We start from the raw sequence: 144,179 nt of genomic DNA, 5'->3' as shown, positions 1-144,179 counted from the left end.
AAGAGGGAGCATGCCCCCACCCACATTAACGGGCACAGAGGAGAGGGTCAAAAGTTTCAAGTTCCTTGGCGTGCACATCACTGATGACCTGAAATGGTCCCACCACACCGACACTGTGGTGAAGAAGGCGCAACAGCGCCACTTCAACCTCAGGTGGTTGAAGAAATTTGGCATGGCCCCTAAGACCCTAACAAACTTCTACAGATGCACCATTGAGAGCATTCTGTTGGGGTGCATCAACGCCTGGTAAGGAAACTGCACCGTCCTCAACCACATGGCTCTCCAGAGGGTGATGCGGTCAGCCCAACACATCACAGGTGGCACGCTGCCTGCCCTCCAGGACATTTACAGCACTCTGTGTCAAAGGAAGGCCAAGAAGATCATCAAGAACCTCAGCCATGAGCCACTGTCTGTTCACTCTGCTACCATCTAGCAGACAGAGACGGTACAGGTGCATCAGAGCTGGGACAGATAGACTGAGAAACAGTTTATTTTCTATCTCCAGGCCGTCACTGTTGAACAGCCATCACTAGCCGGCTACTTGCCCGGTACTCTGCCCTGTAACATATTTGAACAATGTCAAAGTAACTAGTGGAGATATGAAACAGTTGTTTATATTGTAGCTAAAACTTAGCTTTTATATTCGTTTATTTAGCTATACAAGCAAGATAAAACTGCACACCTCTGAGAGCCAGCCATCTAGACCAGCTGACAGCTAACTATGCTAGCTAGCTAAATCAAGGGGAAGGGAAACAACAGTATATAAACAGCCTATGAGGTCACGTTCAATGACTTACATATTGGGCATTAGTCTAAACGTGCGGGTACGTGTCATGTAAAAATCTTCCCAGCGTGAAATAGTTTCCAATCGTTCTGTAATTTAGATTTGCTCACACTGTGAAAATGTTCAGGAATTGCACGTGCGTTTCTAAAGTGGATGCCTCTCTCTCACACCCTCCTTACTGTGTATGTATCTGTATTCTCGAAATAGCTAATATACCTACTACTGTACATACCATTTTCTTTCCTAATTATATACTGTCTGTACACACCACGTATTTATATTCGGACACATGCTCACTCATATCTACTCTGGATTGTTCATTGGACTCGTTCTCTCATTTCTATATTTTTTTGTTTCGATTTTGGGATTATTTGTGTATTTGTATTGTGTTTACGTGACATTCTACTGCACTGTTGGATCTAGTAACATATATATTTCACGAGTTTGGATAATCCAAAAAGTATGTTACGGATTAACATTTAGACAGGTAACTAACTAGTAACTGTAACGGATTACATTTAGAAAGTAACCTACCCAACCCCGATTGCAGATAACAATTTAACAATCGCATATTTGTTAGATTGTAACAACAGTTTTGTATCCCGCGTGTTAAATTGAATTTCTCTACCACACTGCAGCGAATGTATAATTTCCTATAAATTCTACCAATCATGTCCACTGCACTGTGCATCACAGCAAATCATAAGGGATGAATGAGAGAGACAGCCAATCAGATAACTAGTTTTCGATTTCATTCGGCCAATTAGACATTGCGTAATGTTTTGCCGTTGAACGTTGTGCTGCTGCACTGCTAGCTAGCTAGCTAACGTTAACTGCAGTAGACTAGCTAGCTAGCTAGCTAGTATTGTTGAAGATAAAATATGGGTGAAGTTACGTTACAAGTTAACTGGTAAGTTAAAGCTAGCTTTATTCAAATTCTTATTAATCTACTTTACATATTAACTATGAATCGATTATGTACTTATTGAGCCTAACGAAGGCGCTAGTTTCAATCATTTTCAATATGTAATGTTACTGTTAGCTAGCTAATCGTAAACGTTGATGCTTGCAAACCTGTCAGTTAGGCTAGCATGTTTAATGCTGGTTAATGCCCATGTCAGCTATATCTTGCAAGGCTTCTGCTCTAATCTGATCCAGCAAGTGTATGCAAGTTATTCTTTGAATGAAACTGCCACAGTTAAAGTGAAAGTTTGATTATGATCACCAAAGGGCCTAGCCACTCACATCACAGCCCTGGTCAATATATTTAATGTCTGTACTCTGTATGGAGTTTAAAGGGACAGTTCACCCTGAAACAGTTGGTCAATTGTAACTTCAGACCTTTCCCCTCTTATCTCCTGCAAGTATTAACCCTGTAGGTTAAGGGAGAACTGTCTCCCTCCTTCCACTTATTGATTGTCCCCCTCTATCTCCCCTGTAGGTATCAGACTCTCCCCCAGGTTGCGGGCCCATAAGCATGTCCACAGATGACAGTATCTCTGAGGATGTGTCCAGCCTGGGGGCCCTGAGCCACTGCCATGCCGATGCCAACGGGGAAGGGGGTAAGGAGAGTGAGTCCTCAGAGGGCACCTCAGCAGCCTCTGGCCTGGGGCTGGGACTTGAACTTGGGTTGGGGCTGGCCAGGACAGAGGAACGCAACACCACCTCCAAGACTGCAGGGGGAACCGTAGATGGGAGAGCTGAAGACATCACACCAGCATGCAGTCTCCCCAACAAGATCAGGTGTGTGAAGACTGTGGACTCTGACTAGAGGTGTCAGTGTAGGAGGTTTCGAAATAAGTGTGCTACATTGAGTAATCCAACCTAGTCCCTTTTCCTGACTCCTGTGTACTGTGTTCCCTAGGAGCCTGTGTCTGAGTACGGAGGAGGCCTTTGGGCCTGGCAAGAGCCTCCCCTTCATCAACCCCTCCTCCCTGGAGACCCTCAGAGCCTTGGTCCAGGAGATCCAGAGTAGTGGGGAGACTGACCCGGAGATGTGGAAGGACTGTGAGGTAGGAATGTGTCTGTGTTCTTGTGTAACTGCAAGTGTAGGATGGACAACAGACAAATCAATATATAGGATACTATATATTTAGTGTGGAAGGGCTGCCAAGTAGTAATACAGCCACTGATAGAGAAATTTCTGTGGCAGTTAGTATGTCAGAGAAGTTTGTGTGATTGTGTGTGTGTGTGTGTTCTCTGAACTACTCCCTGCGAAGGGTGATGCTGGGGTTAGCTGGTGTGGTCATTATTCTCCTGCAGCACGTTGGGCAGCCGGCAGTCTCATCCCTCCTCTGTCGCTTCTGCTGTCCCTGTGGATCTCAGCTGACAGCACACACACACTTGGTCCCCAGACAGCACACAACACACAACTGCAGCTGATCTCTTCAGACAGGACATGATTTGTGGGGAATAGACAACGGTGAGGCTGGCAGCAGTGCCACCTCATCTCACACAGAAGAAAACACACTGGAGAGAATGTACTGTATTCCCCAGCTTTAAATACAGGGATCTAAATCAGGGCGATATGGACAAAAATCCATACCGTGATAAATTACCTGAACTGATCCGATAACAATAAATAGAAAGATAAGTTTATAACATTAATGTGCACCACTTTTATTTATTTATTACCCTTTAAACTACTACTACTAGTTTGATTGTTGTAGCCATCAATTGTTCCATTAACAATCACCAATATTAGCACATTTATTTCATTTCCAACTTCACATTTCACTTGTATAGGCTACTTGTCGTAATGATCGATATCAGCAAAATGCCTGCATCCCAGCTCTACAGGGATCTTTCCCAATTGCCTTAATAACCTCCTGCCCTCTTTTCTCATTCATCTTTCCTGATCTGAAAACACAGGCTAGATTACTTTTGAGATGCAACCCATACCCAAATATGTTACTGTGCCCAGAAAAGATGAACATTTAACCTATATATGAATATGTGCAAACAGCTGAGTCTCAAAAAGGGAATCGGTGAGTTTCTTATGGGCTGTAATATAAGCTCCCTGGGTGCATGGCATAGTACAACTTCTTCACCTTTCTCACATCATAACTGGAGCACCTCCCCCCCCCACACACACAGACCCCTGCTGCGAACCTAACTCACAGCTGTGACACTTCTTCCCTCCAATCAGAACATTTTACTGTTTTCCATATTCACATTCACACTGGAAATGTGCCCAAAACTCGTAAGAGGAAATCTTTTCAAATGCTTTCTGGATTTCACTGTACTATACAGACCTTATGTTGAAGATGTGTATGTGTCTTTGTTCAACAGGGCCGATGGCTGCATCTGTTCCAGCTAGTAGAGAAACAGTACCAAGAACAGATCCTGGCTCAGCAAGAACAGTACCAGTGCCAAATACAGGTCTGTATTACTATTTGAGTGTGTGTGACTAGTGCCAAATACAGCTCTGAACTATACTTCAAGAATCCCTGAAAATACATGTTATGATGCCTGTTTACACTGTGATTATTTTCCTCCTCCAGCTGATTCAGGATGAGATCAAAGCCTTGGTTCAGCTCCAGAACCGCCAGACCAGCACACAGATGCACCACGATTACCCATATACCCCTACTGCTACCACTAACACACAGACACATCACAATTACCCATCTACTCTGTCTACTGTCACACAGACACACCCAGACTACACCTCTTCCCCTGTTGTTACTACCAACCACCCTTCACCCTCCACGGACCTTCCCAATGGGAACTCGCCTCTCTCTGCTCCCCCCACCTCCCTCTCTGTCCCACAACCTGTTCTGAGCCTCACCTTCCCTCTACCCCCATCCCCTCGGCCAGGGCCGGTCACCCCAAGAGAGAGGTGGGCTGAGGGGGCAGGGACGGTGCTGAGCAGTGGGTACGGGACCCTGTCAGCCTGGGGGTCATGGCTGGAGGGGACAAAGACTCTGGGGGGAGTAGAGGAGAGAGGCCGGTGTATAGAGGAGCCTGGCTGGTCCCTTCACCTCCAGGACTACACAGAGACCATTCTGATTGGCCAGGAGGGTCAGCAGAGGAGTGCCTCGGCCAATGAGGTGGCTCCTAGAGACAATCCTAGTACACCACCTGAGCAGCAGAGAACCTCCAGCCAACCGCTGACCTCTTGGGCTCAAAGACAGAGACGCAGCAAACCCAAGAAGAGCAGGGTGGGGCAGGCCCAACCTCCCCTGGCCTCCCCCTCACCCCTCCAGGCCCCGTCCCCGGGCCAGAGCGGCCCTCAGACCTCTTCCTCCCAGGAGCAGCAGCCCTGCCCCAGGCAGAGCCCTAGAGACGGCCCCCTGGAGAACACTGACCTCCAGGACCAGGTACACCTAACACCAGACAACACACACCTGCCAGTTCCGTTTTAATTTATAGTAGCTGGATAAAATGATGTAAAACTCTTTGGATTACTAGACTCAGTATAGTGCTCTGGCATTTTGTTTCATCACCTTGTATTTTGTCTGTGTGTGTCACTGTGTTTGTCCGGCTTTATATGGGTCACAGTCAGTTGAAACAGGATTCCTTGTGGGGAAGCATTTTGAAAAGGATAAGAGTAAAGACTGGAGTAAGCTTTGGGTCTCATTCTCTCTCCTCTCCTCTGTTCATGTCTCTTCGCTCTGCTTTCAGCATGGGTCGGCTGCTACCTTCAATAACTCCTTCCCTCTGAAGAGAAGTGACAGCCTCATGTCTGAGGCCTCAGGTAACGACACACACACACAGACACAGGCCTCTTTGTATTCACTTTAAACATTGGCCTACATGCTGAGAGCTCTTGTCACCTTGTTGAATAACACTGTTGCCTTTGCTTGAGCAGCAGTTCTGAAATGCGGTCAAAGCAATAATGCTAAGTGCTTGTAGTAACGTAGTTATAAAGCAGAATAGTATTTAGGTATTTTATCAGGATCCCCATTACATTTACATTTTACATTTACGTCATTTAGCAGACGCTCTTATCCAGAGCTTTTGCAAAAGCAGCAGTTACTCTTCCTAGGTTCCACACAAAACATGAAACATGACATAATACAGAATATTACTAGACAAGAACAGCTCAAGGACAGAACTACATAAAACATTTTAAAGGTTGTTATACGTGTCTGCTTCTTGTCCTTCAGGTCTGACGTACTGGCGCCTGGATGAAAGTGAGCTCTACCGCCCCCTACCTGACAGCTTTGACAGTGGAGCCTACCTCCTGCTGCAGGAGGCATCTATCAGTCTGGTAGGTGAAGGACAAAAAGACAACCCAAACTTGTTCCATCTAAATACAGTGTTTGTTTTCATTGTGCTGAAAAAGTTAGTCTCTTCAGCATCTACATTAGGGGAATCCCACAAATGTGCAGACCTCAATCCCAAGTAAATAAAAACAAATTGGACCACCTCCCTCCATTGTATTAGTTTGTTGTGTGTCTCTCTCTGTGTCTCCCAGACCTCTCCAGAGGACCAGAAGCTGTCTCTCAGAGAGATCTACCACAACAAGCAGAGAACTACTGAATCTAAACACTGGGACCGCTCTCTCACCTGCAGCCCCACGTCACCACAGGTATACACATACACACACCGGGGTTGGGCGGTATCCAGATTTTCATACCGTTTCTGTACCATACCAGGGTATAAGGTATTACCATAAGTGCACACAAGGGGTGCTATAAAAAAAGAATCAAGCTATCTAGTTACAGTGCCTTCGGAAAGTATTCAGACCCCTTGACTTTTTCTACATTTTGTTACATTACAGCCTTATTCTAAAATGGATGAAATAAAACAATTTCCTCATCAATCTACACACAATACCCCATAATGACAAAGCGAAAATAGGTTTTTAGATTGTTTTGCAAATTTATTAAAAACAAAAAACAGAAATACCTTATTTACATAAGTATTCAGACCCTTTGCTATGAGACTCAAAAAATGAGCTCAGGTGCACCCTGTTTCCATTGATCATCCTTGAGCTGTGGTAAATGTAATTTTAAATGATTTGGAAAGGCACACACCTGTCTATATCAGGTCCCACAGTTGACAGTGCATGTCAGAGCAAAAACCAAGCCATGAGGTCGAAGGAATTGTCCGTAGAGCTCCGAGACAGGATTGTGTCGAGGCACAGATCTGGGGAAGGGTACCAAAACATTTCTGCAGCATTGAAGGTCCACAAGAACACAGTGGCCTCCATCATTCTTAAATGGAAGAAGTTTGGAACCACCAAGACTCTTCCTAGAGCTGGTCGCCTGGCCAAACTGAACAATCGGGGGTGAACAAGAACCAAAGGCTCATTATTGGGTATTGTGTGTAGATTGAGGACATATCTTTTCTTAAAAATCCATTTAGAATAAGGCTGTAACATAACAAAATGTGGAAAAAGTAAAGGGGTCTGAATACTTTCCAAATGCACTGTACATCTACAGTGGGGAGAACAAGTATTTGATACACTGCCAATTTTGCAGGTTTTCCTACTTACAAAGCATGTAGAGGTCTGTCATTTTTATCATAGGTACACTTCAACTGTGAGAGACGGAATCTAAAACAAAAATCCAGAAAATCACATTGTATTATTAAGTAAGTAATAATTTGCATTTTATTGCATGACATAAGTATTTGATCACCTACCAACCAGTAAGAATTCCAGCTCTCACAGACCTGTTAGTTTTTCTTTAAGAAGCCCTCCTGTTCTCCACTCATTACCTGTATTAACTGCACCTGTTTGAACTCGTTACCTGTATAAAAGACACCTGTCCACACACTCAATCAAACAGACTCCAACCTCTCCACAATGGCCAAGACCAGAGAGCTGTGTAAGGACATCAGGGATAAAATTGTAGACCTGCACAAGGCTGGGATGGGCTACAGGACAATAGGCAAGCAGCTTGGTGAGAAGGCAACAACTGTTGGCGCAATTATTAGAAAATGGAAGAAGTTCAAGATGACGGTCAATCACCCTCGGTCTGGGGCTCCATGCAAGATCTCACCTCGTGGGGCATGAATGATCATGAGGAAGGTGAGGGATCAGCCCAGAACTACACGGCAGGACCTGGTCAATGACCTGACGAGAGCTGGGACCACAGTCTCAAAGAAAACCATTAGTAACACACTACGCCGTCATGGATTAAAATCCTGCAGCGCACGCAAGGTCCCCCTGCTCAAGCCAGCGCATGTCCAGGCCCGTCTGAAGTTTGCCAATGACCATCTGGATGATCCAGAGGAGGAATGGGAGAAGGTCATGTGGTCTGATGAGACAAAAATAGAGCTTTTTGGTCTAAACTCCACTCGCCGTGTTTGGAGGAAGAAGAAGGATGAGTACAACCCCAAGAACACCATCCCAACCGTGAAGCATGGTGGTGGAAACATCATTCTTTGGGGATGCTTTTCTGCAAAGGGGACAGGACGACTGCACCGTATTGAGGGGAGGATGGATGGGGCCATGTATCGCGAGATCTTGGCCAACAACCTCCCTTCCCTCAGTAAGAGCATTGAAGATGGGTCGTGGCTGGGTCTTCCAGCATGACAACGACCCGAAACACACAGCCAGGGCAACTAAGGAGTGGCTCCGTAAGAAGCATCTCAAGGTCCTGGAGTGGCCTAGCCAGTCTCCAGACCTGAACCCAATAGAAAATCTTTGGAGGGAGCTGAAAGTCCGTATTGCCCAGCGACAGCCCCGAAACCTGAAGGATCTGGAGAAGGTCTGTATGGAGGAGTGGGCCAAAATCCCTGCTGCAGTGTGTGCAAACCTGGTCAAGACCTACAGGAAACGTATGATCTCTGTAATTGCAAACAAAGGTTTCTGTACCAAATATTAAGTTCTGCTTTTCTGATGTATCAAATACTTATGTCATGCAATAAAATGCAAATTAATTACTTAAAAATCATACAATGTGATTTTCTGGATTTTTGTTTTAGATTCCGTCTCTCACAGTTGAAGTGTACCTATGATAAAAATTACAGACCTCTACATGCTTTGTAAGTAGGAAAACCTGCAAAATCGGCAGTGTATCAAATACTTGTTCTCCCCACTGTATATACAGTACCAGTCAAAAGGTTGGACACACCTACTCATTCCAGGGTTTTTCTTTATTTTTTACTATTTTCTACATTGTAGAATAATAGTGAAGACATCAAAACTATGAAATAACACATATGGAATCATGTAATAACCCAAAAACTATTAAACAAATCAAAATATATTTGAGATTCTTCAAATAGCCACCCTTTGCCTTGATGACAGCTTTGCACACTATTGTCATTCTCTCAACCAGCTGCATGTGGTAGTCACCTGGAATGCATTTCAATTAACAGGTGTGCCTTCTTAAAAGTTAATTTGTGGGATTTCTTTCTTCCTTAATGCGTTTGAGCCAATCAGTTGTGTTGTGACAAGGTAGGGGTGGTATACAGAAGACAGCCCTATTTGGTAAAAGACCAAGTCCATATTATGGCAAGAACAGCTCAAATAAGCAAAGAGAAACAACAGTCCATCATTACTTTAAGACATGAAGGTCAGTCAATCCGGAACATTTCATGAACTTTGAAAGTTTCTTCAAGTGCAGTCGCAAAACCATCAAGCACTATGATGAAACTGGCTCTCATGAGGACCGCCACAGGAATGGAAGACCCAGAGTTACCTCTGCTGCAGAGGATAAGTTCATTAGAGTTACCAGCCTCAGAAATTGCAGCCCAAATAAATGCTTCACAGAGTTCAAGTAACAGACACATCTCAACATCAACTGTTCAGAGGGGACTGTGTGAGTCAGGCCTTCATGGTCGAATTGCTGCAAAGAAACCACTACTAAAGGACACCAATAAGAAGAAGACTGGCTTGGGCCAAGAAACACGAGCAATGGACATTAGACCAGTGGAAATTTGTCTTTTGGTCTGGAGTCCAAATTGGAGATTTTTGGTTCCAACCGCTGTGTCTTTGTAAGACGCGGTGTGGGTGAACGGATGATCTCCGCATGTGTAGTTCCCACTGTAAAGCATGGAGGAGGAGGTGTTATATGTGGGGTTACTTTGCTGGTGACACTGTCTGTGATTTATTTAGAATTCAAGGCACACTTAAACAGCATGGCTACCACAGCATTCTACAGCGATACGCCATCCCATCTGGTTTGGGCTTAGTGGGACTATCATTTGATTTTAAACAGGACAATGACCCAACCCACCTCCAGGCTGTGTAAGGGCGATTTTACCAAGAAGGAGAGTGATGGAGTGCTGCATCAGATGACCTGGCCTCCACAATCCCCTGACCTCAACCCAATTGAGATGGTTTGGTATGAGTTGGACCACAGAGTGAAGGAAAAGCAGCCAACAAGTGCTCAGCATATGAGGGAACTACTTCAAGACTGTTGGAAAAGCATTGCAGGTGAAGCTGGTTGAGAGAATGCCAAGAGTTTGCAAAGCTGTCATCAAGGCAAAGGGTGGCTATTTGAAGAATCTCAAATATAAAATATATTTTGATTTGTTTAACACTTTTTTGTTTACTACATGATTCCATATGTGTTATTTAATAGTTTGGATGTCTTCACTATTATTCTACAATGTAAAAAATAGTAAAACATTTTTTAAATCCTGGAATGAGTAGGTGTGTCCAAACCTTTGACTGGTAGTGTATATATATACTTGTTTTTTGTTGTTTCTCAAAACAATTTGGGCAACAGGGATCTTTATCCAGGAGGGGATTGAATGTCTCTGCTGTACCCAAGAAGGTTGATCTTGACATCCATCCACTAGCAAGTTAGCAAACTAATTCATAGCTGGAGCCCTGAACTGGATATAATTTATTTGACAGATCTTCAATTTCTTTTAGTTATACTTAACTTATAGTTATAAACAGTGGCGTAGCACACGCCCTCACAGCCACCACGAGGCGGGGGTGTCCCCAACCCACAGTTTTGAAAATCCTACTGTCGGTATTTCAAAATACCCCGGTATATGATATAAACGTGATATAGCCTAACACACACACACACACTTAACCCTTCTCTCTGCTCCTCTCTCTGTTCTAGGTGTTAACTCTAGATCCCAGCATTCAGCTCCGTCAATCAGATCGAACCTCCGGTTTCACCTCGCCCTCCCACTTCAGCAGCCCCTCTTACCCCACCCAGCCGCACCTCTACCCCCGCGTTGACACCTCCGTCAGCCCAGACAGCATGGCCGAGGGCAGTGCCAACCCCGGGGACACAGACTGCACCTCCAACGCCTCCAGCCTCTCTGCGGTCGCACCTAACCTATCCAGAGTGGCCTCTGCTCGGATAAAACTGGCCCCGTCGTCCCCCTCAACCTCCAAGCCCAGCAGCCAGCAACGCAAGGCCTTAGCCACTCAGGCCAGCGAGGAGGAGGGGAGCCGCACACACACCAGCACCCTGAAGCAACTGTCTGGGAGGCAGACGCACTCACACACACTCTCCCAGGGCAGCCCTCGTATGGAGAAAGCGGCGTCACTGGAAGACCCTGTGGTTGTCTCTCTGTGAGTGTCCAGAGGGCTGGTTATGTTTTTATATTTTGGCTCACACGGGTGTCATGCACCCAAAACATATGAGGGGCACAAAGTCCCTGAGGATAGCTGGGGGGTGGAGAAGTTGCATTTTTCAAACACATGAAAAAAAAAAAAAATCTGCAATCAAGAGCCATAACCATGCTTAATTTTATGTAAAAAATATGTTTATTTTTCTGCATATCTAAGCATACCTCTTGAGCTGTGTGTATCCTCCTGACTGGTGGTTATTTTTCTAAAGAAACTAAATTGTGAACCTATCTGGGCTAGCTAAAGCCAACTTCCATAAAATTGCTATATGGCTAGTAGTATTACAGAGAATCAACAAATTAAACCCTTTAAAAAGAAACAATTTTATTCGGCAAATCAGAGGGGGCACGTCGCCTCTGGGGCCACACTAATATTATTCAAAAATTGATTAAATAAATAAAAATTCTCAGCAATCTACACACAATACCCCATAATGACAAATCAAAACAGGTATTTAGAAATGTTAGCAAATTTCTAAAAAAATAAAAAACAGAAATACCCTATTTACATAAGTATTCAGACTCTTCACTATGAGACTCAATTGAGCTCAGGTGCATCCTGTTTCCATTGATCATCCTTGAGATGCTTTTACCATTTGATTGGAGTCCACCTGTGGTAATTTCAATTGATTGGACATGATTTGGAAAGGCACACACCTGTCTATATAAGGTTGACTGCATGTCAGAGCAAAAACCAAGCCATGAGGTCGAAGGATCTGGGGAAGGGCACCAAAAAATGTCTGCAGCATTGAAGGTCCCCAAGAATACAGTGGCCTCCATCATTCTTAAATGGAAGAAGTTTGTAACCACCAAGACTCTTCCTAGAGCTGGCCACCTGGCCAAACTGAGCAATCGGGGGAGAAGGGCCTTGGTCAGGGAGGTGACCAAGAACCCAATGGTCACTCTGACAGAGCTCTAGAGTTCCTCTGTGGAGATGGGAGAACATTCCAGAAGGACAACCATCTCTGCAGCACTCCACCAATCAAGCCTTTATGGTAGAGTGGCCAGATGGAAGCAACTCCTCAGTAAAAGGCATATGACAGCCCGCTTGGAGTTTGCCAAAAGGCACTTAAAGACTCAGACCATGAGAAATAAGATTCTCTGGTCTAACGAAACCAAGATTGGACTCTTTGGCCTGAATGCCAAGCGTCACGTCTGGAGGAAACCTGGCACCATCTCTACGGTGAAGCATGGTGGTGGCAGCATCATGCTGTGGGGATGTTTTTCAGCGGCAGGGACTGGGAGACTAGTCAGGATCGAGGCAAAGATTAATGGAGCAAAGTGCAGTCGTGGTCAAAAGTTTTGAGAATGACACAAATATTAATTTTCACAAAGTCTGCTGCCTCAGTGTTTATGATGGCAATTTGCATATACTCCAGAATGTTATGAAGAGTGATCAGATGAATTCCAATTAATTGCATAGTCCCTCTTTGCCATGAAAAATGAACTTAATCCCCAAAAAACATTTCCACTGCATTTCAGCCCTTCCACAAAAGGACCAGCTGACATCATGTCAGTGATTGTCTCGTTAACACAGGTGAGAGTGTTGACGAGGACAAGGCTGGAGATCACTCTGTCATGCTGATTGAGTTAGAATAACAGACTGGAAGCTTTAAAAGGAGGGTGGTGCTTGAAATCATTGTTCTTCCTCTGTTAAGAGGCGGGTGGACAAACAAAAAACCACAAATTCTGACAAACTCCAAGCATTGATTATACAAGAATGGGCTGCCATCAGTCAGGATGTGGCCCAGAAGTTAATTGACAGCATGCCAGGGCGGATTGCAGAGGTCTTGAAAAAGAAGGGTCAACACTGCAAATATTGACTCTTTGCATAAACTTAATGTAATTGTCAATAAAAGCCTTTGACACTTATGGAATGCTTGTAATTATACTTCAGTATACCATATTAACATCTGACAAACATATCTGAAAACACTGAAGCAGCAAACTTTGTGAAGACCAATACTTGTGTCATTCTCAAAACTTTTGACCACGACTGTCCAGAGTTCCTTGATGAAAACCTACTCCAGAGCGCTCAGGACCTCAGACTGGGGCAAAGGTTCACCTTACAACAGGACAACGACCCTAAGCACACAGCCAATACAATGCAGGAGTGGCTTCGGGACAAATCTCTGAATGTCCTTGAGTGGCCCAGCCAGAGCCTGGACTTGAACCCGATCTAACATCTCTGGAGAGACCTGAAAATAGCTGTGCAACAACGCTCCCCATCCAACCTGACAGAGATTGAGAGGATCTGCAGAGAAGAATGTTAGAATCTCCCCAAATGCACATGTGCCAAGCTTGTAGCGTAATTCCCAAGATGACTCGATGCTGTAATCGCTGCCAAAGGTGCTTCAACAAAGTACTGATTAAATGGTCTAAATACTTATGTAAATGTGATATTTCCGTTTTTGCTTTGTCATTATGGGGTATTGTGTGTAGGTTGATGAGGGAATAAAACCATTTAATCAATTTTAGAATAAGGCTAAAACATAACAAAGTGGAAAAAGTCAAGGGGTCTGAATACTTTCCGAAGGCGCTGTATATCAGTGGAACTAGTAGTAGAATAACCCATGTAATTGATACATACTGAGTACTACTAATCTCATTTCTCCTCCTCCCATTCACTCTCATTCCCATCTTCCTCCTCTTTTTCGCTTCTTTTTATCCTCCCCTCTTTCTCCAGGCTGAGAGAGAAGCTGAGGGAGAAACACTCTCGTCATGTAGCCGATCTGAAGGCTTACTACGAGGCAGAGATCAAAGTCCTCCGGGACAAACTGGACCTGAGAGACCTGCCTCACGACCTGGAGCAGAGCAACAACACACTCAGACAGAGGTAGTGGTGGAGAGTGTGGGTGGGTGGGTGTGTTTGGGTGAAGGTTGGTGTGTGTGTGTGTGATCTAAGTCGTGGTTGTTGTATTACCAGGTGTGCTCAGCTAGAGCGAGCTCTGTCTGAAGCCAGCAGCCGTATCCAGGAGCTGGAGAACAAGAACACCATCCTGGAGAAACAACTGGTAGGATACTGTTATACCCTTAGGTGTGTGTGTGTGTGTGTGTGTGTGTGTGTGAGACAAGCTCTGCTGTCTCTTTCAGGCTGACTGGCCGGAGCACTACGATACAGCCTGCTCCACGGCAACGTCCCTGCAGCAGCGATTGGACGAGAGCAGGCAGTCAGGCAGGGAGAAGGACTCCTCGGCCGGCCGCCTCAGGACCCGTGTCCGGCAGCTAGAGGAGGCCTTGGAGAACGCCTGCAGAGAAACACAAGAGAAGGAGGCCAGGAGGGAGAGGGAGTACAAGATGCTGCAGGACGTGAGTTCTGACGTTATACTAGACTAGCTAAGGAAACCAACCGAAGTCTCTGGTCTCTGACCCTCTGGGAAAGACTCCTTTCTAGGTGTTGTAGTTTGGGTAATGTCCTGCAGAACATCTGGAGAACTGTACCTCTACGTCTCCTACACCAGTCTTTTTTTTGAGCAACTCTTTTAGTACCTGCTGATTTGTGCAAGGGACCTGGTAATAGGCTATTTGGCTGTAGCTCAAGGGTTTAATAGATACACTCAGGTGTGTGTGTGTGGTCATGATGACTCGGGTTGTGTGTGTTTTTGTCTTCCTAGCTTCTGGGAGAGTATGACTCTCTGAAGAAAGACCACGAGGGGGTTAAGGTAACTGATCTATTCTATTCTATTAGTATAATCTATTCTCCTTTTCTGTGTTATTCCACCTCAAGAATAACAGATGACACGTTGTACTGGGACTAATATTCTAAAGTTTTTTCTCTATCAACAGGACAACCTGGTGTCTACAGAGAACAAGCTGTGTAATGCTAATGAGCAGATTTCTGAACTAAAAAGGTAACATCAAGCATCCAACACCAAGACCGGAAAACCAACATCTACAGGATAGATATTCTAGATGAATCATGAACAGACCTGGGTTCAAAAACAGGCGTATTTTAAGTATTTTGAAATAATGTGGCCGAAATCAACTAGTTCTATTGGAAGTATTTGAAGGTATTTTCAAAGAATGTCCTGAAAATATAAGCGTCTGTGTATTTCCAAATACATTCCAATATTCAACTACTTGTATTTTCAAAGAAGAAATATCCAAATACCTAACCTGTTAAGAGTTACCAGCAGGGGTTTTGATAATAGAAAAATGCAGTGAGTCAGTGGTTCCTCCTCCACAAGCAATTGCTTTGGAGTTGTTAAAATAATGTTTTGATATTTCTATATGATCACTCCATAAATAATCTAGACCTACACGCTTTTCAAAATGATTTCACATGTGGCCTATTTTATATGATATGCCTAAATACTTATAACCACTAGGCTAATAAATAAACATGTTTTTCTTTTGATTATTTAATTACCTACAGAAACTATTCGTACCCCTTGACTTATTCCATATTTTGTTGTTACAGCCTGAATTCAAAAAGTGTTTAGATTTTTTTGCACACCCATCTACACACGATACCCCATAATGACAAAGTGAAAACATGTTTTTTGAGATTTTAGCAAATGTATTGAAAATGCACTGTCTTAAAATTATCCTAAAACCTACTCTTAGCTGGGAGTTTTTGTTGTTGTCTTAAAACAAGTTTTAACATGATTCCTAGGACCTTTTCTAAGATGCTTTGTTGATACGGGCACAGAGTGACAGATTGAAGAATCCCTTTTGACTGAGAGAATAGTTATTCTCTTCTCTTGTTATGACCGTCTATTTTGGCAAACAAAGAATAAATGTATCGTGTGCCAGCTTTTCTTTATCAGTGTGTTTTGTCCCAGCACCGGTGGAGATACTGTATTTGGCATGTGTCTATCACCCACACACTCGTCCCTGTATCTGTCTGTGGCCCTCTCCTCCTCAGGGTGATCTGTAAGCTGGAGAGCCAGGTGAATCAGCTTGAGCATGAGAACCAGGCCAGGAATCGCCAGGCTGTCCACAACCACACACAGCCCTCTGGAGCCGGGTAACGGTCTCCTCTCCTCCACATATGCATCCATGTTGTGCTGATATTAGGTCCCAAAGCAGGTCTGACAGTAGCTGTTGTTACTGTTAACCCTCTCCTGTCTGTCTGACTGTAGCTGCTGTTACTGTTGTTAACCCTCTCCTGTCTGACTGTAGCTGCTGTTACTGTTGTTAGCCCTCTCCTGTCTGTAGCTGTTGTTACTGTTGTTAACCCTCTGCTGTCTGACTGTAGCTGCTGTTACTGTTGTTAACCCTCTGCTGACTGTAGCTGTTGTTACTGTTGTTAACCCTCTGCTGTCTGACTGTAGCTGCTGTTACTGTTGTTAATCCTCTCCTGTCTGTCTGACTGTAGCTGTTGTTAACCCTCTCCAGTCTGTCTGACTGTAGCTGCTGTTACTGTTGTTAACCCTCTCCTGTCTGTCTGACTGTAGCTGTTGTTACTGTTGTTAACCCTCTCCTGTCTGACTGTAGCTGCTGTTACTGTTGTTAACCCTCTCCTGTCTGACTGTAGATGTTGTTACTGTTGTTAACCCTCTCCTGTCTGTCGGTCTGTCTGACTGTTGCTGTTACTGTTGTTAACCCTCTCCTGACTGTCAGACTGACTGTAGCTGCTGTTACTGTTGTTAACCCTCTCCTATCTGACTGTAGCTGTTGTTACTGTTGTTAACCATCTCCTGTCTGTCTGACTGTAGCTGTTTTTTCTGTTAACCCTCTCCAGTCTGTCTGACTGTAGCTGCTGTTACTGTTATTAACCCTCTCCTGTCTGACTGTAGCTGTTGTTACTGTTATTCCCCTCCAGTCTGTACCACCATCCGGACCTGCTGCTGTCGCCCAGCAAACACCCTTGGCAACCAGAATCCTCCTATAGAATTTCTCCTTGCCCTCGAACTGACCAATCACACAGCACTAGGAAGTCTCCCTGTCCTCAAGCCGACCAATCGCAGAGTTACAGGATGTCCCCTTGCCCTCAAACTGACCAATCAGGCAGCTCGGGTCACTTTACAGACCACACTGGCAGCAGGAGGTATGATTGTGGTTGCAGTGTTAATTTTGGAATACCTCCTCTTAATCCCCTTTCCCCCTTGATTTAACCCTGATAAAAAATCTGACCAGTTTAACACTCACCCATGTCCTGTTTTGTCCTGTAGGTGTTCATCCCCTCCAGAGCGTGAACAGGACCAGGGTGAGGGTGTGAGGGAGGCTCGGGGGCCTCTGACCCCACTGATGAGGGCCCTGATAGAGCTGGATGAGAGCAGGACCACTGAGGACCAGGCCCCCTGTAAGACCAGCCACAGTACCACTGACTCACTCTCACTGGCCTCCTGTAAGACACACTCCTCATCCCACAGCAGGCCCTCCACTCACTTACTAACTCATTCTCTTCACTCCGTCCTCAGCACTGGGCTAGAACAGTGTAGCATAACTCAGTCATTGGCACCAGTCACACAGTTTCTGCTAACTTTAGCTTTTACCATGGAGGTTGTATTTCCCCTAGCCTCAGCCTTTTGGATATGTGTTTTTTAGTTAATCTGAAACCAGCATTTTAAGATTTTCTGTTTCATGAAAATTGAGTGATTTGCAAACTAACATGATCTTGGCAGTTCTAAGAAACTTTGCAGCTCTAAGCTGAAACAACGTTTTTGATTCTCTAGTCTACTCTGAAGTCTTTTGCCTGTTCGTTCGTATGTCTTTCAATGAGGTTCACTCTGAATGCATGTGTTTTGTGCAAGTGTTTTTCTCAAATGTATCGGTCATTACGTTTGCTCATGTTAGTCTGTTTTTGAGCTATATACTTTAACTTATGTGGTGATGAGATGCAAGACAGATTTCCCAAAAGGGACACAATACAGAATTATTATTAACTAGCTGTCTCTATGTATCTGTCTGTGTTGCAGGGTTGGGCAGCCGGAGGCCTATTGTTGGCTTTATAGAGAGAAACAACAGAGAACCACCAACACAGGACAGGGGCAGGGCTGTGGAGGACAGGGGCGGGACTGGACATGAGAGTGGTGCTGCCGGATCTGAAAGAGGCATGGTCTGTCTGAATAGAGGCAGGGATGGACCGCCCCAGGGTGTGGCTTCTCCTGGAAGGGCTGTGTCTGGGACATTCAGGGGTGTGTCTCTGCTAAGAGCCCAGAGAAGTCTGTCACCAGAAGGCCACAGGTCCTCCTCTCTGCCCCCCCGCGCCCAGAGGGTCACCTTCCCCCCTACTACACCCAGTACGTCATGTCATTTATTTTCTCTTCTCTCCTTTCACTGCTATTTCCTAGTGTAGTTCATTGTGTTGTGTTATGGAACTAATCTAGTGTTATGTTGTTCTAGCTAAGAGAGAGACTCTGATGATGCCTCTGTCGGCTAAATCCAGCCCCAAACGCTGTCCTACAGAGAACTACTCCACTGCCTTTGGCAATCCACCACCACGACAACAGCAGCTACACAACAGGTACAGGTTTAGTACCCCTGGACTACAGGACCGGTCCTTAGCTGAATCTATGCACCCTTGATTTGTTTTCCTACTGTTCATTACAGGTGTGTCTTCTCCAGCTATTGTCTCATTTTCGATTCCTGACGCATTTTCCCTACAGTATTTTATATGTTTTAGACTGAGTTCAGGTTTGTGATTGTTTGTTTCAGGTTTGACGTGGCGTTAGACCAGAGACGCCACTCCTTCCACAACTCCAGCCCCAGGAAGAGACTGTTTTCAGATGGTAACATAAACAATATTGTTTTACATCCCTGACACCTGGTTAGTGTGTTCAGTTGAATAGTTCCCTAACAATACTACCCTCTTTCTCTCTCTCCTCCAGCCACCCAGCGGTCATCTGGTGGTTCAGTGGAGTCATCGGGCAGTATTGAGCCCCAGGAGGGTGTGTGTGGGCTGGGCTGGGAGGAGCAGGGGGCTGGGGTGTCAGGCTCAGACCTCCAGGACCCCGGGACAGACCTACAGACCAGGCTCCACTCCCTGGCCGACGCTGAGAGGCTGTTTGACGAACTCACTATGGAGAAACAACAGGTGAGACAGACTTTTACAAGGCTCTTGTTATTAGTTTAGACACTCACAAGACCAAGCACAAAAGGCATTTTACCATGCCTTTTACCCATACCTAAACCCCTAGCCCTACCCTGAGACACCTGTAGATCTGAAAAGATTGGATGGCCATAAGCAATGTAGTGGAATTGGTCTATCAGAGCAATATTACCATATAGCTCATATCCATCCAAACCCTTTCAAATCTACGGGAAGTTCCAAGGCACTGGGGCTAGGAGTTGAGTTTTAGTAACGTTGATTCTATTATTGCACTGCACTGCTTCAAATCATAGTTTATTGGTTGCATACATATATTTAGCAGATGTTATTGCAGGTGTAGCGAAATGCTTGTGTTCCTAGCTCCAACAGTACAGTAATATCTAACAATTCACAACAATACAAACAAATCTAAAATTACAAGAATGGAATTATGAAATACAGTGGGGAAAAAAAGTATTTAGTCAGCCACCAATTGTGCAAGTTCTCCCACTTAAAAAGATGAGAGAGGCCTGTAATTTTCATCATAGGTACACGTCAACTATGACAGACAAATTGAGGAAAAAAAATCCAGAAAATCCCATTGTAGGATTTTTAATGAATTTATTTGCAAATTATGGTGGAAAATAAGTATTTGGTCACCTACAAACAAGCAAGATTTCTGGCTCTCACAGACCTGTAACTTCTTCTTTCAGAGGCTCCTCTGTCCTCCACTCGTTACCTGTATTAATGGCACCTGTTTGAACTTGTTATCAGTATAAAATACACCTGTCCACAACCTCAAACAGTCACACTCCAAACTTCACAATGGCCAAGACCAAAGAGCTGTCAAAGGACACCAAAAACAAAATTGTAGACCTGCACCAGGCTGGCAAGACTGAATCTGCAATAGGTAAGCAGCTTGGTTTGAAGAAATCAACTGTGGGAGCAATTATTAGGAAATGGAAGACATACAAGACCACTGATAATCTCCCTCGATCTGGGGCTCCACGCAAGATCTCACCCCGTGGGGTCAAAATGATCACAAGAACGGTGAGCAAAAATCCCAGAACCACACTAGTGAATGACCTGCAGAGAGCTGGGACCAAAGTAACAAAGCCAACCATCAGTAACACACTACGCCGCCAGGGACTCAAATCCTGCAGTGCGAGACGTGTCCCCCTGCTTAAGCCAGTACATGTCCAGGCCCGTCTGAAGTTCATTTGGATGATCCAGAAGAGGATTGGGAGAATGTCATATGGTCAGATGAAACCAAAATATAACTTTTTGGTAAAAACTCAACTCGTCATGTTTGGAGGACAAAGAATGCTGAGTTGCATCCAAAGAACACCATACCTACTGTGAAGCATGGGGTTGGAAACATCATGCTTTGGGGCTGTTTTTCTGCAAAGGGACCAGGACGACTGATCCGTGTAAAGGAAAGAATGAATGGGGCCATGTATCGTGAGATTTTGAGTGAAACCCTCCTTCCATCAGCAAGGGCATTGAAGATGAAACGTGGCTGGGTCTTTCAGCATGACAGTGATCCCAAACACACCGCCCGGGCAACGAAGGAGTGGCTTCGTAAAAAAGCATTTCAAGGTCCTGGAGTGGCCTAGCCAGTCTCCAGATCTCAACCCCATAGAAAATCTTTGGAGGGAGTTGAAAGTCTGTGTTGCCCAGCTGACAGCCCCAAAACATCACTGCTCTAGAGGAGATCTGCATGGAGGAATGGGCCAAAATACCAGCAACAGTGTGTGAAAACCTTGTGAAGACTTACAGAAAACGTTTGACCTGTGTCATTGCCAACAAAGGGTATATAACAAAGTATTGAGAAACTTTTGTTATTGACCAAATACTTATTTTCCACCATCATATGCCAATAAATTCATAAAAAATCCTACAATGTGATTTTCTGGATTTTTTTTTCTCATTTTGTCTGTCATAGTTGATGTGTACCTATGATGAAAATTACAGGCCTCTCTCATCTTTTTAAGTGGGAGAACTTGCACAATTGGTGGCTGACTAAATACTTTTTTTCCCCACTGTATATAATATTAGGACGAGCAATGTCGGAGTCCAGAGTATAAATACAGTATATATAGTACCAGTCAAAAGTTTGGACACACCCACTCATTCAAGGGTTTTTCTTTATTTTTACTATTTTCTACATTGTAGAGTAATAGTGAAGACATCAAAACTATGAAATAACACATATGGAATCATATAATAACCAAAAAAGTGTTAAACAAATAAAAATATATTTTAGATGTTAGATTCTTCAAAGTAACCACCCTTTGCCTTGATGACAGCTTTGCACACTCTTGGCATTCTCTCAACTAGCGTCACCTGGAATGCTTTTCCAACAGTCTTGAAGGAGTTCCCACATATACTGAGCACTTGTTGGCTGCTTTTCCTTTACTCTGCGGTCCGACTCATCCCAAACCATCTCAATTGGGTTGAGGTCGGGAGATTCTGGAGGCCAGGTCATCTGATGCAGCACTCCATCACTCTCCTTCTTGATCAAATAGCCCTTACACAGCCTGGAGGTGGGTTGGGTCATTGTCCTGTTGAAAAACAAATGATAGTCCCACTAAGGGCAAACCAGATGGGATGGCGTATCGCTGCAGAATGCTGTGGTAGCCATGCTGGTTAAGTGTGCCTTGAATTCTAAATAAATCACAGACAGTGTCACCAGCAAAGCACCCCCACACCATCACACCTCCTCCTCCATGCTTCACGGTGGGTACCACACATGCGGAGATCATCCGTTCACCTACTCTGCGTCTCACAAAGACACGGCGGTTGGAACCAAAAATCTCAACTTTGGACTCATCAGACCAAAGGACAGATTTCCAACGGTCTAATGTCCATTGCTCGTGTTTCGTGGCCCAAGCCAGTCTCTTCTTCTTATTGGTGTCCTTTAGTAGTAGTCTCCTGAGTGGCGCAGTGGTCTAAGGCACTGCATCGCAGTGCTAGCTGTGCCACTAGAGATCCTGGTTCGAATCCAGGCTCTGTCGCAGCCGTCCGCGACCGGGAGACTCATGGGCAGCGCACAATTGGCCCAGCGTTGTCCAGGGTAGGGGAGGGAATGGCCGGCAGGGATGTAGCTCAGTTGATAGAGCATGGCGTTTGCAACGCCAGGGTTGTGGGTTCAATTCCCCCGGGGGACCAGTATGAAAAAAAATATATATATGTATTCACTAACTGTAAGTCGCTCTGGATAAGAGCGTCTGCTAAATGACTAAAATGTAAATGTAAAATGTTTCTTTGCAGCAATTCGATCATGAAGGCCTGATTCACACAGTCTCCTCTGAACAGTTGATTTTGAGATGTATCTGTAACTTGAACTCTGTGAAGCATTTATTTGGGCTGCAATCTGAGGTGCAGTTAACTCTAATGAACTTATCCTCTGCAGCAGAGGTAACTCTGGGTCTTCCTTTCCTGTGGTGCTCATGATGAGAGCCAGTTTCATCATAGCGCTTGATGGTTTTTGCGACTGCACTTCAAGAAACGTTCAAAGTTCTTGAAATCTTCCGGATTGACTGACCTTAATGTCTTAAAGTAATGATGGACTGTCATTTCTTTTTGCTTATTTGAGCTGTTCTTGCCATAATTTGGACTTGGTCTTTTACCAAATAGGGCTGTCTTCTGTATACCACCCCTATTTTGTCAAAACACAACTGATTGGCTCAAACGCATTAAGGAAAGAAATCCCACAAATTAACTTTTAAGAAGGCCACCTGTTAATTGAAATGCATTCCAGGTGACTACCTCATGAAGCTGGTTGAGAGAATGCCAAGAGTGTGCAAAGCTGTCATCAAGGCAAAGGGTGGCTATTTTGAAGAATCTCAATTATAAAATATATTTTGATTTGTTTAACACTTTTTTGGTTACTACATGATTCTACAATGTAGAAAATAGTAAAAATTAAGAAAAACCCTGGAATGAGTAGGTGTGTCCAAACTTTTGACCGGTACTGTGTGTATGTACATACATACATACATTTACATTTTACATTTACATTTTAGTCATTTAGCAGACGCTCTTATCCAGAGCGACTTACAGTTAGTGAGTGCATACATTTTCATACTGGCCCCCCGTGGGAAACGAACCCACAACCCTGGCGTTGCAAGCGCCATGCTCTACCAACTGAGCTACAGACAGACAGACAGTTGAAGTCGGAAGTTTACATACACTAAGGTTGGAGTCATTAAAACTTGTTTTTCAACCGCTCCACAAATTTCTTGTTAACAAACTATAGTTTTAGCAAGTCTGTTGGGACATCTACTTTGTGCATGACACAAGTAATTTTTCCAACAATTGTTTACAGACAGATTATTTCACTTATAATTCACTGTATCACAATTCCAGTGGGTCAGAAGTTTACATACACTAAGTTGACTGTGCCTTTAAACAGCTTGGAAAATTCCAGAAAATTATGTCATGGCTTTAGAAGCTTCTGATAGGCTAATTGACATAATTTGAGTTAATTGGAGGTGTACCTGTAGACGTATTTCAAGGCCTACCTTCAAACCCAGTGCCTCTTTGCTTGACATTATGGGAAAATCAAAAGAAATCAGCCAAGACCTCAGATTTTTTTTTTTGTTGACATCCACAAGTCTGGTTCATCCTTGGGAGCAATTTCCAAACGCCTCAAGGTACCACGTTCATCTGTAAAAACAATAGTACGCAAGTATGAACACCATGGGACCATGCAGCCGTCATACTGCTCAGGAAGGAGACGCTTTCTGTCTCCTAGAGATGAACGTACTTTGGTGCGAAAAGTGCAATTCAATCCCAGAACAACAGCAAAGGACCTTGTGAAGATGCTGGAGGAAACATGTACAAATGTATCTATATCCACAGTAAAACAAGTCCTATATCGACATAACCTGAAAGGCCGCTCAGCAAGGAAGAAGCCACTGCTCCAAAACCGCGATAAAAAAGCCAGACTACTGTTTGCAACTGCACATGGGGACAAAGATCGTACTTTTTGGAGAAATGTCCTCTGGTCTGATGAAACAAAAATAGAACTGTTTGGCCATAATGACCATCGTTATGTTTGGAGGAAAAAGGGGGTTGCTTGCAAGCCAAAGAACACCATCCCAACCGTGAAGCACGGGGGTGGCAGCATCATGCTGTGGGGGTGCTTTGTTGCAGGAGGGACTGGTGCACTTCACAAAATATACTGCTCCAAAAAATAAAGGGAACACTTAAACAACACAATGTAACTCCAAGTCAATCACACTTCTGTGAAATCAAACTGTCCACTTAGGAAGCAACACTGATTGACAATACATTTCACATGCTGTTGTGCAAATGGAATAGACAACAGGTGGAAATTATAGGCAATTAGCAAGACACCCCCAATAAAGGAATGGTTCTGCAGGTGGTGACCACTTCTCAGTTCCTATGCTTCCTGGCTGGTGTTTTGGTCACTTTTGAATGCTGGCGGTGCTTTCACTCTAGTGGTAGCATGAGACGGAGTCTACAACCCACACAAGTGGCTCAGGTGGTGCAGCTCATCCAGGATGGCACATCAATGCGAGCTGTGGCAAGAAGGTTTGCTGTGTCTGTCAGCGTAGTGTCCAGAGCATGGAGGCGCTACCAGGAGACAGGCCAGTACATCAGGAGACGTGGAGGAGGCCTTAGGAGGGCAACAACCCAGCAGCAGGACCGCTACCTCCGCCTTTGTGCAAGGAGGAGCACTGCCAGAGCCCTGCAAAATTACCTCCAGCAGGCCACAAATGTGCATGTGTCTGCTCAAATGGTCAGAAACAGACTCCATGAGGGTGGTATGAGGGCCCGACGTCCACAGGTGGGGGTTGTGCTTACAGCCCAACACCGTGCAGGACGTTTGGCATTTGCCAGAGAAAAATTGGATTTCCATTGATAATTTTTGTGTGATTTTGTTGTCTGCACATTCAACTATGTAAAGAAAAAAGTATTTAATAAGATTATTTCATTCATTCAGATCTAGGATGTGTTATTTTAGTGTTCCCTTTATTTTTTTGAGCAGTGTAGATGGCATCATGAGGAAGGAAAATGATGTGGATATATTGAAGCAACATCTCAAGACATCAGTCAGGAAGTTAAAGTTTGGTCGCAAATGGGTCTTCCAAATGGACAATGACCCCAAGCATACTTCCAAAGTTGTGGCAAAATGGCTTAAGGACAACAAAGTCAAGGTATCGGAGTGGCCATCACAAAGCCCTGACCTCAATCCTATTGAAATTTGTGGGCAGAACTGGAAAAGCGTGTGCGAGCAAGGAGGCCTACAAATCTGACTCAGTCACACCAGCTCTGTCAGGAGGAATGGGCCAAACTTAATCACCCAACTTATTGTGGGAAGCTTGTGGAAGGCTACCCGAAACGTTTGACCCAAGTTAAACAATTTAAAGGCAATGCTCCCAAATACTAATTGAGTGTATGTAAACTTCTGACCCACTGGGAATGTGATTTAAATAAATAAAAGCTGAAATAAATCATTCTCTCTACTATTATTCTGACATTTCACATTCTTAAAATAAAGTGGTGATCCTAACTGACCTAAGACAGGGAATTTTTACTAGGATTAAATGTCAGGAATTGTGAAAAACTGAGTTTAAATGTATTTGGCTAAGGTGTATGTAAACTTCCGACTTCAACTGTACATAGGGCAGCAGTCTGTAAGGTGCATGGTAGAGTGACCGGGTGGTAGCCGGCTAGTGACAGTGACTAAGTTCAGGGCAGGGTACTAGATGGAGGCCGGCTAGTGATGGCTATTTAACAGTCTGATGGCCTTGAGATAGAAGCTGTTTTTCAATCTCTCGGTCTCAGCTTTGATGCACCTGTACTGACCTCGCCTTCTAGATGATAGCCGGGTGAACAGGCCGTGGCTCGGGTGGTTGATGTCCATGATGATCTTTTTGGCTTTCCTGTGACATCGTGTGCTGTAGATGTCCTGGAGGGCAGGCAGTGTGCCCCCGGTGATGCGTTGGGCAGACCTTACCACCCTCTGGAGAGCCCTGCGGTTGCGGGCGGTGCAGTTGCCGTACCAGGCGGTGATACAGCCTGACAGGATGCTCTCAATGGTGCATCTGTAAAAGTTTCTGAGGGTCTTAGGGGACAAGCCCCATTTCTTCAGACTCCTGAGGTTGAAGAGGCGCTGTTGCGCCTTCACCACGCTGTCTGTGTGGGTGGACCATTTCAAATTGTCAGTGATGTGTACACCGAGGAACTTGAAGCTTTTCACCTTCTCCACTGCGGCCCTGTCAATGTGGATGGGTCGTGCTCCCTCTGCTGTCTCCTGAAGTCCACGATCAGCTCCTTCGTTTTGTTGACCTTGAGTGAGAGGCTATTTTCCTGGCACCACTCCGCCAGGGCCCTCACCTCCTCCCTGTAGGCTGTCTCGTCATTGTTGGTGATCAGGCCTACCACTGTTGTGTCGTCTACAAACTTGATGATTGAGTTGGAGGCGTGTGTGACCACGCAGTCATGAGTGAACAGGGAGAACAGGAGGGGGCTGAGCACGCATACTTGTGGGGCCCCTGTGTTGAGGATCAGCGTAGTGGAGGTGTTGTTTCCTACCTTCACCACCTGGGGGCGACCCGTCAGGAAGTCCAGGACCCAGTTGCACGGGGGGGGTTCAGACCCAAGGCCCCGAGCTTAATGATGAGCTTGGACGGTACCATGGTGTTGAAGGCTGAGCTGTAGTCGATGATGTAGTCATATTTTATTGATGGTGTATATCTATCAACGACAGAGGCAGTCCTTTGACATCACACCTCACTAATCTCTATTGGATCTGTTATACAGTATTACCTGGCTTTATGATTTTACAACCACTCCTCTCTCAATTACTTCTATTTATAGCTGGGTTCATATATTCCCCCTCTTCTTTCCTGTCCTACTCTGTCCCGCTCTGCTCTGTCCTGTCCTCTCCTGCTCTGTTATGACTGAAGGGTGCTATCTTCTTTCTCCGCCCCTTTACCCTTCAAAAGCCTTAAATATACTCCCGCCTCTGCCTTGCGCAACACATACACACACAACTCAGCGCCTGCTTGGTTAATCTGAGTGCTGTGAAATAGTTTGTGCGTTGGTTAGTTAATATATTTATTTATTGTTGTTATTAATTCATTCATTCATTTGGGTGTGTTTTGTGCAGATTGAGTCAGCGTTGAGCCGGATGCCTGGATCTGGTGGGAGGGTGAGCCTGCAGACCAGGTTAGATGAGGTAAGGTCACAGTCACAGTCACACCAAACCTGCAAGGCCTCATTACATATTAGTGAAGCGCGATTGGGTCTAAATGTCATCTTTTTGTTGTTATGAACGTGTTTGTTTGATAAAGTGGACTCTTGTGAGGTAATTGAATAGTATTTTCAATCGAACACAACGTAGATGGGGTCTTTGTGTACAGTATGTGTGAATGTTTATGCTATTCCAGCTAAATGACTGTTCCTCTACTCCCAGGTGGCCTTAGAGAACCGTCTAGAGAGTGTAAATCGTGACCTGGGTTCCATCCGCATGGCCCTGAAGAGGTTCCACGTTCTACGCTCCTCTGCCAACATATAGCAATGTTTTTATTAGATGACGTCATAGGTAGGGTCTAGGGTTTTTCCTGGTCAGATTGCATGGTCAGGAAAAACTCCTGTTCCTAGTTATAGATGAATAAATGTCACAGTTTTCTGTGAAGTAGTTTGATAAAGAACCCTGATTGTCCTCTCTTAATTCGCAGGTTGGCATTTATTGAGATGACTCATGTACTCGAGCAGCTCTGCAGAGTGGTCACACTAGCTGGCACATCCACAATGTCATAAAATCTGATTTAAAACCTAACCTTAACCACACTGCTAACCCTAATGTCTAACCTTAAAGGGACATTTCAAAAATTTTTGCTAACCCAACATCAACATATGTGAAAATTGCGCGTTTCTATGTTTTGTAGTAAAAAAGAGAGGAAGATAAGTGTTTCCAATGACATCATCGGTGTGCATCGTGGGATTATAACCAATTGTGAGTAGGTGTTGCCTACTAATTGTGTACTATTGGTTGATGATGTCATTGGAAACACTTATCTTCCCCTATCTTTTTTTATACAAAACATAGAAACGCGCAATTTTCACATATGTTGATGTTGGGGTGGTGCTGGAGATGATGAATATGAAGTTCAAATTAAGACCAAAAAGCTATTTTTTGTTTTCATACATTTTTACGATATAGCTAATTTTGACTTTGCAGCTGGCCCATCTAGCGGAAACCGTTCTGTTCTGCCTCCAGGGCAAAACTCATGACAATAAACGTCAACCTGCCCTTAAACTCTCTCTGTATCATAGATCACTTGTACATGACCCACAGAGTCTTTTCTACACATATAACTCTGGGATATTTTTCTATATGTTTGGAAGAGCTCACAATTTGTGGAGTATATTTTTAGAAATGCACAGATTTGTAAAGTCGTTTACTTTTTTAGATGTTATAAAAAGAGATTATATGCTTTACTTGCCATATTCAGGTAAATTATGTAGATTTTTTTTATCAGCTATCAATGGATCAATATGAATGGCAGAACATCCTAATATCCAGCAGAGACATTTAATCATCTGGAATGTACCACTGCCATCTCCGTCTAGGTCTAAATTTTTATGCATCGTTTTGACATGTTTTTATTCCTCGTACACTTCATCAAATTGTATTTATTAAATTTTATTTTTATGTGTTCATTACAATGTTTATTCCTGGTGCATTAAAAAAAATAATTGATAGCCTGCAACGTTCAATTGTAAAAAAATGTTTGACCAAGCCATTGTTTTTCCCATTTCCATCATTACTTTAAAATCTTTTACAAAAACCTTGTAAAAGTTGCTTGCCTTTTTCCATTTTTTTTTTTTTTTTTTAAATCTCATTTGAACAGTCCATTGTTTTGTGTTAATTCCATGTTGTGAAGGGAAGGATTCTACCAGTACCCAACCCCCCTCTCTTCGTAGTATACTATGGACCTCCTGCAAAAATGAAACCAGCACACATTTGAATTATTACACACACAAGTACACTGCTCCACAAATGGACATTGCTTGAAGCAAAGTCTTATTGTAATGCATGGAATTTATACAGTATTTGCACTGTTTCTGTTTCTTTGGCCATGTAGTGTTTTTTTGCAGTTGGCAATGAATAATAATATAATAATATAATATGCCATTTAGCAGACGCTTTTATCCAAAGCGACTTACAGTCATGCGTGCATACATTTTTTTTTTTGTGTATGGGTGGTCCCGGGGATCGAACCCACTACCTTAGCGTTACAAGCGCCGTGCTCTACCAGCTGAGCTACAGAGGACCGTGAATGACTTGACATGAACCTCACTGGAACTAAAATGTACTGTTGTTCTCTCAATAAATACTGCTTACATTATTACAACACCTGTGTCTCTGTGGGTTATCATGAAAATCAGAGTCCTCATCTATATACAATAAATAGTTTGTTACACATCATTCATTCAAAGATTGTATTTGGCCTTCAGTGTCCAAAACTGGGTGCATGACTACTTTGTTGATTCGGCACAGAAGTAGTCTGTACTGTAGGCCTACATGTTTTATAAACCACCTTGTACAGTTACAGTGCCTTTAGAAAGTATTCATACCCCTTGACTTATTCCACATGTTGTTGTGTTACAGCCTGCATTCACCCATCTACACACAATAACCTATAATGATATTGAAAACAGGTTTTTAGAAATGTTTATTGAAAATGAAATACAGAAATATCTTATTTACATAAGTATACACACCCATTATACATTTACATTTACGTCATTTAGCAGACGCTCTTATCCAGAGCGACTTACAAATTGGTGCATTCACCTTATAGCCAGTGGGATAACCACTTTACAAAGTTTTTTTTTTTTTTTTTGGTGGGGTAAGGGGGGGGTAGTAGGATTACTTTATCCTATCCCAGGTATTCCTTAAAGAGGTGGGGTTTCAAATGTCTCCGGAAAGTGGTGAGTGACTCCGCTAGAGCAGCGAACAGTTTTGACTGGGCTGAGCGGAAACTGTGCTTCCGCAGAGGTAGGGGGGCCAGCAGGCCAGAGGTGGATGAACGCAATGCCCTCGTTTGGGTGTAGGGACTGATCAGAGCCTGAAGGTACGGAGGTGCCGTTCCCCTCACAGCTCCGTGGGCAAGCACCATGGTCTTGTAGCAGATGCGAGCTTCAACTGGAAGCCAGTGGAGTGTGCGGAGGAGCGGGGTGACGTGAGAGAACTTGGGAAGGTTGAACACCAGACGGGCTGCGGCATTCTGGATGAGTTGTAGGGGTGTAATGGCACAGGCAGGGAGCCCAGCCAACAGCGAGTTGCAGTAATACAGACGGGAGATGACAAGTGCCTGGATTAGGACCTGTGCCACTTCCTGTGTAAGGCAGGGTCGTACTCTCCGAATGTTGTAGAGCATGAACCTACAGGATCGGGTCACCGCCTTGATGTTAGCGGAGAACGACAGGGTGTTGTCCAGGGTCACGCCAAGGCTCTTCGCACTCTGGGAGGAGGACACAACGGAGTTGTCAACCGTGATGGCGAGATCATGGAACGGGCAGTCCTTCCCCGGGAGGAAGAGCAGCTCCGTCTTGCCAAGGTTCAGCTTGAGGTGGTGATCCGTCATCCATAATGATATGTCTGCCAGACATGCAGAGATGCGATTCGCCACCTGGTTATCAGAAGGGGGAAAGGAGAAGATTAGTTGTGTGTCGTCTGCGTAGCAATGATAGGAGAGGCCATGTGAGGATATGACAGAGCCAAGTGACTTGGTGTATAGCGAGAATAGGAGAGGGCCTAGAACTGAGCCCTGGGGGACACCAGTGGTGAGAGCACATGGTGCGGAGACAGCTTCTCGCCACGCCACTTGGTAGGAGCGACCGGTCAGGTAGGACGCAATCCAAGAGTGAGCCGTGCCGGAGATGCCCAGCTCGGAGAGGGTGGAGAGGAGGATCTGATGGTTCACTGTATCAAAGGCAGCAGACAGGTCTAGAAGGACAAGAGCAGAGGAGAGAGAGTTAGCTTTAGCAGTGCGGCGAGCCTCCGTGACACAGAGAAGAGCAGTCTCAGTTGAATGACCAGTCTTGAAACCTGACTGGTTTGGATCAAGAAGGTCATTCTGAGAGAGATAGCAAGAGAGTTGGCTAAAGACGACACGCTCAATAGTTTTGGAGAGAAAAGAAAGAAGGGATACTGGTCTGTAGTTGTTGACATCAGAGGGATCGAGTGTTGGTTTTTTGAGAAGGGGTGCAACTCTCACTCTCTTGAAGACGGAAGGGACATAGCGGTCAAGGATGAGTTGATCAGCGAGGTGAGGTAAGGGAGAAGGTCACCGGAGATGGTCTGGAGAAGAGAGGAGGGGATAGGGTCAAGCGGGCAGGTTGTTGGGCGGCCGGCCGTCACAAGTCGCAAGATTTTATCTGGAGAGAGAGGGGAGAAAGAAGTCAAAGCATAGGGTAGGGCAGTGTGAGCAGGACCAGCAGTGTCATTTGACTTAACAAACGAGGATCGGATGTCGTCAACCTTCTTTTCAAAATGGTTGACGAAGTCATCCACAGAGAGGGGGGAGGGGGAGGAGGATTCAGCAGGGAGGAGAAGGTGGCAAAGAGCTTCCTAGGGTTAGAGGCAGATGCTTGGAATTTAGAGTGGTAGAAAGTGGCCTTAGCAGCAGAAACAGATGAAGAAAATGTAGAGAGGGAGTGAAAAGATGCCAGGTCCACAGGGCGTCTAGTTTTCCTCCATTTCCGCTCGGCTGCCCGGAGCCCTGTTCTGTGAGCTCGCAATGAGTCATCAAGCCACGGAGCTGGAGGGGAGGACCGAGCCGGCCGGGAGGATAGGGGACATAGAGAGTCAAAGGATGCAGAAAGGGAGGAGAGGAGGGTTGAGGAGGCAGAATCAGGAGATTGGAGGGAGAAGGATTGAGCAGAGGGAAGAGATGATAGGATGGAAGAGGAGAGAGTAGCGGGAGAGAGAGAGCGAAGGTTGCGATGGTGCATTACCATCTGAGTAGGGGCAGAGTGAGTAGTGTTGGAGGAGAGCGAGAGAGAAAAGGATACAAAGTAGTGGTCGGAGACATGGAGGGGAGTTGCAGTGAGATTAGTAGAAGAACCGCATCTAGTAAAGATGAGGTCAAGCGTATTGCCTGCCTTGTGAGTAGGGGGGGACGGTGAGAGGGTGAGGTCAAAAGAGGAGAGGAGTGGAAAGAAGGAGGCAGAGAGAAATGAGTCAAAGGTAGACGTAGGGAGGTTGAAGTCCCCCAGAACTGTGAGGGGTGAGTCATCCTCAGGAAAGGAACTTATCAAGGCGTCAAGCTCATTGATGAACTCTCCAAGGGAACCTGGAGGGCGATAAATGACAACGATATTAAGCTTAAATGGGCTAGTGACTGTGACAGCATGGAATTCAAATGAGGAGATAGACAGATGGGTCAGGGGAAAAATAGAGAATGTCCACTTGGGAGAGATGAGGATTCCTGTGCCACCACCCCGCTGACCAGATTCTCTCGGGGTATGCGAGAACACATGGTCAGACGAGGAGAGAGCAGTAGGAGTAGCAGTGTTTTCAGTGGTAATCCATGTTTCCGTCAGCGCCAAGAAGTCGAGGGACTGGAGGGTAGCATAGGCTGAGATGAACTCTGCCTTGTTGGCAGCAGAACGGCAGTTCCAGAGGCTGCCTGAGACCTGGAACTCCACGTGGGTGGTGCGTGCAGGGACCACCAGGTTAGAGAGGCAGCAGCCACGCGGTGTGAGGCGTTTGTATAGCCTGTGCGGAGAGGAGAGAACAGGGATAGACAGAGGCATAGTTGACAGGCTGCAGAAATGGCTACAATAATGCAAAGGAGATCGGAATGAAATGAACTAAACATCTGGGAAAGGAGAGAGCGGGGCCTCCCTCACCACAACACCCAAATATAACTCTCCCAACGTCCACCTCAGAAACTATAATTGTTGTAAACAACAGCGGTTCAATGTTTTCTAGGAATAGACTAACTTAGGTTATTCAGCTAGCTAACTAGGTACAGTATTCTTCCGTGAAAATCGTCCAGGGCACCTAGTCATAAGACGCCACAGCCAGCTAGCATGCCGGACTCCAACAACACGGTTTAGCACCAATACTCGGCCACAACAAACCACCAGTGTGTCAACACGCCAAGCAGATCGTTTGTGTCCGTGTCTAACGTTGTGGGTTAGTCCCGACAGCTTGAGCGAGTCCGTCGTCAACTTATTCAGCCAGTTAGTTAGCTAGAATAGTTGAAATGCATCCGGTTTAAAACAAGGCACTAGAGTAATACTGCAAAAAATGTGGCAAAGCAATTAACTTTTTGTCCTGAATACAAAGTGTATGTTTGGGGCAAATCAATACAACACATTCCTGAGCACCACACGGCCTGTTGTGACACAGCCTGGGAACGAACCCAGGTCTGTAGTGAGGCCTCTAGCACTGCAGAAGAAGAACTGTTGGCAGCGATTACAGCTGTGAGTCTTTCTGGGTAACGCTTTGAACACACCGACTGCGTCATTGCGCAAAATAGTATGCAGCATCATCTAGATATGTGTGCAACAAAAGTTCAACATTCACCTTCTGCTACTATTTATGTCAACCCGTTTACGCATACAGTTTGACGCATACGTTCGATAAATCCAATATATGCACCACATAGAATGCACTGCAACTGCCACTGCAACGCAATGCTGGAAGGCAAACGCAGCGTTCCATTGGAAATGAATGTTCTTCTGGTGTACCAAAACGCAATAACGCAGTCGGTGTGTTCGAAGCGTAAGTCTTGAAGAGCTTTCCACACCTGGATTGTGCAACATTTTCCCATTATTCTTTTTAAAATTCTTCAAGCTCTATCAAATTGGTTATTGATCATTGCTAGACAACCATTTTCAGGTCTTGCCATGGATTTGAAAGGAGATTTAAGTTAAAACTGTAACTCAGGGGGCCTCCTGAGTGGCGCAGCGGTGTAAGGCACTGCATTGCAGTGCTAGAGGCCTCACTACAGACCTGGGTTCGTTCCCAGGCTGTGTCACAACAGGCCGTGTGGTGCTCAGGAATGTGTTGTATTGATTTGCCCCAAACATACACTTTGTATTCAGGACAAAAAGTTAATTGCTTTGCCACATTTTTTGCAGTATTACTTTAGTGCCTTGTTTTAAACCGGATGCATGTTTTGGAATATCTTTATTCTGTATTTATTTAGTCCTTCTTTTCACTCTGTAAAATTAAGTTAGTATTGTGGAGTAACTATAATGTTGTTGATCCATCCTCAGTTTTCTGCTATCACATCCATTAAACTCTGTAACTGTTTTAAAGTCACCATTGGCCTCATGGTGAAATCCCTGAGCGGTTTCCTTCCTCTCTGGCAACTGAGTTAGGAAGGACGCCTGTATCTTTGTAGTGTCTGGGTATATTGATACACCATCCAAAGTGTGATTATTAACTTCACCGTGCTCAAAGGGATATTCAATATCTTCTACCGCATGGCAAGCGGTAACTATGCACCAAGTCTGGAACCAACAGGACCCTGAACAGCTTCTAGTCCCAAGTCATAAAATTGCTAAATAGTTAGTCCGGGTAGCTATTGGTGAACTATTTAACTATCTGCATTGACCCTTTTTGCACAAAATCTTTTGACTCATAACATATGCTGCTGTTACTGTTTATTATCTATCCTGTTACCTAGTCACTTTCTCTCTACCTACAGTGCATTCGGAAAGTATTCAGACCTCTTCTAAAAACCTGTTTTATGGGGTATTGTATGTAGATTGATGAGGGAAAAAAACAATTTAATCCATTTTAGAATAAGGCTGTAACGTAACAAAATGTGGAAAAAGTCAAGGGGTCTGAATACTTTATGAATGCACTATATATGTACATATGTACCCCTGCACATTTATGTTATTCCCTTTTATTATTTGTATATTATTTATCTTTTTTTCTTTCTCTGCATTTTTGGGAAGGGCCCATAAGCATTTCACTCTTAGTCTACACCTGTTGTTTACTAAGCATGTGACAAATAACATTTGATTTGAAAAAGTCAAGTGGTGTGAATACTTCCTGAAGGTACTCTACCAATCTACTGTAGAGATAGCCTGCAGAGCTCTATCATACTATCCAGGTCTGTGCCCAAACAGTTTGAGCTTCTACTTCTTAAAATCCACCTTTCCAGAAATAAGTCTCTCACTGTTGCCGCTTGCTACAGACCCCGCTCAGCCCATATGTGAATTGATTGCCCCCCCATTTATCCTCAGAGTTCGTACTGCTTGGTGACCTAAATTGGGATATGCTTAACACCCCGGCCATCCTACAATCCAAACTAGATGCCCTCAATCTCACACAAATTATCAACGAACCTACCAGGTACAACCCTAAATCCGTAAACATGGGTACCCTCATAGATATCATCCTGACTAACTTACCCTCTAAATACACCTCCGCTGTCTTCAACCAGGATCTCAGCAATCACTGCCTTATTGCCTGCGTCCGTAACGGGTCCGCGGTCAAACGACCACCCCTCATCACTGTCAAACGCTCCCTAAAACACTTTTGCGAGCAGGCCTTCCTAATTGACCTGGCCCAGGTATCCTGGATGGATATAGATCTCATTCCGTCAGTAGAGGATGCCTGGTTGTTCTTTAAAAGTAATTTCCTCTCAATCTTAAATAAACATGCCCCATTCAAAAAATACAGAACTAAGAACAGATATAGCCCCTGGTTCTCCTCAGACTTGACTGCCCTTGACCAGCACAAAAACATCCTGTGGCGTACTGCATTAGCATCAAATAGCCCCCGCGATATGCAACTTTTCAGGGAAGTCAGGAACCAATATACACAAGCAGTTAGGAAAGCAAAGGCTAACTTTTTCAAACAGAAATTTGCATCCTGTAGCACTAACTCCAAAAAGTTTTGGGACACTGTAAAGCCCAGCTGCCCACTGCACTGAGGCTAGGAAACACTATCACCACCGATAAATCTACAATAATCGAGAATTTCAACAAGCATATTGCTACGGCTGGCCATGCTTTCCACCTGGATACCACTACCCCGGCCACCAGCTCTGCACCCTCTGCTGCAACTTGCCCATGCCCCCCCGCTTCTCCTTCACACAAATTCAGACAGCTGATGTTCTGAAAGAGCTGCAAAATCTGGACCCCTACAAATCATCTGGGCCAGACAATCTGGACCCTTTCTTTCTAAAACTAGCCGCCGAAATTGTCGCAAACCCTATTACTAGCCTGTTCAACCTCTCTTTCGTAACGTCTGAGATCCCCAGAGATTGGAAAGCTGCCGCGGTCATCCCCCTCTTCAAAGGGGGTGACACTCTAGATCCAAACTGTTACAGACCTATATCCATCCTGCCCTGCCTTTCTAACGTTTTTGAAAGCCAAGTTAACAAACAGATCACCGACCATTTCGAATCCCACCGTACCTTCTCCGCTATGCAATCCGGTTTCCGTGCTGGTCATGGGTGCACCTCAGCCACGCTCAAGGTCCTAAACGATATTATAACCGCGATCGATAATAGACAGTACTGTGCAGCCGTCTTCATCGACCTGGCCAAGGCTTTCGACTCTGTCAACCACCGCATTCTTATTGGCAGACTAAATAGCCTTGGTTTCTCAAATGACTGCCTCGCCTGGTTCACCAACTACTTCTCAGATAGAGTTCAATGTGTCAAATCGGAGGGCCTGTTTTCTGGACCTATGGGGGTGCCACAGGGTTCAATTATTGGGCCGACTCTTTTCTCCGTGTTTATCAATGATGTCGCTCTTGCTGCTGGTGACTCTCAGATCCACCTCTACGCAGACGACACCATTTTGTATACATCTGGCCCTTCATTGGACACTATGTTAACAAACCTCCAAACGAGCTTCAATGCCATACAACACTCCTTCAGTAGCCTCCAACTGCTCTTAAATACTAGTAAAACTAAATGCATGCTCTTCAATCGAACGCTGCTGGCACCCGCCCACCCGACTAGAATCACTACTCTCGACGGGTCTGACCTAGAGTATATGGACAACTACAAATACCTAGGTGTATCCAAAGTTAAATCTAGAATCGGCTTCCTATTTCGCAACAAAGCCTCCTTCACTCATGCTGCCAAACATGCCCTCGTAAAACTGACTATCCTACCGATCCTTGACTTCGGCGATGTCATTTACAAAATAGCCTCCAACACTCTACTCAGCAAATTGGATGTAGTCTATCACAGTGCCATCCGTTTTGTCACCAAAGCCCTATATACTACCCACCACTGTGACCTGTATGCTCTTGTTGGCTGGTCCTCACTACATATTCGTCGCCAAACCCACTGGCTCCAGGCCATCTATAATTCACTGCTAGGCAAATCCCTGCCTTATCTTAGTCATTGGTCACCATAGCAACACCCACCCGTTGTCTGCGCTCCAGCAGGTATATCTCACTGGTCATCCCCAAAGCCAACAGCTCCTTTGGCCGCCATTCCTTCCAGTTCTCTGCTGCCAATGACTGGAACGAATTGCAAAAATCTCTGAAGCTGGAGACTCTTATCTCCCTCACTAACTTTAAGCATCAGTTGTCAGAGCACCTTACCGATCACTGCACCTGTACACAGCCCATCTGAAATTAGACCACCCAACTACCTCATCCCCATATCGTTATTTATTTTGCTCATTTGCACCCCAGTATCTCTATTTGCACATCATCTCTTGCACATCTATCATTCCAGTGTTAATACTAATTGTAATTATTTTGCACTATAGCCTATTTATTGCCTTACCTCCATAACTTACATTTGCACACACTGTAGATATATTTTCTGTTGTATTTTCGACTTTATGTTTTGTTTTAACCCATATGTAACTCTGTGTTGTTGTTTTTATCGCACTGCTTTGCTTTATCTTGGCCAGGTCTCAGTTGTAAATGAGAACTGGCTTACCTGGTTAAATAAAGGTGAAATAAATAAAAAATATATATATATTTATACACTAGATGACTAATAGGAGGCGCTGTGTTGAAGCCACCGAGCCTCCATCTTGGCACTCCCTTGCCGTTGCAAAAAAAATATTTTGGAAGCTATAGAAATGCATTTATTAATGCCTGCATTCGTTTCTGCTACGTTTATTCTATTACAGACACCTTGATGCATACTTTTCAATTATATTATGTGAGCTAAACATACAAATACAAAAAACATTTTCCCTAAAGTATAATTTTTTTGAGATTACTAATGTTGCTGTCCCCACTACAACAACAATAATTGTTGTAATTTTGTCCTTGAAACATTTCATTGAAATACTGTAGAATTCCATTCATTCCTATGGAGGACTGATCCTACTGGGGAGTGCAAATATGGCCGACCGGGGGCTTCAAAGCCTCTCAATGGCCAATACATAGCATCAGCAATCCAGGTTTTATATCAGAGAGGAAGAGGAAGAGAGAGGCCCTCCCTCCAGCAGGTTTTTTTTTTTTTGCCCACTAAGCAAGGACTTTTTGTATGGAGGTCAATGAGTATTGAATTTGGTCAACAAAAAACGGAATGTCTTATTTGCTACGTGAGTTTTATTTGATCGAATTGAAGTTTCGTAATGCTTAAGTTGTTAAGAGTGTACTGATATAAGTAGGACAAGTGACATCCCGCCAACTTTGAGAAAAAACACTTTATATCGTAGTTTTCTCGAGATGGCTATGCATAGCCTATTCATGGCATTAGGCTAGTAGCATAGCAGCTCTCTCCATTGAATACAGGAGCTTGACGTCAACAACCTTCATCGAATTTTCAGAAAAGTATTACAATAATGAGATGTATCCACCAATCCAAAGAAAGGGTAGGCGGGAGCTAGATAGCCCGCTGTGCCGCTTTGTGGACAACGACTCCAATTGTTAGGGCGGAGAGACATGTATTTTGTCAGTATATCCATAATCTTTGTTAATATACATAATTGCACACTGTACGTAGTAGAGGCACAGTTCAGGTCTGCGATTACAGTGTATAGCCACTGTGGGGCGCTTTCTGTCCAGCCGACTGTACAGGACAGATATGAAGTCAGAGGCATATGATGTGGATGGGCAAGGAACATAACCTGTAGCCTACGACCACAACTGGTGATTTGTTACGTAATTTTGCAGAAGGAGAATGTCCCTAGGCCAATGTTTTAGCTGTCATTGAAAAGCAGAGAGAGACAGAAGGAACATTCGCTGTCAGCTTTATTCTCAAAGGGGAAACAGCAGGCGGACATCCAAATAAGTGTAATGACATGAGAGCATCGCGATGTCCGTTGAAGAATGTAGCTAGGTAATCTGGTTTTATTAGCGGCATTCAGACTAGATTGGCCGGACAAATAGGCTATGTCAACCGAACTTTGATGCGGAGAGGTCTTGGGGATAGATATTTGTGTTCCTCTATTCGGTGCGAGTCGTGATCAGGCAAGACAGTGAACCAACAGGACAGTCGATGTATTGACAGCAGTGCCGCTATTGGAGGAAAGACGTGGATGGATGCAGAATTATTTGCAAATTTGCTGGGGTAGCATGTCATTTGATGTATGTCATTGGTTATAGTAAAGCCATTTCTTAGCCAATAGACCGTGTTGCGTGTATTTTGACAAATTCCAGGAAATCCAACAGCGCGTTGGAGAATTGCAGTGACGAATTTCCATATTGCAGGTGAGTGTTTTTATAATCTTGATTTGGTGTTTGGTTGAGTACAGCCGCTTGTGTGGTGAGGCATAGAATGGTGAGGATGAAAGATGTCCAGGTAGCGACAGATGTTGCTAGGAAACCGGTTTACATTGTTACCTTCACTGGCTGGGTGGGTGGGTGCTAACATTTGACTCGAAACAATAGCAAAAAGTGTAGGAGGCGCGTCCAATAGGCTACTTAAAAGTAAATTGAATGAAATACCAAAAGTATATAATTGCTCCTGTCTAAACAGAAATTATTAAATCATTACAATTACTACACCAGAGAGCATGATTTAACCTTTTACATGCACACTAATAATTAGATATTAAACTGATTATGGCAGTAGGCCGGTTATGGGATTGGTCATGGAAACACTTTACTCTGTTTATCATAATGCGCGTAAAGTCATAATCGAAGTAACCATACGCCGATTAAAACACCTGGTTTTCTGAGCAATCTTTCCCCTTAATCAGAGTTATAGGGTCATAGCTAGAAGGGATCCAGCTTTTGTCAGAATTGACTTGTCATAGCAGGTTTAGGAGAATTTACACAGCAGGTTAGGAGAATTAACGTGGCAGGTTAGGATAATTAGGGTAAGGTTAAGTTTCAAGTCTTAATGTCACATGCACAAGTAGGCCTACAGTGAAATGTGTTTCTTGCAAGCTCTAACAATGCAGTAATCAATATCAATGTAGTACTAAAAATAACATAAGGTAGAACAAGAACACACAAGATATAAAAATAAGAAATAAGAAGAACACGAGAAGTAAGTAAGCATACTATATACAGGGTCAGTTCCAATATCATATTTACAATGTGCAGTGATACTGGAGTGATAGAGGTAGATATGTATAGGAGTAGGGTGATTAGGCATCAGGATATATGATAAACAGAGGAGCAGCAGCGTATATGATGATTGTACACTATATATACAAAAGTATACACCCCTTCAAATTAGTGGATTTGGCTATTTCAACCACACCTGTTGCTGACAGATGAATAAAATCGAGCACACAGCCATGCAATCTCCATATACAAACATTGGGAGTATAATGGCCTTACTGAAGAGCTCAGTGACTTTCAACGTGGCACCGTCATAGGATGCCACCTTTCCAACAAGTCAGTTCGTCAAATTTCTGCCCTGCTAGGTCAACTGTTATTTAGAAGTGGAAACGTCTAGGAGCAACAACGGCTCAACCGCGATGTTGTAGGCCACACAAGCTCACAGAATGGGACTGCCAAGTGCTGAAGCACGTAGCGTGTAAAAATCGTCTGTCCTCGGTTGCAACACTCACTACCGAGTTCCAAACTGCCTCTGGAAGCAACATCAGCATAATAACTGTTCGTCGGGAGCGTCATGAAATGTGTTTCCATGGCCGATCAGCCGCACACAAGCCTAAGATCACCATGCGCAATGCCAAGCGTCGGCTGGACTGGTGTAAAGCTTGCCACCATTGGACTCTGGAGTAGTGGAAACGCGTTCCCTGGAGTGATGAATCACGCTTCACCATCTGGCAGTCCGACAGACAAATCTGGGTTTGGCGCATGCCAGGAGAACGCTACCTGCCCAAATGCATAGTGCCAACTGTAATGTTTGGTGGAGAAGGAATAATGGTCTGGGGCTGTTTTTCATAGTTCGGGCTAGGCCCCTTAGTTCCAGTGAAGGGAAATCTTAACGCTACAGCATACAATGACATTCTAGACGATTTTGTGCTTCCAACTTTGTGGCAACAGTTTGGGGAAGGCCCTTTCCTGTTTCAGCATGACAGTGTGTGTGTGTGTTAGAGTGTCAGTGTGCGTGAATGTGTAGAGTACTGTGATTGTGCATATAGACTGCAAAAATTAAAAAATAAATTACAAGGGTCAACTCAGATAGTCTGTGTAGCCATTTTGTTAGCTATTTAGCAGTATCAAGGCTTGGGGATAGAAGCTGTTCAGGAACCTGTTGGTGGCAGACTTGATGCACCGGTACCGCTTGCCGTGCGGAAACAGAGAGAACGTTCTATTGCTTGGGTGGCAGGAGTCTTTAACGATTTTCCGGGCCTTCCTTTCACACCGCCTGATAGGAAAAGGGTTAGGGTTAGCTAAAATGAAGAAAAATATATGTAAACACTGAGTGTACAAAACATTGTACAAAACATGTTCTTTCCATGACATAGACTGACCAGGTGATTCCAGGTGAAAGCTATGATCCCATATTGATGTCACCTGTTAAATCCATTTCAATCAGTGTAGATGAAGGGGAGGACACAGGTTAAAGAAGGATTTTTAAACCTTGAGACAATTGAGACATGTATTGTGTATGTGTACCATTCAGAGGGTGAATGGGCAAAACAAAATATTTAAGTGCCTTCTAACGGGGTGTGGTAGTAGGTGCCAGGCGCACTGGTTTGAGTGTGTCAAGAACTGCAACGCTGCTGGGTTTTACATGCTCAACAGTTTCCTGTGTGTGTTAACAATGGTCCACCATCCAACTTGACACAACTTTGGGAAGCATTGGAATCAACATGGGCCAGCATCCCTGTGGAACGCTTTCGACACCTTGTAGAGTCTATGCCCCGACAAATTGAGGCTGTTCTGAGGGCAAAAGGGGGTGCAACTCAATATTAGGAAGGTATTCCTAATGTTTTGTACACTCAGTGTATATCAACAGAGATGGGCAGTATTTGATATGATAACTTTAACTATGAGGTTAATATTAATAATATTAAAGTGCAGACTGTCAGCTTTAATTTGATGGTGTTTTCATTCATATTGGGTTTACATGCTTTGCAAGAAGAACTATTTCCCTAATAATCCTGTTTACATGGACACATCTCAAATCAATTTACCTGATGGGACTTTGATAAATGCAGAAAATCGGCAATCAAAATAGTTTGTATGTGAAAACTATTTCTAAGATGCATACTTTCAGATTTTCAAAACTCACTTCACTCACACAAAAGAAGGAAGCTCGCGCTGCTCGTGCTAACACATGCGCAGATCAACTACACCGCTATAAGTCGTTGATATAAGTTGATATACAGGGATGGGCAAAAATTACAAAACACAATTACAAAATACCATAAAGATCATGTATCAAAATAAACTACAAAATACTTGTAATTCAGAAATACATTTTCAAGTAGCCGGCCTGAACATTAACAACATTCTTAGTAACTGTTACAGAAACGTTTTACTTGCTATGACTGTGATGGGGCTAGGGCTGGCTCTGACTGCATGTGTGGGTATGGATGTGGGTACGCAGACCCGCGAGCCACTGCGGCCCCTCATGATGACTTCAGGTTTTTGCCCATCCCTGGCCTAGCTGATTGTTGAGGTGCGGCTGTCAGTGAAACACATCTAAAATAGTGCTAGGCCTATCGCAATATTCCAAAATACAATCGCGGGAACAACACAAAAGAGAAAAGACAAAGAAAAAACTCTAATCTGTCTTTAGCTATCAAAACTCTCAACTCAACAGTAGGCCAGGCCTATAGCCTATCGTATTGGCACTAGCGGAGAACATCTGCCATATCCCCGGTGAGTGTGCATATTCACTGTCTTTATCATTGGGTGACAGTGTTCCGAGAGAGCCCGCTTCCCGCAACTATCCAGACTGACTTGCTGCAGCCTGGTAGAATCGACGACCCTCTGAGGGCCATGGGAGACCCCATCCCAAAAACGGTGACCATGCCGTTTGGGGTGGAAGAGCAGACACACCCAGGAAAGATTGGGTGATGCTGTATGCTTTCTCTCCTATGTTGCCTATTCTTCCCTCTTCTGTCTACACAGAGCAAGGGAATAGGGCCTTCCCCTCATCTTCGAGCCACCTCGATGAGACGAAAGAGAAAGGAGTGCCAGCCCTTTTATGCACGCTCTCTGTTTTGCAGTTGTTGCGTTTTTCTCGGAGAAGTGGTATGACTTATGCCTTGATCACACGGACAGCGTGATTGCGCAACATGTTACGTATCATCATCTGGATATGTGTGCAACAAAAGTTCAACATTCACCTTCTGCTACCATTTCTGTTAGCAGAAGGGCACGTCGCTTACGCCCAGTCTCCTTCTCAGTGCGTATTCCTTTAGTTTCGGGACCTCAGAGGGTTGCTGATGTTGGGACTGCCCTGGCTTCGGAGAGTATGTTTTGCGATACGGGAGTTGGCCATATCCCCACATGTGAGATATGGAAACGAATAATTGAAAGATAATTTGCATAACCCCGGTTCTCTGATATTATGAGTGATATATCTCACTGCATTCCCCTGCTCGCAAGACTGTGAGGAAGAGAAGCATGCTTGAGAATATCCAGAGGGTGGGAGAGTGGCACTTTTTAAGGAAGGTGAGGGTCTCACCTCATTTGCCACTCTACCTGTCTGTCTCCGACAGTTGCTTTTGATAGGTACTTCCGAGAGTAGGCGATTATTAGCGAATCCCCCACATATGATATATCTCACTCATAATATCAGAGAACTGAGGTTAGGCAAGTTACCTTAATATTTCTATGTAAGAAGCAGTTTCTACATATCTTCATACTAAACCATCTTTGATAACACTCATGGACAGCTATAACAAGGTATTCTATTAGAGGCCTATTGTATGTGCATGCCTGTGCAGTAATTGTTTTTATCAGGGCAGCTTAACTGCTTTATCCTCAGTCTCTGTAGCATAAACAGTGCATTTCTCCAAAAAGGGCGTGACAATGTAGTATTTCACTGTTGGTGCAATCACTGCTTTCAATGAGGAACAGAATGTACACCATAGAGATAGTAAGAGGACGCAACATTGCATCTGTCCCATTATGGCGTCTGCATGGGCAACACCATTGAGGCCATCTCCAATTTGAAGTAGTACATTTTCTTCTATGAGTGTGATCGCAAAATTAGCCACTTTCAATGCAACATACCGAAACAAAACTAAATATGCAAGAGATTTTGTTGTAGGCAGAACGCTTCAGAGTAGGATTCTATTGCATTGACACACACGACTCAGCCCTTACTCTACACAGACCGGTGCAGCATAACCAATCAGAGCTGCAGTAGGCCTATATGCAAAAAGACCATTGCCATATATGGATCTGTGCCGTTTACTTTGAACTGGACTGTGTTAACAGCATGAGCGGTCGTGAGTAGATGCGATTGTTTTGAGATCAAAGCGAGAGCTGCATGTAGCCACTTGTGCACATTTTGTCAAAGGTCTAATGGAATGTAGGCCTACATTGAACACCATACATTGGCTGCTAATGTAGGCTGAATGATAGAATAGTTATTTCCATGTTAAAATGTTATGGGATGCATTTTCTCCATTGTTTTTGATGGTAGGCCACTCTGGTAGGCCTACATTATGATCAATAGCCTCAAATAGGCTACTTGGCCACTGTTAAAACTGTAACTTAAAGCGGGTACAGCCTCAGTGTTCACAGTAAACGCGCGCTGGAAGTTGCACAGAGTTTGCGCTCAGCAGACCTGAAATTAGCTCAGTGCCAAAACATTTTGAATCAATAATAAAGCGTTCTCCCCACCAATGTTTCTGTAAAAAGCTGCAGGATGGGGCTGGAGAAATCTAACCACTCTCAAATGCATAGACAGAGCTATGGGTGCAAGGGCTAACCATCCATGATATCAACATGATAGGCATTTGTAAGTAATATTCTTCAAGAATCAATGGGTACATATCATGAATTTATCAATCCAAAAATGGATGTAGCAACTGCAGATTGCCCCTTTAAGGTATATACTCTACAGACTGTGGGGAGCAGCCGTCCCATAGGAGAACACGGCCTGTTTCAGCCCTGAAGGTGTGTGTCTGTGTGTGTGTTAATTTGTATCTTGGGCTCAAGGGACCCTGGCGCCTCGCCGCCTCCAGTCCCCTCTACACCCCGCTTCACCTAACACACCTAATTACAGTTAACCCAGGCCTGTTTCAATACATAGAAATCCCTTCCTTCTCTATGAAATGGCCCTTATTCCTTCCTCTCCCAGACAGAATGATTGACATTTATGTATGAGGGCTCTGGATGAACAGTGAGCTCTGCTGTGTGTGATTATCAAGGCAGAATAATTAGGTTTGTATTATGAATACTGTTAGGAAGCAGCCAGCGCAGAAACAATGAGTCATACTATTGATTGCCGCCTTTCTTCCCCCTCTCCCCCTCCCTCTTGCCGTCCCACCCTTCTTTCGATAAGGCTGTAGACTCCATCATCATCAGCTCCACTGCTGCAGCCCAGAGGGGGAGGAGAGGGGGAGAGAGAAGCTGTCACAGGATGCCATGTCATCCCCACCGAGAGGCTATTTATAGCAGGGTAAACACAGGGATTCCAGACCATTGAACATGGCTACCCAGCCAATGAATGACTATTCCATTCAGCTTGTCTGGTTCTAAGTCACACTCATTAGTTTGTTTTATTACAGAGCTTTGGCAGCCGCTCTATACTGGAGCCATCACCATATAGCTTTTTTATGGGCAAGTTTTCTTATTGCATAGTCAACTAGAAGTAGGTTATTTTTATTGTATAGTCGAGTCGTCAATAAAACAATGACAGCACTAGTTACAGCGACACGAGTGGGGTGTGTGTGTTTGTGGGGGGGTGGATGTGTGTGTGTGTCTATGATATGATGCAGGGCTGCCCTTTCGTCACTAGGTTACATATAGCAGTGTACTCACTCAATAGTAATTGGTTCCCTATTTACACTACCCCATGAGTGTTTGTATGTGAGTAACATACCTTTGTGGCTTAACACTGCAAAAATACACCCTATCCTCTCCTCTTAGTCAAAGCACATCATTGTCCTACCAAGTGCCACAAATATACCTATTTGTTAATCAGACCTTCTGTATCTCTCTCTCTCTCTCTATAAATATATATACTTTTTCTCTGTCTATCCCTTTGAGTGTTCATGAAATAACAGGCAATGATGTGCCAATGTCACAGCACAAAGTCTTTTTTTTAGGCTCTCATTTCATGGAGCAGAATGGGTTGGAATGGGAAAAATAGTATTTGACAGAAGCTTTAATAGTTTTGTCATCAGGAGAGACTATGTAAAAAAAAACTCTACTCTGCCAACTGCTGTTCCTGGGGCCTATTTTGGAGAAGATAAAATAAATGGTATTATTACTAAAATACGACTGTCTTTTACGTCACAACCAGCTTACTGGCTTACCACATTGCACATTGAGTAGGTCCTTTATAGTTATTTTTTTATGTCTAGGGGGAACTTAACACCAGAGAATTTCTCTGGTCAGGAGCATGATGTTTCTGTGTGTCAATCATGCAGCCATTTTGGAATACTGAATAATGTCTCTGTAATCATATAATGCTGTTGCTGGCTTACATATCATTGTGAGGGAATGACGTAGGAACCCTTTGTGTTCTTCTGATGCTTGCCCGGCCTCCATTCTGCAGGTTATGTGAATGTAACATCAACTGTAGGTCGCATCTAAAACCCTCGTTCTCATGACCTACCTGTGTGTGTGTGTTGCCTACCTACTGTTGAGCACTCACTCTAATTACCAATCTCCTCACTTTGTTGAAATCCAGCCAGGCGTGTCACACCCTCATCAAACATTCACACACGCATGCACACACGCACTGCATGCACACACACACACACACACACACACATGTTATGTACTTCTATCCTCATGGGGACCTAAAATGAATTTCCATTCAAAATCCTATTTTCTCTAACCCCTAACCCTAAACATAACCCTAACCCTTACCATAACCTTAACCCCTAATCCTAAACCAAACCCTAAACGTAACCACTAACCCCTTACCCTAATTGTAACCCTAACCCCTAAGCTTAAAATAGCCTTTGTCCTCATGGGGACTTGGGAAATGTCCCCACGAGGGAGAATTTTCCATGTTTTACTATCCTTGTGCGGACCTGTGGGGACCAAAAAATTGATTCTCATTCAAAATCCTATTTTCCCTAACCCTAGGCCTAACCCTTAACCTAACCCTAACCTTAACCCTAAACTTAACCCCAAATCCTTAACCCTAAAACTAAACCTAAGCCTAAAATAGCCTCCTGGTCCCCACAAGGATAGTAAAACCAAACCACACACACACACACGCATGCACGCACACCTGTACACATATGTACAGCCTCCTATCGTACACTCTTATACCTGATACCCAATTGAAGCGTCCGTCCGTTAGTTAAAAGTTAGTCCAGAGTATCATCTTCCCCTGTCCTCTCCCTTTGTGTGTGTGACGATGTGTAGGCCTTTGTGTGGTGGAATCTGTAGCAGTGTGTGTGTGTGTGTGTGTGTGACCGCGCATGGGCTACACTCTATCCCTGTCTGTTGTTATTAATGGTAGCTTTAATAGGATACGGGCTGCTGGTCTTAGTAGAAGCTTCATCAGCCACACACGCACACACACACACACACACACACACACATCCTCTACGGCCAGGCCAGGTTGTATATTACCCAGGCTCAGAGCCTTGGACCCTGGCCAGACAGTAATGCTAATGGAGTGTGTGTGTGTGCCTGTGTGTGTGCCTGTGTGTGTGTGTGTGTGTGTGTGTGTGTGTGTGTGTGTGTGTGTGTGTGTGGAGCTCCCACTCTCAGTGGTTGATTCATCTCTCTCTGCCTTCATCTCGCTCTCACACACTCACTCTCTTTTTCTATCGCTCTTTCTCTCTCCATTTCTTTCTCTCACATATACACACAAACTCTCTCCTCCCGCTTTCGCTCTCCTCCACCCCTGTACCCCCACTGCTCTCTCTCTCTCTCTTTCTCTCTTTCTCTCATGACAACTTGGTTAACAGAGAACCAGTATGGCATCTAGGACAGTGTGAAGGGATTGCTCAGTACAGATCAGCTAGCATGAATAAGCCACATACTTTCTTTCTCCACATTCTACCATACAAACACAACAGTAATTTACCTCTGATGTTTCTAGTGTTCGTGCTTATTAAAGTTCATTGAATGGCAGCTGTTTAAAAACTGTCAGAAACACACAGCAGTTCTGAAATTCAGAAGAAAGTGAGAGGTCTCTGAATGCCCTTATATGGTAGACAGGAGAAACGGATGAAGTCAGGACTGTAGCCATGCACTAGTTCTCTTCGATGGCTAAACACAACACCTAGTCTAACTCTGTTAAAAGGTTGAATGTTTAAAAGTCTGGTGGGGCTACGGACAGACTAAGTCGTTTGGTCTAGGATGGTCCATTTGATTGCATAATTTTCTTGTTTCTTGTTGTCTTCATTTTGGGATTATAGAATACATACAAAACTGCCACAAGATCTCTGTCTGTCTCTTCACACCCCACACTCTGTCCCACCAGCTCCAAATAGTTGCATTCGTTTACATAAAGATTTTCATAAGCAAAGGTGTGAAGAGCAAGCAGGGAGTTCAGTATAGAAGGGGGTTTATGAAACCACCAATGTTTGTTTATGAAAGCATATTTCCCAGTTAAGATGATCGACTAGACTAGAGTGGCAGCCTGGCGGAAGATGAGAAAGTCCTTGATCATAACTGACATGTTTGGTTGGGCATCAGTTTGCCTACTGACACAGTCTGTTCTATTACAACACTATTACAACACACTTTGTGTGTGTGTGCGCGCAATACCTACCACTTCCCCACAGCCACCTTAGGCCCAACAGGAAATAGAAGCTTTTTTAATCCCGCTCCAGCAGCGGAGGTGATATGAAATAAACTGCGTCAGGTTGGGAAATCAATGCCTTAGTTTTCACTGGCTTCTCTCTCTCCCCACCAGAGACCCAAAATGAGCGTTTTTAATAGCTCTGAGCACTAGCAGGCAGGGAGGGAGAGCGAGGAGAAGAGCGGGGTGAAGGGAGGCAAACGGATGGTTGGGTGAACAGTGAGCGTCTGACGATTATCTCAGCTCCCCTCCTTCCAGAGAGAGAGTGATTTATTGCCTCATTCAAATAAACGGTGGAGAGGAAGGGAGAGAGAGAGAGAGAGAGAGAGAGAGGAGGAGAGGAGAGCGATCAGAGGCATCAGAGCGTGTCGCGTCACAACTGAACCCCCTCCTCCTGAGCTAAAAATAGACTGCCTCCACTCATCGTCTATTCCCACCCCTCCTCACACACACACACACACACACACACACACACCGCACGCCAGGGGCACGTTCCTTCTCATTCGTCTCCCTGTCTCCCCACCCCACCCCCTCTGATATAGTGACGTTGGGCTTATATGATGATGACATCAGAGCTATGTGGGTCCAGGCTCATTACTCAGGCCAGGCAGAGAGGAAAAGGTAGAATTCCTAGAGGAGAGAGGACTGTTGTGGAATTTTATGCAGAATTGGGAGCCATTTCTTGGTTGTCTATCCGTGAGAAGGACATTGTAAATTAAGGTGTTCTATTTTATTCTATTTGGACTGTTTTTATTTGGACTCCTCTCTCTTTGTACTAAACAGAGAAGGAAGGAAGCTCTCTATCCTACGGTAAGTCTTTAGCTTCAACATGGGTGTTGCAAAACTGAGAAAGAGGAAGGTGTCTTTAGCATTTGGGCAGAGCTGATTCCAGATTTTGTCAGATGAGAATGAGATCATGTAGATGTGAAATGTGTCACAACTACTCTTTATGCCTTTCTGTGTAGTAACTGTGTAGTAACTATAGTAACTGTGTAGTAACTGTGTAGTAACTAGTATTTGTAGTAACTGTGTAGTAACTGTGTACTAACTGTGTACTAACTGTGTCCCAGACAACCGCAACCCACTGTTACTAGTTTACTTATTAACTGTCTTCTTCCTGGCATGTTTTCAACGGAGGCAGCTGACTAAGGTGCCTAAGTAAGTAGATTACATTGTAGTTATTGGTGTGTGTGTAATATCTGTATACATAAACAGTTCCCACCCAGTTGAAAATCAATACAACATCATGGTTGTATCAGTATCCACAGATTCCTTTATTGAGAACCTTTAAACCTTTGCCTTATCAACAAGCGGATGGTGGTGACATTGCATTGGGAGAGTAGTGCAAGTGCGGAGTGATTCATAGGTATGTCACAAGGTGACCGAGACAGGCCTAGAACATCACAGCGTCTGTGATCTGGACCTGAGCTCTGGATATTACAGTAGACTGTCCAAGCTGGCTGGCTGATTGGGTTAACCAGCCTCTGCTCTGCCGATGGCTGGATAGACTGTGTTTGTTTTGTGTGTGTGTGTGTGTGAGAGTGTGTGAGTGTGTGTGTGTGTGTGTGTGTGTGTGTGTGTGTGTGTGTGTGTGTGTGTGTGTGTGTGTGTGTGTGTGTGTGTGTGTGTGTGTGTGTGTGTGTGTGTGTGTGTGTGTGTGTGTGTGTGTGTGTGTGTGTGTGTGTGTGTGTGTGTGTGTGTGTGTGTGTGTGTGTGTGTGTGTGTGTGTGTGTGTGTGTGTGTGTGTGTGCTGGGTGGAGGACCTGTCAGCAAGCCATTTCATTTCGAGGGCACGTCTGTCCATCCCCACAGCCTGCAGAGAGTGCGAGAAGAGAGAAGGAGGGATTGGGGAATATCCTGCGGTTGGCTGCTGCTATGAATGAGAAATCACTTCTCTAATCTGTGATGTCCTGCTTCCTTTCTAGCCAGGTTGCCAGATCTGGTTGTGCTTTAGCCCACTTATCTGTCAGGCCCTCCTTGACATGTCATGTCAGGCAAGTAACAGATGGACGCATTCAAACGTGTGGTCCTCTGTAGCTCAGCTGGTAGAGCACGGCGCTTGTAACGCTAAGGTAGTGGGTTCGATCCCCGGGACCACCCATACACAAAAAAAAAAATGTATGCACGCATGACTGTAAGTCGCTTTGGATAAAAGCGTCTGCTAAATGGCATATTATTATTATTAAACGTGATACATTGACACGTGTGAATTCCAGCATTTTATAATAATCTATACACATTTGAAAGCATTATAATAAACAATTATAAAACTAAGGCCTATGAGCATTTACAATATCTAGGCTGAGATCACTGGGGGGGGGGGTTTGTTGGGACTTATGAAAAGTAATGCATGGTTCAGAGATTTGGTAGTCAAAGTGATAGACGTGGTGATTCAAGGCAGGCTCATTCAAATGATGCAATACAATACCAGGCCAGGGAGGCAGAATATTCCAGGTACATGGTTGTTTATGACACCCGGCAGCTGTGAAGTCATTTTCCTCTGGGCCCACTGATCAAAGGGGACTGTCTACTTAGGCTACAGTATGTTTGCATGCCTTTACCCTATTCAAAGCTGACCTCGGTTTTTGAGGAATTCGTACTCTGTGTGTGCGTGACTGTGACCGCGGCACGTTAATCAGTAAAGGACTTGAATCTGTTTAGATCACTAACAACACAAATACCCAGTCCCATGAATACCAATACCAAGTCACAAGAGATAGCAGGAGACATATGGAGAGCAGGCAAGAGGTAGCCATTCACAGGGGAAGGAAGGATGAAGATATTATTTTTTATACCCTTATTTTACCAGGTAAGATGACTGAGAACACATTCTCATTTACAGAAACATCCTGGGGAATAGTTACAGGGGAGAAGAGGGGGATAAATGAGCCAATTGGAAGCTGGGGATGATTAGGTGGCCGTGGTATGAGGGCCAGATTGGGAATTTAGCCAGGACACTGGGATTAACACCCCTACTCTTACAATAAGTGCCATGGGATCTTTAGTGACCACAGAGAGTCAGTCTGCTAAATGACTAAAATGTAAATGTATTATCCCATCTGAAAGACAGCACCCTACACAGGGCAATGTCCCCAATCACTGTCCTGGAGCATTGGGAAAGAGTGCCTCCTACTGGCCCTCCAACACAACTTCCAGCAGCATCTGGTCTCCCATCTAGGGGCCGACCAGGACCAAACCTGCTTAGCTTCAAAGGCAAGCCAGCAGTTGGATGCAGGGTGGTATGCTGCTGGCCAGAGATGATGATAGTGAGAGAGAGAGGATCGATTGTGAGAGGGAGAGGAAAAGAGAGATAGGAGAGACAGGAAGAAGTGTAAGTGTGTGTGAGAGATTGAGAATGAAGGAGGAAGAGAGAGGAATGAAGGAGTGCAGTAGCGCTGAATAACCAGTGGGCCATCCCTCAGACTCGATGCATCATAACAACACTGACCAATCACATAACAGCCTCATGCGTCTCCATGGTAACTGGGCTTCCTAGCTTCAGAGGAGGGAGAGAGAGAGAGAGAGAGAGAGAGAGAGAGAGAGAGAGAGAGAGAGAGAGAGAGAGAGAGAGAGAGAGAGAGAGAGAGAGAGAGAGAGAGAGAGAGAGAGAGAGAGAGAGAGAGAGAGAGAGAGAGAGAGGAGAGAGAGAGAGAGAGAGAGAGAGAGAGAGAGGAGAGGGGAGAGAGAGAGAGAGAGAGAGAGAGAGAGAGAGAGAGAGAGAGAGAGAGAGAGAGAGAGAGAGAGAGAGAGAGAGAGAGAGAGAGAGAGAGAGAGAATCGATGTCTTCTGTTTTTTTTCTTCCTCTTTCACACCAAGCACTCCTGTCCTGCTGCGTTAGCCACATCACTGCTGATGAGACCACAGACCAACACAACAACAACAGAGACAACAACAATAACAACAACGTAGGCTAACCAGACTAAGCCAGTCGGTGATGGTGATACTGTAGGGACGTTTGGCTGATGGGGCTGAGAGCGAAGAGATGAGATGGCCCTTCAGTCACTGTTGATTGGGTCTGTTGGTTATGACAAGCTGTCAAGCCGTCTTCCTGCTTCTAAAAGGTAAAATGCCTTGTTTTGAGACCACTTCTGTATCAGTATTGGACCTGTTTTTGTTTTGGTGTGTGTCAGTGTCTGTGTGTGTGTATGTATGCGTTCTTGTATGTCAGATGCAGATGAAAGGAGTGGAGGAGAGGATGCCACTATAGACTGTTGATACATGCAGCCCTGGAGTATAGCTGGTTTAGGGGAAACGGGTGGAGTGAGTGGAGTACTAGTCGTAGTGCGTTGCCATACACCATATTCGCACATTCGTTCTTCATGCCAGAACCTCGACTTGTAAGGCTGTAGGTGAAGGCTGGACGTCTGCTTTAGGTTAGCTACTGTGCGTTTTGCTGAGCCTGATTGTGTTGAGCCTGAATGTGTGTACTGTGTTCTGCCGGAGTTGTGTTGTTGTTGATCCTGTTGTTGTTGGTGATCCTGCCACTGAAGCCTGTATTGATTGTACGCTGTTAAAAAGAAAACATTGATAAAAGCCTGGCATGTCTGTCTGGCTGGCTGGCTAGCTTCAGGGCTTCAGTAAGGCAGCAGCGATGCGTTTCAGTGGAATGGAGGCTTGTGATGTGGTGGGAATCAGAGAGACATCACTCATCCCTACTGTACTGTATACCATCCTTCAGTGTTTTTATTTGTATTATTATTAGGGGTTCACACCAAAGCTTTTTTTTTGCTTGTTACAGGCTGTCATCCATGCTAGATCAAACAATGATGGGTGATACACAAAAACAATTGTTTTGGGGGGAGGCAATTTTCAATGGGTTAAAGCTCAAGTCTGGTGAAACTGGGCATAATGGAAATAGTAATAGATTTATGTAACATATCCTGAAATTCTCAACAAAACCTGAGTGGAATATCAAACATAAACACTTAGACTATGGAATTGAGGAATTAATAGTTACTTTTCATAAAGTTATTATGCTTTAAGACACGCATATATACAGAAAGGATAAAAAAAAGTATGTTTTCAGCTACAGTTGTGGTCTGTAGCACCACCAAGGACCATTCTTTTATGACATAGAACCTCTGGGAAAACTGTGGGAGACCCCACTGAACCAGGAGAACTTTACCTCGTAAACATCTGACTTTCTGGGCCAGAGATATTGAAACTGTAATGTAATTTTGAAGGGGTAAAATGTACAAGCAGCCAAAAAGGATAGTCACAGATTCTAACCAAATTTACTGAACATATCAATATAAACTGACAAATGAATCATACATACGTACTTAGAGTATGGAATAAACATATGTATAGTTACTTTTGTCATAAATATTATGCTTTAAGTCATGCATATACACAGAAAAAACATATTTCCATAATTCTGGTCAAACTTCGGCATTAGCGAACAAATACCTTTCTCAGACAGTCAAACTTGGGCATTAGCGACCAAATACCTTTCTCAGACAGTGTAGATCCCCTCTAACTACTCAAAGACACTTCTGAACAATACACACTTTACCTTGTGAGGATCTGACATTCTGGGGCAGAGATATTGCAGTCAAAGATTACATATTTTAAGTAATGATAGATTTCGTCCATATTCACAGAATATAAAGAAAAAATGAATGTATATATGTCATATATATACTCAGAATCCATGATCATCAATCAATCAATCAATTTTATTTTATATAGCCCTTCTTACATCAGCTAATATCTCGAAGTGCTGTACAGAAACCCAGCCTAAAACCCCAAACAGCTAGTAATGCAGGTGTAGAAGCACGGTGGCTAGGAAAAACTCCCTAGAAAGGCGAAAGCCTAGGAAGAAACCTAGAGAGGAACCAGGCTATGAGGGGTGGCCAGTCCTCTTCTGGCTGTGCCGGGTGGAGATTATAACAGAACCATGCCAAGATGTTCAAAAATGTTCATAAGTGACAAGCATGGTCAAATAATAATCAGGAATAAATCTCAGTTGGCTTTTCATAGCCGATCATTAAGAGTTGAAAACAGCAGGTCTGGGACAGGTAGGGGTTCCATAACCGCAGGCAGAACAGTTGAAACTGGAATAGCAGCAAGGCCAGGCGGACTGGGGACAGCAAGGAGTCACCACGGCCGGTAGTCCCGACGTATGGTCCTAGGGCTCAGGTCTCTCAGTTGGCTTTTCATAGCCGATCATTAAAGAGTTGAAAACAGCAGGTCTGGGACAGGTAGGGGTTTCGTAGCCGCAGGCAGAACAGTTGAAACTGGAATAGCAGCAAGGCCAGGCGGACTGGGGACAGCAAGGTGTCATCATGCCCGGTAGTCCTGACGTATGGTCCTAGGGCTCAGGTTCTCAGAGAGAAAGAGAGAACGAGAGAATTAGAGAGAGCATACTTAAATTCACACAGGACACTGGATAAGACTGGAGAAGTACTCCAGGTATAACCAACTAACCCCAGCCCCCCGACACATAAACTACTGCAGCATAAATACTGGAGGCTGAGACAGGAGCGGTCCGGAGACACTGTGGCCCCATCCGAAGAAACCCCGGACAGGGCCAAACAGGAAGGATATAACCCCACCCACTCCGCCAAAGCACAGCCCCCGCACCACTAGAGGGATATCCCCAACCACCAACTTACAATCCTGAGACAAGGCCGAGTATAGCCCACAGAGGTCTCCACCACAGCACAAACCAAGGGGGGGCGCCAACCCAGACAGGAAGATCACGTCAGTAACTCAACCCACTCAAGTGACGCACCCCTCCCAGGGACGGCATGAAAGAGCACCAGCAAGCCAGTGACTCAGCCCCTGCAACAGGGTTAGAGGCAGAGAACCCCAGTGGAGAGGGGAACCGGCCCGGCAGAGACAGCAAGGGCTGTTCGTTGCTCCAGCCTTTCCGTTCACCTTCACACTCCTGGGCCAGACTACACTCAATCATATGACCTACTGAAGAGATAAGTCTTCAGTAAAGACTTAAAGGTTGAGACCGAGTCTGCGTCTCTCACATGGGTAGGCAGACTGTTCCATAAAAATGGAGATCTATAGGAGAAAGCCCTGCCTCCCGCTGTTTGCTTAGAAATTCTAGGGACAATTAGGAGGCCTGCGTCTTGTGACCGTAGCGTACGTATTGGTATGTACGGCAGGACCAACTCGGAAAGATAGGTAGGAGCAAGCCCATGTAACGCTTTATAGGTTAACAGTAAAACCTTGAAATCAGCCCTTGCCTTAACAGGAAGCCAGTGTAGGGAAGCTAGCACTGGAGTAATATGATCAAATTTCTTGGTTCTAGTCAGGATTCTAGCAGCCGTATTTAGCACTAACTGAAGTTTATTTAGTGCTTTATCCGGGTAGCCGGAAAATAGAGCATTGCAGTAGTCTAACCTAGAAGTAACAAATGCATGGATTAATTTTTCTGCATCATTTTTGGACAGAAAATTTCTGATTTTTGCAATGTTACGTAGATGGAAAAAAGCTGTCCTTGAAACAGTCTTGATATGTTCGTCAAAAGAGAGATCAGGGTCAAGAGTAACACCGAGGTCCTTCACAGTTTTATTTGAGACGACTTTACAACCATCTAGATGAATTGTCAGATTTAACAGAAGATCTCTTTGTTTCTTGGGACCTAGAACAAGCATCTCTGTTTTGTCCGAGTTTAAAAGTAAAACGTTTTCAGCCATCCACTTCCTTATGTCTGAAACACAGGCTTCTAGCGAGGGCAATTTTGGGGCTTCACCATGTTTCATTGAAATGTACAGCTGTGTGTCATCCGCATAGCAGTGAAAGTTAACATTATGTTTTCGAATAACATCCCCAAGAGGTAAAATATATAGTGAAAACAATAGTGGTCCTAAAACGGAACCTTGAGGAACACCGAAATGTACAGTTGATTTGTCGGAGGACAGACCATTCACAGAGACAAACTGATATCTTTCCGACAGGTAGGATCTAAACCAGGCCAGAACTTGTCAGTGTAGACCAATTTGGGTTTCCAGTCTCTCCAAAAGAATGTGGTGATCGATGGTGTCAAAGGCAGCACTAAGGTCTAGTAGCACGAGGACAGATGCAGAGCCTCGGTCTGACGCCATTAAAAGGTCATTTACCACCTTCACAAGTGCAGTCTCAGTGCTATGATGGGGTCTAAAACCAGACTGAAGCATTTCGTATACATTGTTTGTCTTCAGAAAGGCAGTGAGTTGCTGCGCAACAGCTTTTTCTAAAATTTTTGAGAGGAATGGAAGATTCGATATAGGCCGATAGTTTTTTATATTTTCCGGGTCAAGGTTTGGCTTTTTTCAAGAGAGGCTTTATCACTGCCACTTTTAGTGAGTTTGGTACACATCCGGTGGATAGAGAGCTGTTTATTATGTTCAACATAGGAGGGCCAAGCACAGGAAGCAGCTCCTTCAGCAGTTTAGTAGGAATAGGATCCAGTATGCAGCTTGAAGGTTTAGAGGCCATGATTATTTTCATCATTGTGTCAAGAGATATAGTACTAAAACACTTAAGTGTCTCTCCCGATCCCAGGCCCTCGCAGAGCTGTGCAGATCCAGGACAGCTAAGCCCTGGAGGAATACGCAGATTCAAAGAGGAGTCCGTAATTTGCTTTCTAATGGTCATGATCTTTTCCTCAAAGAAGTTCATGAATTTATCACTGCTGAAGTGAAAGCCATCCTCTCTTGGGGAATGCTGCTTTTTAGTTAGCTTTGCAACAGTATCAAAAAGAAATTTTGGATTGTTCTTATTTTCCTCAATTAAGTTGGAAAAAGTAGGATGATCGAGCAGCAGTGAGGGCTCTTCGGTACTGCACGGTACTGTCTTTCCAAGCTAGTCGGAAGACTTCCAGTTTGGTGTGGCGCCATTTCCGTTCCAATTTCCTGGAAGCTTGCTTCAAAGCTCGGGTATTTTCTGTATACCAGGGAGCTAGTTTCTTATGACAAATGTTTTTCGTTTTTAGGGGTGCAACTGCATCTAGGGTATTGCGCAAGGTTAAATTGAGTTCCTCAGTTAAGTGGTTAACTGATTTTTGTCCTCTGACGTCCTTGGGTAGGCAGAAGGAGTCTGGAAGGGCATCAATGAATTTTTGTGTTGTTTGAGAATTTATAGCATGACTTTTGATGCTCCTTGGTTGGGGTCTGAGCAGATTATTTGTTGCGATTGCAAATGTAATAAAATGGTGGTCCGATAGTCCAGGATTTTGTGGAAAAACATTAAGATCTACAACATTTATTCCATGGGACAAAACTAGGTCCAGAGTATGACTGTGGCAGTGAGTAGGTCCAGAGACATGTTGGACAAAACCCACTGAGTCGATAATGGCTCCGAAAGACTTTTGGAGTGGGTCTGTGGACTTCTCCATGTGAATATTAAAATCACCAAAAATTAGAATATGATCTGCTATGACTACAAGGTCTGATAGGAATTCAGGAAACTCAGAGAGGAACGCTGTATATGGCCCAGGAGGCCTGTAAACAGTAGCTATAAAAAGTGATTGAGTAGGCTGCATAGATTTCATGACTAGAAGCTCAAAAGATGAAAACGCCATTTTTTTTTGTAAATTGAAATTTGCTATCGTAAATGTTAGCAACACCTCCGCCTTTGCGGGATGCACGGGGAATATGGTCACTAGTGTAACCAGGAGGTGAGGCCTCATTTAACACAGCAAATTCATCAGGCTTAAGCCATGTTTCAGTCAGGCCAATCACATCGAGATTATGATCAGTGATTAGTTCATTGACTATGACTGCCTTTGAAGTGAGGGATCTAACATTAAGTAACCCTATTTTGAGATGTGAGGTATCACGATCTCTTTCAATAATGGCAGGAATGGAGGAGGTCTTTATCCTAATAAGATTGCTAGGGTGAACACCGCCATGTTTAGTTTTGCCCAACCTAGGTCGAGGCACAGACACAGTCTCAATGGGTATGGCTGAGCTGACTACACTGACTGTGCTATTGGCAGACTCCACTAAGCTGGCAGGTTGGCTAACAGCCTGCTGCCTGGCCTGCACCCTATTTCACTGTGGGGCTAGAGGAGTTAGAGCCCTATCTATGTTGGTAGATAAGAGGAGAGCACCCCTCCAGCTAGGATGGAGTCCGTCACTCCTCAGCAGGTCAGGCTTGGTCCTGTTTGTGGGTGAGTCCCAGAAAGAGGGCCAATTATCCACAAATGTTATCTTTTGGGAGGGGCAGAAAACAGTTTTCAACCAGCGATTAAGTGCTGAGACTCTGCTGTAGAGCTCGTCACTTCCCCTAACTGGGAGGGGGCCAGAGACAATTACTCGATGCCGACACATCTTTCTAGCTGATTTACAAGCTGAAGCTATGTTGCACTTGGTGACCTCTGACTGTTTCATCCTAACATCGTTGGTGCCGACGTGGATAACAATATCTCTATACTCTCTACACTCGCCAGTTTTAGCTTTAGCCAGCACCATCTTTAGATTAGCCTTAACGCCGGTAGCCCTGCCCCCTGGTAAACAGTGTATGATCGCTGGGTGATTCGTTTTAAGTCTAATACTGCGGGTAATGGAGTCGCCAATGACTAGGGTTTTCAATTTGTCAGAGCTAATGGTGGGAGCCTTCGGCGTCTCAGACCCCGTAACGGGAGGAGTAGAGACTAGAGAAGACTCAGACTCAGACTCCGACTCGCTACATAATGGGGAAAACCGGTTGAAGGTTTCTGTCGGCTGAATGAGCGACACCGGTTGAGCATTCCAACAGTATTTCCCTCCAGAAGCCATGAGAAAGTTGTCCGGCTGCGGGGACTGTGCGGGGGATTTATACTAACGTTACTGTCTGTACTTACTGGTGGCACAGACGCTGTTTCTTCCTTTCCTACACTGAGATTACCCTTGCCTAACGATTGCGTCTGAAGCTGGGCTTGTAGCACAGCTATTCTCGCCGTAAGGCGATCGTTCTCCTGTATATTATGAGTACAGCGACTGCAATTAGAAGACATCATGTTAATGTTACTACTTAGCTTCGGCTGTTGAAGATGTTGATGAACCATGTCCAGATAAAGCGTCCGGAGTGAAAAAAGTTGAATAAGGGAAAAAAGTTGCGATGGAAAAAGGAAAATAACGTAAAGTTGGCAGCTAAAACGCACAGGAAAATGACTCTTCTGTCTCGGGATAAACGTCCGGGGTGAAAAAAGTTTAACGAAAAAAGATGAGTGAGGACAAAACTAAAAAGTTGGTAAATTTGTTGAACACAAAGATTGATTAAACGTTTATTAAAAGTAAAACGTGAATAGTTTGGCAGGTAGCCAAGTAGCAACAAACAGCACAGCAGTACGGAGACAATGCGGAAGCGAGACGGAAGATGGGACTCTAATGTTGATGTTCCGTTCCCTCTCTCTGCAGGGTGACAGTTTATTGAAGATTCACAATGTTCCTAATGACACACAATACACATAATGTACTTTCTAAAGCATTTGGTGACATATGCTCTCTCTACCATTTTATGGGAATTTAGCCACCATTTACAACTTGTCAGTATAAAAACACTTAATCTGAGACAAATCTGTTATATAGGGCCGCCCATTAGCGTTTTCATATCATATTTAACTAATCACATGTAGTAATCCCATGTAGTAATCCCATGTAGTAATCACATATGGATATGGTGATCCATTTAGTTCATTTTCACTGAATATATCATGAAAGTGTTTTTTTTATTTCAGGTTTATATTTATTTGTGTGCCTAGAAGTATTGCAACCCTTTAAAAAGAACAATGAGCAAAGTATTGTGTTTGTATTAAATCCCCAAATTCTAAATTCATTGAGTATGGTAACTAGATTGATACTGTAAGTAAGGAATATATAGTTTGTACCGTTGCTCACATACACTAAAAGCTTGATTGCATTAATTTCACAGGATGATTGCAATAGAAGATATTTTCCATTCAATGACTGGTCATATTCATGATCATACCTTGATGAATGTTGGAGAAAATCTTCCACGTACTCACACAACCTCCGTCAAACTGCTATTCAGATCTTAGCACAGGCATTTGATTTTTGTAAGTATAACAATGGTGCCAATTTGGTTAAATTTGTGATATTTTGTTGATATTCAGCAACATTCTTTAAATCTCTGACTAAATAGTTGAAATCGCTGTCTTTTTTTTACTACAGTATAGTCGTATGATGTGCATCACATTGTCAGTAAGTAAAGTGTGTTGTGTTCAATAGAATATTCCAGAATGTGAGATGATTTAAAGCATTCAACTTTTGTCAGTAGGACTATTTTGACATTAAAGCTGTTGTGTGCTAGAGAATAACAGATTTGTCTTGGATGATATGATAATAGATAAGAATAATAATAGATACAAAATAATAGATACAAAGAAAATCTATTTTCATTATGCCCATTTTCACCAGATCTGACCTTTAACCCCTTAAAAATCTAAATTGAACGTGTTATCTGGCCTAACTCTGTGTATCACCCATCATTGTTTGATCTAGAATGGATGACAGCCTGTAACAAGCAAAATAAAAACGCAAGCTTGGCTGGTCTACTACAGTATATTGTTATTCTTAGATATTTTTTTCCCTTTACATTGTTAAATAACTCAAGCATAGTTTAAGTTTTTTAAACGTTTGGCACACAGAAACTAGAGGCCATGAATAACTTGGCACCAATTGGCCTATAGTTGGGGCTGTTATAAGCAGTCTCACTTAATCCCTCATATTCGTCACTCCGTTTGACCTAGAGACTTGAAACTTTGTATGTAGGTGTCTTTTCACATGATGATCAAATTGCTTCAAGGACCCATACGTTTCGTCAGGATAGATTTTCCTCCATCTTGGACATTTTGGAAAACCTTTGAAAAACGTATTCTCATTAACCATAAATTAAAATAACACCAAATTCGGTATGTAGGCCAGTGGTACATCTCGTAGCCCTTTCCTGCAGTCAATGACCAAAAGTGCCCTCTTTGGCCTCATGGGTGGAATGTTATCAATATTTTTCATAATTTAATCATTAATACAAAAATTTAAACAAATTGAGACGAAAATCCAATGTTTCTATGTCAAACAGTTTTGTTATATTTCAGTCTTCTGTGATGTGTATATAAAGTGTAATATTGGGATGCAAACTCAAAATGGAATACATTTCAACTCTGTATCAGACATGGTACAGGTGTCTTCTTTTATTTAAGCCCATAACCATGTGTGTGAGGTGTATACCTTTGTTTCAAAATAGATTTGTTTAAGACTACCAAGAATCACTCTGCGTGACCTTGATTTAGCCCACTGCAGTAAATGGTTAACTTAGTTTGAGAAAAGCTAATTGGTTAAGAGATGGCTGAGTTATTGATCAGTCAGGAAATCAGATTTTACATGTCTATTTAAATCCTTTGCAAATCCACTTCACAATGGCCTCTCAACTTGAAACATTACCATGTCGAATCTTGTTCAGTTTGACATTGATATCTTCAAAAATAAGGAAACTGTTAACATTTTTACTATGTAATGTGAATGCTTAAAATAATCATAAAACATCTCCTTCTCATGGACTAAAAAGTAGATTCACTCCAAATGTGGTCTTTGGTGTCATCACAATAGTCCCTAAAAAGTTTAAGATAATAATGTTGATGCATTGAAAGATGGCCACACTATATCAACAAACACTTCAAAAATCTTCTCATGAACCATATGGCCAAATGACACAACGTGTAGGCCCATGGTACAGGTCTTAATTTAGGTTGAGAAAGCTATGGGATATGGGATTGGTCAAAATATGGGTTATTGAAAAATCTAATAATTGGATTTTACGTGTCCATTTAAACCACTGTAAATCCACTCCACAGTTGCCTATCAATTTGAAACTTGTCATCGCTATTATGGACATCCCTAAGAGAAACCACACTGAATTTGGTATTGATATCTAAATTATCTGCAATCATCTTCTCATTTTTTACATTTGTTTTATTTCACCTTTATTTAACCAGGTAAGCCAGTTGAGAACAAGTTCTCATTTACAACTGCGACCTGGCCAAGATAAAGCAAAGCAGTGCGATAAAAACAACAACACATATGGGGTAAACAAAACAAAGTCAAAAATACAACAGAAAATATATATATACAGTGTGTGCGAATGTAGTAAGTTATGGAGGTAAGGCAATAAATAGGCCATAGTGCAAAATAGTTACAATTTCGTATTAACACTGGAATGATAGATGTGCAAAAGATGATGTGCAAATAGAGATACTGGGACCATGTCACATTGACTCCAGATTTGGTTCAAAAAGTATTCATACCCTTTGAGTTATTCCACATTTTGTTGTGTTACAGCCTGAATAAAACAAATATTAAATAGATTTTTCTTCTCACCCATCTACACACAATATGACAAAGTAAAAACATGATTTTAGAAATGTTTGCAAATTTATTGAAAATGAAATACAGACATATCTAATTTACATAACAATTCACACCCCTGAGTCAATACTTTGTAGAAGCACCTTTGGCAGCAATTACAGCTGTAAGTCTTTCTGGGTAAGTCGCTAAGAGCTTTGCACACCTGGATTGTGCAACATCTGCCCATTATTCTTCTAAAAGCTTTGTCAAATTGCTTGTTAATCATTGCTAGACAACAATTTTCAGGTCTTGCCATAGATTTCAGAGTAGAATTAAGTAAAAACTGTAACTCGGCCACTCAGGAGCATTCACTATCTTCTTGGTAAGCAACTCGAGTGTAGATTTGGGCTTGTGTTTTAGGTTATTGTCCTGTTGAAAGGTGATTTTATCTCCCAGTGTCTGGTGGAAAGCAGACTGAACCAGGTTTTCCTTTAGGATTTTACCTATGCTTAGCTCCATTCTGTTTATTTTTTAACCTGAAAACCCCCCAGTCCTTAATGATTACAAACATACCCATAACATGATGCAGCCACCACTATGCTTGAAAATATGGAGCGTGGTACTCAGTAATGTGTTGTATTGGATTTGCCCCAAACATAACACTTTGTATTCAAGACAAAAAGTGAATTGCATTGACACATTTTTTTGCAGTATTACTTTAGTGCCTTGTTGCAAATAGGATGCATGTTTTGGAATATTTGTATTCTGTACAGGCTTCCTTCTTTTCACTCAATTAGTATTGTAAAGGTAAAGGTTAGTATTGTGAAGTAACTACAATGTTGTTGATCCATCCACAGTTTTCTACTATCACAGCCATTAAACTCTGTAACTGTTTTAAATTCACCATTGGCCTCATGGTGAAATCCCTGAGAGGTTTCCTTCCTCTCCGGCAACTGAGTTGGGAAGGATGCCTGTATCTTTGTAGTGACTGCGTGTATTGATACAACATCCAAGGTGTAATTAATACACCATGCTCAAAGACATATTCAATGTTTTTTTATTTTTATATTCGTACCCATCTATCAATAGGTGCCCTTCTTTGCGAACATTGGAAAACCTCCCTGGTCTTTGAGGTTGAATCTGTGTTTGAAATTCACTGCTCGACTGAGGGACCTTACAGATAATTGTATGAATGGGGTACATAGATGAGGTAATCATCATAATCATCAGTGTCCATAAAATGTAGATAGTGGGTATGGGCTGGAAGTAGAGGCCTAGGCGTTGTTGTTCACTAGTTTACTCCAAGTGGGGAAAGGGTGGCGGGGTTGGAAAGTAATAAAGGGGAATATATATATTTTTTAAAAGGATATGTATGTGTGTGTGTATATGTGTATGTATGTGTATGTGTATATATATGTATGTATGTATGTATGTATGTATGTATGTGTATATATATATATATATATATATATATATATATATATATAAACATAAACATGGGGGATTGGAAGTGATGCAGACAATTACATTGATGGAAGTTACAATCTATCTGCAATATTAAGCTGATCTACCCCCCCCAAAAAAACAAAAAAAACAACAACAGAATTTTAAAAAAAATATATATATATATATATTTTTTTTTTAAATCACAGAATAACAGGATTTATTCAGGAAAACAGAGTTACGCAGTAATGTGTCAAAACAATCCAGTGTGCAAAACAGGTTACTGAAAGCCCTGTCAGCCTCAGCAGACCAGCGGAGCCGGGACGGCCCACCCTTCAACAGAGATGTGATGGGAGCTGCGACCTTGCCAAAGTCCCGGATAAACCTCCGATAATAGTTGGCAAAGCCAAGGAAGCGCTGCACCTCCTTAACCGTGGTTGGAGTCGGCCAATTACGCACGGCTGAAATGCGATCTCCACACCTGAGGTGGAAATGCGGTATCCAAGGAAGGAGACGGACTGCTGGAAAAACATACACTTCTCTGCCTTAGCATAAAGGTCATTTTCCAACAGTCGGGCCAGCACCTTGCGAACCAGGGACACATGCTCGGCGCGCGTAGCGGAATACACCAGGATGTCATTGATGTAGACCACTACACCGCGACCAAGCATGTCCTGAAACACCTCGTTCACAAAGGACTGGAAAACTGAGGGAGCATTCATCAAACCATAGGGCATCACCAGGTATTCATAATGCCCCGTGGTTGTGCTGAATGCTGTCTTCCACTCATCTCCCTCTCGGATACGCACCAGGTTGTACGCACTCCTGAGATCTAATTTGGTGAAGAAGCGCGCCCCATGCATTGATTCAATCACTGAAGGAATGAGGGGGAGAGGATAACTAAATCTTATTGTCTCCCTGTTCAGTGGTCGATAATCAATGCACGGGCGCAGACCTCCGTCCTTCTTCTTCACAAAGAAGAAACTCGAGGAGGCGGGTGAAGTGGAGGGACGTATATACCCCTGGCGCAGGGACTCGGTGACATATGTTTCCATAGCCACCATTTCAGCCTGTGACAGGGGGTATATATGACTCCTGGGAGGTACAGCGTCTACCTGGAGGTTTATCGCGCAATCCCCCGCCCGATGAGGTGGTAATTTAGTCGCGTGCGTTTTAGGGATCGCGTGCGCCAGATCGAGGTATTCAGGGAGAATGCGCACAGTGGAGGTACTGTCTTTCCACCGTGGTTGCACCAACGGAAACACCTAGACACCTACCCTGACACTCTCGCGACCACCCCATGAGAACCCTCTGCGGCCATGAGAAGGTGGGGTTGTGGAGTGCTAGCCAAGGGATACCTAATACCACAGGGAAAGCAGGAGACTCAATAATGGAAAAAGTAACCTGCTCACAATGAGTCTCCTGGGTAATCATGGTGACTGGTGCAGTAACTTCCTTAACCACGAAGTCCTGCGCGGTCCTCGTCCCCTGCCTCAGGTGGACCAGTCGCTCACCCGCCTCTCGGCCCTCGGGCGGGTGGTCGAATAACGCCCGAAATAGGCGAGCAAACTCCCTGTAGTCCTCCAACGTGGCTCCTCCTTCATTCCACACCGCGTTGGCCCACTCCAGGGCTTTCCCACAGAGGCAGGAAACAAGGACGGACACCTTCTCCCGCTCCGATGGTGCCGGCCTGATGCTGGCGAAGTAAAGCTCCAATTGGAGGAGGAATCCTTGGCACAGCGCCGCTGTCCCCTCAAACGCCCGTGGTCGGGATATCTGGATCCCTCCTGGTGCTGGGGTGTAGGTGGCTGGATCCGGTTGGCCAGCTGGTCTCGACAGATCGGGTCTGCTCCTCTCCAGGCGTTGGACGACCTGAAGAACCCGATCCATCGCTTCCCCCAAGCTGGCCAGCATCGTGGAGTGCTCCTGGACCCGTGCCACGCCTCCAGGCATGCGCTCTCCCGCTGACTCCATAGCGGGTGGGTGATTCTGTGATGCATGTGATAGAAGGAGTCAGGCGCAGGAGAGTAAAACGCATCCAAAAAGTTTATTCAGTCGATAAACAGTTGCGCAAGCATGCGACAACAAAACTCAGGCACAGGGGAAATATCTACCCTGGCAACAACAAGGTAAGGGTAGCTCAACCGAGCTACACACAGCTCACCACAAACAATCACGCACACAGACAAGGAAGCAGAGGGAACACTTATACAATGACTAATTGGGGATAAGGACCAGGTGTGTGTGATTAATTAGACAAGACTAGTGGAGTGGTGATAAATGGATCGGCAGCAGCTAGTAAGCCGGTGACGATGAATGCCGAAACCTGCCCGAACAAGGAGGGCAGGCAGCCTCGGCGGAAGTCGTGACACACACACAAAGACAAGGGGGCAGAGGGAACACTTATACAGGTACTGATGAGGGGATATGAACCAGGTGTGTGTAATTAATAAGACAAAACCAATCGAATGATGAAATGAGGAGCAGCAGTGGCTAGAAGGTCGGTGATGAAAAACGCCGAAGCCTGCCCGAACAAGGAGAGGTGGCAGCTTCGGAGGGAGTCGTGACATTATGGGGTATTGTGTGCAGGCCAGTGAGAAACAAATCTCAATTTAATAAATTTAAGATTTACGCTGTAACACAACAAAATGTGGAAAAGTCAAGGGGTGTGAATCAGTGGTGGTCGTTGCCGTTTAAGATGAGGGAGGACGATTACTTTTTTTATGAGAATGGCCTTATTTCTACTACAGCATATTGGATGACTGTCATTCATATTCCATTCACCCAGCTCAATGTAACATTGATAGGTTTAGGCTACTACATGATACTCGAATATTCCCTATACCCATCATGAGGTTGCTACAACATAGCCTATGAATGAAAGTTTACAACATACGCTAAGTGCACAGGTCGAGAGAAATTAGAGTAATCAAGGTGACAGACATTGACACATTCAATACCGCCTTGCACACTATTGCCTGCATCTGGCTGATCTAGGGTGTAATCATTAGTCCAACAGTTGCAAATGAGAGTTTCTATTGGCCAAATTCAGGTATGTTTATCCCCGTTTCGTTCCGTTTGCTTCCATTTAAGAAACGTTTTTTCAACAGAATCGGCAGATTGAATACACCCCTGATCATACGCAAACACAGTTCACTTTCATAGCAGCCACATACATACAGCATGATCCCTTTGATCATTGTATAATTTCTTCTCTCATCTACACGCTCTCCTCCTCTGAACTTTTCCCTTCGCTTGTGGGCTTCAGTGCACAACACATCAGCTTTCCAAGCCAAACCTTCATATCATAACCACTAACCGCTACACACAGCCTACATCGTTGTCACCATATTATAACTTCATAGTCATATAGAACTAACGTGTTAGTAAACCTGCTACGATCATGCAGTACAGTGTACAGTCAGCAAGGAGTTTAGCAGTTACACCGGCGGGCCCCGGTGGCAATAAATGAATAAAACCAAAAGCTTACCTTGACTTAGAAGAGTTCCAGTGTTGGATAGCCATAGCCAGCTAGCTAACATAGCATCCCTCTCTGTTTGAGCCGGGTGTTTGAGTAGGCTAAACTAGCTAGCTGCATTCGCTAGCTAAGTAAGTGAAAGTGAAAATAATACGAAATATAGGTAGCGCTCTCTCTCTCTCTCTCTTGCTTCTCCTTCATTTTTGAACAAATTAATTTGTCAACTACTCACCACATTTTATGCACTGCAGTGCTACTTAGCTGTAGCTTATGCTTTCAGTACTAGATTAATTATCGGATCCTTTGATTGGGTGGACAACATGTCAGTTCATGCTGCAAGAGCTCTGATAGGTTGGAGGACGTCCTCCGGCAGCTAATTACTGTGTAAGTCTATGGAAGGGTGTGAGAAACACTAGCCTCCTAGGTTTTGTATTGAAGTCAATGTACCCAGAGCGGGACAGAAACTAGCTGTCCTCCGGCTATACCATGGTGCTACCCTACAGAGTGCTGTTGAGGCTACTGTAGACGTTCATTGCAAACAGTGTGTTTTAATCAATTATTTGGTGACTTGAATATATTTAGTATAGTTTTATCTAAGAAGGATAACTTTTTTAATGTTTCATTATAAAAAATGTTCTGAAATTCATTGAGGAGGATGGTCCTCCCCTTCCCCTGAGGAGCCTCCACTGGTGTTAATACTTTCTGAAGGCACTGTATATGTCATTAGAAGCTGTGTGAATATAAAGTCACTTCAACCTTAGATGGCTGCACCAGACCAGTTGGTGGCACCATAGGATACTAGAGCAATAACTATTGATCAAGTGGACTTTGTTTCATGCTAATTAATGTTAGATTTAAATTATGCAGATGAACAATGTGAAATATCGTGATCTGTATGATCAAATATTGTTGCCCTATTATGCGGTCTGAATGTAGTGAAAAGTTAATATTTTTTTCGGGACAATTATAAACCAGAAGTCCTGCCGCTTGCGCAGTCAGCATATTACAGCTGTGAGAGTGTATTGAAGTATTTTGGAACGCTAATGTGGAGTGTACCAACTGAGATCCTAATCATTTACGCAAACTTCTAGACTAAACATCAGTTTCCTTGTGGTATTGAGAGATAAACATGGTAATGCTTTCACTAAAGGAAGATAGTTCCTGCCAAGGTTATTATAGTATTTGTGATTTACTATTAGTTTTTAGATATGATTTACTCATTTTTATTCAGTTTCAGTTTGATAAAAATATGTATATTTAGTTTTTATATTATTTAGTTTTCGTTTTAGTGTTAGTGTTAGGGCCAGGAAGTAGCCTTATGCATGGAAGGCAAGGAGCCATTTATGTGTTGTAGGCCTATAGCAGGGGTACTCAAGTACTATTTGAGATAGTCCAGTCATATACATTTTCTAGGTGGCAAAGGTCCATATGGATATAGTCATTTATCGGCGTAGTAACAAACCCCCACCTCGCAACCCATGCGACTCCAAACTGTTCACGCCCTACTTGTTGGCAGAGAGAAAAAATGGCAGTTTTAAAGCTCATTTTCGGCAATTCTACACATTATGCATCGAGCGAAGAGAACATTTAGCAGTTTTAAAGCTCATTTCCTGCAATTCTACAAATGTTCCACGTCTTATGTGTGTTCATATAATACCAGGAGTCGAATATACAGTGCCTTCGGAAAGTATTCAGACCCCTTGACTTTTTCCACATTTTGTTACGTTACAGCCTTATTCTAAAATGGATAAAAAATTTAAAAAACACAGCAATCTACACACAATACCCCATAATGACAAAGCGAAAACAGGTTGTTAGAAATTGGAACTCGGTACTGAGTGTTTTTATGCGCTACGCGCTTCAGCACTCTGCGGTCCCGTTCTTTGAGATTGTGTAGCCTACCACTTTACGGCTGGGCCGTTGTTGCTCCTAGACGTTTCCACTTCACAATAACAGCACTTACAGTTGACCGGGGCAGCTCTAGCAGGGCAGAAATTTGACAAACTGACTTGATGGAAAGGTGGCATCCTATGACGGTGCCATGTTGAAAGTCACTGAGCTCTTCAGTAAGGCCATTCTACTGCCACTGTTTGTCTATGGAGATTGCACGGCGTTGTGCTGGATTTTATACACCGGTCAGCAACGGGTGTGGCTGAAACAGCCAAATCCACTAATTTTAAGGGGTGTCCACATACTTCCTTCGGAAAGCATTCAGACCCCTATACTTTTTCCACATTTTGTTAAATTACAGCCTTGCACACTTTTTTATATCCCTCAGCAATCTACACACAATATCCCATAATGACGAAGCGAAAATGGGTTTATAGACATTTTTGCTAATTTATTAAAAATAAAAAACTGAAATATCTTATTTACATAAGTATTGAGACCCTTTGCTATGAGACTCGAAATGGATCTCAGGTGCATCCTGTTTCCACTGATCATCCTTGAGATATTTCTACAACTTGATTGGAGTCCACCTGTGTTAAATTTAAGTATTCACCCCCCTTGGCATTTTTCCTATTTTGTTGCCTTACAACCTGGAATTAAAATTGATTTTTTGTGGGTTTGTATCTTTTGATTTACACAACATGCCTACCACTTTGAAGATACAAAATCTTTTTTCTAGTGAAACAAACAAGAAATAAGACAAAAAAAACAGAAAACTTGAGCGTGCATAACTATTCACCCCCCCCCCCCCCCATGTAGCCACTGGGATTTTTGCCCATTCTTCAAGGCAAAACTGCTCCAGCTCTTTCAAGTTGGATGGGTTCCGCTGGTGTACAGCAATCTTTGAGTCAAACCACAGATTCTCAATTGGATTGAGGTCTGGGCTTTGACTAGGCCATTCCAATACATTTCAATGTTTCCCCTTAAACCACTCGAGTGTTGCTTTAGCAGTATGCTTAGGGTCATTGTCCTGCTGGGAGGTGAACCTCCAGGTTTCCCTCAAGAATGTCCCTGTATTTAGCGCCATCCATCATTCCTTCAATTCTGACCAGTTTCCCAGTCCCTGCTGATGAAAAACATCCCAACAGCATGATGCTGCCACCACCATGCTTCGCTGTGGGGATGGTGTTCTCGGGGTGATGAGAGGTGTTGGGTTTGCGCCAGACATAGCGTTTTCCTTGATGGCCAAAAAGCTCAATTTTTGTCTCATCTGACCAGAGTACCTTCTTCCATATGTTTGGGGAGTCTCCCACATGCCTTTTGGCAAACACCAAACGTGTTTGCTTATTTTGTCTTTAAGCAATGGCTTTTTTCTGGCCACTCTTCCGTAAAGCCCAGCTCTGTGGAGTGTACGGCTTAAAGTGGAGCTTTGCAGCTCCTTCAGGGTTATCTTTGGTCTCTTTGATGCCTATCTGATTAATGCCCTCCTTGCCTGGTCCGTGAGTTTTGGTGGGCGGCACTCTCTTGGCAGGTTTGTTGTGGTGCCATATTCTTTCCATTTTTTAATAATGGATTTAATGGTGCTCCGTGGGATGTTCAAAGTTTCTGATATTTTTTTATAACCCAACCCTGATCTGTACTTCTCTACAACGTTGTCCCTGACATGTTTGGAGAGCTCCTTGGTCTTCATGGTGCCGCTTGCTTGGTGGTGCCCCTTGCTTAGTGGTGTTGCAGACTCTGGGGCATTTCAGAACAGGTGTATATATACTGAGATCATGTGACAGATCATGTGACACTTAGATTGCACCCAGGTGGACTTTATTTAACTAATTATGTGACTTCTGAAGGTAATTGGTTGCACCAGATCTTATTTAGGGGCTTCATAGCGAAGGGAGTGAATACATATGCACACACCACTTTTCCGTTATTTATAGTATAGTAATTTTTTCCATTTCACTTCACCAATTTGGACTATTTTGTGTATGTCCATTACATGAAATCCATATAAAAATCCATTTAAATTACAAGTTGTAATGCAACAAAATAGGAAAAACGCCAAGTGGGATGAATACTTTTGCAAGGCACTGTACTGTGTAATTCTCAAAAATGACGTTGGAGTCAGCTTATGGTAGAGAAATTAACATTAAATGCTCTGGTAACAGCTCTGGTGGATATTACTGCAGTCAGCATGCCAATTGCACGCTCCTTCAAAACTTGAGACATCTGTGGCATTGTGTTTTGTGACAAAAATGCACATTTAAGAGTGGCCTTTTATTGTCCCCAGCACAAGGTGCACCTGTGTAATGATCATGCTGTTTAATCAGCTTCTTGATATGCCACACCTTTCAGGTGGATGGATTATCTTGGCAAAGGAGAAATGCTCAGTAACAGGGATGTAAACAAATTTGTGCACAACATTTGAGAGAAATAAGCTTTTTGTGCATATGGAACATTTCTGGGATCTTTTATTTCAGCCCATGAAACATGGGACCAACACTTTACATGTTGCGTTTTTTTAAATCTTTGTTCAGTGTATATATATACAGTGGGGAGAACAAGTATTTGATACACTGCCGATTTTGCAGGTTTTCCTACTTACAAAGCATGTAGAGGTCTGTAATTTTTATCATAAGTACACTTCAACTGTGAGAGACGGAATCTAAAACAAAAATCCAGAAAATCACATTGTATGATTTTTAAGTAATTAATTTGCATTTTATTGCATGACATAAGTATTTGATCACCTACCAACCAGTAAGAATTCCGGCCCTCACAGACCTGTTAGTTTTTCTTTAAGAAGCCCTCCTGTTCTCCACTCATTACCTGTATTAACTGCACCTGTTTGAACTCGTTACCTGTATAAAAGACACCTGTCCACACACTCAATCAAACAGACTCCAACCTCTCCACAATGGCCAAGACCAGAGAGCTGTGTAAGGACATCAGGGATAAAATTGTAGACCTGCACAAGGCTGGGATGGGCTACAGGACAATAGGCAAGCAGCTTGGTGAGAAGGCAACAACTGTTGGCGCAATTATTAGAAAATGGAAGAAGTTCAAGATGACGGTCAATCACCCTCGGTCTGGGGCTCCATGCAAGATCTCACCTCGTGGGGCATCAATGATCATGAGGAAGGTAAGGGATCAGCCCAAAACTACACGGCAGGACCTGGTCAATGACCTGAAGAGAACTGGGACCACAGTCTCAAAGAAAACCATTAGTAACACACTACGCCGTCATGGATTAAAATCCTGCAGCGCACGCAAGGTCCCCTGCTCAAGCCAGCGCATGTCCAGGCCTGTCTGAAGTTTGCCAATGACCATCTGGATGATCCAGAGGAGGAATGGGAGAAGGTCATGTGGTCTGATGAGACAAAAATAGAGCTTTTTGGTCTAAACTCCACTCGCCGTGTTTGGAGGAAGAAGAAGGATGAGTACAACCCCAAGAACACCATCCCAACCGTGAAGCATGGAGGTGGAAACAGCATTCTTTGGGGATGCTTTTCTGCAAAGGGGACAGGATGACTGCACCGTATTGAGGGGAGGATGGATGGGGCCATGTATCGCGAGATATTGGCCAACAACCTCCTTCCCTCAGTAAGAGCATTGAAGATGGGTCGTGGCTGGGTCTTCCAGCATGACAACGACCTGAAACACACAGCCAGGGCAACTAAGGAGTGGCTCCGTAAGAAGCATCTCAAGGTCCTGGAGTGGCCTAGCCAGTCTCCAGACCTGAACCCAATAGAAAATCTTTGGAGGGAGCTGAAAGTCCGTGTTGCCCAGCGACAGCCCCAAACCTGAAGGATCTGGAGAAGGTCTGTATGGAGGAGTGGGCCAAAATCCCTGCTGCAGTGTGTGCAAACCTGGTCAAGACCTACAGGAAACGTATGATCTCTGTAATTGCAAACAAAGGTTTCTGTACCAAATATTAAGTTCTGCTTTTCTGATGTATCAAATACTTATGTCATGCAATAAAATGCAAATTAATTACTTAAAAATCATACAATGTGATTTTTTGTTTTTTTGTTATAGATTCCGTCTCTCACAGTCGAAGTGTACCTATGATAAAAATTACAGACCTCTACATGCTTTGTAAGTAGGAAAACCTGCAAAATCGGCAGTGTATCAAATACTTGTTCTCCCCACTGTATATATATATATATATATATATATATATATATATATATACTTTATTATGGTAGTATGGTTCTACAACCTACAGTACTGCCATCCTAGCATGTGTCCACAGGATGGAATGATAGACCCAGAGCCTTGTGAAATGGTGTTTTGACTTCATAAGTAAAATATATGTGAGATGTCCAGTACATTGAGCTGATATGGCTTGCCCCAGTGTGAAAGCCAAACCTCAGTGAGTCCCCTAGGATAAGGTTTTAGTTTTCAGACTGCAGCAATCTCAGCTGGACCCAGCAGTGGACATCCCCAAAGTAATCACCATTCTGGAGCTCAGCCACCTCAGAATCCATAGGGAGAGGAAATGACAGACAGACGCTGAGGAGAAAAGCATTAGGCTACCTCACCAGCTGACAATAAAATCCCTCCTGCATTGGTTGGCATGAAGGATGGAATGGTATTGGCCCGGAACAGACCCCAAAACGATACACACACACGCAGGGACACACACACACACACACACACTGGTTGTGGTGTAAGATGTATTGGAAGTGGCCTGCTCACTGCCAAGGCAGACCCTAGTAGTTTTAATGTATTTGTGTCCAGCCTAAGTGCTCCAGCATATTACTGCAGACTGAATACAATACATCACAGCTTGGCTTGTCCTGTCTCTGGTCCAGCAATATAATACCTATAGTGCAAATACAATACCCTACCGCAGTGCAAATACAATACCCTACCGCAGTGCAAATACAATACCCTACCGCAGTGCTACGTGTTTTATCAAATTAAACCTCAGTTAGAGCAGCAGCTCACATTAATGTAATTAACTATAATGGGAATCATTTTAAGCCAATGACGTTAGGGTGAAATCGTTTTAAGCCAATGACATGTAGCAATCTTGGGGAGGGGGAATCCTGTTAAACCAATGACGTAGATTGTTGCATTATTTGGGCAGCAATAACTTTAAGCCATTGACATACTGTATCACAGTGTTAGTATCCAGTATGCTCTAACCCAATCTTAATCCAAGACCACCTGTTCATTTCTCTCTCTCTCTCTCTCTCTCTCTCTCTCTCTCTCTCTCTCTCTCTCTCTCTCTCTCTCTCTCTCTCTCTCTCTCTCTCTCTCTCTCTCTCTCGCTCTCTCTCTCTCGCTCTGTCTCTCTGTCTCTCTGGGTTCCCTCTGGGTTCCCTCTGACACTCCACTAGCCTCTGTCTCTATCAATTTATTAATCTCTCCCTCCCTCCCACACATGCTCTCCCCCTCGAGCAGCCTTCCACCCCCTCTCTCCCATCTCTACTTTCCTCACTCAACCCCCCCCTCTTTCTCACTCTACCCTTTTCCCTTCTCTCCCTCTCTCTTATTCCCTCCCTCCATTCTCTCTCTCTCCTATTAGACAGAGTTGTGTAACGAACTGTGGTGCTGTGTGTTTAATCCGCCTTCCACTAAGCCACCTCAGTCATGTGACTCCCTAAACTCGTCCCTGTCTGTCTGTCTGTCTGTGTGTTGTCATGCTGCTAATGGAGGAAACGTTGTTTGGATTTTGTTTTGGCATTACTTGGACGTTGATTGGATGTTGAATGGATATTGATGCTTGATGCCTGGGACTTGCCGATGGTGGAATTGCATTGTTAGCAAACTGCTGTTACTGCACCTGTACAGTGAATAGGGACATTGACTTTTGGGAATAACTTTTGGGATTTAGTTTGGACGTTACTGGGAAGTTGCTGGAATGTTGGATGTACTTGGATATAACGTGGACTTATAAAAATATACATATTTTATTAGTAGGTAAATGTTTTAATATATCTGGTGCAGAGCTGAATGGTGACTGAGGACATACACACACAGGATGTGGAGAGGAAGTGTTGTCTTGATTGGATTAAGGATTTATATGTGATTATGTCATTTAGTGTCATTCAGTGCCAGTGGTGTATTCACTTATATTGTAAGTCTCTCTTGTCAAGATTGACAGTACAGTAAAGTAGTCTCTTCTTACCCTTGCGTGTATGTGTCATCCCACAGACATCTTCTGAGACTACTGATAGATCTCACCACATAGACTTGACCAAATCAAGTATTACAATGTTTCCTCTCACCCAGTGTAACTCAAGTATGTGTCTCTTCTCTCCTCCTACAGGTCTGAACCATGATGCTTTCCATCGTGGCTGTTTGATGATGCTGCTGCTGCTGCTTGGGTAGAGCGGCTCGTTGAGACGACCCTCCAACCCCCCTCCTAGCTCCCTGTTCACCCTACTCCTCAGCCACCATGTTGATCAAGGAGTACCGGATCCCCATGCCCATGAGTGTGGAGGAGTACCGCATCGCCCAGCTCTACATGATCCAGGTGGGTGGTTACTGGCTAGCATACAAGATACGGCACATAGAATACATATATCATGTAGCATAGTATTGCATGGCTAACATGCGTCATACAGGATACAATACCTAGCATAGCATTGCTAACACACAGCATGCAGAATACAACATATAGCACACGGAGCATCACATAGCATATACAGTGCATTCGGAAAGTATTCAGACCCCTTGACTTTTTCCACATTTTGTTACGTTACAGCCTTATTCTAAAATGGATTAAAAAATAATAATTCTCATCAATCTACACATACCTCATTTACATACGTTTTCAGACCCTTTGCTATGAGACTCGAAATTAAGCTCAGGTGCCTCCTGTTTCCATTGATCATCCTTTAGATGTTTCTACAACTTGATTGGAGTCCACCTGTGGTAAATTCAATGGATTGGACATGATTTGGAAAGGCACACACCTGTCTATATAAGGTCCCCCAGTTGACAGTGCATGTCAGAGCAAAAACCAAGCCATGAGGTCGAAGGAATTGACCGTAGAGCTCTGAGACAGGATTGTGTCGAGGCACAGATCTGGAGAAGGGTACCAAAACATTTCTGCAGCGTTGAAGGTCCCCAAGAACACAGTGGCCTCCAAGTTTGGAACCCCCTTCCTAGAGCTGGCCACCCGGCCAAACTGAGCAATTGGGGGAGAAGGGCCTTGGTCAGGGAGGTGGTCACTTTGACAGAGCTCCAGAGTTCCTCTGGGAGATTGGAGAACCTTCCAGAAGGACAACCATCTCTGCAGCACTCCACCAATCAGGCCTTTATGGTAGAGTGGCCAGACGGAAGCCACTCCTCAGTAAAAGGCGGATGACAGCCCGCTTTGAGTTTGCCAAAAGGCAGCTAAAGGACTCTCAGACCATGGGAAACAAGATTCTCTGGTCTGATGAAACCAAGATTCAACTTGGCCTGAATGCCAAGCATCACGTCTGGAGGAAACCTGGCACCATCCCTACGGTGAAGCATGGTGGTGGCAGCATCATGCTGTGGGGATTTTTTTTTCAGTGGCAGGGACTGGGAGACTAGTCACGATAGAGGGAAAGATGAACGGAGCAAAGTACAGAGAGATCCTTGATGAAAACCTGCTGCAGAGCGCTCAGGACCTCCGACTGGGGCGAAGGTTCACCTTCCAACAGGACAACGACCCTAAGCACACAGCCAAGACAACGCAGGACTGGCTTTGGGACAAGTCTCTGAATGTCCTTGAGTGGCCCAGCCAGAGCCCGGACTTGAACCCGATCAACATCTCTGGAGAGACCTGAGAATAGCTGTGCAGCGACGCTCCCCATCCAACCTGACAGAGCTTGAGAGGATCTGCAGAGAAGAATGGGAGAAACTCCCCGAATACCGGTGTGCCAAGCTTGTAGCGTCATACCCAATAAGACTTGAGGCTGTAATCGCTGCCAAAGGTGCTTCAACAAAGTACTGAGTAAAGGGTCTGAATACTTATGTAAATGTAATATTTCAGTTAAATGTTTTTATAAATGTGCTAACATTTCTAAAACCCTGTTTTTGTTTTGTCATTATGGGGTATTGTGTGTAGATTGATGGGGGGGGGGACGACAATTTAATCCATGTTAGAATAAGGCAGTAGTGTAACAAAATGTGGAAAATGTCAAGGGGTCTGAATACTTTCCGAATGCACTGTATGGAATATAACATTGTCCTAAAACAATGGTCTAGGTCACAGAGACATTAGATTGTTGCTGTGACCCAGGAGCCCTACTGACCCTCGATCAGGTGTTAGGTTGGTGCATTCTTGCTTGCGCATGTGTGTGTAACATGGTGTCAGGTTGTGTTCATGGTTCAGGTCACCAGTTTAATGTGAGCTTTCTAATGCCAGCTGGCTCTCCATATGCTTGTCGCCTATGTTTCATGCACACTCTCTCTTTCTCTCTCTAGAGGAGGAAAATATTAGCACGTTGGTTTCGGGGGTACAAAGTGTTGTTGTAGACAATATGAATGGAACGGAACCCACGCTACAGTATCTACTTCTGAAGAACAGATCTTTCCTAGGACAGTCGCAGCCAACCAGTGATGTGACTCCAGGACATTATCCTAGAGGATTATGGGTGATTAGGTCACCTGGTGACCCCTGACGGAGTACAGTCTGTTAGACCAACACTTGATGAAGCTTCATGTGCTGCCTGTTTTTAATGTTAATGTAAATGTTGTAAACCTTACCCACAAACACTCAGTCTCTCCTCCGGGGCAGCGTCACAGCTGACCGGTTGGTAGCCATGGTAACCAGTGACATCAGCAGCAGCGTGGCAGTGGCTGCCATCATTTGTTTGCAGTGAGAATAAAAGACTGAGAGAGAGGGAAGGTGATTGGGGGAAGCAGATAGAGAAAGGGGGGAGGGAAGGGAAACGTAAAGAGGGAGACTTACAGAGGAACGGGCAGAGACTGATGGAAAGAGACAAACAGAGAAAGAGAGAGGCAGAGAAAGGCATTGAGATGGAGGGAAATGAAGAAAGAGAAGTCAAGATGATGACAATGTTACACTGCTGATTTTGCAGTGGTGGAAAAAGTACCCAATTGTCATACTTGAGTAAAAGTAAAGATACCTTAATAGAAAATGACTCAAGTAAAAGTGAAAGTCACCCAGTAAAATCCTACTTGAGTAAAAGTCTAAAAGTATTTGGTTTTAAATATACTTAAGTATCAAAAGTAAATGTAATTGCTCAAATATACTTACATTTCAAATTTCTTATATTATACCAGATGGCACCATTTTCTTGTTTTTTAAATTAACGGATAGCCAGGGGCACGCTCCAACACTCAGACAACATTTAGAAATGAAGCATGTGTTTAGTGAGTCCGCCAGATCAGAGGCAGTAGGGATGACCAGGGATGTTCTCTTGATAAGTGTGTGAATTCGAATATTTTCCTGTCCTTCTAAGCATTCAAAATGTAACAAGTACTTTTGGGTGTCAGGGAAAATGTATGGAGTAAAAAGTACATCATTTTCTTAAGGAATGTAGTAAAGTAAAAGTAAAAGTTGTCAGAAATATAAATAGTAAAGTAAAGTACAGATACACCAAAAAACGACTTAAGTAGTACATTCAAGTATTTTTACTTAAGTACTTTACACCACTGTGATTTTGTTATCCCCTCGATTGGAGAGGGTGTCTGTGTGTGTGTGTGTATGTATGGTGTTGCGTATGTGTGTGTGCGCCAACTTAGAGACAACATTTAGGGAGAAAAGAGGACAACAGACAGTAGGATGGAGAGCCAGCTCATGTTTGTCCTTTTCATATGTCCATGTGGAAGACTGGAGGGCTGCAATGTGGACTGTGCTTCATATACTGTATATAATTGGTACTTATTGATACATTACTCTCACTTATTGGTCACATACTAGGCCCACACACACCTGGTTTCCTTGGGCTGAAGTAATCATTTGTAAGGCTGGAAGAGACTGACTCTGCAGTGTAGACCTTGAGGACCTGTTTCATGCTAACCTTGTGTGTGTATGTGTGTTTGTGTGTCTTTTTGCTAACCTTGCGGTATCATATAAATTATTCAGCGGTAACTGGGGCCCAGCAGAAATCAGACCTCAGCAAAGCCAAAACATTACTATTCCTGTGGTACTCTCGGTCTCTGCTGCCCTCTCAGCTTCCAGCCCAGCACAGCATGCCACCATTACTTACTCACACTAATTTCTCTCCATATTCCTCTCTTTCTATCTTTCAGTCGTTTTAGTCCGCTTTTCTTTTCTTTCTACCCCCGGGCTGACCCTCCCCTCCATGCATGTCCTCAGGATCAGATACTGAAACCAAGGAACTCTCTATTGGCTCCCGAGACATTTTCCTTTTCCTTTTTGTCGCTGAATTTTTTTTTTCTTTTTGTCTGTTTGTCCTTGGTGCCTGGGCTTTACTGTTCCTCTCAGCACAAAACGTTCAATCTTCAGGCAGATTCCTGGAAACACTATTTTCTGTCCATGACAATGTTTTTCTCACTTCTCTGTCTTTCTTCACTCTTGCAAGCACCATGTCATAGATGGAAGTACTTGGTGCATCTCAATAGTTTAAAGTGGCTTCCTCTCCTCACCTCCTTTTCTCCCTCTGCACTGCTGTCAATGTCAAACCACTGGACAGGTGAAAGCAGATTCCTAGTAGGCTTCCTAACATGTAGCTTTTTTTCCCACCTAGCTCACGTTTTCAAAGAGGAGATGAGGAAAGGAACAGACCTAGGTTCAAATACATGCATATTTAATTAATTGTTATTTAAATACAAATGTTCTGTGTATTTGAGTATTTCCAATAACATTTGACATTTACATTTTAGTCATTTAGCAGACACTCCCCACTGGGCACACCACGTCATTTCAACGTGGAAATGTTATTCATATTTGGTTGAGACGTTGATCAATGAGATACCTTTATTCACCCACTCAAAAAGACAGCCAGAAGTTTGTTGAATTCCCAATGGTTTATCACTATGCTTTCAACCTACTAAATATACAACCAAATTCCAATGGGAATACAATGTCAGATATTTATGCAACAATTTAATGTGTTATCACTGTGCTTCATCTAATAGCACAACCAAATGAACTGGATTGCAGTTGAGATTACATTCAAAGATCAATGCTGTTCAAGAGTGTACACACATTTTTATGGCAATTTTGAAGATCTCCACAGACCTGCGACCTTTGCATGCTATTTTGAACATGCATGTTTCCATGATTACATAAGAAGACATTTATAGTTACATTGTGCTAACCTCAAAATGTGGCCATGGATGTGTTTATATTTATTAAGGATCCCCATTAGCTACTCTTCCTGGGGTCCAAACACATTAAGGCACTTACATTACACATAAAACAAAAGATAAAACAGTACATCATATAACATTGTTACACCACTACATATCTACAACACAAAATGTATGATACCACTATACAACAATATTACAATGTACACTACCGTTCAAAAGTTTGGGGTCACTTAGAAATGTCGTTGTTTTTGAAAGAAAAGCAATTTTTTTGGCCATTAAAAGAACATCAAATTGATCAGAAATACAGTGTAGACATTGTTAATGTTGTAAATGGCTATTGTAGCTGGAAACGGCTGATTTTTAATGGAATATCTACATAGGCGTACAGAGGCCCATTATCAGCAACCATCAGTCCTGTGTTCCAATGGCGCGTTGTGTTTGCTAATCCAAGTTTACCATTTTAAAAGGCTAATTGAAAACCCTTTTGCAATTATGTTAGCACAGCTGAAAACTGTTGTGCTGATTTAAAGAAGCAATAAAACTTGAGACTAGTTGAGTATCTGGAGCATCAGCAATTGTGGGTTCGATTACAGGCTCAGAATGGCCAGAAACAAATAACTTTCTTCTGAAACTCGTCAGTCTATTCTTGTTCTGAGAAATGAAGGCTATTCCATGTGAAAAATTGCCAAGAAACTGAAGATCTCGTACAACGCTGTGTACTACTCCCTTCACAGAACAACGCAAACAGGCTCTAACCAGAATAGAAAGAGGAGTGGGAGGCCCGGGTGCACAACTGAGCAAGAGGACAAATACATTAGAGTGTCTAGTTTGAGAAACATATCTCAGACTGCCCATCTTAATCTTTTATTTTTATTGGCCAGTCTGAGATATGGCTTTTTCTTTGCAACTCTGCCTAGAAGGTCAGCATCCCGGAGTCGCCTCTTCACTGTTGACGTTGAGACTGGTGTTTTGCAGGTACTATTTAATGAAGCTGCCAGTTGAGGATCTGTGAGGCATCTGTTTCTCAAACTAGACACTCTAATGTATTTGTCCTCTTGCTAAGTTGTGCACCAGGGCCTCCCACTCCTCTTTCTATTCTGGTTAGAGCCAGTTTGCAGCTACAATAGTCATTTACAACATTAACTATGTCTACACTGTATTTCTGATCAATTTGATGTTATGTTAATGGTTTAAAAAAAGTGCCCGTATGCGTGTGTCTGTACCTGTGTGTGTCTCTTCACAGTCCCCACTGTTCCATAAGGTGTATTTTTATCAGTTAAAAAAAAATCTGATTCTACTGCTTGCATCAGTTACAGTGGGGAGAACAAGTATTTGATACACTGCCGATTTTGTAGGTTTTCCTACTTACAAAGCATGTAGAGGTCTGTCATTTTTATCATAGGTACACTTCAACTGTGAGAGACGGAATCTAAAACAAAAATCCAGAAAATCACATTGTATGATTTTTAAGTAATTAATTTGCATTTTATTGCATGACATAAGTATTTGATCACCTACCAACCAGTAAGAATTCCGGCTCTCACAGACCTGTTAGTTTTTCTTTAAGAAGCCCTCCTGTTCTCCACTCATTACCTGTATTAACTGCACCTGTTTGAACTCGTTACCTGTTTAAAAGACACCTGTCCACACACTCAATCAAACAGACTCCAACCTCTCCACAATGGCCAAGACCAGAGAGCTGTGTAAGGACATCAGGGATACAATTGTAGACATGCACAAGGCTGGGATGGGCTACAGGACAATAGGCAGGCAGCTTGGTGAGAAGGCAACAACTGTTGGCGCAATTATTAGAAAATGGAAGAAGTTCAAGATGACGGTCAATCACCCTCGGTCTGGGGCTCCATGCAAGATCTCACCTCGTGGGGCATCAATGATCATGAGGAAGGTGAGGGATCAGCCCAGAACTACACGGCAGGACCTGGTCAATGACCTGAAGAGAGCTGGGACCACAGTCTCAAAGAAAACCATTAGTAACACACTACGCCGTCATGGATTAAAATCCTGCAGCGCACACAAGGTCCCCCTGCTCAAGCCAGCGCATGTCCAGGCCCGTCTGAAGTTTGCCAATGACCATCTGGATGATCCAGAGGAGGAATGGGAGAAGGTCATGTGGTCTGATGAGACAAAAATAGAGATTTTTGGTCTAAACTCCACTTGCCGTGTTTGGAGGAAGAAGAAGGATGAGTACAACCCCAAGAACACCATCTCAACCGTGAAGCATGGCGGTGGAAACATCATTCTTTGGGGATGCTTTTCTGCAAAGGGGACAAGACGACTGCACTGTATTGAGGGGAGGATGGATGGGGCCATGTATCGCGAGATCTTGGCCAACAACCTCCTTCCCTCAGTAAGAGCATTGAAGATTTGTCGAGGCTGGGTCTTCCAGCATGACAACGACCCGAAACGCACAGCCAGGGCAACTAAGGAGTGGCTCCGTAAGAAGCATCTCAAGGTCCTGGAGTGGCCTAGCCAGTCTCCAGACCTGAACCCAATAGAACATCTTTGGAGGGAGGTGAAAGTCCGTATTGCCCAGCGACAGCCCCGAAACCTGAAGGATCTGGAGAAGGTCTGTATGGAGGAGTGGGCCAAAATCCCTGCTCAGGTGTCCCAAGTTCCTCTTTGTGACACCTGACCACACGACTGAACAGTAGTCCAGCTGCGACAAAACTAGGGCCTGTAGGACCTGCCTTGTTGATAGTGTTGTTAAGAAGGCAGAGCAGCGTTTTATTATGGACAGACTTCTCCCCATCTTAGCTATCAACATGTTTTGACCATGACAGTTTACAATCCAAGGTTACTCCAAGCAGTTTAGTCACCTCAATTTCCACATTATTAATTACAAGATTTAGTTGCGGTTTAGGGTTTAGTGAATGATTTTTCTCAAATACAATGCTTTTAGTTTTTGAAATATTTAGGACTAACTTATTCATTGCCACCCATTCTGAAACTAACTGCAGCTCTTTGTTAAGTGTTGCAGTCATTTCAGTCGCTGTAGTAGCTGACGTGTATAGTGTTGAGTCATCCGCATACATAGACACACTGGCTTTACTCAAAGCCAGTGGCATGTCATTAGTAAAGATTGAAAAAAGTAAGGGGCCTAGACAACTGTCCTGGGGAATTCCTGATTCTACCTGGATTATGTTGGAGAGGCTTCCATTAAAGCACACCCTCTTTGTTCTGTTAGACAGGTAACTCTTTATCCACAATATAGCAGGGGGTGTAAAGCCATAACACATAGGTTTTTCCAGCAGCAGACTATGATTGATAATGTCAAAAGCCACACTGAAGTCTAACAAAACAGCCCCCACAGTCTTTTTATCATCAATTTCTCTCAGCCAATCATCAGTCATTTGTGTAAGTGCTGTGCTTGTTGAGTGTCCTTCCTTATAAACGTGCTGAAAGTCTGTTGTCAATTTGTTTACTGTAAAATAGCATTGTATCTGGTCAAACACAATTTTTTCCAAAAGTTTACTAAGGGTTGGTAACAGGCTGATTGGTCGGCTATTTGAGCCAGTAAAGGGGGCTTTACTTTTCTTAAGTAGTGGAATAACTTGTGCTTCCCTCCAGGCCTGAGGGCACACACTTTCTAGTAGGCTTAAATTGAATATATGGGAAATAGGAGTGGCAATATCGTTCACTATTATCCTCAGTAATTTTCCATCCAAGTTGTCAGACTTGGATGGAAATTACAATGCTTGTCTTTCATCATTTGATCAGTTATAATTGGATGTGTAGTGTCAGCGTTTGTTGCTGGCATGTCGTGCCTAAGTTTGCTAATCTTGCCAATGAAAAAATCATTAAAGTAATTGACAATATCAGTGGGTTTTGTGATCAGTGAGCCATCTGAATCAATGATGGAGTTTGCCTTTTTGCCCAAAATGTCGTTTAAGGTGCTCCAGAGCTTTTTATTATCGTTCTTTATATCATTTATCTTTGTTTCATAGTATAGTTTCTTCTTCTTTTTATTCCGTTTAGTCACATGATTTCTCAATTTGCAGTACGTTTGCCAATCGGTTGTGCAGCCAGACTTATTTGCCATTCCATTTGCTTCATCCCTCTCAACCATACAATTTTTCAATTCCTCATCAATCCACGGGGATTTAACGGTTTTTACAGTCATTTTCTTAATGGGTGCATGCTTATTAGTAACTGGAATAAGCAATTTCATAAATGTGTTAAGTGCAGCATCTGGTTGCTCCTCATTACACACCACAGACCAACACATATTATTTACATCAACAACATAGGAATAACTACAAAACTTCTTATAGGGAAGGACATTCAACAAAACTACAGCTCAGTGTTCAACACCATAGTGCCCTCAAAGCTCATCACTAAGCTAAGGACCCTGGGACTAAACACCTCCCTCTGCAACTGGATCCTGGACTTCCTGACGGGCCGCCTCCAGGTGGTAAGGGTAGGTAACAACACATCTGCCACGCTGATCCTCAACACGGGGGCCCCTCAGGGGTGCATGCTCAGTCCCCTCCTGTACTCCGTGTTCACCCATGACTGCATGGCCAGGCACGACTCCAACACCATCATTACGTATGCCGACGACACAACAATGGTAGGCCTGATCACCGACAACGATGATACAGCCTATAGGGAGGAGGTCAGAGAGCTGGCCGTGTGGTGCCAGGATAACAACCTCACCCTCAACGTGATCAAGACAAAGGAGATGATTGTAGACTACAGGAAAAAGAGGACCAAGCACTCCCCCATTCTCATCGACGGGGTTGTAGTGGAGCAGGTTGAGAGCTTCAAGTTCCTTGGTGTCCACATCACCAACAAACTATCATGGTCCAAACACACCAAGACAGTCATGAAGAGGGCACGATAAAGTATGTTCCCCCTCAGGAGACTGAAAAGATTTGGCATGGGTCCTCAGATCCTCAAAAAGTTATACAGCTGCACCATCGAGAGCATCCTGACTGGTTGCATCACTGCCTGTTATGGCAACTGCTCGGCCTCCGACCGCAAGGCACTACAGAGGGTAGTGTGTACGGCCCAGTACATCACTGGGGCCAAGCTTCCTGCCATCCAGCACCTCTATACCAGGCGGTGTCAGAGGAAGGCCCTAAAAATTGTCAAAGACTCCAGCCACCCTAGTCATAGACTGTTCTCTCTGCTACTGCACGGCAAGCGGTACCAGAGCGTCAAGTCTAGGTCCAAAAGGCTTCTTAACAGCTTCTACCCCCAAGCCATAAGACTCCTGAACAGCTAATCAAATGGCTACCCGGACTATTTGCATTGTCCCCCCCTCTTTTACGCTGCTGCTACTCTCTGTTTATTATCTATACATAGTCACTTTAACTCTACCTACAGTGGGGGAAAAAAGTATTTAGTCAGCCACCAATTGTGCAAGTTCTCCCACTTAAAAAGATGAGAGAGGCCTGTAATTTTCATCATAGGTACACGTCAACTATGACAGACAAAATGAGGAAAAAAAATCCAGAAAATCACATTGTAGGATTTTTTATGAATTTATTTGCAAAATAACAAAAGTTTTGTCAATACTTTGTTATATACCCTTTGTTGGCAATGACACAGGTCAAACGTTTTCTGTAAGTCTTCACAAGGTTTTCACACACTGTTGCTGGTATTTTGGCCCATTCCTCCATGCAGATCTCCTCTAGAGCAGTGATGTTTTGGGGCTGTCGCTGGGCAACACAGACTTTCAACTCCCTCCAAAGATTTTCTATGGGGTTGAGATCTGGAGACTGGCTAGGCCACTCCAGGACCTTGAAATGCTTCTTACAAAGCCACTCCTTCGTTGCCCGGGCGGTGTGTTTAGGATCATTGTCATGCTGAAAGACCCAGACACATTTCATCTTCAATGCCCTTGCTGATGGAAGGAGGTTTTCACTCAAAATCTCACGATACATGGCCCCATTCATTCTTTCCTTTACACGGATCAGTCGCCCTGGTCCCTTTGCAGAAAAACAGCCCCAAAGCATGATGTTTCCACCCCCATGCTTCACAGTAGGTATGGTGTTCTTTGGATGCAACTCAGCATTATTTGTCCTCCAAACACGACGAGTTGAGTTTTTACCAAAAAGTTCTATTTTGGTTTCATCTGACCATATGACATTCTCCCAATCCTCTTCTGGATCATCCAAATGCACTCTAGCAAACTTCAGACGGGCCTGGACATGTACTGGCTTAAGCAGGGGGACACGTCTTGCACTGCAGGATTTGAGTCCCTGGCGGCGTAGTGTGTTACTGATGGTAGGCTTTGTTACTTTGGTCCCAGCTCTCTGCAGGTCATTCACTAGGTCCCCCCGTGTGGTTCTGGGATTTTTGCTCACCGTTCTTGTGATCAATTTGACCCCACGGGGTGAGATCTTGCGTGGAGCCCCAGATCGAGGGAGATTATCAGTGGTCTTTTATGTCTTCCATTTCCTAATAATTGCTCCCACAGTTGATTTCTTCAAACCAAGCTGCTTACCTATTGCAGATTCCGTCTTCCCAGCCTGGTGCAGGTCTACAATTTTGTTTCTGGTGTCCTTTGATAGCTCTTTGGTCTTGGCCATAGTGGAGTTTGGAGTGTGACTGTTTGAGGTTGTGGACAGGTGTCTTTTATACTGATAACAAGTTCAAACAGGTGCCATTAATACAGGTAACGAGTGGAGGACAGAGGAGCCTCTTAAAGAAGTTGTTACAGGTCTGTGAGAGCCAGAAATCTTGCTTGTTTGTAGGTGACCAAATACTTATTTTCCACCATAATTTGCAAATAAATTCATTAAAAATCCTACAATGTGATTTTCTGGAGAAAAAAAATGCTCAATTTGTCTGTCATAGTTGACGTGTACCTATGATGAAAATTACAGGCCTCTCATCTTTTTAAGTGGGAGAACTTGCACAATTGGTGGCTGACTAAATACTTTTTTCCCCCACTGTACATGTACATATTACCTCAATTACCTCGACTAACCTGTGCCACCACACATTGACTCTGTACCGGTACCCCCTGTATATAGCCTCGCTACTGTTATTTTACTGCTACTCTGTAATTCTTTTTAATTTTAATTTTTTTGTTATCTATTTTTTACTTAACACTTATTTTTCTTAAAACTGTATTGTTGGTTAATGGCTTGTAAATAAGCATTTCACTGTAAGGTCTACACCTGTTGTATTCGGCGCATGTGACAGATATCATTTGATTTGATTTGATTTGTATTACCTCTCATACACTATATTAGGCCCAGCCTTTGGAACTTTGGTTTTCCTAGATATGGCTACTATATTGTGATCACTACACCCAATGGATCTGTATACTGCTTTCATGCTAATTTCTGCAGCATTAGTATAGATGTGCTCAATACATGTTGATGATTTAATTCCTGTGCTGTATCAGTCAACCCTGGTAGGTTGACTGATAACCTGAACCAGGTTGCAGGCACTGGTTACAGTTTTAAGCTTTTTCTTGAGTGGGCAGCTTGCTGAAAGCCAGTCAATGTTTAAATCACCCAGAAAATATACCTCTCTGTTAATATCACATATACATTATCAAGCATTTTACACATTAGGCAGATGAACCTGTAGCCATATTGCTTCAACAGTATTTACCATGAAATCCTCTCTAAGCTTTACAGGAATGTGATTCTGAATATAAACAGCAACACCGCCACCATTGGCATTTCTGTATTTTCTGTAGATGTTATAACCATGTATTGCTACCACTGTATCATCAAAGGTATTATCTAAGTGAGTTTCACGTGTTTTGTTTCCAAAAGGTTTTGAAATTGTCAACAAAAGTTACAACCATTGAGCTGCAATAATCATGTAGCCAGTTGTGAAGAGAAATAATCCTGCTAAAGCATTCAATGCTATGATTCAGAGATGGCGCAGGGCCAGATATGATTGGTCTTTTATTAGTGTCTAGCAGGGAATAAATCAGCTCTTTAAAATCTAGTTTCAACTGTTCAGAGCTGCCCTTCATAATGTCATTAAAACCCACATGGACTACGATAGAATCAATTTCCATGTCCTGGCGTAGAACATTCAGGAGCAGCTTAGTAATGTCATTTACTCAAGCTTCGGGATAGGACATAATTTTTGCACCAGGAACAGTCACATTTCTTACCATGGAGCTGCCCAAAATCATGGCTGCCGAGAAATGTTACTCATTTTAAGGTTGAATAAATACTGTTACATTAGTTTGTAAGAGCCTTAACTTTAGGCTGTTTATTGTATTACAAAAGTATTATTGAATTGTGTTTGGTTGACAACGCAACCAAATATCAACATTTAAAGGATTTCTAATTATTGGATAGTTTCATCTGATCCACTGGCTTAAGCCTATTCTTTAACTTTTATTTTTGGTTTAGTTGGAGACGTGAAACCAACATATAATTTGTTGACAAGTTATTAAGCTATTTACTGTATTGCAAAAGTGATATTGAATTGTGTTTGGTTGTCAATGCAACCAAATATTAACATTTAAAGTGCATTTAAAGTTTGATTTGATTAGGTTTTTGGGTTGAGATGGAGACGTGAATCCAACATATCAATTATTAACTGGAATTAAAGCCAGAAGCACAGATGGAACTATCCAAGCAGGGCCATGTTATACGGTATCCTTGGGACGTCCCAACTTTGATGTTACCCCATTGAAGTTGAAATTGAAAATGGTTAAGGGTTAAGGTTGAAACATCACATCACAGTTGAAAAATATATGGCAAATAGAAATGAATGTTCTTCAGAGATAGATGGGAGGGGTTGAGGGTAGCTGAAGGATGGGACTAAAAACAAACAAAAGATAACTATTGTAAAATATACTGTCCGTAAAATGTATATAGTATGTATAAGCTGGAAGTAGAAGCCTAAGTGTTGGTGTCCATTAGTTTACTCCAATTAGGGGAGTTAGGGTTAGCGGAATATAATAAAGGAAAAAAAACAGCAAAAACATGGTTTAAGTTTGGGATTAAGGTTAGGCAAGGGTTATGGTTAGGGTTAGGGTCGGGGTTAAGGTTTGGGTTTAGGGTAGGGATGTCCCAAGGATCCCTGATAGCACTAACCATAGTGCTATCAGTTAAAGAATAGGACTAAATCTAATCTAATCAAACTTTAAAGTTGCATTATGCAGAAATCTCTCTGCCATTTCCTGGTTGCTAAAATAGTTCTCATAGTTCGCTTAATTTCAGTTTATGTGACAAAACAAGCAAGTATAGTGTAGAGAATCAGTGTACCATCTAAACCGCTGTGAAATATATTTTTCATGACCAAAAATATTGTATTTTCAGCTGTTTGAAGCTGTTGTACAAAACCGAAAGTAAAAGATGCAAAAACGAAATTTAAGAAAGGGAAGCATAGAAATAAATCACATAGAACAGCTCTACCGCTTCTTAGACTTGCTTTCAATGAGAATGACAGATCTATAACTCACATTTCTATGTGAATTTGGTCAGGTCACCCAAAAAGTTACATATTGCAGCTATAAATGCACTTTAAATAAAAATTGATTTGATTTAGTACTATTCTTTAACTTTGATTTTTGGTTGAGATGGAGACATGAATGGGAGACCAAATGAATAGCTGTAGATAGCTCAACTCTACAGTAGGAGGTGCTGCACAGCCTATTGTTTTTTTCTGATAGTGGATATAACATTGAAGATCTGACGTTGTTTCTATGGTACAAATTCAACATATTTTATACAATGTTTGTCTATGTTGAAAATTGGTTAGAATGATGACATAATTCTGTGGTTGAAATTTCACCCTGAAAACAATACTTTTTAAAAATCCAATGTATCCAATCCAATGTATTTTCCAGGTAGATTCCACATCACAATACAACGACAAATTACGTTGAAACAACATTGATTCAACCAGTTTGTGCCCAGTGGGTCTTATCCAGAGCGACTTACATTTAGTGCAAATAATGTGGACAAATCAGCTACTTCTACCACTCTAAATTTCAAGCCTCTGCCTCTAACCCTAGGAAGCTCTTTGCCACCGTCTCCTCCCTGCTGAATCCTCCTCCTCCTCCCCCTCCCTCCTCCCTCTCTGTGGATGACTTCGTCAACCATTTTGAAAAGAAGGTTGACGACATCCGATCCTCATTTATTAAGTCAAATGACACAGCTGGTCCTGCTCACACTGCCCTACCCTATGCTTTGACTTCTTTCTCTCCTCTCTCTCCAGATGAAATCTTGCGACTTGTGACGGCCGGCCGCCCAACAACCTGCCCGCTTGACCCTATCCCATCCTCTCTTCTCCAGACCATTTCCGGAGACCTTCTCCCTTACCTCACCTCGCTCATCAACTCATCCTTGACCGCTGGCCATGTCCCTTCCGTCTTCAAGAGAGCGAGAGTTGCACCCCTCCTCAAAAAACCTACACTCGATCCCTCCGATGTCAACAACTACAGACCAGTATCCCTTCTTTCTTTTCTCTCCAAAACTCTTGAGCGTGCCGTCACAAGCCAACTCTCCTGCTATCTCTCTCAGAATGACCTTCTTGATCCAAACCAGTCAGGTTTCAAGACTGGTCATTCAACTGAGACTGCTCTTCTCTGTGTCACGGAGGCTCTCTGCACTGCTAAAGCTAACTCACTCTCCTCTGCTCTTATCCTTCTAGACCTATCCGTTGCCTTTGATACTGTGAACCATCAGATCCTCCTCTCCACCCTCTCCGAGTTGGGCATCTCCGGCGCTGCTCACTCTTGGATTTCGTCCTACCTGACAGGTCGCTCCTACCAGGTGGCGTGGCGAGAATCTGTCTCCGCACCACGTGCTCTCACCACTGGTGTCCCCCAGGGCTCAGTTCTAGGCCCTCTCCTATTCTCTCTATACACCAAGTCACTTGGCTCTGTCATATCCTCACATGGTCTCTCCTATCATTGCTACACAGACGACACACAATACATTTTCTCCTTTCCCCCTTCTGATAACCAGGTGGCAAATCGCATCTCTGCATGTCTGACAGACATATCAGTGTGGATGTCGGATCACCACCTCAAGCTGAACCTTCGGCAAGACGGAGCTGCTCTTCCTCCCGGGGAAGGACTGCCCGCTCCATGATCTCGCCATCACGGTTGACAACTCCATTGTGTCCTCCTCCCAGAGTGCAAAGAACCTTGGCGTGACCCTGGACAACACCCTGTCATTCTCCGCTAACATCAAAGCGGTGACCCGATCCTGCAGGTTCATGCTCTACAACATTTGCAGAGTACGACCCTACCTTACACAGAAAGCGGCACAGGTCCTAATCCAGGCACATGTCATCTCCCGTCTGGATTACTGCAACTCGCTGTTGGCTGGGCTCCCTGCCTGTGCCATTAAACCCCTACAACTTATCCAGAACGCCGCAGCCCGTCTGGTGTTCGACTTTCCCAAGTTCTCTCATGTCACCCCGCTCCTCCGCACACTCCACTGGCTTCCAGTTGTGGCTCGAATCTACTACAAGACCATGGTGCTTGCCTACGGAGCTGTGAGGGGAACGGCACCTCCTTATCTTCAGGCTCTGATCAGACCCTACACCCAAACGAGGGCACTACGTTCATCCACCTCTGGCCTGCTAGCTCCCCTACCTCTACGAAAGCACAGTTCCCACTCAGCCCAGTCAAAGCTATTTGCTGCTCTGGCACCTCAATGGTGGAACAAGCTCCCCCACGACGCCAGGACAGCGGAGTCACTGACCACCTTCCGGAGACACTTGAAACCCTACCTCTTTAAGGAATACCTGGAATAGTATAAAGTAATCCTTCTAACCCCCCCCATAAAAAAAAAAAGTGGTTGTCCCACTGGCTATCATAAATTGAATGCACCAATTTGTAAGTCGCTCTGGATAAGAGCGTCTGCTAAATGATGTAAATGTAAAAGTATTTGAAAGTATTTTCAAATAACTTCCTATAAAAAGCCTAAACTATTTTCAAATACTTATTTCCAGATACAGTATTTCAAATACCCCTAGCAACAAACTAGCCTTGCATGTCACCCTGATCTCTCGAGCTTACAGGAATGGTTCGCTATCCGTGCGTCGAACCATTCATGTAAGCTTGAGAGATCAGGGTGGCATGTGAGGCTAGGACCAGACCTGGGTTCAAATGCATGGAGTATTTAAATATTTGTATTTGAAAATACACTCTGTGTATTTGAGTATTTTCAAATACATGCCAATACTTTCCAAGTGTATTTCCAAATACATTCCAATATTCAACTAGTTGTATTTTAAAATAAAAATATCAAAATTCTTACTTTGAAATGTCTTTGAAAGTAATTTAAATACCCTAAATAGTATTTGAATACAATTCTAGTGAGGAGATCACTTTAGACTATTGAGATGAACCCCACCTAGACATACTCTTAGTTCCTCTTTCTTTCTCTAACTGGCGTGTTCTGTTCTGTTCTGCCCTCGAGGCAACAATCCTCAGGTGCAGATATATCTCTCTCTCTCTCTCTCTCTCTCTCTCTCTCTCTCTCTCTCTCTCTCTCTCTCTCTCTCTCTCTCTCTCTCTCTCTCTCTCTCTCTCTCTCTCTCTCTCTCTCTCTCTCTCTCTCTCTCTCCCTCTCTCTCTCTCTCCCTCTCCCCCCCTCTCTCTCTACCCCCTCTCTCTCTGCTGTGGAGGAACCGATTGATGATGGGCAGCTCAACCATGGACTCTCTGTGCATGCATGTGTGTTTGGGTGGTTGTGTGTGTGTCAGGGCAGGCGTGATGTGACCTGTCAGTGCTGTAATGAAGTGCTGGTATGCTGCTCCCACAGTGTGAGCAGACACAGCCGCAGATGTGTATGTGTGTGTGTGTGTGTGTGTATGTGTGCGTTGTCAGTGTGTGTGTGTATGTGTGTGGTCCAGCATTAGATATCTCCCTTGGGGCTGTCTCAAAACTAATGTCACATTTCCTTATTAGAGCCTTTGCTCCAAAGCACCAAAGCAGTACACATTTTTGTTTTAGCCCTGGACAAACATACCTCATTCAACTCATTGAGGACTTGATGATTAGTTGACAAGTTGAATCAGGTGTGCTTGTCAAGGGTTACAATCAAATGCGAACTTTTAGGGGTACTTGAGGACCAGGGTTGGGAACCACTGCTGCACAGTATACTGACTGACTCCATAACCAGATACTCTCTGAGCTTCCACTCATATTATGGAGAGTTTCCACTCATATTAAGCAGCTAATACTCCGTTCCCTGTGGTAGAGGCCTTCAGAGGGCTGGGGAGGGTAATGGAAGGCCCTCAGCTCTGCTCCTAAATTAGATTACATACTAAATGACTGCAATTTCCGAGCTGTTCCACCGCTTCTTACGACCTTCGCTCCTCACCACTCCTTAAAACCCCATCTCATATCTACAGAAGGCGAGAGAGGATGCGTCCCAAATGGCATCCTATTCCTATTCCATTATAGAGCACTACTTTTGACCAGGGCCATAGTGTTCCATTTGGGAAACAGCCATAGTGAGGCCTGGAGGCTACATGGGAATAATGGGAATTATGCTGGTGTAATGGGTGACCTAGCTTCTCTTGGATTAACCAGACACTATGAGATCAATCTGCTACAGTTTCCCAGGTTGACTGCCATATTATGCCCTGTTAGGTCTGGTGCTTCTTCAGACCTGGGTATGTCCCAAATGAAACCCTATTCCCTATTTAGTGCACTACTTTTGACCAGGGTCCATCAAAAGTAGTGCACTTTAGGGAATAGGGTGCCATTTCAGACACAGTCTTGTGGTCTCAGAGATAGTATCTTCAAATCAAATCAAATCAAAGCACATTTTATATGCCACATGCGGCAAATACAACAGGTGTAGACATTACAGTGAAATGCTTACTTACAAGCCCTTAACCAACAATGCATTTTTTAAAGAATCTTTTTTTGTTGTTGTGTTAAGTAAAAAAAAGAACAGCAAATAACTAAAGAGCAGCAGTAAAATAAAATAACAGTAGGGAGGCTATATACAGGGGGGTACCGGTGCAGAGTCAATGTGCGGGGGCACCGGCTAGTCGAGGTAATTGAGGTAATATGTACATGTGGGTAGAGTTAAAGTGACTATGCATAAATAATAGACAGAGTAGCAGCAGCGTAAAAGAGGGGGGTGGGGGTGGGGGGGCAGTGCAAATATTCCGGGTAGCAATGAATAGCTGTTCAGGAGTCTTATGACTTGGGGGTAGAAGCTGTGGTAGTGCCTTGCAGTCGGAGGCCGAGCAGTTGCCATACCAGGCGGTGATGCAACCAGTAAGGATGCTCTCGATGGTGCAGCTGTAGAACTTTTTGAGGATCTGAGGACCCATGACAAATCTTTTCTCTTTCTCTCCTCTCCATATGACTCTCTTTTTCTCTCTCTCATCTCTCTATCTCTCTGTCTGTCTCTCTCTCTCTGTCTCTCTCTCTCTCTTTTTCTCTCTTTCTCTCTCTTACTCACTTTCTCTCTCCCTCTCTCCTCTTCCTCATCTATGAGGAAGGATGAAAGCTAATACATCACTAGACTGCCAGGAGAGGAAGAGGAGGAGAGAGAGCAGGAGGGAGGAAGAGAAAAAAGGACTGGAGGAAGGAGGAGTGACAGGGAGAGGTTTTATTTTGGAGAGGGGAATATTTTGACGTGGCAGACATTTTTCTCCTAACTCAGCACTTTGGTCATCTTTATGATTAGAATACATTCAGCTTTGAGCCGAGGATGAAGTCTTGTGTGTGTGTGTGTACATGTTGGTATACATGTGTGTACGCCGTAACCTGTTCAACTGAAAAGCAGGCCCTGACTCCCCCTTCTTCTTCTCTCCACTCCTCTTGCAGAAGAAGAGCCGAGAGGAGAGTTGTGGTGAGGGCAGTGGGGTGGAGATCCTAGAGAACAAGCCGTATGAGGATGGTCCAGGCGGGTCAGGACAGTACACACACAAGGTGTACCACATCGGGAAACACATCCCCTCATGGTTCTGCTCCATCTTGCCTCAGGCTGCTCTACGCGTGGAAGAGGAGTCCTGGAACGCCTACCCATACACACGCACACGGTGAGAGACAGTTTGCTACAGCAGGAAAATAATGTGAATTATTATGTTGATTATAACTAATGGACATTTGTGTAGGGGTTGATACATTTTTCGTAAGGGAAAATGAAGTCTGAAATTTCAAAGTGGAAATTACAAACTTCAGAAGCCTTTTTAGACCTCAAATACACTACAAGTTTTACATTTCCTGCATTGAAGGAAAGTTATCTTGCAACAGGGTGATCAAATTAAGATCCTACACCTGTATATAGTATGTACACACACCTTACCATACACACGCACACGATGAGAGGGAACACACACGTATAGTATGCACACACACCCTACACTCTCTGGAACCAAAAAGGGTTCTTCAAAGGGTTCTCGTATGTACATGTATGCATGCACACACACTTACATCATTACACACATACATGTGTGGCCCTGAGGCCCGGAGTTGTGCATCTCAAACCTACACGCCTACACAAAGACAAGATGTGAAAGAGACATTCTCCTAAACCCTCCTCCCCCCTTCTCCCCTTTTTCCACATTACTCATCCCTCTCTCTCTCCCTCCCTCTCTCTCCCTCTCTCTCTCCAGGTATACCTGTCCATTCGTAGAGAAGTTCTCCATAGACATTGAGACGTATTATAAACCTGACACAGGAACACAAGAGTGCTTCAATCTGTCATCAGCAGAAAAAAGAACAAGGACTGTAGGTATGTTACACACAAGCCTTCTCAAGCCTACTGTTCTCAGTCTCTGTCTGGGCTTCATGGATTTCAGAGAGCAGTCAGCAATTCGCTGTTTCACACACGCTATGGTCTTTAAGATGCAGACAGCGTGTGTTCCGTCTTATACTGCTGCTGATGTGTTTGAGTGTGAGCTGCTGGCTGGCTTAATACTGCAACGCCACTCCCACAGTGCAGTGTGGCCCAGACTGACTCTGCAGGGGGATGATTACAGAACCACACACACACACATACACACACAGAGTAATGTCTATAGGGGATAGTAGCTCACGCACACATAGTACATTTTACATTTACATTTTAGTCATTTAGCAGATGCTCTTATCCAGAGCGACTTACAGTTAGTGAGTACATACATTTTCATACTGGCCCCCTGTGGGAAACGAACCCACAACCCTGGTGTTGCAAGCGCCATGCTCTACCAACTGAGCTACAGGTGTTTGTCGTTGCTCTTTGTGTGCAGCAGCACATCTCTCTGACACAGCCACCCAAGCATGCAAGTGCATGCATGCAGGCACACACACACACAACACATACACACGTAGCAACACACTCTGGTCGTGGAGCAGAGCAGTGAAGACCTCTAGTGGCTTCAAGCCAGCAGTACTATTGTTCCTCCGACTAACGCTTTTAAAGGCCTGTGCTTTTCTCAATTCTATTCTGGTTCCGTCTGCACCCATTCTCTCCAAAATTAGACATAGTCAAGGAATGTCAATAAGTAATCATCTCATAATTCGCTACATGGCTAATTTTGGTCTGTGTGCTGACTGTGTGTTTTATCTCCAGACCCCATTGACATTGTGAAGGACTACATTGCACCCCATGAGTACCTGGTCGAGGAGGACCCTAAGCTGTACGTATCAGAGAAAACCCAGCGAGGACCACTGACTGACGACTGGATCGAACTCATCAACCAGAATCCTACCCAGAACACGGTCATGTGTGCCTACAAGCTCTGCAAGGTGGAGTTCAGATACTGGGGCATGCAGTCCAAGATAGAACGCTTCATACATGATGTTGGTAGGTACTGTGTGTGTGTGTGTGCATAGGCACCTAAGCAATGGAGCAAACAGAGCAGCTGCACCCCCACTTTCAAAATAGAGGTGCAAACATAGGATTTTGCACCCCCACTTTTTTGCCATAAAATAATAATTAACAGATTTGATTTTGCACCCCCTCCCCCTCAAGATGAATGGTTTTGACCACTCAAAGGTTTTGGTTCAGTGCAGTTAGAAAGCACTAGTTGCACGACTGGTTTTTAAAATGAATAGACATCTGCAAAATAATTTTTTAAAAATCTATTTTGATGTGCTGTTGTTAAATTTGTATCGTTGTTTCATGTCCGATGCACTCAGGGTGTTGTTATTTCATTTGAGTGGCGCGTTCACCATGAGCAAATTCATCAGTCATTTTACTTTGGCTGTTTAGACTAGGGATGCAAAAAACATCAAGCCTCATGTCCACCAGATGCGTTAAACTCTTTGCGTTCCGACTGAAGTCATTAATTGTCAATGGAGCATTCCGCAATGCTACGTTTGGAATGCTGCACTAGGCTGTGGTGCGTTCTGTGTACCGCATGCGCTCAGTATTTTAAACTCATGCGTTGCTTTACCGTGCGGAGGTACAAACAGAAGTTCATAAACAGCCAAGCTGATTAATCCCCGTTTCCATTGGAACTTTGAAGTCAACCCAGGTTGGGCTGGCCTTGGTGGGCTAGCTCAAATTGCATTTCCACTGTCTCCAGAAATTAGAAATGATGTAATGTTGCTAGGTAGCCAATATGTGACTGCAGCTGGCATCGCGAATGTAGCTAGCAAGATGTTGAAGGATTTAATTCACCCTTAACAGGGTGTAACTAACGTTACCCCATACTCTGCCAGTTCCAGCCAGACTCAGAGCCATGTATTTAGCTTGCTGACGTTAGCTAGCTAAACGGTTAGCATCATCGATAGCATAACAGGCTAGCTACATTGCTTAATTCCCACCTTGCTTGCCATGGCATTGGCTATTAGCTGCTCATATTAGCTCATATTTTCTAGCTTGTTTCAACACTGATTTGGTAGCTAGCATTCGAGGGCTGACTGTTCTCATAAAAGTTTATTGTCTAGTGCAATAATGAATGAAGGATCAAGCGATGGTGGAAACCTGCATGGCCAGTAGCTCGCAGGCTGTCAATGAGTAGCTCACAAGTATACTTAAGTAATAAGGCATGAAGGGGTGTGGTATATTGGCCATATACCACAAACCCCCGAGGTGCCTTATTGCTATTATAAATGTGTTACCAACGTAATTAGAGCAGTACAAATACATGTTTTGTCATACCGGTGTCATCCAATCTGCATTCAGGGCTCCAACCACCCAGTTTATAATGAAAAATAATCAGTAGGACTATATTACATAATTAAATGTGACATATTTTTTCTCCCCAAGCTGTTCACAGGTATTTAACACCATTTTTGTCATCTATTTTCCCAACATCAATCGGTTAAATTACATTATTAAAATGTTTTCATTCAGTTACAATAGTAACAGTCCTGGCTGAGCCCCATATGCGAGCGCACCGTTGCCACTTCGCGGTTACAATGTAGCCAAGCTGTGTCTGTGTGCACCTATGATGAAAAAGCACAGGATATTTGTACCTCGATAAAAACAGCTCTGTTTGGCTTGGTAAGTAATATCGACCAAATAAGCAATTTCTACCCTAGTTGCATCAAATATGTGAGACAAGTTAATAAAATAAAAAAATGATGGTGATGTTGTGACTGCGCTTCAAACAACAGCACCAAAAAAGTTAATGTTGTAAAAAAGTGGAACGGTCAACGGCTTGCTGAGACTACACTTTTGTTATTCCTCATACTTTTCATGATTATTCTGTTTTTTCACAATTTCTTATCCAATATGTAGCCTACTCACTGTGGTGTGTTGTTTAAAAGGCCATTATTAAACAGAATGACCATTTTATAGTAGCCTATTCCTGTAACTGCAGGTTACAGATTTGTTCAAATGTAAAACTATTTTATTTGATCTCATCTTAAAAAGGCAAGATTCTCAAGGTAGGCTAAAGGAGAATGATTTTTGTTCAAAATGTGTGGTTTTAAGAACCAAAACGCAATCACATTATGTATGCAGAGAGTGCTGTTCTTTGTTTTTATTCATTCAATTAGGCCTGCACAATAATAAAATATGCAAGCGGTAGCCTATATGAGTAGGTCGAATAATTTTCATTTTTTAATGAAGTAGCTCTTATTAAAGAAGAGGTTGGAGACCCCTGTTCCACCCCAAACTGTTCAAATATTACCCATATTACCAAAGCTACATTTTATTATTTTTATTGCAGATTTGGGGCCGCAATTTATGGATATAGCTGCTAAAAATATTGCACAATAATGATTAAATTAATCATACGTATGCAATATTGTTTTTATGTGAGCATAATCTATGACCAAATGTAAATGCAAAACTCCAGTTTACATTTTCAAGTTGACAGTTCTTGTTCAATGCCCTACCAGATAATATCGCCATATTGAGAAACATCAAAATTCACATTTATAATTATACTACATTACTGTGATCACATTATTTGTGACAAAAATTAAAATAAAACTTAATGTGCAATTTAACTATGTTTTTACTTAACCTACTAAGTACAACATTCTAATTCTTATTGGGTAAAATAATGATATTCCTCACATTTTCGATTTTATTTCCTCATTGTCATGCATTATCCTGGCCACATTCTTAACAGTTTGGCCTGTCAATCGATCACTGTGGCTGGGATTGTCAGGGAAGAAGGCGGGATGTTTGTGAGTCACTGGGTTGGTTTCAGACCTGGAGAGATGTGTGGGGAAGGAAGGAAGAGAAAACGAGAAAAGATGAGAAAAAGACAGTAGGACTGAGAATGAGAGATCGGGAATGAGAGAGTGAGTGACAGAGGGAGAAGTAGAGCGAAACATGGTGGTAATAAAGGAAGAATGATGAAGAGCGAGAAAGGGATGGACGGAGAGAGAGAGAAGATAAGAAATTAATTTCCTGCCAGTGTTCTCCTGTCAGCTCATCAGTCTGCATCATGACAGTGACAGTGATTTACTACTGCTTAAGGCGTCAGTATGCTTTAGTTCGGGTGGCGACTAGCCAAGCTCGGCTAGCCGAACTGAAGGAGTGTCCTCGCATACTCCCTTAAAAGACCTTCGCCTGAAAAACGCCCCAAAAAAAGTGTCGAAAAAACCCTCACCGAAGTTCAAATGAATTTCACAAAATGTCATCATAAAACAGTGCATTCGGAAAGTATTCAGACCCCTTGACTTTTTCCACATTTTGTTAGGTTACAGCCTTATTCTAAAATTGGATAAAATTGTTATTTTCCCTCATCAATCTACACATAATACCCCATAATGACGAAGCAAAAACTGTTTTTTAGACATTTTTGCAAATTATATATAAAAAAATTAATTAATGAAATATCACATTTACATAAGTATTCCGAACTTTACTCAGTACTTTGTTGAAGCACATTTGGCAGTGATTACAGCCTCGAGTCTTCTTGGGTATGACGCTACAAGCTTGGCACACCTGTATTTGGGGAGTTTATCCCATTCTTCTCTGCAGATCCTCTCAAGCTCTGTCAAGTTGGATGGGGAGCGTCGCTGCACAGCTATTTTCAGGTCTCTCCAGAGATGTTCGATCGGCTTCAAGTCCGGGCTCTGGCTGGGCCACTCAAGGACATTTAGAGATTTGTCCCGAAGCCACTCCTGCATTGTCTTGGCTGTGTGCTTTGGGTCATTGTCCTGTTGGAAGGTGAACCTTCACCTCAGTCTGAGGTCCTGAGCGCTCTGGAGCAGGTTTTCATCAAGGATCTCTCTGTACTTTGCTCCGTTCATCTTTCCCTCGATCCTGACTAGTCTCCCAGTCCCTGCCGCTGAAAAACATCCCCAAAGCATGATGCTGTCACCACCATGCTTCACCGTAGGTATGGTGCCAGGTTTCCTCCAGACGCTTGGCATTCAGGCCAAAGAGTTCAATCTTGGTTTCATCAGACCAGAGAATGTTGTTTCTCATGGTCTGATAGTCCTTTAGGTGCCTTTTGGCAAACTCCAATCGGGCTGTCATGTGCCTTTTACTGAGGAGTGGCTTCCGTCTGGCCACTCTACCATAAAGGCCTGATTGGTGGAGTGCTGCAGAGACGGTTGTCCTTCTGGAAGGTTCTCCCATCTCCACAGAGGAACTCTGGAGCTCTGTCAAAGTGACCACCTCTCTGACCAAGGCCCTTCTCCCCCGATTACTCAGTTTGGCCGGGCGGCCAGCTCTAGGAAGAGTCTTGGTAGTTCCAAACTTCTTTCATTTAAGAATGACGGAGGCCACTGTGTTCTTGGGGACCTCGCTGTAGAATTTTTTTGGTACCCTTCCCCAGATCCTGTCTCGGAGCTCTACGGACAATTCCTTCGACCTCATGGCTTGGTTTTTGCTCTGACATGCACTGTGAACTGTGGGACCTTATATAGACAGGTGTGTGCCTTTCCAAATCATGTCCAATCAATTGAATTTACCACAGGTGGACTCCAATCAAGTTGTAGAAACATCTCAAGAATGATGAATGGAAACATTATGCACCTGAGCTCAATTTCGAGTCTCATTTTTTTTTTTTCTGAGGCCAGCACCGACCCTAACCCGCAAATATAGAACATGTGCTGTACAGTTCCCTTTTCTTTCTCTTCAACATTTATTGAACAATTACGTTTTTCTTCCATATTTATTAAACTCAAATGGAATTATATTTGTCACATGCGCCGAATACAACAGGTGTAGAATGTACTGTGAAATGCTTACTTACGAGCCCTTTCTCAATAATGCAGAGTAAAAAAGTAAATAGTAATACAATAAAGTAACGAGACTATATACAAGGAGTACCGGTACTGAGTCAGTGTGCAGGAGTATGAGGTAGGTGAGGAAATTGAGGGAATATGTACATGTAGGTAGGGGTAAAAGTGACTAGGCAATCAGGATAGATAATTAACAGAGTAGCAGCAGCGTATGTGAAGAGTGTGAAAGTGTGTCTGTGTGTGTGTGTGGCGTCAATATGCATGTGTTTTGTGTGTGTGAGCGTATGTAGTGTGTGTGTGTGTTGGAGAGTCAGTGTAGTATGTGTGAGTGTTTGGGTAGTCAAGCGAGTGTGCATAGAGCTGGCGCAAGAGAGTCAGTGCAAATAAAAAGGGGGTGAATACATCTATTCAGGGTAGCCATTTGATTAACTGTTCAGTAGTCTTATGGCTTGGGGGTAGAAGCTGTTCAGGAGCCTTTTGGTCCCAGACTTGGCGCTTCGGTACCGCTTGCCGTGCGGCAGCAGAGAGAACAGTCTATGACTTGGGTGGCTGGAGTCTTTGACAATATTTAGGGCCTTCCGCTGACACTGCCTGGTATACAGGTCCTGGATGGCAGGGAGCACGGCCCCTGTGATGTACTGGGCCGTACGCATTACTGTCTGTAGCTAAGCAGTTGCCATACCAAGAGGTGATGCCACCAGTCAAGATGCTCTCAATGGTGCAGCTGTAGAACTTTTTGAGAATCTGAGAGCCAATGCCAAATATTTTCAGCCCCTTGAGGGGGAAGAGGCGTTGTCGTGCCTTCTTCACGACTGTGTTGGTGTGTTTGGACCATGATAATTCCTTAGTGATGTGGACACTGAGGAACTTGAAGCTCTCTACCCGCTCCATGACAGCCCCGTCAATGTGAATGGGTGCGTGCTCGGCCCTCCGTTTCTCTGTAGTCCACGATCAGCTCCGTCTTACCTCAGTGAATATTTAGGCCTATTGAACAGTAGCCTACTGTTTTTCTGAAACAACAAATTTCCAACAATAGACTAAATTGACACTGTGCGCATGCTTTTGTGAAAAAGTCAAACAATAAATCACACCCTCCGCATGCTTTTATGAAAAGACCTACGCACTAATGCCAGATAAAAATAATGAAAGAAAAACCTCAATGTAGCCTATAAATATGAATATTGAAATAATTGCACAATAATTATTATAGATTTTTTAAATGCATTTTTTTCTCTTTATTCACCCCCTGTTCATCCACACAATATTTCATTAACCAAAACCCGCCCGTTCCGAGGATATAACCACAGGGACTGCAGGTTATGAGTCAACCCGCGCATCACTAACACACACTGACCTACTGCTGTTTGTTTATATACACTCTCTTAATTTATACACAAAGCTCATTTAATCATCTCGTGTTATGGCTGAGTTGAATGTTGAATCACCTGCTAGGTGTGTGTTTGTGTTGTACCTGTGTGTCTAGTATATGTGTGTTGTGTTGTGTGACTGCTCAGTGTGTTGTTCCTGTATGGCGCTTGTTCAGTACATTATGACTGACAGGCTCATTAGTTTATTTCTAATGAATGCATGCACGATTGATGGGTATTGAGAGAAAGGAAAATAATTAAATTGATTGGAATTGAGAGAGAGATCGCGGTGATAATGTTATTAATCTCCTGCTCTTCCCTCCCACCTCCTCCTCCTCCCCTGCGTAAGGTGATGGTGTGTTAGTTAGTTAGTTATCATACTAACCTGTCCTCTCCACCACCCCTCCACCCAGGCCTGCGTAAGGTGATGGTGCGGGCCCACCGGCAGGCATGGTGCTGGCAAGATGAGTGGTATGGTCTGACCATAGAGGACATCAGACAGCTGGAGCTGGAGACCCAGCTAGCCCTGGCCAGGAAGATGGCCCAGTACAGCCTCAATGACACAGAGGAGGGGGCGGCAGAGACCAACGGGACTCCTCCCAACCCTGACCAGGACCAGGAGGGGGTGAAGGCCCTGGGGGAGGCGGGAGAGGTGGACGGAGGACGGACAGGGCTGGGAGATACATTACAGACGCGTGGAGAGCTCACCAAGCAGTGGTCGACTTCGTCCAAGTCGTCTAATAGATCCTCTAAGAGAGGAGGTTAGTGGGGAATGCATTTCTCTGTTCAATAATTACCAACTTCCCAAGTCCCAAAGTCTCAAATCAACCCAGAGAGAATAGTTCCCTCACTGATGCAACTCCTATTCCTATTTCCTGTCCACACAGGAAGCCCCGTCCACCAGAACATCTCAGAGTGGCGGATGCAGAGTATCGCTCGTGACTCAGAGGACAGCACGGACGACGAGTTCTTTGACGCTCACGGTTTGCTAAGACATTTTATTACAGACCACTATTACAGTTACTACATCAGCTGTTACTTAATGTGGTTATATGACTGTTATTACATGTTATTACAACATCAACTGTTACTGATGTTATACTGATGTTATACTGATGTCTGTCTCCTCAGAGGACTTCTCTGGAAATGAGGAGATGTTGTTACATGCCAAGGAGATGACCAAGTGGAGTTCCAACGACCTAATGGACAAGATGGAGACTACAGAGACGGACGAGGGCCAGGGTAGGACCACACACGCGCGCAAGCACCCACACACACACACACACACACACACACACATACACACACACACCTAGTTAAGGCATATGTATATATTGAAATCACTGGCCACTTTAAGAAATGGAACACTAGTCACTTTAATAATGTTTACATATCTTGCACTACTCATCTCATATGTATATACTGCATTCTATTCTATAATATTCTACTGTATCTTAGTCCATGCCGCTCTGTCATTGCTTGTCCATATATGTATATATTCTTAAATCCCATTCCTTACTAGTTTTGTGTGTATTGGGTATATGTTGTGAAATTGTTAGATATTACTTGTTAGATATTACTGCACTGTCGGAGCTAGAAGCACAAGCATTTCGCTACACCCGATATAACATCTGCTAAACACGTGTATGTGACAAATAAAATTTGATTTGATTTGATGTAGTAATGTATGCGTGTAAGTCTGTAATGTCTATGCTAATATTTTTAAATGTATGTCAATTGTAAAGTATTTTTGTCTATAATGTCTTTTTCGTTATGTGTCGGACCCCAGGAAGACTAGCTGTCGCCTTTGGCGTCGGCTAATGGGGATCCCAGTAAAATCTAAATCGAAACAGACACACACACACACACACACACACACACACACACACACACACACTCGCTCCATTCGTCATTAAGATTTCAGACTTTCATGTCCTATATCGTCCTTCAGGAAGTTCATTTGTTCAATGAAAAATAATTGTGCATGTGTGTTGGTGTGTTTGTTTACAGAGAGCCTGTATCAGGAGTCGGGTGAAGGGTATGCAGTCACCAGTAGTGAGGAGAGACTCCTTGAGGTATGCTTCCAATGTAACATCTCTTCATCTAGACCCCAGGAAGAGTAGCTGCTGCTTCAGCAAAAGCTAATGTGGATCCAAATAAACAAATGGCAGTATGAAGAACGTACGAGAGTAGACTAGTAAACAACATTATGAGTTCTCACAGAGGGTTACTAACTATAGCTTCATAAGTTCTTAAGAAAATGTAATAACAATACATTAACAACAATGTTTGCAGTCAAACTGTGCATCTTTGGACCTAGCCCTCAGTGCACTGTGGTTCAGAGGGGGTTTGTAGCCTTTAGGACTCCAAAGCCCTGTGGTGTGAGTAGGTTCACATTAGTAGGGTGTTGTGTTAGTTGATCATACTGTAGGCTGTAAAAAAGATGTTGTTTTATTTCTGATAGAGAGTGGTGGAATTGTCTCTTTTTCTATTTCAAATCCATGCCTTTCATTTACATGATTTTACCCCTTCACAGGAGAGAGTGCGAATGTTGATTGGTAACTAATCAACGTCCGCACTCTCTCCTCCTCTTTCTCCCGTAGGATGGGTTGTCTCAGCAGTGTCTGGCGCCCTCGAAGATCCACGTTCTCGTCCTGGTGCTTCACGGGGGTAACATCCTAGACACTGGAGCAGGTATCAAATATAACAACTTCATTTATAAAGTAGACAACACTTAAACTGTTACAGTAAACACTTACAGTCATCTTACTTTGTTTGTTCTTGTAAAGACAATGTAACAATATTGTATTACTATTTACTCATAATTATTCCCAGGTGAGCCAAGTAGTAAGCAGGCGGACGTCAACACTCTGACTGGAGCGTTTGAGAGAGTGATGAGGATCCATTATCCAGCAGCCCTAGGACGCATCGCCATCCGCATGGTCCCCTGCCCCGCGGTGTGTGCCGACGCCTTTTCCCTGGTGTCCAAGTGAGTACACACACACATGTGCGCACACATGCATGCACGCACACACACACACACGCACACACACATACTCTAACCCTCTATCTCTCCTGACCAGTCTCAGTCCATATAGTTATGATGAGGGCTGCCTCTCCAACAGTCAGGACCACATCCCTCTGGCTGCACTGCCCCTATTGGCCACCTCCGCTCCCCAGTACCAGGATGCCGTGGCTACCGTCATCCAACGAGCCAATCAGGTGTATGGGGACTTCTTAAGGTCCTTGGAAGGGACATCCTTCTCCGGACAGGTCAGTGCAGAGGTCGGGAGTCAAAGTTTAGAGGTCACTGATGTTTCTGCTATCTATTGCTGATTATTTTCTATATATTCAACTTAAAGGTGTACGTTCTCTCCTCCTGTAGGTGTGTGTGATCGGGGACTGTGTAGGTGGTATCCTAGGGTTTGATGCTCTGTGCAGCAGTAACGTCCCTGTCTTAGAGAGCCAGAACAGCAGCAGACGAGGCAGCACTGTCAGTGTACAGGTACCTTCCTCTAGTCCTTTCAATTCCACCCAAATTCTCTCCTTTATCTGTGCTGTAAATCTGACTGCTACTAACTATGTGTGGCCCCTTCCTCCCTCCCTCTCTCTCTCTCTCTCTCTCTCCTCCTTGCCCTCCATCTCTCCAGGACACAGACCTCCTCTCCCCAGGCATCATAATAAACAGTGTCTCTCCGTCCTCTCTGTCTTCTCTTCCGACTCTGGAGGGCAGTCGCCATCTTAGTCGCAGTAACATCGACATTCCTCGCAGCTTAGGGCCTGACGACCCCAAGACAATGCTGCCACGCAAACGCAGTGACTCCTCCACCTACGAACTAGACACCATCAAACAGCACCAGGCCTTCCTGTCCAGGTGAGACACGTGCGCGCGCACGCACACACACACACACATTCAAGGTGTAGTGACAATCACCGTCATTGTTGTCAAATGTTCACTTTGCCCATGTAACTTTTTTACTGTTTATACCTAACATGTGACTCTTTCCCCCTCTATTTTGTCACCCCCTTTCTCTCTCTCCATCTCTACCCCCCTTCCTTCCTTCCCTCTCTCTCCCTCCCTCTCCCTCGGTTTCTCCAGTCTCCACAGCAGTGTGTTGAGAACAGACCCGGGGTCGAGGCGCTCCAGCAGTACCATGCTAGAGGGAGGGGGGGCGCTAGGTAGGCTGGACTTCGAGGTGGCAGACTTCTTCCTCTTTGGTTCTCCTCTGGGGCTGGTGCTGGCGCTGAGGAAGACTGTGGTGCCGTCTATAGATGGTGAGGAAGACCTTCATCAGAGGTTGATCTCAGTAGCCAGTAGACTATACTAGACTATACTGTAGACTATAGGCTATATTCCGACTGCAGCCAACAGTCTTTGCCATGCATGGAGTTGGCCTTTTAAGGAGTTGGCTAAAGCAGAAATAGACTATAAGCAAAGTCACCACTTTTCATGATCGTATTTACAGAAAGTATCACATTTTAGTGAGAAGCTGTAAACTAAGCTACTCAGCACCTGTGCGGTGACAGTGTCTTTTCCTGCAGCTGTGGGGTCGGGCTCTGCCAGGACATCCCTTAATGAGGTAACATCATACTTCAGAGGTTAGAAGTCATGTTTTAGATCTCTGATGCCAGAAGTCCATTGTCTGTGACATTCAAGGGATGACATTCAAGACACATGGTCCAAAGTAAACTAAGAACTAAGATCAGGAGATAGGAGGTTTAAAAAAGAGCTGAGAGGCAGCAGAGGAAACAGAGAGGGTTGTGACATGGTGTCTTCAGGGGTTCCATGGAGTTCTAGAGAGTTCCAGAGATGTGACTCGTCAGCAGTTGCCTGTGTCACTTCTGGACCATTGAGACAAGAAGCCTTGATGGAAGTGGTTCATAGTATCCTCCATTGTTTGGTCAAATGATTTTCAATATGTGAGCTTTGGAAGGAACTCCGATAGCTGTTCCTGTATGTAAATAACGGGAAGATATTTTTCTTTACCTCTCTCTCTCTCTCTCTTTCTCTCCAGTCTCAGCGTTGCGTCCGGCTTGTCAGCAGGTGTATAACCTGTTTCATCCAGCGGACCCCTCTGCCTCCCGCCTGGAGCCCCTCCTAGAGAAGAGGTTTCACCAGCTGCCCCCCTTCTGTGTCCCCCGCTACCAACGCTTCCCTCTGGGGGACGGACACTCGGCTCTGCTAGGTGAGGCTAGATACACATGCACACGCACACACACACACACACACACACACACTATTCCTTTATGTCTCCGGGATATCTCTCCTCCAAAAGCAAGCACTCAACTCGCTGTGTGCTTTGCTTTACATGTCCATATGCTCTCATAGTACTATATCTGTGTGCAGGTGTTATCAGGTATAATGTACAATGGGTTACGTCTGTCCGTCTTAGCAGTTATAACGTACTGTACTGTTGTATGTCAGTTAGTCCATGTCTGTTACGTCCGTTTATTTCTGCCTCTCTGTCTCCCCCCGTGTCTTTCCTGCCTCCTCCCTCCCTATCTCTCTCCCACACGTGTTCCGCCCCCTCTCCACATCTCTCCGTCTCCCCCCCTTTCCCATCTCTCTCTCTCCCCTGTTCCCTCCCCCCTCCCCTAGTGGAGACGATGCAGAGTAACCCCCAGCTCCTGTTGGAGTCAGTACCCCTGTCAGTACCCCTGCGTTACCAGGAGGGGGGCGTCAATGAGACCTGCATCCCCGTCCCTGTACTCAACTGGCCCCAACAGGCCTCACAGCTCAACGACAGTCTGTACCCTTTCTCTGTCTCTGTCTGTCTGCTGCTCTGTCCGCTCTCTGTCTGTCTGTTTCTCTCTCTCTCTCTCTCTCTTTGTCTGTATTTAATTTCTATTTGTAAAAAAGCATTATACAAATACAATTAAATTGATTGATTGTTTGATCAATCCACTTCTCTCTCTCTCTCCCTCCTCCCGCTCTCTCACACACACACTTTCTCTCCTGTGTCTCCCTCCCTCCATAGCCGACGTGCTCCACTCCCACTGTGGTGTGTTTGTGGACAGCCAGTACCCGTCCTCCCCGTTGACCGGACCCCTCCACCCCAGGGGCCTCCGTAGGTCCAGCGAGGCCAGCATCGCCAGCCAGGTGTCAGGCATGGCCGACTCATACACCGCCTCCAACATCGCCAACAGTCAGTACTGGACTTCATACTTTTTGATTTATCTGTCTTTTTTGCGTTTAACATTAGTGTTTGTGGCTTAGGGAGATAACATACATTTGATTATTTATTAATTTGCCCCCTCTGTTTTGTCATTCTTCAACCCTTGATCCCTCCGTAGCTACTAAATGCCAAAGCAGCCCATCGAAGAAGCTGGGTCTCCTTTCCCAGCTAGTTCTTCCTAAACTCCCCTCGAGAAGCCCCTCTCTGCGGGCCAGGAAGAAGATCCGACCCTTCCTCTCTCTCGGACTCACCGACTCAGAGCAGGGTGACGATGACGTCACCTCTGAAGTCACTGCCTCTGATGTCTCCTCAGACTTGCTGTCTGACTTCACTGATGTCACCTCTGATGTCACCTCTGATGTCACCTCTGACATCACCGATACGAACTCTGACCTCCCGTCGCCAGACACGCTGATGGACGTAGAGCAAGGTAGTCTGGGTACTGTGGTTTGAATCCTGTGTGACCCCCAGGACTACTCCCATCTTTGTGCCCTGTCATTGGTCTCCTTCCAGCTACAGTTGAACCACTGCAGTCCTAGAGCTTCTCTCTCTCCTCTTCTCCTCTACAGCCTTTACCATATAATGTACTGCAGTGCTTCCCAAACAGGAGTTTTGTCCTTAATCAAGGACCCAGTCTTTAGCTGGGATTGAAAAGAGGGACCACCATTTGGGAATCACTGATCTTGTATGTTACCCTCTCCCTCCTCCGATCAAAACTGTCCCTCTACTCCAGTTCAATCTGCCCCTGGAACCCCATTCTACTCCAGTGTGGACCTGTGACTCTGTACTATAGAGCCTCTCCCCTGGACTGTAAATCTCTGGATGAGCACACTTCCCTCTACTGTGCAACCTCTTTTTGTCTGGAACTGTCATTGACCAGAAATACACATCAACATCTTTTACAACCCTGTCTTATTTTCTCGACTGTGATTATGTATCACTTGTTTTGTGCCAGGAATGTAGCTGACTGAGAGACTTCTCTCTCTCTCGCTCCCTCTCTTTAGTTGCGTCTCGGTGGTGGGGCAGTAAGCGGATGGACTTTGCCCTGTACTGTCCTGATGCCCTCACAGCCTTCCCCACTGTAGCCCTGCCTCACCTCTTCCATGCTTCATACTGGGAGTCCACTGACGTCGTCTCCTTCCTACTCAGACAGGTATGACCGCTTATGAATGCCATATGAATGCATAGACCTCTTCCCCACATCATATTGGAAGTACACTCACATTGCTTCCTTCCTACTCATATAGGTAAGACCATATGAATATTAGCAACCAGATATAAAGGCATAGCCTCCTATTAGGCTCACGAATGCTATATGAATGCCTATGTAATCATCCCTGTCTGCTCCTCCAGGTGATGAGGCATGAGAACTCCAGTATTCTGGAGCTGGATGGGAAAGAGGTGACAGAGTTCAAGCCCTCTAAACCCAGAGAGAAGTGGATCCGCAAGAGGACCCACGTCAAGATCAGGGTGAGGACAGACCACTTCCGAACCACCTTTTAGTCTTTCTGTTGGCAAGTTGTAGAAATATTGACCATGGTAAACGTCTATGTGTGTAGAACGTGACGGCCAACCACCGTGTGAATGATGCTGTGTTCACTGAGGACGGAACACAGCTGGTGATGGGACGCTTCATGTATGGCCCTCTGGACATGGTCACTCTTACTGGGGAGAAGGTAAAGCTATACTCATTTTAAGCAAACTTGTCTTGTGGAACAAACTTGATATTTGAGCATAAATAATGTATTGCTTGTCAATGGAACAATGGGTAAGTCAGTAATTATTTATGTAATATACCGATGTGTTCTGAAACTGTAACCTCCTCTTGCTGTCCCCCAGATTGACATCCACATCATGACCCAGCCCCCCTCAGGAGAGTGGGTGTACTTTGACACCGAGCTGACCAATAGCAGCGGACGCATCTCTTATGTCATCCCAGAGAGCAAGAGGCTGGGCATTGGAGTTTATCCTGTCAAACTGGTCGTCAGGTAGGCTATGGGTTTAAACCCTTTAAATATCAGATTTTCTTGTTTTCAGGGTGTTTTTGAGTATGAGAACAAGCGTTAAATTATGTGGTTTTCAGTTACAATTCCCCCTTGCCACACCCTCTCCCTCCCTCCCCCTGTCTCTCCTCCCACTCTCAGGGGTGACCATACGTTTGCAGACAGCTACCTGACGGTGTTGCCGCGGGGAACAGAGTTTGTAGTGTTCAGTATCGACGGGTCGTTTGCTGCCAGTGTGTCCATCATGGGCAGCGACCCTAAGGTCAGAGCTGGAGCTGTGGACGTGGTCAGGTAGGAACATGATGGGTCTTATTCTATCGTGCTTTGTATTTTATGTACTGTTATGGGGTTGTAGCTATGTTCCTGACCAGGAGTCACACTAGCTAATGCTGGTGTGGCATACAAGTTGTGAATCAGCAAATTAATAACTAAATAGATAGATAAGACACCAGACCTGTTGGGGTGTCACCTGTTCACCCACAGCCTGGTCTCTCTCTCTCTCTCTCTCTCTCTTTTTTTTTTTCTTTTCTTTTTTTCTTTCTTTCTTTTTTTCTTTTTTTCTTTTTTTTCCCTCCCTTCAGACACTGGCAGGACCTGGGCTATCTGATAGTGTATGTGACGGGTCGTCCAGACATGCAGAAGCAGCGTGTGGTGGCCTGGCTGTCTCAACATAACTTCCCTCATGGAATCGTGTCCTTCTGTGACGGCCTGGTCCACGACCCACTCAGACACAAGGCCAACTTCCTCAAGGCCCTCATCTGTGAGGTAAGAGGGGCAGGAGGGTAGAGATGAGGGTGTAGGGGTAAGGGTACGGCTTGGGTTGAGGAAGGGTAAGTGGGACTTGGGGTAAGGGGACTTAGGGTTTTTAAGTTAGGTTTCTACTATCAAATACACTACATGACCAAAAGTATGTGGATCTAAAGTATGTAAACATCTCATTCCAAAATCATGGTCATTAATATGGAGTTGGTCACCCCTTTGCTGCTATAACAGCTTCCACTCTTCTGGGAAGGCTTTCCACTAGATGTTGGAACATTGCTGCGGGGACTTGCTTCCATTCAGCCACAAGAGCATTAGTCGGGCGCTGATGTTGGGCGATTAGGCCTGGCTCGCAGTCAGCGTTCCAATTCATCCCAAAGGTGTTTGATGGGGTTGAGGTCAGGGCTCTGTGCAGGCCAGTCAAGTTGTTCCACACCAATCTCTGTATGGACCTCGCTTCGTGCACGGGGGCATTCCCAAACTGTTGCCACAAAGTTGGAAGCACAGAATCGTGTAGAATGTCATTGTATGCTGTAGCGTTAAGATTTCCCCTCACTGGAACTAAGGGGCCTAGCCCGAACAATGAAAAACAGCCCCAGACCATTATTCCTCCTCCACCAAACTTTACAGTTGGCACTATGCATTCGGGAAGGTAGCGTCCTCCTGGCATCTGCCAAACCCAGATTCGTCCGTTCGACTGTCAGATGGTGAAGTGTGATTCATCACTCCAGAGAACGCGTTTCCCTGCTCCAGAGTCCAATGGTGGCAAACTTTACACCACTCCAGCCGACGCTTGGCATTGCACATGGTGATCTTAGGCTTGTGTGCGGCTGCTTGGCCATGGAAACCCATTTCATGAAGCTCCTGACGAACAGTTCTTGTGCTGACGTTGCTTCGCAGTTTAGATCTCGGTAGTGAGTGTTGCAACCGGGGACAGACGATTTGAACGCGCTACGCGCTTCAAATCAAATCAAATCAAATTGTATTTGCCACATGCGCCGAATACAACAGGTGTAGACCTTACAGTGAAAGGCTTACTTACAAGCCCTTAACCAACAATGCAGTTTTAAGAAAAATAAGTGTTAAGTAAAAAATTGATAAGTAAAACATTTCAATAAAAAATAATTAAAGAGCAGCAGTAAAATAAAATAACAGTAGGGAGGCTATATACAAGGGGTAACGGTACAGAGCCAATGTGCGGGGGCACCGGTTAGTTGAGGTAATTGAGGTAAAATGTACATGTGGGTAGAGTTAAAGTGACTATGCATAGATAATAAACAGAGTAGCAGCAGTGTAAAAGAGGGGATGGGGTGGGGTGGGGGGGACAATGCAAATAGTCCGGGTAGCCATGATTAGCTGTTCAGGAGTCTTATGGCTTGGGGGTAGAAATTGTTAAGAAGCCTTTTGGACCTAGACTTGGCGCTCCGGTACCGCTTGCAGAGAGAACAGTTTATGACTAGGGTGGCTGGAGTCTTTGACAATTTTTAGGGCCTTCCTCTGACACCGCCTAGTATAGAGGTCCTGGATGGCAGGAAGCTTGGCCTCAGTGATGTACTGGGCCGTACGCACTACCCTCTGTAGTGCCTTGCAGTCGGAGGCCCAGCAGTTGCCATACCAGGCAGTGATGCAACCAGTCAGGATGTTCTCGATGGTGCAGCTGTAGAACTTTTCAGCACTCGGCGGCCCCATTCTGTGAGCTTGTGTGGCCTACCACTTCGCGTCTGAGCCGTTGTTGCTCCTAGACGTTTCCACTTCACAATAACAGCACTTACAGTTGACCGGGGCAGCTCTAGCAGGGCAGAAATTTGACAAACTGACTTGTTGGAAAGGTGGCATCCTATGACAGTGCCACGTTGAAAGTCACTGAGCTCTTCAGTAAGACCATTCTACTGCCAATGTTTGTCTATGCCGATTGCATGGCTATGTGCTCGATTTTATACACCTGTCAGCAACGGGTGTGGCTGAAATAGCTGAATCCACTAATTTGAAGGGGTGTCTACATGCTTTTGTATATATAGTGTAACAACAACACTATCCCTTCTAAAGTAGTGTTTCTAACAGTCCATTCCTCTGTGTGTTTGTGTGTGTACAGGCCCATATGAAGATCTTTGCTGCATACGGCTCTACTAAGGATATCACAGTGTACTCCTCCTTAGGTCTGCCGCCTTCACACATCTACATAGTGGGACGGCCCACCAAGAAGATGTCCAGCCAGTGTCAGGTACCAAACTAGCTCTTAGAAAGTGTTGAGATGCTTAGCTTCCAACTTCAACTTATGAATAGATAGAATGCACAAATGTATTCCTATAGATGGATAGTTTAGTAGATGAGTGATTGATCTGATCTCTCCTCAATTCCTACCCACTCTCTTTTTCTCTCTCTATCTCTCTCTCTTTCGCACACTCTCTCTCTCTCTCCCTCCTCTCTATCAGTTCATCCCAGACGGCTATGCGTCTCATCTCTCCCAGATGGAGTACAGTCAGAGGTCTCGTCCCGCCAAGACCGCCAGCGCCCGTATTGTCCTCCGTAAGGGAAGCTTCGGACTGGGCGCCGCCGGGGGGGACTACCTCCGCAAGCGTAACCACATCCTGCGCTCCATCAACTCAACTGGGGGGGCGGGCTCTAGCTCCCCTGGCCAACCAGGACGCACGGAACGCACGCTGAGCCAATGTGAGGTGGAGAGGGAGAGAGCAGGAGCGGGGACCCAGAGGAGTATGAGTATAGCAGCTGGGTGTTGGGGCCGCACCGGGAGCACCAAGGAGGGGTCAGGAGGATTACTCAGTCCAAAATAGGACTCACCAGACTGGGCTACAGGGGGAGGGGACCCTGCCTGACTGTACCTGGAGCACCATGATCTCTGGACTGGCCCAGAGAGAGAGATGGAGGATGGATGGAGATAGGAAGAAGTATGGTTAAGAGAGAGAGAAAGGAAAGGATGGGATGAAAGAGGGATAAGGTTTACTGAGGGGTGGAAAGTGACAGGGAGGAGGTGAAAGGGGAGGGAGAGGGAGGACAAAGAGGGTGAGAGAGGGGAAGAAGCAGGGTCTCTTGGGAAATAGATATGAAAGGAATAGAGAGAGAACAGATGAGTTGAGTGAAATGGAAGTAAAGCCAGAAAGATGGGAGGTGCTCTAACTTTGCTGTAAAGGGTCTAAATACATTTATACTGTAGCATTAGAGTCTCACAGTCAAGACTTTTATATGACCTACCTTGGCCACTAAAAGAAAATAACTGGAAGGTAAAATAAATGAAAAATATAAACAAAAACAAACGATCAAAAGCCTTAATCGTCGCCCCCTGGGGTCCTGGAGTGCCCACCCTTGTCTGAGTAATGGTTGTATGTACTCGCTCTACCTAGATGGCAATGGGAATTCACACACATACAAACACCCCAGCTCAGGACAGGCCCGGACAGTGGAGCCACCAAAAGAAGACTCATGTGTAGGTCAGGGGGTCAGTCTGTAGCCATGGCAACAAGTCAACAACTTCACCTGTTTTTATCCCTCTATCTCCGCTGAGACACACCTCCTTCCTTCCCTCTCTCCTTCCTTCCCTCTAACCCCGCTGTGTCTGGCAATAAGAAACGAGTCCTCTCACACTCCCAACAGAGAAGCACCACTACCCTGAAGAAAGAGAGATGGAAGAGGAGAAGAAAGAGGGAGAGGGGTGGATTGAAAGAGGGTGGATACAGAGAGAGATGCAAGACAAAAGGGAGGGAGGGGAAAGGTTATGGATGAGATGTACAATTTTCCTCTATAGTCTGTTCCTGGGCCATTTTCTTCTGTTATCAGTGTGGTACTACACAGTGATTTCTACTGTTGACGTTGGCTCAGCTCCAGTCCTTTTCACTCCGTAACAGAGTAGCTACTGCACCACGTCTCTCAGTATGGCCTGTGGGCCGTCCCAGGCCTTAAACCCCAATGACACGTTTATAAGTCAGACTCTGAAGGAACCCAGGACTGAGCTAGACAAGGCTTGGCATAACAGGAGACATTAGTGACACTTTTAAACTCTGTACAGACAGAACACAGCAACAATCCCTTTACCAGACCATCTGCTTGCAATACCTCTGAGCCACCAGTGGGGGAGCGGTGTCTTTCTCTGTTTTCCAAAAGCATGATGCTGTTGGTATTCATTCAGTTCATCCTGCAGCACCTCTTAGCTATCAACCTTTATCATTACACACCATTCAGTCACACTCCAGTGGACTTCCCTATGAGACTCTGAGCTCTTTCCTTCTTGAGGGATGTGATGAATGCTATTCATTGGACATTACTACATTTCAGTCTGGATACTGAAAGTGATCTAGGCTTTTCACAGTGATTTAAGCTTTTCAGCGAACCCTCACTATTCAAAGGACGGAAACTGGACTTTTCATGATTTCTAACAAACAGACGAGAACAGGAGATGAGGTCACAGGAAGAAGGGGTGTAATATTCTGAGAGCAGACAGGATGGCCCTCTGTTCTCTGTGAGAGTGTGTACCAGACCAGACCTCCTCAATAGAGGCAGGAAGACATGCTTTGATTACACTTTATTTGACAGTTCCCCTATCCTGTTTTTTTTTTATACCTGTTTTTTACCTAATAATACCCACCATCTGATACCAAGTTGTTTCTAATTGTTATTCATTATCTGAAGTACCAGAGAATATACAATGTTATTCCTTAGCAAATACCAGCTGGTATCGGACTATAAAAGAAAGTGTTACTGATGCTTTCACTAAAGCTATGGCAACCTGTACACAGCATTTTAGATGAACACCTATCCTGTTATCTAATACCTGACTCCTACTGTATGGTTAGGTATTATCATTGACTTCTATTATATCCCCATTTACTAATCACACAATGCCAACACATGGCCAAAACAACAATCTCTCTCTCTAACGGCTGTAGTGTCTCAACCTGTTCAACCTCATTGTTGTTTTTTGCACTAGTTTATGGTGAAGAATCGTGGTACCATCTCATGTTGCTACATATTGTTACCTTTGTAGTGCATGATATAATAACTATTCATTATTGCAGGGTATGTGTGCTGCAGTAGTACGCACACTCATGTACATTTATTCAATGTCAGGATTACTGAATAATGTAAGTTAATGTGCCAAAAACGAGACAGTTGTTGGGTGTGGAAAGCTAATGTACCAGGCTGTATCCAACCGTTCCTTTGTGTTGTGTTGTAAGAAGAGTTGGGGCTTGCATTGAGAGCATGACAGCGTGGCTTTAACTGAAAAGGCACATGTTCAATACTGTATTTTAACAATGTAATTCAGACTAGATCTATGAATTGTAGATCTTTTTTAATTCAATATATTGTCCACATATAAGGGGCATAATGGCTAGCTATATAGGATGTGGTTATGGTTGTACTTATGACTTGAGCGCTTGTAAGCTCTAGCATGTTGTTTTGATTCTAGGGACATGCTACTATTGTCAACTAGTCAACCTAAATGGAAAGTTGTATTTATTGCAACCTGTTATGACACCACTGAAGTGCAGTAGCATAGGAGATTGTCACGTACATTAAGAAACGGGTCGGACCAAGGTGCAGCGTGAAAGGCGTACATGTTTATTAACTAATAAACCCACGACACAGTAACTAAAATAACAAACTTAACCGTGACGGTCCAAAGGGCTAACACACAAGCCTAAACAGGAACACAACAAGATCCCACAACACAGGCAGGAAAACTGGCTGCCTAAGTATGATCCCCAATAATAATATTATTATTATAATATTATAATATGCCATTTAGCAGACGCTTTTATCCAAAGCGACTTACAGTCATGTGTGCATACTTTTCTTGGTCATCGAACATACAAGCGCCGTGCTTCAGAGACCCCCAATCAGAGACAACGAGCGACAGCTGCCTCTGATTGGGAACCACACCTGGCCAAACATAGAAATACAATCCTAGAATATTCACACCCTGACCAAACTAGCTAGAGGCGTAACAGTGATGATTGTTAATTAAAGCAATAGTTCACTTCAAAATCAATGTTTTTGTCAGACATTGATCAGACGTATAAAAAAAGGTATAATTTCAAGTCTCGGTCCCACACCATTTGTTGTGTAGACCCAGCTACATAAGGCTACTTTTGAGGTTTGACAAAGTCATACAAACATTGATCTTTCAGTGAACTACGACTTTAACCAAGGATGTAGACTAGAGCTGTAGGTGACTGGCTGAAAGGCACTAGGGGAGGTTTTGGATACAGCCATACTGTTCCCCTCTTGCCTGTGGTCTGGTGATGATGAGTTAAATGTCCTCCTGCTACAGGCTTGGAGAGCCCAGACTGTACAGGAGCCATGGATATGTCTGTCTGTCAGTGTAGAAACTGTAAAAATTATGCTGTATATGTAGGAATATAATGGTTGAGAGGTATTTATTTACGTAACATGAGTTTACTTTCTATTATGGATCTTTCAGGTGAACAATATTTGAATATGTAGCGTTTTGTTTATGATGATGATGTTGATGATGATGATTCTATTGTTAATTGGAGGACCAACAGTCAGTGGCAGGTGTGTATTTTCTTTGCCAATATTATTATTGTTTCAGTTGCAGAGTAGCATAACCACAACGAGACACATACAGAGACAATCTATCTAACATGCACGAATATAGACAACATCAACAACATCTACTTCTCCACTGTCCCGCCCTTTCACACTTCTGCTGTCCCTTTACAAAGGTCAACTGTTAAAGGTTAAAGGTTAAACAATTTTATAGTGCAAACAAAACTATTTTTCAAACCGGACCATTTTACAAAGCTTTGACAAAATACTGTATTGCTTCCTCTCTTCTGTGAAGGCAGAGTTTTCCGTCAGAATGAAGAAATGGTTGATTGTGAACATGTGAAGTGAAATTCCATCCTGATGAAGTTTCTATTTTAGCTGTAATATGTGGTGTTCAACAAAGTTCAGACTGGGTTAGCCATCAATATTGTATACAGTAGTTATATATCAATTATGTTAACCACTAACCCTTATAGTATGTCTTGAAATTGAAATGTATGCCAGAAAGAACTATTGTTTATATGAGAATATTATAATTATTGTCACTTTAGTAGCAGTCTTGCATGTACTGTACTATTAGAAACCTGTTTTTACACTCAGTACAGGACATGTTCTACTGTATGAGGCCACGTGTGTGACTGAAGAGTTATTATAGTTCAAGACCTTGTAGATGTGTAAGGGATAAATAAATCAACAAGGGGCTATGCATTCTATGGAAAATAATGAAGACGTGGAAGGTGTGTCTATCGGAGTTGCATTATCATCCAGAGAACGCATAGAGCCCTGAGTTGATTATCCCTTTTATACCATGGCTATCATTTAAAACATTTGCCGCTAGAAATGTACTCATTTGCAGGTAGAAATGTGTCCAACATCGACTGAAGTAGCTAGCAAGTTTACTAGATAGCTACAGTAGTTGCCTTGGTAAACAAATAAACAGACTTGCTAGTTTAGCTTACCAAACCCTAGACCAAACAATCAGTCCTAGCTTGCTATTATGTAAATCTAATTCAACAATGCCAATAATGTTTTTATTCGACTTTTGCTTTCAAAAGCAGCTCAAACATAGAACATGTGAAAATGAACTATAGCCACTGAATTTTAACGTGCTCTACAATGACCTTCAAGCCAATCAGAAATGAGTATTCAACAATGCCATAGATAAATCCCAGTTGGTATTAAATAGAATGTTGCGGCACCGCCCGCCTTGGGCGAAAACAACACATGGTCACTTTGGTTACCCCATTGGATCACAGCAAAAACTTGAACTTTTTCAAATGCAATTTGCTTGTTGTCTGCTTGTTTAAGTCAATTACAAAACTATATTTAAGAAAAGAACAACATGCCTAAAGATTATTTTTCAACATCGCATGCTCCCGAGCGTTCTCACAACTTAGAAATACATAATATTGTAAGGCTTCCCTCATGCCACTTTTCATGATGGTGCTAGCAGCCATGTGAGTGAATGAGTGCTAGCTACACTAATAATAATAATAATAATAATATGCCATTTAGCAGACGCTTTTATCCAAAGCGACTTACAGTCATGCGTGCATACATTTTTATGTATGGGTGGTCCCGGGGATCGAACCCACTACCTTGGCGTTACAAGCGCTATATACACAAAAATATGTGGACACCCCTTCAAATTAGTGGATTCAGCTATTTCAGCCACACCCGTTGCTGACAGGTGTATAAAATTGAGCACACAGCCATGCAATCTCCATAGACAAACATTGGCAGTAGAATGGCCTTACTGAAGAGCTCAGTGACTTTCAACGTGGCACCGTCATAGGATGCCACCTTTCCAACAAGTCAGTTCATAAAATGTCTGCCCTGCTAGAGCTGCCCCGGTCAACTGTAAGTACTGTTATTGTGAAGTGGAAATGTCTTGGAGCAACTACGGCTCAGCCGCAAATTGGTAGGCCACACAAGCTCACAGAACGGGACTGCCAAGTGCTGAAGCGCATAGCACATAAAAATCGCTCACTACCGAGTTCCAAACTGCCTCTGAAAGCAATGTTGGCACAAGAACTGTTCGTTGGGAGCTTCTGAAAATGGATTTCCATGGCCGAGCAGCCGCACACAAGCCTAAGATCACCATGCCACGCGTCGGCTGGAGTGGTGTAAAGCTCGCCGCCATTGGAAACGCATTCTCTGGAGTGATGAATAACGCTTCACCATCTGGCAGTCCAACGGACGAATCTGGGTTTGGCGGATGCCAGGAGAACGCTACCTGCCCCAATGCATAGTGCCAACTGTAAAGTTTGGTGGAGTGGGAATAATGGTCTAGGGCTATTTTTCATGGTTCGGCTAGGCCCCTTAGTTCCAGTGAAGGGAAATCTTAACGCTACAGCCTACAATGACATTCTAGACGATTCTGTGCTTCCAACTTTGTGGCAACATTTTGGGGATGGCCCTTTCCTGTTTCAGCATGACAATGCCCCTGTGCACAAAGTGAGGTCCATACAGAAACGGTTTGTCGAGATCGGTGTGGAAGAACTTGACTGGCCTGCACAGAGCCCTGACCTCAACCCTATCGAATACTTTTGGGATGAATTGGAACACAGACTGCGAGCCAGGCCTAATCACCCAACATCAGTGCCCAACCTCACTAATGGTCTTGTGGCTGAAGAGTGGAGGCTGTTATAGCAGCAAAGGGGGGTCCAACTCCATATTAATACCCATGATTTTGAATGAGATGTTCGATGAGCAGATGTCCACATACTTTTGGTAATATAGTGTAGCTACCGACTGGAACATTAAGCTAGCCAAGACCAACAACACAAACAAACGAACTATACAGATGCAAGTAGTGAGTGGAGTTACAAAAATACTATCCTAAATGTTTTCCACACACATAACTACGTGTAGCCTACTTCGACACGGGTCCCCACATTTCCCACTCTCCCACACCGAATATCCTGAAGCCGCAGGGCTCTTCTCGCAGGCTCCCCTAAGTGGGAGCATTGCGAACCAATGGTCGGGATTCTTGACCTGGTTACATGTACATTGAACAACACAGCAGCTTGTCGGCATGTTTTGTTATTTCTGTATAACAAAAAACAAAAAGGTTTTGCTATTTTACAAAAGTTTGCTATCCCCCCTTACGACAATAATGTGCACTCAGATTGCAGCATAACTGCAGTACACTGTAGTATAACTGTAGTTAGAGTGCAGTATAACTGCAGTTATTCTGTAATTACTGCCTCCAAAATACCACCGTCGACTGCAGTTACTGCACTTCTACTGCAGTGTCAAAACTGCAATCTTTTTTTGTAAGGGCCAGTTTTTGGTCGAAGTCAAGGGGAATTCCTTATTATTACGTGAATATCGACTTGGGGTAGAGCCCTGCGAGAAGAGCCCTGTGGCTTCAGGCAATTCGGTGTGGGAGAGTGGGAAATTGTGGGGACCTGGTGTCCAAGTACGCTACATGTAGCTAGCTATATGTGTGGAAAACATTTAATCACAGGTAAGATGTATAGTCCGTTTGTAACTCCACTCACAACTTGTAACTGTATAGTCCGTTTGTTTGTGTTGTTGGTCTTGGCTAGATTAATGTTCCGGTCGGTAGCTAACTAGCTAGCACTCACTCACTCATGTGGCTGTTAGTGCTGGTATGAAAAGGGGCATGAGGGAAGCCCTACAATTTTTGAAAGTAGTGAGAATACTCGGGAGCAGGCAATGTTGAAAAGTAATCTGTAGACATGTTGTACTTTTCTTAAATTTAATTTAGTAATTGACTAAAACAAGCAAGGTAAAGTTTTTGCTTTTGCCAATGGGGTAACCAAGGTGACCATGGGATGTTTTACCCCTAGGCGGGCGGGGCCGCAATGTTCTATCTAAAACTTAATGGGAGTATAAACGGGTATAACAATAACTATATAACGATGTGTTCAGTCGGTTCTGTGCTAACATTCCACTCCTTGCCACTCGTTGTCATGCCAACCATTTTTTATGTTTGGAATGGCAAGGACGTGGCAAGGAGTGTAATGTTACCACAAACAGACTGCATTTCAGGCTGACAACGTGTACCCACTGTGTAATTAACACTGTACCTGCTTATGTAGCTGCCATGTAAATACATAGATTTCTGAACATTTCGTTAATATACTGTAAAGTGGGACCAATATATTTATCTACATACAGTATACATAAAATGTATGTAATTTACTCAAGCATTAGTAATATAAAATGTACACCACCTTTACTTGATTATTTCCATGAACAGATTGGGAATGTTTTGTATTAGTACAATGCAGTTGTGATTATCATAGCACTGTAAATATACATATATGTGCATTCGGAAAGTATTCAGACCCCTTGACGTTTTCCACATTTTGTTACGTTACAGCCGTATTCTAAAATTGATTAAATAAAATAACGTCTCATTAATCTACACACAATAACCCATAATGACAAAGCCAAAACAGGTTTTTATTTATTTATGCAAATGTATTAAAAATAAAAAAACAGAAATACCTTATTTACATAAGTATTCAGACCCTTTGCTATGAGACTCAAAATTGAGCTCAGGTGCATCCTGTTTCCATTGATCATCCTTGAGATGTTTCTACAACTTGATTGGAGTCCACCTGTGGTAAATTCAATTGATTGGACATGATTTGGAAAGGCACACACCTGTCTATATAAGGTCCCACAGTTGACAATGCATGTCAGAACAAAAACCAAGCCATGAGGTCGAAGGAATCATCCGTAGAGCTCCGATACAGGATTGTGTCGAGGCACAGATCTGGGGAAGGGTACCAAAACATTTCTGCAGCATTGAAGGTCCCCAAGAACACAGTGGCCTCCATAATTCTTAAATGGAAGAAGTTTGGAACCACCAAGACTCTTCCTAGAGCTGGCTGCCTGGCCAAAATGAGCAATCTGGGGAGAAAGGGCCTTGGGTCAGGGAGGTGACCAAGAACCCGATGGTCACTCTGACAGAGCTCAGTAAAAGGCACATGACAGCCCTCTTGGAGTTTGCCAAAAGGCAACTAAAGACTCTCAGACCATGAGAAACAAGAATCTCTGGTCTGATGAAACCAAGCTTGAACTCTTTGGCCTGAATGCCAAGCGTCACGTCTGTAGGAAACCTGGCACCATCCCTACAGTGAAGCATGGTGGTGGCAACATCATGCTGTGGGGATGTTTTTCAGCGGCAGGGACTGGGAGACGGATCTATGGAAAGATGAACGGAGCAAAGTACAAAGAGATCCTTGATGAAAACCTGCTCCAGAGTGCTCAGGACCTCAGACTGGGGTGAAGGTTCACCTTCCAACAGGACAATGACCCTAAGCACACAGCCAAGACAACGCAGGAGTGGCTTCGAGACAAGTCTCAGAATGTCCTTGAGTGGCCCAGCAGGAGCCCGGACTTGAACCCGATCTAACATCTCTGGAGAGACCTGAAAACAGCTGTGCAGCGATGCTCCCCATCCAACCTGACAGAGCTTGAGAGGATCTGCAGAGAAGAATGGGAGAATCTCCCCAAATACAGGTGTATTATTTACAAACTTTTATTTAACCAAGGAAAAACACATTGAGACCAAGGTCTCATTTGCATATGTGCCCTGGGAACAATACAGATTTTTTTTATACACAATTTAAAACACTAAATTAAATAAATAGCAAATATTATATACAGTACACAATAAACAATTAAACACAACAAGCACATGTATCAATGTAAAAATCCCTTGCCTTTCTCCTAAACTGACCCTGAGACAACAACACATCCAAATGAAACGTTACTTGTAGATTATTCCACATGATAGGGGGCCTGGTAGGAAAAGGCAGATTTACCCAACTCTGTGGATACACGTGGAGTCTCCCTCATTAACCAACCCTATGATCTAGTGTTGTAATCCGAGTTTCCAATTTTTCAATAATGATGTTAAGTAAATTGGTAGTTTATTGAGTAAGGCTTTATAAACAAAAACAGAATAAATACGGGTTTTTAGCGAGAGGTCCAACCAACTTGATGATAAAGGTGGTGAGTGGTGAGTGTCAAAACTGTCAGATGTTATAAAACGAAGTGCGCTATGATATATTGTGTCCAAGGGCTTCAAAACACTGGTAGCTGCATTCATGTATATAATATCGCCATAATCCATAACAGGAATTAATGTAGACTGAATTATCTGTTTTCTACTAGTTAATGAAAGGCAAGCCCTATTCCTATAGAAGAAGCCCAACTTCATTCTTAATTTCTTGACTAACTTGTCAACATGGTTTTTAAAAGATAGCTTTCGTCAATCCAGATATTTATAGGCGGGGACACGATCAATGGGGGCACCATCTAACGTACTTATGCACAAATCATCAGTTACATTATTACAGGATTTGGAAAATAACATGTACTTGGTTTTACCAGCATTTAGTACCAACTTCAGGTCAACCAAGGCTTTCTGCAAGGTAGTAAAAGCAGATTGAAGAGTCAACAGAGCCTGAGCTGCCGTAGGGGCAGTAGCGTATACAACAGTGTCATCTGCGTACAGATGAAAGTTACAGTTTTTTACAGATAGACCAATGCTGTTAATATAAACAGTGAAAAGAACTGGACCAAGAATCGATCCCTGTGGGACACCTTTTTGTTAAAATCACATTTAAAAAATCCTGATTTAACGCCATAAGTAAGTACACACTGTGTTTTGTCTTTTAAATAATTCTTAAACCAGCTACAAGCAGCCTGATCTAAGCCAATTGTAGAGAGTTTCTGAATAAGTAAGGTGTGATCCACAGTGTCGATGGGGTATTGTGTGTAGATTGATGAGGAAATAAAACAATTTAATCCATTTTAGAATAAGGCTGTAGAGTAACAAAATATGAAAAAGGTAATGGGGTCTGAATGCTTTCAGAATGCACTATATATATATATATATATACAGTGGGGAAAAAAAGTATTTAGTCAGCCACCAATTGTGCAAGTTCTCCCACTTAAAAATATGAGAGAGGCCTGTAATTTTCATCATAGGTACACGTCAACTATGACAGACAAATTGAGGAAAAAAAATCCAGAAAATCACATTGTAGGATTTTTTATGAATTTATTTGCAAATTATGGTGGAAAATAAGTATTTGGTCACCTACAAACAAGCAAGATTTCTGGCTCTCACAGACCTGTAACTTTTTCTTTAAGAGGCTCCTCTGTCCTCCACTCGTTACCTGTATTAATGGCACCTGTTTGAACTTGTTATCAATATAAAAGACACCTGTCCACAACCTCAAACAGTCACACTCCAAACTCCACCATGGCCAAGACCAAAGAGCTGTCAAAGGACACCAGAAACAAAATTGTAGACCTGCACCAGGCTGGGAAGACTGAATCTGCAATAGGTAAGCAGCTTGGTTTGAAGAAATCAACTGTGGGAGCAATTATTAGGAAATGGAAGACATACAAGACCACTGATGATCTCCCTCGATCTGGGGGCTCCACGCAAGATCTCACCCTGTGGGGTCAAAATGATCACAAGAACGGTGAGCAAAAATCCCAGAACCACACGGGGGGACCTAGTGAATGACCTGCAGAGAGCTGGGACCAAAGTAACAAAGCCTGCCATCAGTAACACACTACGCCGCCAGGGACTCAAATCCTGCAGTGCCAGACGTGTCCCCCTTCTTAAGCCAGTACATGTCCAGGCCCGTCTGAAGTTTGCTAGAGTGCATTTGGATGATCCAGAAGAGGATTGGGAGAATGTCATATGGTCAGATGAAACCAAAATAGATATTTTTGGTAAAAACTCAACTCGTTGTGTTTGGAGGACAAAGAATGCTGAGTTGCATCCAAAGAACACCATACCTACTGTGAAGCACGGGGTGGAAACATCATGCTTTGGGGCTGTTTTTTCTGCAAAGGGACCAGGACGACTGATCCGTGTAAAGGAAAGAATGAATGGGGCCATGTATCGTGAGATTTTGAGTGAAAACCTCCTTCCATCAGCAAGGGCATTGAAGATGAAACGTGGCTGGGTCTTTCAGCATGACAATGATCCTAAACACACCGCCCGGGCAACGAAGGAGTGGCTTCGTAAGAAGCATTTCAAGGTCCTGGAGTGGCCTAGCCAGTCTCCAGATCTCAACCCCATAGAAAATCTTTGGAGAGAGTTGAATGTCCGTGTTGCCCAGCGACAGCCCCAAAACATCACTGCTCTAGAGGAGATCTGCATGGAGGAATGGGCCAAAATACCAGCAAGTGTGTGAAAACCTTGTGAAGACTTACAGAAAACGTTTGACCTGTGTCATTGCCAACAAAGGGTATATAACAAAGTATTGAGAAACTTTTGTTATTGACCAAATACTTATTTTCCACCATAATTTGCAAATAAATTCATAAAAAATCCTACAATGTGATTTTCTGGAATTTTTTTTCTCATTTTGTCTGTCATAGTTGACGTGTACCTATGATGAAAATTACAGGCCTCTCTCATCTTTTTAAGTGGGAGAACTTGCACAATTGGTGGCTGACTAAATACTTTTTTCCCCCACTGTATATGGTAACATATATTGTTCGAGGTGGCAATAATGTAAGTATATTTAGAGTGTATGCAGTTTATTTTACATAAGTGGAATATTAATAATTTAATTAATATTTGAATTTGAAGGCATGTACATAAATTAAATAGTATTCTGTACCTCTTACAATCCCACCCATTTCCCTTTGTAGTTTGTAGCAGGTCTGGATTTCAAATAGTCATTTTAAAGAAGTCGGTAGGAAGTATACTTATGTACTTGAAGTGGCACACTTATTCAAAACACCACCAACATCAGAATTGCTTCTTTAGGTGGTTTTGATCCAAACGTTTAGTTTTCAAAACAAGGAGTGGGTACAATGTTTAGAAATGTATGAACAGTTCCTTTGACTTTTTCCAAAGTTTGTTGTGTTACGAAGTGGTATTAAAATGATTTAATTGTATTTTTTTTGTCAACGATCTACATAAAATACTCTGTAATGTCAATGTAAAAGAAAAATTCAAACATTTGAAAAAAAGAAAAACACTAATATATCTTGATTAAATAAGTATTCAACCCCCTGAGTCAATACATGTTAGAATCACCTTTGGCGGTGATTACAGCTGTGAGTCATTCTGGTTAAGTCTCTAAGAGATTTCCACACCTGGATTGTGCAACATTTGCCCATTATTCTTTTCAGAATTCTTCAAGCTCTGTCAAATTGGTTGTTGATCATTGCTAGACAATCATTTTCAGGTCTTGCCATAGATTTTCAAGCAGATTTAAGTCAAACTGTAACTCGGCCACTCAGGAACATTCACTGTCTTCTTGGTAAGAAACTCTAGTGTAGATTTGGCCTTGTGTTTTAGGTTATTGTCCTGTTGACAGGTGAATTCATCTCCCAGTGTCTGGTGGAAAGCAGACTGAAACAGGTTTTCCTCTAGGATTTTGCCTGTCCTTAGCTCCATTCCATTTCTTTTTTATCCTGAAAAACTCCCCAGTCCTTAATGATTACAAGCATACCCATAACATTATACAGCCACCACTATGCTTGCAAATATGGAGAGTGGTACTCAGTAATGTGTTCTGGACAAAAAGTGAATTGCTACGTTTTTTGCATGATTACTTTAGTCCCTTGTTGCGAACAGGATGCATGTTTTGGATTATTTTTTATTCTGTACAGGGTTCCTTTTCACTCTGTCAGTTAGATTAGTATTGTGGAGTAACTACAATGTTGTTGATTCATCCTCAGTTTTCTCTTATCACAGCCATTAAACTCTGTAAGTTTTTTAAAGTCACCAATGGCCCCCTGAGCGGTTTCCTTCCTCTCCGGCAACTGAGTTAGGAAGGACGCCTGTATCTTTGTAGTGACTGGGTGTATTGATACACCATCCAAAGTATAATTAATAACTTCACCATGCTCAAAGGGATGTTCAATGTTAATTTTTCCCCCATCTACCAATAGCTGCCTTTCTTTGCGAGGCATTGGAAAACCTCCCCGGTCTTTGTGGTTGAATTTGTGTTTGAAATTCACTGCTCGACTCTACAGATAATTGGATGTGTGGGGTACAAAGACGTACAGAGATGAGGTAGTCAAAAATCATGTTAAACACTATTATTGCACACAGGGTCCATGCAACTTATTATGTGACTTGTTAAGCAAATGTTTACTCCTGAACTTATTTAGACATGCCATAACAAAGGGTTTGAATACTTATTGACTCAAGACATTTCAGCTTTTCATTTTTAATGAATTTGTAAAAAGTTTGAAAAACATAATTCCACTTTGACATCAAATCAAATTTACACATATTTAGTAGATGTTATTGCGGGTGTAGCGAAATGCTTGTGTTCCTAGCTCCAACAGTGCAGTAGTATCTAACAATTCACAACAATACACAAATCTAAATGTAAAAGAATGGAATTAAGAAATATATAAATATTAGGATGAGCAATGTCAGAGTGGCATTGACTATATACAGTAGAATAGAATACAGTATATACATATGAGATGAGTAAAGCAGTATGTAAACATTATTAAAGTGACTAGTGTTCCATTATTAAAGTGGCCAGTGATTCCATGTCTATGTATATAGGACAGCAGCCTCTAAGGTGCAGGGTTGTGTAGCCTGGTGGTAGCCGGCTAGTGATGGCTATTTAACTGTCTGATGGCCTTGAGATAGAAGCTGTTTTTCAGTCTCTCGGTCCAGCTTTGATGCACCTGTACTGACCTCGCCTTCTGGATGATAGCGGGGTGAACAGGCCGTGGCTCGGGTGGTTGATGTCCTTTATTATCTTTTTGGCCTTCCTGTGACATCAGGTGCTGTAGGTGTCCTGGAGGGCAGGCAGTGTGCCCTCGGTGATGTGTTGGGCAGACCGTACTCTGCGGTTGCGGGTGGTACAGTTGCCGTACCAGGCGGTGATACAGCCAGACAGGATGCTCTCAATTGTGCATCTGTAAAAGTTTCTGAGGGTCTTAGGGGCCAAGCCGAATTTCTTCAGCCTCCTGAGGTTGAAGAGGCGCTGTTGCCCCTTCTTCACCACACTGTCTGTGTGGGTGGACCATTTCAGATTGTCATTGATGTGTACGCCAAGGAACTTTAAGCTTTCCTCCTTCTCCACTGCGGTCCCATCGATGTGGATGGGGGCGTGCTCCCTCTGCTGTCTCCTGAAGTCCACGATCAGCTCCTTCGTTTTTGTTGACGTTGAGAGAGAGGTTATTTTCCTGGCACCACTTTGCCAGGGCCCTCACCTCCTCCCTGTAGGCTGTCTCGTCATTGTTGGTAATCAGGCCTACTACTGTTGTGTTGTCTGCAAACTTAATGATTGAGTTGGAGGCGTGCGTGGCCACGCAGTCATGGGTGAACAGGGAGTACAGGAGGGGGCTGAGCACGCACCCTTGTGGGGCCCCTGTGTTGAGGATCAGCGAAGTGGAGGTGTTGTTTCCTACCTTCACCACCTGTGGGCGACCCGTCAGGAAGTCCAGGACCCAGTTGCACAGGGTGGGGTTCAGACCCAGGACCCCAAGCTTAATGATGAGCTTGTAGGGTACTATGGTGTTGAAGGCTGAGCTATAGTCAATTAACAGCATTCTGACGTAGGTATTCCTCTTGTCCAGATGGGATAGGGCAGTGTGCAGTGCGATGGCGATTGCATCGTCTGTGGATCTATTGGGGCAGTAAGCAAATTGAAGTTGGTCTAGGGTGTAAGGTAAGGTAGAGGTGATATGATCCTTAGCTAGCCTCTCAAAGCACTTCATGATGACAGAAGTGAGTGCTACGGGGTGATAGTCATTTAGTTTAATTAGCTTTGCTTTCTTGGGTACAGGAACAATGGTGGACATCTTGAAGCAAATGGGGACAGCAGACTGGGATAGGGAGAGATTGAATATGTCCGTAAACACTCCAGCCAGCTGGGCCACGGCTAGGGATGCCGTCTGGGCCGGCAGCCTTGCGAGGGTTAACACACTTAAATGTGTTACTCACGTCGGCCACGGAGAACGAGAGCCCACATTATTGGGTATTGTAGGCCAGTGCCAGAACATCTCAATTAATCAATTTTCAATTTAGGCTGTAACACAACTCAATGTGGAAAAAGTCAAAGGGTGTGAATACTTTCTGAAGGCTCTGTAGTTCCCTCACTGTTCCATCTTTCGCTCTCTGGTTCATAGGTCACTTTTACCCTTCCTGGGTGAAAACTCACTGTATTATTGTCTGTACTGTGGAATAAATACAATTGGACAATGACAAATTATCTGCACTCATACTTTGTGTCTTCAATACATTTCAAATTACATGGCAATAGTAGGCTATATGATGAAATTGGGTGAAATTGAGTGGGATTATTGTAGTCCTTTGTAGAAACACTTTATAACCTGTAACATCTAGGCAGTTAAGGGCTGAACGCTTTGCTCACATTGAACAAGAATGTTTAACATGCTTACCAAAAATTAAGTGTAGACACCGGATTTGATTTAATAGGGCCCTAGATGTCAAACATACACACACCTTCCACTGACAATTGGTCCTCCAAAAAACAATATGGTCATCATCATCGCAAACGACACCTCCCATCGATTGTGATCTGTCTCTGAGTTTTCTTCTGCATCTCTCATGAATAAGTTGTTTGGTAATACCTATTTGATTGTATTCTAGATGACAGAGTCAAGTGAATTATTCATGCAACTGTGAAACCTCGCTACCAAAGTCTGCAATATTTTCTTGATAGGTAAGTGTTTTTCTTCAAGGAGATAAATACTATATCATCAGATTATATGACAGATTATTAGTTTGACTTTGAACCGACTATGTCAATTTAATGTAGGAAAATGTTAAGTGTACTAACTCTGAAAAGATGATGACATTGAAAAGAATCCTTTATTTATTATAAAGTTCAAAGATCAAGGTTCAAAGTTGAATAAACTGGATGAGCTCATTTTGAGACTATCCTATCAACGGGACATTAAAAGCTGTAATATCCTATGTTTCAACAAGTCGTTGCTGAACAAGGACATGGATAATATATTGTACAGATAGCTGGGTTTACCGTGCATCGGCAAGACTGAACAGCAGACTCCGGTAATATCAGAGGGGGGGGGGGACTCTTTTTGAACAACAGCTGGTGTGCGATCTCTAAGATTAAGGAAGGCTCAACGTTTTGCTCGCCTGAGTTAGAGTACCTCATGATAAGCTGTAGACCACACTATTTACCAAGATAGTTTTCATCTATCTTCTTCGTAGCTGTCTATTTACCACCACAAACCGATACTGGCACTAAGACTGCACTCAACGAGCTGTATAAGGCCATAAGCAAACAAGAAAATATTCATCCAGAGGCGGCGCTCCTAGTTGCCGGGGACTTTAATGCAGGAAAATTGAAATCCGTTTTACCTCATTTCTACCAGCATGTCACATGTGCAACTAGAGGGAAAAAACCTCTAGATCACCATTACTCAACACACAGAGACACATAAAAAGCTCTCCCTCACCCTCCATTTGGCAAATCTGACCATAACTCTATCCTCCTGATTCTTGCTTACAAGCAAAAACTCAAACAGGAAGTACCAGTGACGCGCTTAATATGGAAATGGTCCAATGAAGCGGATGCTAAGCTACAGGACTGTTTCACTAGCACAGACTGGAATATGTTCCAGGATTCATCCGATGGCATTGAGGAGTATGCCACACCAGCTTCATTAATAAGTTCATCGACGACGACATCCCCACAGTGACCGTACGTACATATCCCAACCAAAAGCCATGGATTACAGGCTAAATGCTAGAGCTGCCGCTAGAGCTGACACTAATCCGGGCGCCTATAAGAAATCCTGCTACGCCCTCCGACCAACCATCAAACAGGCAAAGCGTCAATACAGGATGCCTATGATATAATCCTACTACACTGGCTCTGACGCTCGTTGGATGTGGCAGGGCTTGCAAGCTATTATGGATTACAAAGGGAAACCCAGCCGCGAGCTGCCCAGTGACACGAGCCTACCAGACGAGCTAAATAACTTCTATACTCGCTTCGAGGCAAGCAACACTGAACCATGCATGAGAGCACCAGCTGTTCCGAACAACTGTGTGATCGCGCTTTCCGCAACACAAAGGAGATGATCGTGAACTACAGGAAAAGGAGGGTCAAGCACGCCCCCATTCACATCATCGGGGCTGTAGTTGAGCAGGTCGAGAGCTTCAAGATCCTTGGTGTCCACATTACTAAGGACCTATCATGGTCCAAACACACCAAGACGTACGCTTGGTATAGCAACTGCTCAGCATCCGACTGCAAGACGCTACAGAGGGTAGTGCGTACGGCCCAGTACATCACTGGGGCCGAGCTTCCTGCCATCCAGGACCTCTATACCAGGCGGTGTCTGAGGAAGGCCCCAAAAATGTTCAACGACTCCAGCCACCCAAGTCATAGACTGTTCTCTCTGCTACCGCACGGCAAGCGGTACTGGATCGCCAAGTCTGGGACCAAAAGTCTCTTTAACAGCTTCTACCCCCAAGCCATAAGACTGCTGAACAGTTAATCAAATGGCTACCCAGACTATTTGCATTGACCCCCTTATTTTATTCTTATTTTTTGCACTGAGTCTCTTGCACACTCTCGATGTACGCTCACTGGACTCTAACCACACACTCACACACACACACGGATACACACACAAAAAAAACACACACACATGTATATTGACGACACACACACACACACACACACACACACACACACACACACACACACACACACATACACACACACACACACACACATACATTCACATTCCTTCACACTCTTCACATATGCTGCTGCTATTCTGTTTATTATCTATGCATAGTCACTACCTACATGTACATATTACCTTGACTAACCCGTACCCCTGCACATTGACAGTACCGGTACCCCTTGTATATAGCCTCATTATTGTTATTTTATTGTGTTACTATTTTTCCTTTAGTTTATTTAACACATTTTTCTTACTTTTTTAAACTCTGCATTGTTGGTTAAAGGCTCGTAAGTAAGCATTTCACGATAATGTATACACCTGTTGTGTTCGGCACATGTGACAAATAACATTTGATTTGAAATCATAATGTGGAATAAGGTAAAGATCAGTCTGTGTTCCAGTACACTCTTAGAAAATAGGGTCCAAAAGGGTTCTACGGCTGTCCCCATAGGAGAACCCTTTTTTGTTCCAGGGAGAATCCTTTTTGGTTCCACGTAGAACCCTTTTGGGTCCCATGTAGAGCCCTCTGTGGAAAGGGTCTGACATGGAATCCAAAAAGGTTCTACCTGGAACCTAAAGGGTTCTACCTGGAACCAAAAAGGGTTCCTCAAAGGGTTATTCTACGGGGACAGCCGAATAATCCTTTTAGGTTCCAGATAGCACCTTTTTTTCTAAGAATGTAAGAACAGAAAACACTTTAAATTCCACCATTATGCAATTAATATGTAACAACGTGTTTATACTGTTATCCAGTGTGTAGTAATGTTATTAAGAGCAACATGTATGTAAAGTGATACCTATGAAAACAATAGGATTCTTGCAGCTATGCTGTAACTCTGTATAAAAAGTGAATTATAAAGAAACTAACTATGCAATATCTCTGTTCTTCAGCACATCATATTTCCATCAGTTTGACTACTAGGTAAAGACACTCAATGATCAGAAGTGAAGGAATTTCAACATGACCGAACAGAGTGCATCAGATGTATTTATCGCACAACAGAAGATCTCATCATTCCATTGACTCCATTATTCTTGAACATTTGTTGATGTTATTTTCAGATCAGTCTCCAATTGAGGTATTTAACACCTAACATTGAATTTAGTCACACCAGACAATATTTGTTCTTAGATTGAAGAGGAAGAAATGCCTGCTTGTCATCTTGAACTGCCAGATGAAATCAGTGACTGGACTAAAGGAATCCTCATCTCTCCCAAGTGGACATTCTCTCTTTTTCCCCTGACCCATCTGTCTATCTCCTCATTTGAATTCCATGCTGTCACAGTCACTAGCCCATTCAAGCTTAACATCCTTGTCATTTATCGCCCTCCAGGTTCCCTTGGAGAGTTCATCAATGAGCTTGACGCCTTGATAAGTTCCTTTCCTGAGGATGGCTCACCCCTCATAATTCTGGGTGACTTTAACCTCCCTACGTCTGCCTTTGACTCATTTCTCTCTGCCTCCTTCTTTCCACTCCTTTCCTCTTTTGACCTCACCCTCTCACCGTCCCCCCCTACTCACAAGGCAGGCAATACGCTTGACCTCATCTTTACTAGATGCTGTTCTTCTACTAATCTCACTGCAACTCCCCTCCATGTCTCCGACCACTACTTTGTATCCTTTTCTCTCTCGCTCTCCTCCAACACTACTCACTCTGCCCCTACTCAGATGGTAATGTGCCGTCGCAACCTTCGCTCTCTCTCTCCCGCTACTCTCTCCTCTTCCATCCTATCATCTCTTCCCTCTGCTAAATCCTTCTCCCTCCGATCTCCTGATTCTGCCTCCCCAACCCTCCTCTCCTCCCTTTCTGCATCTTTTGACTCTCTATGTCCCCTATCCTCCTGGCCAGCTCGGTCCTCCCCTCCTGCTCCGTGGCTTGACGACTCATTGCGAGCTCACAGAAGAGGGCTCCGGGCAGCCGAGCGGAAATGGAGGAAAACTCCCTGCGGACCTGTCATCTTTTTACTCCCTCCTCTCTACATTCTCTTCCTCTGTTTCCGCTGCTAAAGCCACTTTCTACCACTCTAAATTTCAAGCCTCTGCCTCTAACCCTAGGAAACTCTTTGCCACCTTCTCATCCCTGCTGAATCCTCCTCCTCCTCCCCCTCCCTCCTCCCTCTCTGTGGATGATCGGATGTCGTCAACATTTTTTTCAAAATGGTTGACGACATCCGATCCTCATTTATTAAGTCAAATGACACCACTGGTCCTGCTCACACTGCCCTACCCTATGCTTTGACTTCTTTCTCCCCTCTCTCTCCAGATGAAATCTTGCGACTTGTGACGGCCGGCCGCCCAACAACCTGCCCGCTTGACCCTATCCCATCCTCTCTTCTCCAGACCATTTCCGGAGACCTTCTCCCTTACCTCACCTCGCTCATCAACTCATCCTTGACTGCTGGCCATGTCCCTTCCGTCTTCAAGAGAGCGAGAGTTGCACCCCTCCTCAAAAAAAACTACACTCGATCCCTCCGATGTCAACAACTACAGACCAGTATCCCTTCTTTATTTTCTCTCCAAAACTCTTGAGCGTGCCGTCTCTAGCCAACTCTCCTGCTATCTCTCTCAGAATGACCTTCTTGATCCAAACCAGTCAGGTTTCAAGACTGGTCATTCAACTGAGACTGCTCTTCTCTGTGTCACGGAGGCTCTCCGCACTGCTAAAGCTAACTCTCTCTCATCTGCTCTTATCCTTCTAGACCTATCCGTTGCCTTTGATACTGTGAACCATCAGATCCTCCTCTCCACCCTCTCCGAGTTGGGCATCTCCGGCGCTGCTCACTCTTGGATTGCGTCCTACCTGACAGGTCGCTCCTACCAGGTGGCGTGGCGAGAATCTGTCTCCGCACCACGTGCTCTCACCACTGGTGTCCCCAGGACTCAGTTCTAGGCCCTCTCCTATTATCTCTATACACCAAGTCACTTGGCTCTGTCATATCCTCACATGGTCTCTCCTATCATTGCTACGCAGACGACACACAATACATTTTCTCCTTTCCCCCTTCTGATAACCAGGTGGCGAATCGCATCTCTGCATGTCTGGCAGACATATCAGTGTGGATGTTGGATCACCACCTCAAGCTGAACCTCGGCAAGATGGAGCTGCTCTTCCTCCCGGGGAAGGACTGCCCGCTCCATGATCTCGCCATCACGGTTGACAACTCCATTGTGTCCTCCTCCCAGAGTGCAAAGAGCCTTGGCGTGACCCTGGACAACACCCTGTCGTTCTCTGCTAACATCAAAGCGGTGACCCGATCCTGCAGGTTCATGCTCTACAACATTCGCAGAGTACGACCCTACCTTACACAGAAAGCGGCACAGGTCTTAATACAGGCACTTGTCATCTCCCGTCTGGATTAGTGCAACTCGCTGTTGGCTGGGCCCCCTGCCTGTGCCATTAAACCCCTATCATGTGAAACAGTGGCCTCTGGGAGAGCTTAAGATAGACTCTGAATGTGCAAATATCCTGTATAAGAAAAACGTTTATGGTGCTTATTTGAAACACAGCACCTACAGAAATATGGGATGATGTTTCATCACCTTGATCATTGAAATGAAAAATGAACTTGTGAAACAAAAAAGGAGGCAGGAGTTCAGACGATCGACATGATGATGCCCACAGATACAAATCTGACTTTGTCCTGAATGTAACAGAGTCCGGTGCATTGAACTTAATAGAGCCCTGCCATGAATATAAAGCATTCATCAACACAGATAAAGCAACAGAAGAGGAGAAAATGACAAAGTTCACTGATTAGGTTATTCGTTTCGCGGCAGCCTGTATGAACAGGTGTACAAATGGCACCATACATTTTGGTGTGGGTGACGAGCTGGATTAGCGGCATGGGCAAATTTTGGGAGTTAGAGTCAGGGACAAAGAGGCTTTTGTGAACAATCTGCCTTGTGCCATTGAGGGACATTTTGAGAAAGAACATATTGAAGCAGCCAAGAAATGTATCAAGACACCCAGGTTTGTAGAGGTTCTCAACCCCGATACAACATTATCAGAAAAATATGTGATTGAGGTTGACATTGTGCCTAACTACGGAGACTGTGGAGAAAACATTTACCATGTCAATAATGTGGACAAAAGAGTGAAAAGGAAAAAGGCCAAGATGAATAATAAGGACAATGATGCAGGGAAATGTTTTTACATTCATGACGGCAGCAGCAGCAGGGATCTACAGCACCCCAATACCATGACGGATTATGACAGCTTTAAAAACATCCAGGCTATTATACATCTGTCTATTCAAAGAAAAAAGTGCCTGTCTTCAGTCAAAAAAAGTGCCTGTCTTCAGTCAAAAAAAGTATCCAGGGCTCCAGATTCAGCAATATGATAAGAGGTGAATCGTCGTCTTTAGACATGTCCCACTATAAGCAGTATGTAGTCGTGACTAACAAATCCCATCCATCTCAACTGGAATCACTGGCATTTCTTCCTGAATTGAATCCGGTTGCTGTGTTGGACTTTGACCCAGAGTCAACTGAAAATGGACTGCACCATCACTTCAATGATAAGATGATGACGATTGTCCACTTACCAGAACAATAAAGTATCACAGAGACAGTGGAGGACATCGGTTTTCTGCAATGGGGGAGTCAATGGAGAAACACCCTCAAATATTAATGAATGGTGGCATTTGAAGAAAGCCCCTGTGCAAGATGTGGTTTACCTCCTGTGCCGTGAGGATGTACTGCCAAAGAAGGAATTTCTTGTAATTTTCCTTTTGTTGTCTTCTGTGAGTGACCGTTTTGACCCTCTGTTTGAGACTTTCCTTATGTTCCAGGAGAGACTCCGTGAACAACAAATCCTATGTTTGTTTGAAAACCAAAGTACATTCACTTGTTGGGAGGACCTGACTGAGGCCTGCAGAATCAACATTAGCAGAAGATGTCTTTATGAGCTCAGTTTTGCTGAAATCAATGTTCGCAGTCTGTGGTCTATTAAACACAGAACCATCAATTTATTGCCTGGTTGGGGGGACAGCAATATGCTCCTAAGTAGGAAAGTTGAGGGCAGCTTGGACAACCTGGGCATTCTTCGTGTGAACCAGTGTAAGGGAGGAAAGGAAGACATGAAGAACTCAGTAGAGGATAACTTTTACAAAGGGTGGAATGGTGGAACTTCCATTTTTCTGAGCAGTCAGGAAAGGTACTGTACCATTCATTAAACGGGACACGTTCAACTATATCAAGGACACCATTATCTCAGACCTGATTTCTTTGAAAATGCTTTGTGTGTTCTTCAATTTATTGCATGAGCCAGGGTGTGGGGGAACCACATTAGCCAAGCATATCATGTGGGAACTGAGAGACAAGTACTGTTGTGCTGTTCTGAAAGACAGGGCTGTTTATTTTTCGGAAGATGCCCAACAGGTGGTCCAGCTGTTGACATATGGGATAACTGAACAATCCAGCCAGTGTCCTATGTTGCTGAAGATTGATGACTTTGAGGACATGGATGTTGTTTATGATCTACAAAAGAACATTGAGAATGCATGTAGGAAAAAAGGCATCTGTTCCAAGCACCCAAAGATAATTATTCTCAATTGCATGAGGAACGAATCTCAAATGCAGACCAAGACAACAGATTGTACAGAACCGGTAGAAACTGTCGACATTTGTAGTAACCTTTCAGCAATGGAGAAGACTAATTTCACAAAAAAACTAGTGGAAATCAAGGACACCCACCAGAATACATGGAAGACATTCCATGGTTTCAGGATCCTAATGGAGAACTTTTCAGAAGAATATGTTATGTTAAGGGTGTTGTCAGAAAAACCCAAAATAACTTAAAGATCAAGCAGAAATATGCTCAAATTTTTTGCTGTTTTGGTCCTTTTAAATGTGTACTCGAAGAGCGTAACACTTTCAGTCTCGCTTCATGAAAGGTTATTGGCCTTCTACGCAACCCATTCTTTGAATCCTACAGAGTTGAGAGTACATTTGGAGTGCTCTCCAGACTGTCACGCTCTGGTTCCGGGACGTTGTTTTTGAACCAGGGTGTGTTTGTATTGTTGGGTGTTGTGTGGGTTAGGTTGGGTATGGGTGTGTTCGTTTTGTTGTGTGCTGTTTGGTTGGGGTGTCTAGGGGGTTGTCTTTCTGGTTTATTAGTCATGTGACTCCCAATCGGAGGTAACGAGTGTCAGCTGTCGGCTCGTTATCTCTGATTGGGAGCCATATTTAAACTGTGTGTTTTCACCTGGTGTTTGTGGGTTTTTGTTCCTTTTTCGGTCTGTGTACCGTGGACTTCATTGAGTCGTCTTTTGTTTTGGATTTTGGTTACTTTGCTAAATAAAGTCATGTTTCTTGGACACGTTGCGCCTTGGTCATACTTGGACGACATAGACGACCGTGACAGAAAAACCCACCACAGAAAGACCAAGCAGCGTGTCAAGCGGCAACAGGACCTACCTACACAGGATTTATGGACTCCCATAAAGGATTCATGGACATGGGAGGAGATTCTGGATGGTGAGGGGCCTTGGGATCAACCGGGAGAATATCGCCGTCCTCGTGAAGAGCGGGAGGCAGCTAAAGCCGAGAGGCGGCGATATGAGGAGGCAGCACGGAGGCAAGGCTGGAAGCCCGAGAGTACTACCCAAAAATTTCTTGGGGGGGGGCTAGAAGGGAGTGTGGCGAAGTCAGGTAGGAGACCTGCGCCTACTCCCTGTACTTACCGTGGAGAGCGAGAGTACGGGCAGACACCGTGTTACGCAGTAGAGCGCATGGTGTCTCCTGTACGCGTGCATAGCCCGGTTCGGTACATTCCAGCTCCACGTATCGGCCGGGCTAGTTTGAGCGTTGAGCCGGATGTCATGAAGCCGGCCCCACGCATCCGGTCACCAGTGCGTCTCCTCGGGCCGGCTTACATGGCACCAGCCTTACGCATGGTGTCCCCGGTTCGCCTACATAGCCCGGGTGCGGGTTATTCCACCTCCCTGTACTGGTCAGGCGACGGGGAGCATACAACCAGGTAAGGTTGGTCAGGCTCGGTGCTCAAGGGAGCCAGTACGCCTGCACGGTCCGGTATTTCCGGCGCCACCTCCTGTCTCCAGTCCAGTACCACCAGTGCCTACACCACGCACTAAGCCTCCTGTGTGTTCCCGAGTCCTGTGCGTCCTGTTCCTGCTTCCCGCACTAGCCCTGAGATGCGTGTCCTCAGCCCGGTACCTCCAGTTCCGGCACCACGCATCAGGCCTACGGTGCGTCCCCAGGGTCCAGTATGCCCTGTTCCTGCTCCCCGCACTAGCCCTGAGATGCGTGTCCTCAGCCCGGTACCTCCAGTTCCGGCACCACGCATCAGGCCTACGGTGCGTCCCCCAGGGCCAAGCATGCCCTGTTCCTGCTTCCCGCACTAGCCCTGAGATGCGTGTCCTCAGCCCGGTACCTCCAGTTCCGGCACCACGCATCAGGCCTACAGTGCGTCTCAGCCGGCCAGAGTCTGCCGTCTGCCCTACGGCGCCTGAACTGCCCGTCTGCCCAACGGCGCCTGAACTGCCCGTCTGCCCAACGGCGCTTGAACTGCCCGTCTGCCCAACGGCGCTTGAACTGCCCGTCTGCCCTATGGCGCCTGAACTGCCCGTCTGCCAAGCGTTGCATAAGCCGCCCGTCTGTACTGAGCCTGCAAAGCCGCCCGTCTGCCATGAGCCTTCAGAGCCGTCCCGCCAGACCGGAGCCGCTAGAGCCTTCCGCCAGACAGGAGCCGCTAGAGCCTTTCGCCAGACAGGAGCAGCCAGAGCCTTCCGCCAGACAGGAGCAGCCAGAGCCTTCCGCCAGACAGGATCAGCCAGAGCCTTCCGCCAGACAGGATCAGCCAGAGCCTTCCGCCAGACAGGATCAGCCAGAGCCTTCCGCCAGACAGGATCAGTCAGAACCTTCCGCCAGACAGGATCAGCCAGAGCCGTCCGCCAGACAGGATCAGCCAGAGCCTTCCGCCAGCCATGAGCAGCCAGATCCGTCAGCCAGCCATGAGCAGCCAGATCCGTCAGCCAGCCATGAGCAGCCAGATCCGTCAGCCAGCCATGAGCAGCCAGATCCGTCAGCCAGCCATGAGCAGCCAGATCCGTCAGCCAGCCATGAGCAGCCAGATCCGTCAGCCAGCCATGAGCAGCCAGATCCGTCAGCCAGCCATGAGCAGCCAGATCCGTCCGCCAGCCATGAGCAGCCAGATCCTTCAGCCAGCCATGAGCAGCCAGATCCGTCAGCCAGCCATGAGCAGCCAGATCCGTCAGCCAGCCATGAGCAGCCAGATCCGTCAGCCAGCCACGAGCAGCCAGATCCGTCAGCCAGCCATGAGCCGTCCAGCCAGGATCCGCCAGAGCCGTCCAGCCAGGATCCGCCAGAGCCGTCCAGCCAGGATCCGCCAGAGCCGTCCAGCCAGGATCCGCCAGAGCCGTCCAGCCAGGATCCGCCAGAGCCGTCCCAGCCAGGATCCGCCAGCCAGCCAGGATCCGCCAGAGCCAGCCAGCCAGGATCCGCCATTCAGTCCGGAGCTGCCCCTTAGTCCGGTGCTGCCCCTTAGCCCGGTGCTGCCCCTTAGTCCGGTGCTGCCCCTTAGCCCGGTGCTGCCCCTTAGTCCGGTGCTGCCCCTTAGCCCAGTGCTGCCCCTGAGTCCGGTGCTGCCCCTGAGTCCGGTGCTGCCTCTTAGTCCGGTGCTGCCCCTTAATCCTGTGGGGGTTTAGTTGGGGGGTGGTCATGTGGAGGAGGTTACGTAAGCAGGTTGTGACTATGGTAGGGTGGGGATCACGACCGGGGCCAGAGCCGCCACCGTGGACAGACGCCCACCCAGACCCTCCCCTAGTCTTTTGTTGGTGCGCCCGGGTTCGCACCTTTAGGGGGTACTGTCACGCTCTGGTTCCGGGACGTTGTTTTTGAACCAGGGTGTGTTTGTATTGTTGGGTGTTGTGTGGGTTAGGTTGGGTATGGGTGTGTTCGTTTTGTTGTGTGCTGTTTGGTTGGGGTGTCTAGGGGGTTGTCTTTCTGGTTTATTAGTCATGTGACTCCCAATCGGAGGTAACGAGTGTCAGCTGTCGGCTCGTTATCTCTGATTGGGAGCCATATTTAAACTGTGTGTTTTCACCTGGTGTTTGTGGGTTTTTGTTCCTTTTTCGGTCTGTGTACCGTGGACTTCATTGAGTCGTCTTTTGTTTTGGATTTTGGTTACTTTGCTAAATAAAGTCATGTTTCTTGGACACGTTGCGCCTTGGTCATACTTGGACGACATAGACGACCGTGACACAGACTGTTGATTCTTTGTGCTGATCAAGGTTTTGAGGCTTATCCACCCAAGCATTGCTGTGCAT

At 44.1% G+C, this 144,179-nt stretch overlaps 2 protein-coding genes and 1 pseudogene across 3 annotated transcripts; all 3 read left to right on the top strand.

Annotated features, from left to right (window-relative positions):
* The first annotated feature begins 1,610 nt into the window (after positions 1–1,610).
* On the top strand, positions 1,611–28,124 carry LOC121582771 (M-phase phosphoprotein 9). 2 transcript variants are annotated; one of them, XM_041898868.2, is made up of 23 exons: positions 1,611–1,694; positions 2,226–2,527; positions 2,649–2,796; positions 4,076–4,165; positions 4,288–5,106; positions 5,411–5,483; positions 5,896–5,999; positions 6,207–6,320; positions 10,765–11,225; positions 13,968–14,117; positions 14,208–14,295; positions 14,375–14,590; positions 14,896–14,943; positions 15,068–15,132; positions 16,149–16,250; positions 17,049–17,273; positions 17,398–17,528; positions 18,145–18,468; positions 18,572–18,692; positions 18,884–18,957; positions 19,057–19,262; positions 27,403–27,471; positions 27,709–28,124. In XM_041898868.2, exons 2-23 carry the CDS (start codon positions 2,262–2,264, stop codon positions 27,808–27,810), a joined length of 3,996 nt encoding a protein of 1,331 aa, XP_041754802.1. In that variant the 5' UTR covers positions 1,611–1,694; positions 2,226–2,261; the 3' UTR covers positions 27,811–28,124. The 2 variants fall into 2 exon arrangements, with proteins under 2 accessions (XP_041754802.1, XP_041754801.1); XM_041898867.2 differs by having other exon boundaries at positions 17,398–17,573.
* Positions 28,125–39,309: 11,185 nt separating this feature from the next.
* Positions 39,310–119,348, top strand: LOC121582772 (membrane-associated phosphatidylinositol transfer protein 2-like). Its single transcript, XM_041898869.2, has 27 exons — positions 39,310–39,912; positions 76,893–77,099; positions 96,603–96,817; positions 97,394–97,512; positions 98,332–98,565; positions 105,142–105,489; positions 105,616–105,711; positions 105,860–105,970; positions 106,739–106,803; positions 107,332–107,422; positions 107,564–107,717; positions 107,812–108,001; positions 108,114–108,233; positions 108,379–108,602; positions 108,828–109,003; positions 109,744–109,914; positions 110,328–110,474; positions 110,707–110,874; positions 111,023–111,334; positions 111,909–112,057; positions 112,258–112,374; positions 112,464–112,580; positions 112,744–112,892; positions 113,049–113,198; positions 113,489–113,672; positions 115,759–115,887; positions 116,099–119,348. The coding sequence occupies exons 2-27, from the start codon at positions 77,022–77,024 to the stop codon at positions 116,456–116,458; spliced, it is 4,374 nt and encodes a 1,457-aa protein (XP_041754803.2). The 5' UTR covers positions 39,310–39,912; positions 76,893–77,021; the 3' UTR covers positions 116,459–119,348.
* A 20,517-nt stretch (positions 119,349–139,865) lies between these two features.
* Positions 139,866–140,670, top strand: LOC121583544 (annotated as a pseudogene).
* Positions 140,671–144,179: the final 3,509 nt, after the last annotated feature.

Source organism: Coregonus clupeaformis, chromosome 15 (genome assembly GCF_020615455.1).
Source record: "Coregonus clupeaformis isolate EN_2021a chromosome 15, ASM2061545v1, whole genome shotgun sequence".
NCBI lineage: Eukaryota > Metazoa > Chordata > Actinopteri > Salmoniformes > Salmonidae > Coregonus > Coregonus clupeaformis.
Note: the sequence above shows the minus strand (reverse complement) of the source record. Positions and strands in the feature narration are given on the sequence as shown.

Bases quoted from the DNA above. Each gene is read 5' to 3' on its own strand.
- LOC121582772 (XM_041898869.2), top strand. From the start codon at position 77,022: ATGTTGATCAAGGAGTACCGGATCCCCATGCCCATGAGTGTGGAGGAG. The intron at 109,004-109,743 runs GTGAGGAAGACC...CTTTCTCTCCAG, and splicing joins TGTGGTGCCGTCTATAGATG to TCTCAGCGTTGCGTCCGGCT. The intron at 111,335-111,908 runs GTAGTCTGGGTA...CCCTCTCTTTAG, and splicing joins GCTGATGGACGTAGAGCAAG to TTGCGTCTCGGTGGTGGGGC.
- LOC121582771 (XM_041898867.2), top strand. From the start codon at position 2,262: ATGTCCACAGATGACAGTATCTCTGAGGATGTGTCCAGCCTGGGGGCC. The intron at 18,469-18,571 runs GTACGTCATGTC...ATGTTGTTCTAG, and splicing joins CTTCCCCCCTACTACACCCA to CTAAGAGAGAGACTCTGATG. The intron at 18,693-18,883 runs GTACAGGTTTAG...TGTTTGTTTCAG, and splicing joins CAACAGCAGCTACACAACAG to GTTTGACGTGGCGTTAGACC.